This window comes from Mytilus trossulus, chromosome 12 (assembly GCF_036588685.1).
Source record: "Mytilus trossulus isolate FHL-02 chromosome 12, PNRI_Mtr1.1.1.hap1, whole genome shotgun sequence".
NCBI lineage: Eukaryota > Metazoa > Mollusca > Bivalvia > Mytilida > Mytilidae > Mytilus > Mytilus trossulus.
In genome coordinates this window covers 31,658,754-31,802,932 of record NC_086384.1, presented here as the reverse complement: position 1 = coordinate 31,802,932, position 144,179 = coordinate 31,658,754, and the positions used below count along the sequence as shown (strand labels likewise).

Sequence of the window (144,179 nt, the reverse complement as noted above, 5' to 3'; positions counted from 1 at the left end):
TTTCTGCTTGGAACTTTAAAACATTTTGGGTTTAATGAATCATTCATTAAGTGGGTTAAAACTATGTATACAGATGTTCAAACATGTGTTATGAACAATGGGTGGGTATCAGAAATTTTCAAAAATTCACGGGGAATCCGACAAGGCTGTCCTTTATCAGCATAATTGTTTGTTTTGGCTGTTGAAATTATGGCTCTTAAGTTAAGGAACAGCAACGAAGTAAAAGGAATCACTATTAAGTTAGATGGGAAAAGTCACAGCATTAAAATTTCACAACTAGCAGATGACACAACATTATTTTGTAAAGATAAAAACGATGTAATATCTGCAATGAATATAATCGAAATTTTGGGCTCATTTTCAGGACTATTGGTAAATGGAAATAAAACAGAAGGATTGTGGATCGGGAAATTGAAATCGTGTAAAGATAAAATTGCGGTGATTAATTGGGGAGATAAACCCATTAAAGCATTAGAGGTGTTTTTTGGACATGATAAAGATGAATGCGAAAAATTAAATTGGAATTGTAAAATAGAGAAAATGATGAAATTATTCAACACATGGGAAAAAAGGAATCTTTCAATTTTAGGGAAAATACTAATTATTAAAGCATTAATTTTGCCGTTATTTACGTTTTTGTGAAGTGTCTGCTTAACACCTGAAAACTATCTTAAAGAAATAGAAACAAGAAGCTTTAAATATATTTGGGATGGGAAGCCAGACAAAGTAAAAAGAAACCTGATAACACTTCCTTATGAAAAGGGAGGCCTACAAATGGTCGATTTTAAAAGTTATTTTATAGCGCTTAAAGCATCATGGGTATATAGACTAGTTAATGGTAAATTTTCCAACTGGAAGCTAATACCTTTTAAATATTTAAAAGTGTCTAATAATATTTTAGTTATATTTAATATGAATTTAAATGATATAAAACATTTAGAATATTTTAAACGTGTTCCAGAATTTTATAGAGAAGTAATAAAGTCCTGGATTTTGACTGGGGGTGGGCAAACAAAACAAGCAGTGACATATGCTGATATAATAAAACAAACAATTTGGGGAAATAATTTAATTGCATTTCATAAGAAACCAATTATATTTGAAAACTGGATTAAAAGTGATATAATATACTTGAATGACATTCTAGATGACACTATGTCACTATCAGAAAATTATATTTTGAACAAATTAAAGTGTAAAGTAAACTGGATTGCTGAATTTCATAAATTGAAACAATCCATTCCACAAAATTGGATTGACATAGTTAAACAAGAAAATTCTGTCCAAAGTAAAGTAAATATCCAGAGAAATAAGATCACCTGGAAAGATCGTTATTTTAAGACTACATTTTTTTCAAATAAAATGTTATATGACTCTCTAGTAAATAGTAAAAAAGAAACGTCAATAGGGATAAACAGATGGCTCAATATTTTACCATTGCAAGAAGAATCAAATATGAATTCATTATATAACTTTATTTTCAAATACTTAACTGAAAATAAATTAAAAATATACAGATGGAAACTACTACAGTTTATTGTACCAACCAAAAAGCATTTATTACAATGGAAAATAACTAATAACAGTCTTTGCAATTTTTGTAACTTAGAAGAAGACTATGCTCATTATTTTTTCAATTGCTCTTATTTAACAAGATTTTAGCAACAAATAAACGAACTTTTAAAAAAGAGTAATTTACATTTTTCAATAAAATTACAACACATGATATTTGGATACAAAATTACAGACAGCAAGTATTACCCGATAAATTTTTTGATTACAATTATTAGTTTTTCAATATACAAGTCGTACTATGTATCTGAACAGAAAACAAAAAACATAGACGTATTCAGAATTTTTATTAACGAATACACAAAGAGAGTAGATACCAATCTTAATGGACATAAGGCAATAAGTCCAATGTTACTTTCAATAAAAAGACAAATAGTCAATGAATAATATTTTTAAATTGTTAATATAGAGATTTGTAAAAAATGTATGTCAATTAATTTAATCAGCTGACTATTCCCTGTGTAGTCAGTGGATTGTAACAGGGTACGTAAAGAGAAGCTTGGAATCTTGATGGTTTATGTAACGAGCAATATTTGATGAATAAAATTATTATGTAGTTAAATCGACTTGATTTACTTTATTAATGTCAAATTCAACGTGCCCAACTTTCTTAAAAATGTTCGAATATCGCAAAAACAGCCGGTGTTGAGTAAGTGTATGTAGGTGTTTGACATTTAGCAATAAATACATTACGACAAAGTATTTCGTATCGAAAAAAGTAAAACCGAATAACATACTCATAACCAAGGTCACTTTAAGAGATCTTCAATGACATGTTATCAAGTCGATCGTAACGTGTTAATTCATAGTTGAACGAAATAATCAAAACAAACTCTGACCTTTTGAAAGAGACATTTTGTTGCGTATTTATGAGAAGCCAAATCAAACACACGTGAATCATTTGTTTCAAATATTAAGATACAAAAATACAGACTTAGCTGTATGTGCTTTTCTAATTTTGTAGGCCGTATGATGATCTATTAGTGTTAAGTTCTGTTCTGTGTCAATTTTGTCACTTGTGAAGAGTTGTCTCATCGACTTGGTCGAGAACAGGGCGAGAATGGGTCAAGACTATTTCAGACTGGTCGAGCTAGAAGTCCGACTATTAAAATAAAAATAAAGATAGGGTCAAGTACAAAACAGTACAGTCGAGTATGGTAAAGATTTGGGAAAGTAATATTCAGACAGGTCGAAAAAAATCAGTCGAATACAGATATAGACTATTTCAGATTTTTACTGTTTATTAATGTAAAGACTCATCATCGATGCTCCAATATATTTTTGTTAAATCCGAAAAAAGGACGAAGTTAAATAATGTAGAGAACCCAGAAGTTGAATGGTTTGTCACACAGGTTAGATAGCTATTTATGTGTTCGAAAATTCTTAGAATTTGGAATTAAATCTAAGTTTTCTACACACTTAAACATATTAAAGATATCAGTTTAGGTATGGCTTATTGAATATTTAATGTTTTCCTTTTGGAATATTTTTTCTGGACATTAAAGTATGTTCTCAACAGTTATTTTGTTTTGGCTGTGTTATTGTTTTTCATATAAATTGTTAACCTCGAAGATAGTTTTTTTCCTGCTAAATATGAGCAAAGCTGACCATGGACACTTTAATTTCCTCAGTTTGGAATCTGTTTTGCTATCACAGAATGGGTTAATGTGTTTGGAATAATTGATTATTATTTGCAACAGGATTTGTTTTGTAATAATTTGTCTTCATACGATGGTAGGCAAAATACTTATCTTTCGGAGATATGACCATTTCTTATAAGCCATTTCAAGAGTAGGTAAAGTTTACTTAACAAAAATAAAAACAAAAATCACTTGATCTACTTTATCATAGTCAAATTAAAGTTGACCAACTTTCATAAAGACGGTCGAATTTCGCAAAAAACAGCACGTGTTAAGTAAGCGTTTGTAGGTGTTTGACACATAGCAATAATGACATTAAGATCAGGTATTTCGTATCAAAAATAGTACGAACCGAATTACATACTCATAAGCAAGACCACTTAATGAGAACTTCAATAACATTTTATCAACATGATCATGTCGATTCTTACGTGTAAATTCATTGCTTATCTAATTCTCCAAATAAACTCCGGCCTTTTGAAGATAATTATTGTTAATTATTTAATGTCAAATCAAACACAATGAATCATCTGTTAAAAATAAAAAAATTCGAACACCAAAATACAGACTTTATTTTTATATGTAAGGGACACACACACATCTCACACAAAACTCATTGTAGACTAGTTTCAACTTTTAGAAATGGTATCATTTCATGTTGTTTCGAATATGGTATGTCCTCTATTTGTAACTTTTTCTGAAAATTATAGTTCAAGCATGTTTGTCTTAGTTACTTCGAATGAATTCATCAATATTTTTGTAACGTTTTAACTATCATGTCATTTCTTGTACCTCTTGTTATACTATATTCATATAATGTACAAATCTGTAATATTTTTAACAGCAAATAAACATTGCTTGTACACTCGCTAAACAATAATTGCATAATGGTTAACTTAAATAATCGAAATTACAATGTTCAGTAAAGTTAGAAAGCTAGTGTTCTTTCGTTTAATTGCACTTTATTCCTGTTATGTAATGCTGTCATTTTATCTACTTTATCACTATCAATTCAAGATAAAAAAAAAATAAAAAAAAACTCTTAAAACGACGTGTGCATATGGCGAAAATAGCAGATTTTCATTAATTGTATGCAGGTTTTTAAAACTGATCAATAATTTAAATATATACTTGTATCGACAAAAGCACAAATCAATATATGTGCAAAAAATCTTGAATAAATGCAATGCAGTTTTTTTTCTGACAAATTTATCTTTAAATCTGACGTGCTAATTCACTGCACAACACAATACTAAAAAAAATTATGTTGTTACTAAGAAATAAGCATTTCTGATTAACTTCCAAGTAAAATAGAATAAGCATCTGTTTGCAATAAGATATCAAAAGTATCCCTCCTTATTTTGTTGGTGTACTTGCAATTGCTAATTTCAAGATTGATCTTGGGTTTTATTTTTTATCTTTTATTGACACGGTTTAACTTGCTATTATCTCAGATTGCAAAAGTAAGCATGATCTCACATTTTCTTAAACATCCCCTTAGCTGTAAAACTTTAACACAATGTGTGTCTCACATAAAATACTCTCCCCGATTGTCTGAGTGTACATTTATACTTATTACTATCCCCGATTGCCTGAGTGGACTTATTACTTTGCCCGATTGTCTGAGTGGACTTATTAATATCCCCGATTGTCTGAGAGTACTTATCACTATTGTCTGCGTGAACTTAATATTTTTTTCAATTGTCTGAGTGTACCTGATATCAATGCAAATGTCTGGGCGTGAGACATATTCGCGGATTGTCTGAATGTACTTGTTATCACAACTTAAAGTATTGGTGTACTTGTTATCATCCATGTTTGATTAAGTGTACTTGATATCACCCATGAATGTCTTGGTGTACTTATTATTATCCATGATTGATTAAATGTACTTGATATCACGCATGAATGTCTTGGTGTACTTATTATTATCCATAATTGATCAAATGTACTTGGTATCACGCATGAATGTCTTGATGTACTTGTTATTATCCATGATTGATTTATTGTACTTGATATCACGCATGAATGTCTTGGTGTAGAAAAAAGAAGATACTTGTTATTATCCATAATTGATTAAATGTACTTGATATCACGCATGAATGTCTTGATGTACTTGTTATTATCCATGATTGATTTATTGTACTTGATATCACGCATGAATGTCTTGGTGTAGAAAAAAGAAGATACTTGTTATTATCCATAATTGATTAAATGTACTTGATATCACGCATGAATGTCTTGGTGTACTTATTATTATCCATGATTGATTAAATGTACTTGATATCACGCATGAATGTCTTGGTGTACTTATTATTATCCATAATTGATTAAATGTACTTGATATCACGCATGAATGTCTTGATGTACTTGTTATTATCCATGATTGATTTATTGTACTTGATATCACGCATGATTGTCTTTGTGTAGAAAAAAGAAGATACTTGTTATTATCCATAATTGATTAAATGTACTTGATATCACGCATGAATGTCTTAGTGTACTTGTTATTATCCATGGCTGATTAAGTCTACTTGATATCACGCATGAATGTCTTGGTGTACTTGTTATTATCTATGAATAATTAATTGTACTTGATACCACACCTTAATGTCTTGGTGTTCTTGTTAGTTTAGTTTTAGTTTAAACATATTTTATTGTTCAAAACAAATGGATTAGACACAAGTTTTTCAACTTAGTTCCGTCTTCTCCATAATATACATGAATATACATTATAAATAAAAAATCATATAAATCTTTTCAAGATATTCCCTTTTTAGTCTAAATTTTAGTTTCCTCAGTACATTTACTTGTTTTGACGTCTTCTCTATCAGTTTATCAACATGTTTATTCCATTTACAGTCACTACTAAAAATAATACCTATATGTTTATGTGTATCTACAGGAGCTATTGAGACTCCACCAAAATCAAAAGTAAGGACGTTCTGCATATTCCTAGTATTAAAAATCATGATATCTGCTTTATTAGGATTAAATTTTAGCATCCACTTTTCAGACTAATTTTGCAAATTATCTAAATCAATATTTATTAAAGTGTTGAGACTTGTAACATCGGGTGCAGTATGGCCAATAGATGTGTCATCAGCAAAAAGTCTACTGAACCCACTTAAATCATCTGCAATGTCATTTATGAAAATCAAAAATTATAATGGACCGACCACTGGGGCACACCAGCTCTTAAACAGCCCAATGTGGATACTGAATCTTTCATAACCACTCTTCGTGACCGTCCCGATAAGTAACTTTTCAACCAACATAATAAATCCCCTTTAATGCCATATTTTTCGAGCTTATATAAAAGACCTTTGATCCAAACTGTATCAAAAGCTTTACTTATGTCCACAAATATTATACTAGTAAGTTGTTTGTCGTTTAGTGACTTTATAATATGGTTATACAACTCAATCAATTGATGGGTAGTAGAATATCAAGGAATGAATCCTGATTGAAACTTGTATAATAGATTAATATGTGAATTCAAATGATTAAAAATATTTTTTTCAAATATTTTTTCCAGTAGTTTGCTCACACAAGATAATAAAAAGACAGGTCTATAATTTGAGGGCAAAGATTTATCACCACTTTTAAATAATGAAATAACATGTGCAATTTTCCACTGGTTTGGGAATATTTTATCACGTAATGACCTATTGAATAATACACATAATGGTTTTGAAATTTGATTTCTGACAGCAAGTAACATTCTGTTGCTTATAATATCAGGCCCCACCGCTTTATCAACATCAAGTGTGGAAATCAAATCGTGCACGTCTTGTTCACTAACTACAATCGATGACAGGAAATCAGCACAACGATCGTTAAAGGCCGGTAAATCCTTATCTTGATTTTCCAAATAAGCTATAGAACAGAAATATTTATTCAAAATTTCAGACTTTTCAGAGCTCTCATATGCCAAATTATAATTTTGATTCGAATCCTTCAAAGGTGGTACGCCATGAACAGGCCTGTCGCTTTTAATGTGCATATTAATAATCTTCCAATACTGTTTCGGATTCGCTTGTTTGATTTCATCTAAATTTTCTTTTAAACTGGCGTAAAAGTGTTTTTTAGCCTGCTTTTTCATGTTATTTACTTTGTTTCACTGTTGCTTAAACTTATGTGCAGCGAAAGATGATTTCAAACGTAGAAATAATTTACGAAATCTGTCGCGCTTGTGCATTTCACGACGCAAGTTAGAATTATACCAAATTTTGTCATCACATCGCACTACAACTTCTCGTGTAGGTATACACTCTGATGTTATGTCAAGGAGTGAATTAGTGAAATTGGTGCAAGCAACATTCATGTTATCTGCGTCAGAAATCAAATGCTCCCAATTGGTCCTTGATACCTTTTAAGTCATGAGGTCAAGATCCCCATTTTTATAATCCCAAATCTTCCGCTTATAAGTACGACTACTAGTAAATCCGCAATTAATCGTGACATATGTTCCATCGTAATCACTGATCTCTCTATCAATAGGTACCGTGTCTTTATCGACAACAGGTATCAAATCTGTCACTAAAATAGGACCAAGCAACGAAGTGTTACCTGTACGTGTATCAAAGTGCGACGGCTTATCTATAATGTTAATGAGGCCGTTAATGAAAACAATATCTCTTATTTTTGACGATATATCTGACATGAAATTTTTGTTTAGATCACCCAAACAAATTATACTATTATTTTCATCTAAGGCCCTTTTCAACATTATATCAAAATATTGCCAGAAACAAACTGAAGACTGTCGCTCTGATCTATAATTAATATTAATCAGTATTGATCGAAGTTTCGTTTTTAATTCGAACCACATACTTTCAACTTCATCATGTTCTAAATCAACACGACGCACAATATTAATTAAACTTTTATAATACATAATTAAGCCTCCGCCGTTGGCATTCCGGTCTTTTCGAACTGGTGTCTCAAAACCAAATAATGATATATCGAAATCTGTAACGTTAACATCTAGATGTGATTCGGTAAAAAATACTATATCGAAATCTTCAATTATGTCAGTAATATAATTCAGTTTGTTTCTTAGGCTTCTAATATTACCGTGGAAAATTGACAATGTTTTTTCGGGCGGGTCTGGTGTGCCTACTGGACCAGGATTACTTTCTATATCGCCACATATTAACAACAAGCTATATATCAACATATAAAATGATACAATATCAGAATATGATTTGTATTTACTTAGTATCCACAACTTACATTTCTCCAAATTTACACATATTTCAAAAATTACATCATTAAAACTAACAGTATGTTTAATAACTGTTTTTACACAACCAGAGCTCAGTTTGTAATAAAACAGTCCTATTGATATTCTGTGTGCAACAATATCACTACCCATTGTCGAATACAAAGTATTCTAATATTAAAAAATAGGACCGTTTTAAGACATTTAAGGAATACAAACAATAGCACTTCGAATGATCAAAATTGAGTTTTTCAACGGCATTACATGCTGAAACAATTATGTACAAATTGAGGTATAACAACGTAAAAGTTGAACACATTCAAAAAAAGGGGGGTGGTGGTTGCGAAATTGAACGAGAGAAGTTTGTAATAATCTGATAAATATCATTTATATTGATGAGATAAACAAAAGTTATATATGTATTATTGATGTTCAGGTGCAAAAAACAAAAACAAAAATTATTGTATTTTTAATTACTATTATCGATAATGAATAAGAGGCGGAGTCTAATAAGGTTTGATATTAAGGCCATATGTTATTTACTACTAATCACGCTAGAGTAAGCATGATACTTAAGGAATAACAGTACTGTAGTTGAAGAGTTGCCACCGTCAATTGTAGATTTGACGGTCGCAAATGCAGTTTTACTGGCGACGGGTAGCGGAGACAGTAAAACGGAGATTTGAGACCGTCAAATCAAAATTGACGGTGGCAACTCTTCAACTACAGTACTGTTATTCCGATTCTAATGCATTACAAAAATAAAAATTACGATAAAACTTGAACAAATGTCTAAATTTTTCAAATAAAAAAAAATCCGCGAAACTTCATGAATGATTTTGGCACAAAGACGTCATGGCTAAACGTGACGTCATACAATGAAAACTCACAAACCGGATGTTATTACGTTACCTGTACGCTTCAAATTCGGTTAAAAGTACATTAAAACGGCGAATTCGAGGTAGGTGTTGTTTTATTATCGATTATATAGTAGTAATCGAACATTTGTTGATTCTTTAATTCAAAATGGCGAGTCCCTCCTTAGTTACGCCTGGTCAACTGTGGATTTGACGGCAACTTTTAGCCAATGAAAAAAATTGTTACATTCAAATTGCATTAGAATTGAATATTAATTAAACAACACAAAATAATTTTTATATAGGTTTTGAAACTGAAAACTCTACTCATACATCTACCACAGTATTTACACACTCAACAGTGTATGTAAACAGAAGCACGCGCTATGTCATAAAATAACAATTACAAAGCACAGGATAATACAGTTCAATACGGCAAGAAAAATAATAAGACACATTCGTATGAATCTGCTAAATACAACCCAATATTATACAGAATTTGTCAGGACAAGAATATTAAACTCGGTGCAAACAGAATGTCTAATCCTCATCTTGGCTGTCACCCTCAAGGACTTCCCCACCGAGTTTTATATATGTCTTGTCTAGATTTTATCTTTTTCGGGCTGGATACATCAGATTTCTTAACAAGTATTGTGCCATCATGTGTCCCTAATGAAAGTATCTTGTCTTTGGTACGAAGAGTATTTAGTCTGTTTATCAGATCGTATCTGTGTTTAGTTAGGTTCTCAGCTATAAAAATCGTGTTAGGGTTGTTTTTAAGTTGCTTCTTATTACTGAAGACCATGTTACGCTGACGATAAGAAAGGAATCTTACGATGATGGAGATCTTTCCGTCTTTCATTTCACCAATGGGATGGGATCGACCTATGTCGAAAATATTCAGTTTGACTTTGAGCTTTTTGTTACAAATGCGTAAAACAAGATCATATGTATCAATTGGTGTTATGACTGCACCGTTATTATCGGTTGGTACAGGACCATTATGGAACCTTAAACTTGTTCTCCTGGAATATTGCTCTTGTTCCTCTATTCTAGATTCTACCTAAACTAGCTTGGATTTTAGGAATTTTTTTTCGTCGCTTTGTTTTTTTCATTTCTGCCTCTTGCAGTATTAGAGCATCTTTGTCTTGTGTAATAGTGTCAATATATGGTTGGATTCTGTCATCAACAATTTCTATTATTTTGGGCTTCACTTGATCCATGATTTTTTCTGCTATCATAGGAATTATTGTATTGATGAATGTTTGGTTGTTTAATGTAGCACAAACCACTTCTGATAGTTTAAATACTGTTTCATTTTCTATGGATCTTGCAAGAATGTGTTCAGCAAGTGGAATATGATCATCATCATGACTTGGGGATGTTTCAAAGTCCTTTAGCTTAGCTTGTTTTTCGACCTGCTGCGAAGAAGGAGAAGATAAGTCAGTACTACTAGCTGGTTGATCACGTTTAGCTCTAGACTTAGGTGTTGTGTTGATAAATTTATCTAACTTTGATTGTTTATCTTTGTTTACTAGGTCGGCCATGTTGCTCATTACTAAATCAACTCACTTTGATTGATGTTCAATATCTTCAAATACACACTTCCAGAAGTTGTTGATGACGGAATTCAGCATAAAGATATATCATATAATAAATGTTCATTTCAATTCATTAATAATTTGACAAGAAATACTTCATAATATAGATCTTCTCTCGTTTTTCGCTGCTCTGAAAATTTTCAAACCTCCATACTCAAGGGCACATTACTCAACCCATTATTATCCATGTTTGATTAAGTGTACTTGATATCACGCATTAATGTTTTGGTGTAATTGTTATGATCCATGATTGATTAATTGTATTTGATATCACGCATGAATGTCTTAGTGTACTTGTTATTATCAATGTTTGATTAATTGTACTTGATATCACGCATGAATGTCTTGGTGTAGTTGTTATAATCTATGATTGATTAAATTTACTTGATATCACGCATGAATGTCTTGGTGTACTCGTTATTATCCATGTTTGATGAAGTGTACTTGATATCACGCATGAAATGTCTTGGTGTTCTTGTTATTACCCATGTATAATTAAGTGTACTTGATATCACACCTGGATGTCTTAGTGTACTTGTTATTATCAATATTTGATTAATTGTACTTGATATCACGCATGAATGTCTTAGTGTACTTGTTTTAATCCATGATTGATTAAGTGTACTTTATATCACGCATGAATGTCTTGGAGTACTTGTTATTATCCATTATTAATTAATTGTACTTGATATTACACATGAATGTTCTAGTGTACTTGTTATTATCCCTTCTCGACTAAGTATAATTGATATCATCTTCGATTATTTTAGTGTACTTGAATGTAAAAGAAAGACAGTGCTGTATCTATCCTTTCGAGTCTACATTACCGAATGATACATTCAAAGAATACCAAAAAGAAAAATGTTTAAAATCATTTTTGTACATCAAATATATAATGTTTTACGACTGTTTTCCCATTTCTCCATTTGTTTGGACAGTTTGAATAAACAATTGAATTTTTCACATTTTGTATATTATAAGTTATAATGAATAGGATGTGGTATGATTGCCAATGAGACAACTGTCCCCAAGAAACCAAAAAAGGAGACATAAATTAACAACTATAGGACACCGTACAGCCTTCAACAATGAGTGAACTCCATACCACAAAGTCAGCTATAAAAGGCCCCGAAATGACAATGTAAAACAATTCAAAAGAGAAAACGAATGACCTTATTTATATATAAAAACAAATGAACGAAATACAATTTTGATTCTATTTTCTACCAGTATTACAACTTCAATAAGGCTAATTCCAAGAACACATAGATTCTATCAAACGAGTGTTTCTGTTTGTGGCTATATTCGTGTTCTCACAAATTTAGCTTTGAATTATTACTCAACAAATAGCTAACATTAAATTACTTTAAATTATTCAATTTAAATTTTTATAACATTTTTAAGAATTGTTTGTTTTTATAACACCATCACAAATGTTGGAACGGGCATTTTATTTGTAATAGTTTACACGAAATATTGTAAACGAACGCAGTTTTCTCGGTATTTGCAACAAGCAGTTTTTTTTTCTCTGCATCAAGGAAAATAGCAGATGGAGATGATAGACCGTTATCTCTGGGCAGGACTTGTTTGTGATGCTTTCCATCGCTTGATATGATAATTACATTGTTCGAGCCGAATCCAACAACATACACGTTTCCATTTTTATCAACAGTCATACCTTCCGGTTCATTCAAAATAAGTTCATCTTGAAAAGTCCAAACACGTGATCCGTTTTCATCATAGCAAACTACACTGTTGTCTTCGGGATTAGTGTAGTATATCTTGTCGGAGAAGACAGCTACGTAAGAATGCATCGGTAAATTACAACTGATCACATGAGATGTTATATAGTCCGAGGTATTTACTTTGTATATACCACGTCCGTCTACACAAACAAACAGCGAGTCGTGGTCTCGCGCGATTCCCCATGTGCGACCAGGAAGTTCGATGAAATTTATTTTGCGTTGATTCTTGATATCTATGATATCAATACCGAACTTCTTTCCTGAATTCCCATCTGAAATGGCAATTGTTGTTTCGTCTATCAGTGTTATGTCAAACCCATAACTAGGACCTAGTTTCATTTTATGTTTGAGTTTGTTTTTTGATCCAATGGTGATGAGCGATTTTTGGAAAAAATGAACTGTGAACAAAAAGTCCCCTTCTTTTGACATACAACAACCCTTAGTGTGTTGTCCGTATATTGTTATCTCCTTCTGTAGAATCAACTTCACATCGTTAATACTAGTCTTTTTCGTTGTCACTACTTGTATCTGCGCTTGCTTATTTTTCGAACTAATGAACCCAAGGCTGCTTGTTTGATTTGTCATTTCAATTGATCCAAAGAATTTTGAAATAGTTTCAGAAACTGGATCAACCTTCCACACTAGACCAATTTGCTCCAAACTGTTTGCCTCTTTCAATGACTGCAGATACTGTTCATTTTCATAAACTTTTACCTCAATTTCATTAATTCCAAGAAATGTTTGAAGATTGGATGCATATTGTTTGATGCTTAGAAAAGTAATCTGACATTGAGTTACCATGGTTTCTTTTTCTTTGACAGATGATAACACGTTTTGAATACTCTTCTTACTTTGATATTCCTTCTCTTCAAGATCTTTAATGATTTGTTTTTCAAGATTGTCTAAGAGTTTGTTTATTTCCGCTCGTTTCTGTCGAATTTCTTTACCAAGTCGCGTTTTCACTTCTGCAATGTTAGTCATTTTAAAATTTCTGTCCTTTTTAATTCTATTGATGTTTTTTAATAAGTCATCAATCTTTGATTCTAAATCTAGGAATTGCTTAGAGGTCTTGAAATTATTGGTAACCTTCTCAAGTGTTGTGACGTTACATTTACGATGGTCATTGATACATTTGAAACAAATAGGTAACACGTGTTCATTGCAATATTGTTGATATTTGTTCATTGTGGTAGATACATGATTGTTGTATGCCAGTTATGAATGACGGTAGTGACTCGTAATTGAATATTGGTATTGATTCATGACTTCTTGTAGCTTTCAGTAGTTTATGATGGTCATGACACTCGTCAGAAATGCCTCCTTCACATCCCGGACACCAATATTTGCAGACTTTTGTTATTTGTCGAAGTGAACATATGCCACATATACTTGTGTTAGAGGCCATTAGTATCTCTGAAAATACAACAACATAAAATTGTTAATCACATTCCAATTGTTTTGCAATTGTTGTCAAGTACATTGTACCTTGCTCTACACATATTTTTTCTATCTTTAATAATTACTTGCTTTCTTAAGACCTTTAAAAGTGTGTTTTGTAAGGGCTTACACAACTAATTTAAGTTTCTGTAAATATAGACAATAAAATTTCAGAAAGGAACTCTCTTTGCAGCTAACACTGTGCTAATTTTACTATGAACTTTCGTAAAAAAATATATCCTAGAATGGAAAGTTCATATGAACTACTATTAAATTGGGTCATCACAAAAGGTTGTGCGGCATAATTCAATATTAATATGCTTGAAACTTGTAAAAATATAGGCTAAACTTATGTACTATCCATATCATCAATTCATGCCTATTCAGAATTCAATTTTCACCGAAACTATATTATTTTACTGTTAACATTGCCTGTTGTCAGTTGTGTCTCTGAAATGAAACATATTGATCATATCTGGGAACTAGTACGTAAACAAAACGAAATATCTGTGAATATTGTATATCTCCCCAAAAAAGGGGTGGCTTGAAACAGGTGTATTTCCAAAGTGCATCCTTTAATAGGTTATTCTGTTTTGTTATATTATTTGGATTCAATTTTTCGATGTTAAAAGATGTTTTTGTGAGATATTTCTTGGTGTGTATATCTTTTTAAAATTCTGACTAGTCTTTATTGTATCATAGAGAAATAACAGTGATCTTACTGAAAGGGAGGTTGATTCTATGGTATATGTATTGTGTTAATGGACGCCTTGATTTCGTCATACCTCATTTAACATTGGTAGTAGTATGCGATTGTTACCTAAAATTGAATTAAGGTGGTATTGTTGTACTTTGCCGTATTGGATAGTAAAATACAGAGATCCTATGGTCAATATTTCCAATTTAATGATAACAATTTGATGCAAGAATACAAATAATTTGACTTATGCAAATTATCATTCAAAAGAAGATATTCATAAGCTTTCAATTTATAAATATTCACCTTTTTTACAAATGAAGATTATTTTTGCTTGTTTTTTTATGTTTCTAATTTGGCATTTTAATGGGGGAAAGTAACTTTTATTTTGTATTTTAGCCTGTGACTCTATCTTTTTTCTTTCAATATTCTCAAAGAATTTTTAAAAAGCTATCTGCTCGATTTTATTTTGCAATACTGTCATTTAGTTTAACTTCTAATCGTGTTATGTTTTTTACTGTAGAATACATTCAAAATGTGTTATTTTGTAACAACCTATAGCGTAAAAAAATGCCCGGTGACCTATCATTTTTATTATATTTTCAAACATATATCAATTGACTACGTTTGGCAAGGTATGAAAATTGTTATCTTTTTTTATTTATACACCATTGGCCAACACCTGGCACCTTGATACGCATTTTTTTTGTTGGCAATTTTTGTAAGTTCAAAAATTGCATTTTCACTAAACATTAAAAAAATCGACATTAAAGTTAAAACTTTGAACTTAAACATGACTTCATAGAAATTTAACTATCTGTAAATCATTTAATACTTAATTCTCATCTTCGAGATTAACTGGTGATTTTGCTAGCATTTTCCGCAAAACATATTTGACCTCTGTATTCAAAAACTATTTCTAATTTTGTCAGATTCTTTCAATCATATGCATTTCTTTTCGAATGATTATTTTAAATTGAATAATTTAACAGTGATTCCAACATACTATATATTTGTTTCAGTTAATTTCAGTGATTGATGTATCAAAACATTTACATTTTTAGGTAACAATCACATACTACTACCAATGTTAAATGAGGTATGACGAAATCAAGGCGTCCATTAACACAATACATATACCATAGAATCAACCTCCCTTTCAGTAAGATCACTGTTATTTCTCGATGATACAATAAAGACTAGTCAGAATTTTAAAAAGATATACACACCAAGAAATATCTCACAAAAACATCTTTTAACATCGAAAAATTGAATCCAAATAATATAACAAAACAGAATAACCTATTAAAGGATGCACTTTGGAAATACACCTGTTTCAAGCCACCCCTTTTTTGGGGAGATATACAATATTCACAGATATTTCGTTTTGTTTACGTACTAGTTCCCAGATATGATCAATATGTTTCATTTCAGAGACACAACTGACAACAGGCAATGTTAACAGTAAAATAATATAGTTTCGGTGAAAATTGAATTCTGAATAGGCATGAATTGATGATATGGATAGTACATAAGTTTAGCCTATATTTTTACAAGTTTCAAGCATATTAATATTGAATTATGCCGCACAACCTTTTGTGATGACCCAATTTAATAGTAGTTCATATGAACTTTCCATTCTAGGATATATTTTTTTACGAAAGTTCATAGTAAAATTAGCACAGTGTTAGCTGCAAAGAGAGTTCCTTTCTGAAATTTTATTGTCTATATTTACAGAAACTTAAATTAGTTGTATAAGCCCTTACAAAACACACTTTTAAAGGTCTTAAGAAAGCAAGTAATTATTAAAGATAGAAAAAATATGTGTAGAGCAAGGTACAATGTACTTGACAACAATTGCAAAACAATTGGAATGTGATTAACAATTTTATGTTGTTGTATTTTCAGAGATACTAATGGCCTCTAACACAAGTATATGTGGCATATGTTCACTTCGACAAATAACAAAAGTCTGCAAATATTGGTGTCCGGGATGTGAAGGAGGCATTTCTGACGAGTATCATGACCATCATAAACTACTGAAAGCTACAAGAAGTCATGAATCAATACCAATATTCAATTACGAGTCACTACCGTCATTCATAACTGGCATACAACAATCATGTATCTACCACAATGAACAATATCAACAATATGGCAATGAACACGTGTTACCTATTTGTTTCAAATGTATCAATGACCATCGTAAATGTAACGTCACAACACTTGAGAAGGTTAACAATAATTTCAAGACCTCTGAGCAATTCCTAGATTTAGAATCAAGGATTGATGACTTATTAAAAAACATCAATAGAATTAAAAAGGACAGAAATTCTAAAATGACTAACATTGCAGAAGTGAAAACGCGACTTGGTAAAGAAATTCGACAGAAACGAGCGGAAATAAACAAACTCTTAGACAATCTTGAAAAACAAATCATGATCTTGAAGAGAAGGAATATCAAAGTAAGAAGAGTATTCAAAACGTGTTATCATCTGTCAAAGAAAAAGAAACCATGGTTACTCAATGTCAGATTACTTTTCTAAGCATCAAACAATATGCATCCGATCTTCAAACATTTCTTGGAATTAATGAAATTGAGGTAAAAGTTTATGAAAATGAACAGTATCTGCAGTCATTGAAAGAGGCAAACAGTTTGGAGCAAATTGGTCTAGTGTGGAAGGTTGATCCAGTTTCTGAAACTATTTCAAAATTCTTTGGATCAATTGAAATGACAAATCAAACAAGCAGCCTTGGGTTCATTAGTTCGAAAAATAAGCAAGCGCAGATACAAGTAGTGACAACGAAAAAGACTAGTATTAACGATGTGAAGTTGATTCTACAGAAAGAGATAACAATATACGGACAACACACTAAGGGTTGTTGTATGTCAAAAGAAGGGGACTTTTTGTTCACAGTTCATTTTTTCCAAAAATCGCTCATCACCATTGGATCAAAAAACAAACTCAAACATAAAATGAAACTAGGTCCTAGTTATGGGTTTGACATAACACTGATAGACGAAACAACAATTGCCATTTCAGATGGGAATTCAGGAAAGAAGTTCGGTATTGATATCATAGATATCAAGAATCAACGCAAAATAAATTTCATCGAACTTCCTGGTCGCACATGGGAAATCGCGCGAGACCACGACTCGCTGTTTGTTTGTGTAGACGGACGTGGTATATACAAAGTAAATACCTCGGACTATATAACATCTCATGTGATCAGTTGTAATTTACCGATGCATTCTTACGTAGCTGTCTTCTCCGACAAGATATACTACACTAATCCCGAAGACAACAGTGTAGTTTGTTATGATGAAAACGGATCACGTGTTTGGACTTTTCAAGATGAACTTATTTTGAATGAACCGGAAGGTATGACTGTTGATAAAAATGGAAACGTGTATGTTGTTGGATTCGGCTCGAACAATGTAATTATCATATCAAGCGATGGAAAGCATCACAAACAAGTCCTGCCCAGAGATAACGGTCTATCATCTCCATCTGCTATTTTCCTTGATGCAGAGAACAAAAAACTGCTTGTTGCAAATACCGAGAAAACTGCGTTCGTTTACAATATTTCGTGTAAACTATTACAAATAAAATGCCCGTTCCAACATTTGTGATGGTGTTATAAAAACAAACAATTCTTAAAAATGTTATAAAAATTTAAATTGAATAATTTAAAGTAATTTAATGTTAGCTATTTGTTGAGTAATAATTCAAAGCTAAATTTGTGAGAACACGAATATAGCCACAAACAGAAACACTCGTTTGATAGAATCTATGTGTTCTTGGAATTAGCCTTATTGAAGTTGTAATACTGGTAGAAAATAGAATCAAAATTGTATTTCGTTCATTTGTTTTTATATATAAATAAGGTCATTCGTTTTCTCTTTTGAATTGTTTTACATTGTCATTTCGGGGCCTTTTATAGCTGACTTTGTGGTATGGAGTTCACTCATTGTTGAAGGCCGTACGGTGTCCTATAGTTGTTAATTTATGTCTCCTTTTTTGGTTTCTTGGGGACAGTTGTCTCATTGGCAATCATACCACATCCTATTCATTATAACTTATAATATACAAAATGTGAAAAATTCAATTGTTTATTCAAACTGTCCAAACAAATGGAGAAATGGGAAAACAGTCGTAAAACATTATATATTTGATGTACAAAAATGATTTTAAACATTTTTCTTTTTTGTATTCTTTGAATGTATCATTCGGTAATGTAGACTCGAAAGGATAGATACAGCACTGTCTTTCTTTTACATTCAAGTACACTAAAATAATCGAAGATGATATCAATTATACTTAGTCGAGAAGGGATAATAACAAGTACACTAGAACATTCATGTGTAATATCAAGTACAATTAATTAATAATGGATAATAACAAGTACTCCAAGACATTCATGCGTGATATCAAGTACACTTAATCAATCATGGATTAGAACAAGTACACTAAGACATTCATGCGTGATATCAAGTACAATTAATCAAATATTGATAATAACAAGTACACTAAGACATCCAGGTGTGATATCAAGTACACTTAATTATACATGGGTAATAACAAGAACACCAAGACATTTCATGCGTGATATCAAGTACACTTCATCAAACATGGATAATAACGAGTACACCAAGACATTCATGCGTGATATCAAGTACACTTAATCAATCATGGATTAAAACAAGTACACTAAGACATTCATGCGTGATATCAAGTACAATTAATCAAATATTGATAATAACAAGTACACTAAGACATCCAGGTGTGATATCAAGTACACTTAATTATACATGGGTAATAACAAGAACACCAAGACATTTCATGCGTGATATCAAGTACACTTCATCAAGACAACAACCCGACCATAGAAAAAACAACAGCGGAAGGCCACCAACAGGTGCAATTCCCGCACCCGGATATCTATACTCATATAAGGTTTAGTCTTAATTATATGTTTTTGTCTAGTCATCGGGTGAACATGTTAGGATTCATTGAAATGTTTGATTGACGGTTGTTTCAGATTAAGTTTACAAATTGTTTTGTGTCTGTACTTTCCTCAGGGATAAGAGCATATCTTGTCCAAATCAAGTAAACTCAACACACAATAGCCATAACATCACTAAAAGATCCAAACAGGTTGTGTGTGCGCAGTTCTGTTTTAATGTTATACTAAATCTTGTAAACTTGCATTGCCCTTCGGATCAGCTGAGTAACATTCGTATTGCCATGGTTTTGGTTTTCTACATTGTTTCTAAAAGACTTTTCGTTGATTTCAGTTTTTTAGTTTTGTCATTGTCAATTTTATTTTTATTAAAGCGTGTCGATGTTACCTTCAACAAAGGAAAATTGTTAAAGACCTTGACTGGCGACAGGGCCCTTGGTTCCCTTAGCATTATGTACCTCTTTTAATGAAAAAAACAGATGTTTTGTAAGTATTTGTATTTGTTCATTTATCTTGCAATGTCATCTGTCTAATGCTGTTTTGCAATGTCCTCTAGTTAATGCTGCTTCTAGATGCTTTTCTTTTTTTTTTTCATTATATTTGTTTGACCCCTAATTAACCTTACCAACTGACATGTAGAAAATGTACTCAACTCATAACATTCAGCGCTCGGAGCACAAAAATCATGCTCGAAACATGAAATCCAGCAATCCGATTGGTTGATTTTCCAGTCTGAGTACAAAAATCATGCTCGAAAGTTTTATGACCGCAAGGCCTGAAGTTTCCACAATGGAAACTCAAATACAAAACACTTACTGAAAGTTATATAGACAGATAGATCTTTATTCTCATTAACTAAATAACATAGTTAAAAAGATGATAATATATACAATACAACATAGTTTGCATAAGTGAATTATAAATAAATAAATTTATAACGTTTTATCATATCTTACATTGAATTATACATAACACATCTTTCAAGGATTATAATCCCTTGTAAAATTGCTTGAAAGTAACAAATATCGAAATTTTTTACTCGTAAGCCGCCATTTTGAAACCGGAAGTCACCTTAAGTTTCATTATTGTATTGTCTAGTCGTTATTTATGAACTGTCATTTTCTTTTTATCAAATCTAAAAATGGATTTTACCTATAACACACCTTTCAAAGGATTAACAAATATTGGCTAATTTGTTATGACGCCATTTTCAAATGTGTGGTGGCAATCTTGAAAAAATGATTATTTTTTCTGGCCAGTAGCGGATTTTTTATAAGTATCATTTAGTTAACCTTGATACCAAATTTCATGCTTGTATCACGATTTGCACAATTATGTCCATAATATCTCCCACTATTTACTGATAGTTTATATTGGTTAACATAAAATACAACAAGGATGTGTGAAATAAAAGCGCATACTGCAAACACTATTTACTCGAATATGGAACGAGGTTAAAATTTTAGAAATGTTTAACACTTTCTAAAACAAAACAGATATTAACATATTTAACAGTTTTAAAATAAAAAAAAAAACACAGCAAATAACATATTTATCATATTTTAAACCGACAACAGCACTTGACCAATTAGTTCCTGATTCGTGTATATGGAAGGGACAATCAAGTAGTTTCGAAGGAAAGAAACCTTTTTCAATTTAGCTATTGATTTGGGGGCAATGTCCTGTTTGAATGCAAGTCAACAAACAAAAATCATTCACTGTAGATTAATAACGAAATATTTATTTATTTACAATAAATGAATCATCCAACTAAATAAATTCTATGGTACAGATATATGTGGATAATGTTGTGGCTAGTATCGGGAGACAGACACCCACACATTTTTTAGTGTCCGAACAAAACCTGAAACTTTTTCGTATGAACCAAAATATATAACCCTCCTTTTCGAGTTGAAAACAAATATCTATACTTTTCACTATTTGCGCATACTTCTATATACATAATACAACAAAATCAGACGGGGAAATGCATTAACTCTGTGGGGGACTTCTATTTTAAAAACAAATATTAGATAAAGAATGTTTGCTTTGTGGCTAAACGTGATGGGTACTGCAATAAATACATCAACTTTATAACTGTATAAAGAAGGATAACTCTATTCTTAACAATGAAAAACTTCATCTTTCATTGATTGGAAAAAAAAGAAAAAAAAGTACATACAATCATACACCTTAATTGAAGAAATGTCATAAGCAAACAAGTTGTAAATTAAAACAATCTACCGCAAAATATCTATATCGAAATGTGATCTAGATTTTAAGGAATTTCATTCAATACTCAATATTCTGAAGCTTAAACAATCATTTAATATTTGATAAAAACACCAAACTAATAATGTGGTTCCATAAATGATTTTATTATATTTGTGTATTTGCAAACAGTATACATACTAATAAGCACCAAGGTTAACCGTATTATCATGTTTAGCACTTTATCAACCAAAACAATAATTACAAAAATTATCACTTGTTCAACAAAAACAGTAATTAACATACTTAACACCTTTTAATCGGAAAACGGAAGTAGATTTATTTCTGTTTCCTTGATGTGAAAATGCCAATCAAGTACCATCGAATGCAATGAGCATATTTCAATATCGCAAATCATTTTCATATTTGCATTTCAACATTGAAATGAAATTCAAATAAGAAATATTTCATAAATATTTCTTGATATATATACAATGTTACAAGCAGATTTGTTAGTACTTTATTATCCCTTTCAAATTTTAACAATTTAAATCCAGCCTGATATTGCCAAATTTGATGTAATTGTCTAAACAAAACCCAAATAGTGATGACTATTTGCAGTTGATGATATTTTTGGCAACCGTAAAAGAGGGACGAAAGATACCAAAGGGACAGTCAAATCCACAAATCCAAAACAAACTGACAAAGCCATGGCTAAAAATGAAAAAGATAAACAGCAAAACAATAGCACACATGACCCAACACAGAAAACCAAAGAATAAACAATACGAACCCCACCAACCACTATGGGTGATATCAGGTGCTCCGGAAGGGTAAGGAGATCCTGCTCCACATGTGGCACCCGTCGTGTTGCTTATGTGATTACAAATCCGGTAAATAGTCTAATTCGGTAGGTCACATTGAAAAAAGGGAAGGAGATTATAGTTACGACGTAAGGAACATATCTGATATCATTTGTGAAACGGTTATTCCATAACGGTCAACCAACTCGTGATTGCGTCCGTAAATTTTACGAAGGGATGATTTCAACTTCACCATTTGGAACTCTTGGTTTAATAGCTTCCTTGTGAGCAGTGACCCTCTATCAAGAAAATCATGTTAGGAAATGCAAGCACGGGAATATCATCAATTGGGAGATATATACCCCGTATGCAGGTGCTGCTGTAATGTTGCTACTTAGAAATGGAAAGTTCACAATTGGAAAGCTGAAATCATCTCTTTTGTCGTAAAGTTTTGTTTTCAACCGACCCTCATTGTCAATTTCTAGATGTAAGTCAAGATATGAAGCTGACTTCACTGTATCTGTAGTATCCTTTATCTCCAATTCGATGGGATAAAAAGCTTCAATAGAAAATCTTCAATAGAAAAGTGCTTGAAGACAAATGTTCATTAATCATGTTTTTAGCAGTTTAAATTGATAAAAGATTATCCTTGGCCTTTTCAGGAACAGGTCGCCTTATTTTTTGGCATGAAAGATCGATTCAACAAGCTATGCATTGTTTAAAAGCAATTCAATCATTGTTTTTTTTAGTATTTTTCAATATTGCTTATTTCTGTTATCATTGCTTAATTAACCTCCAAATATTCTTGTTGATTAAATTATTAAATTGTGTTCTGTTGGATTCATACGATACTAAGAGAAATGATATCATATAAGAAGCAATACAGGTATGACATGTCATAAACGTTAACTATTAAAAAAAATGTATATACGAGATAGACTGTTTTATTTGGTTTTTCCATTTTCTTTTTTCCGGCGGAAAGACCTTGTGATTTTGTGCTAATTCATTTCCTCTCTATCGCCTCCTTTAATTATCACTTATCACTTTTGGTTTCACAAGATTTCGTTTAGACATTTGGAAAATGTTATCGAATAGTAAACACGCTTTTGAAACTAAAACTTCTTTACTGAACGGTATTTAATGTTAATGGTATTGATCAATTCACTTTGAAGGATAGTACTGTGTCGTTTCGCCACAGTGAGAATTTCACTACTTAACCGAACACTTATATATGTAAGAGTGAAACTTTTTCTTTTGGTATCTCTTTTTTCAGGTGAAAAACAGAATACAGGTCATGTCAGAGGTAAAAGTCTTGTGATAAATTTTGGCTTCTCTCAGAAAGGATAGATGATGTGGACAAAATCTTTTTATTAAATTATATTTGGCGAAATTTCGAAACATAAATAATTTTTTTAAAGGGTTCTTCGATATTTAATTTGAGTTTTTTTCTCCTTACAAATTTAAGATTAATTGTATGGTGACACAACTTATTAACCTAAGATTTTCATTTATTTAATTTATTTGTTGATATCGTTTCAAATAAAAATGTTCTTACCTATTTGTCTAATTCTTATCTGAGGTTGTTCTTTGAATATGAATAAAGCGATCTAAACGAAACACATGAATAGTAGCTTCGTCCTCAGGAACAAAGCATTAAATAAATCTAGTAACAGGATAATAAACAACACACAAGACATATTTTTTGCTCGACCCTTTTTCGTATGCAACCAACTGGATGTGACTTTCTATGAATTAGTGACAACCGAATGAGATATATTTTTGTAGAATAAGCTGAATACCAATTCCCTCTTGTAATAATGGATATTTTATGCATTACTGTCAAGTTTTGACATGATCAGTTCAATAAATTGAGAATCCATCTAGCATAATGTAAGGCGACATCTGAATCCCTTTGAGCAAAATGTCTGATAAAAATCTAATTCAAGCTGGATCAAGATAGAATATAGTGTGGACCAATAAATGGTCAAGTATTTATACTATGAGCATATACATTGTAAAGTCGGGTATCACAGATGACAAAAGGATGATAAACACCACTAATGGACCTCTTTGCTCTCATTTTAAGGTCCCTTTTGGTCCAATTACACCTCTCAGTTTCATTATTTTGCCAATATTTAAAACATGTGGGGATAGTTTATAAAAGAAGTATGATAATAAATGAGAACATGAAGAATTCAAACTGAATGCACTATCAATTAAAAGTGAACTGACTTCAATAAAGTTTTCAAAATATCTTTACGTAAATCATAAATTTAAGACTTGCTCCAGAGATGGACAGCAAACAGCTTAGTTCATAATTTGCAGTTACTGCTCCAAAAGTTGTTTCATTTGCCTTTATCTATATATTTTGTCTAGTATTACTTTTAATTATTTTTTTTATAGCATATCCAACTAAGTTAGACATCACGTGACTTTTGTGACGTATAACAGCCGCCATTTTGTATCATATTTCCCCATATCAAATGCATATATGCTTCAAAAAAGTTTAATTTTCTCATAAACCTGATCCGTTTTCTTACTTTTGCAAATCAATCCTTGATATTCAAACATATTTCTATCAAACAATGTTGGTCCTAACAGTTTAATTTTTGATTAAATTCGGTCAAATCTGAATCGTAAAACATGCACTTTTTCTCGTCATTTCTCCGTTGACTCAATGCTAAATGACCGATACCCATGTCTACTTGTACAACAAATAAAGAAATTCTGTAAATAAAAAGCAAACTTTGCAAATCGATTAAGTAAATTCAAACATATAGCTGGCGAAGAATACTACTTAAAACAGTTTAATTTCAGGGCAAATTCGGTCAAACATCGATTTAAAAAAGGGAATTTTCCGGGATTTTTCAAAATGGCGGCTGATGTATCATATGGAAATGTTGCATCAAATCAAGGATTTCTATAGTAAGACTTTCCTAGATTATATTTAATTTTTCATAAAGAATCTCTGATGTTTCTGTTATTTTCCTTTAGTGATATTTCGATATCATTAGTTTCAAAATTTCTTAATACATTTTTTTCCTTTTAAGTGTGACACGGGAACATTTATTTTGACAGATGTTCATCCAGGAGATACTGTTACCAGAAAATAGTTTACAATATCTATAATAACAAAAAAATCTCTTCTTTTTTTAAAGGTGTTTTTCCTGTTTTCTGTATATTTTATCTTTCTTTAGAAATTTATTTATACATTCCTTTTAGAACAAAAAAAATGTTTTCATCCTAAGAGAAAAAAAACTATGCTCAATTATAATAGATAAATATTCTATACCTTTAAAATTTCATTTCTTGACCGAACACCGAAATCTAACTTGGGTTATAATGTTACATCATAATATATTTTTAGGTAGACGTGCAAACCAAAAGCAACCAGGTGACATTAAACATCCTGTGTTTAAATTTTGTGATATACAAAAGTTAAAATTTTGTGATATACAAAAGTTTAAATTTTGTGATATACAAAAGTTTAAATTTTGTGATATACAAAAGTTTAAATTTTGTGATATACAAAAGTTTTCATAAATGTACAAATAAATATCTTCTTTTTCCCGTGTCAAATCAGAAGAAGTATGTTTCATAATAAACTAGGAAAATATGAATATTATGAAAATTTCTTTAAAAAAATATTTTTTGCTTAAAAGACATTCAAATATTTATATGTTTCTATAATTATTTCAAAGAAATATTCTGATTTAAATTTTAATTTAAATGAATTTCATTGCATATGATTTTATTGTTATTTATTTTTTAATTCAATATTTAAAGCTAAACCCAGGCAATGAATCGATATAAAATTTAACTTACAAGTGTAAAAAAAAAAGAAAGAGTTATTGTATACATTCCAACCGAGAGACGTATAATACGATTGATCTGGTTTTAACAATATTGTATACCCGATAATATCTTTCAGAGTTATCGGTCCTGAATAGGACTGATATAGTTGGGTATGTTTTTCAAAATATTAAAAAGAAGGAGAAGAATTCAGAAAAGCTCTCAAAACACTAAACATGGTATGCTCTGTCTACTAATATTCAGGGTAGAGTCCTATTTTAAGATATCAATTTCATCAGTAATCAAATCCATACTAAAAGACAAATTCAAAGTGTTGGTCTTGATTTGTTTCATAAAAAGAATTGCCAACGTAGATACAAGCATCATGTCTTCATATTATTAGATAGGGATACATATTCATTTGTAAAAAAACATTCTGATTCAATCCAAATATTCTCTGAAACTGACATTATCAAGATACTTGATTTTTTTGTTTAACAACATATTTGTTACATTTGGAAGATGTGTTTTATACTAACAACCGTCATCCCCATGGGAAAAAATTTTACCCCTCTTCTTGTCGAATTGTTCCTTTACTCATATGAGGCTGACTTTATACAGGACATACAGATAATGCTCTTTCACTAAATAATTCAAAATATGATCACTATGTAAAACGCATCTATCCTATCCAACTTGAGATAAAATCGTAGCAACAATCCCATCCCCTTTTGGGATAGGAAATACATTTTAAGAGAACAATCGTACTCCAAAAATGTAGAAAACAATATTTCTATATTGCTAAAGAAAAAACATTTAACAACGGCCAAACCAACAAACTACAAAGAAATGTCCAAACAAACTATATCTAGCACTGGAGTTGATCTCATTTGTGTAGAAAAAATATTTAAACATTAACATTCTGAAGTTTCCAGAAATGGAAAGATATCATAAAAAAGCTTAATGAAAGGTTAACATATAACACAACAAGGATGTGTGAAATAATAGCGCATACCGCAAACAATATTTACACGAATATGGAACGAGGTTAATTAAAAAAAAAATGTTTTACACTTTCTAAAACAAAACAGCTATTAACATATTTAACAGTTTTAAAACAAAAACACATCGTATTTATCATATTTTAAACTGACAACAGCACTCGAACAATTACTACTTGATTCGTAGATATGAAAGGAACGATCAAGTGGTTTCGAAAAGAAAGAACACTATTTTAATTTCATTATTGATTGTGGGTCTTGTCCTGTTTGCATGCATGTCAACCAGAAAAGTATCGTTCACTATAAATTGATAACTAGATCGAGATAATTATTTTTTTACAATAAATGAATCATCCAATTAAACAAATCCTGGGATATAGAGATCTATAAATAATTGTGTGGCTGGTATTGGGACAAAGACACCCACAATGTCAAATGTGTAGGATTGTCGATGAAATAGGGCGTAAATGACGCATATTTAAAGGAAATGCAACGAATAATGCCCATAACTAAATGCATAACGCAATCTTCGCTTTTCTTTATTGATCTCCTGTAATCACATAGCTTCTAAAACATATACATCCCTGGCTTTAATGTCTTTCGGCTGATCGCATCTGACTAAGGTTAATCAAGAAAAGCTGTTTAAAATTTAAACCTCAGGAATAGATAATATTAGCTATATTTGGCAAAACTTTGAGGATTTTTGCTCCTCAATGCTCTTCAACTTCGTACTTTATTTGGCCCTTTTTTTGGGGGGATTCGAGTACCGCTGATGAGTCTTTTGTAGACGGAACGAGTGTCTGGTGTAAATACAAAATTTACCCTATCTATGATGAATATATCTATAAGATTGATGAAATGACATATCACCAGTTATAATGTCAACAATACTTATGATGCTCAAATCATATATGGATAATACCAAAGGAGATTTTATGGCAGCATAACTATATTAACAAAGTGAATCTATTATTTGAACGTTTAACTTCTTAATCATGCGGAAAGTGTATCCCATTTAGAAAGGTTTCTTTGACTCGTTTTGTTCACGTATTGTCGAGTTAAATACTCTTAAAAGAGTTAATGAAATACCATCCTATGTGCATCGTGGAAATTTTGCCAAAATGTATGTCAATTATATCAAAACCACTCGACAATAAGATTATTGCTTATTATCGAGTGGTTTTGATATAATTGACATACATTCCTTTTATAATTGACATACATTTTGGCAAAATTTCCACGATATCTTAGTATTATTTGTATTTACACCAGACACTCGTTCCGTCTACAAAAGACTCATCAGCGGTACTCGAATCCCAAAAAAAAAAAGGGCCAAATAAAGTACGAAGTTGAAGAGCATTGAGGAGCAAAAATCCTCAAAGTTTTGCCAAATATAGCTAATATTATCTATTCCTGAGGTTTAAATTTTAAACAGCTTTTCTTGATTAACCTTAGTCAGATGCGATCAGCCGAAAGACATTAAAGCCAGGGATGTATATGTTTTAGAAGCTATGTGATTACAGGAGATCAATAAAGAAAAGCGAAGATTGCGTTATGCATTTAGTTATGGGCATTATTCGTTGCATTTCCTTTAAATATGCGTCATTTACGCCCTATTTCATCGACAATCCTACACATTTGACATTGTGGGTGTCTTTGTCCCAATACCAGCCACACAATTATTTATAGATCTCTATATCCCAGGATTTGTTTAATTGGATGATTCATTTATTGTAAATAAATAATTATCTCGATCTAGTTATCAATTTATAGTGAACGATATTTTTCTGGTTGACATGCATGCAAACAGGACAAGACCCACAATCAATAATGAAATTAAAATAGTGTTCTTTCTTTTCGAAACCACTTGATCGTTCCTTTCATATCTACGAATCAAGTAGTAATTGTTCGAGTGCTGTTGTCAGTTTAAAATATGATAAATACGATGTGTTTTTGTTTTAAAACTGTTAAATATGTTAATAGCTGTTTTGTTTTAGAAAGTGTAAAACATTTTTTTTTAATTAACCTCGTTCCATATTCGTGTAAATATTGTTTGCGGTATGCGCTATTATTTCACACATCCTTGTTGTGTTATATGTTAACCTTTCATTAAGCTTTTTTATGATATCTTTCCATTTCTGGAAACTTCAGAATGTTAATGTTTAAATATTTTTTCTACACAAATGAGATCAACTCCAGTGCTAGATATAGTTTGTTTGGACATTTCTTTGTAGTTTGTTGGTTTGGCCGTTGTTAAATGTTTTTTCTTTAGCAATATAGAAATATTGTTTTCTACATTTTTGGAGTACGATTGTTCTCTTAAAATGTATTTCCTATCCCAAAAGGGGATGGGATTGTTGCTACGATTTTATCTCAAGTTGGATAGGATAGATGCGTTTTACATAGTGATCATATTTTGAATTATTTAGTGAAAGAGCATTATCTGTATGTCCTGTATAAAGTCAGCCTCATATGAGTAAAGGAACAATTCGACAAGAAGAGGGGTAAAATTTGTTCCCATGGGGATGACGGTTGTTAGTATAAAACACATCTTCCAAATGTAACAAATATGTTGTTAAACAAAAAATCAAGTATCTTGATAATGTCAGTTTCAGAGAATATTTGGATTGAATCAGAATGTTTTTTTACAAATGAATATGTATCCCTATCTAATAATATGAAGACATGATGCTTGTATCTACGTTGGCCATTCTTTTTATGAAACTAATCAAGACCAACACTTTGAATTTGTCTTTTAGTATGGATTTGATTACTGATGAAATTGATATCTTAAAATAGGACTCTACCCTGAATATTAGTAGACAGAGCATACCATGTTTAGTGTTTTGAGAGCTTTTCTGAATTCTTCTCCTTCTTTCTAATATTTTGAAAAACATACCCAACTATATCAGTCCTATTCAGGACCGATAACTCTGAAAGATATTATCGGGTATACAATATTGTTAAAACCAGATCAATCGTATTATACGTCTCTCGGTTGGAATGTATACAATAACTCTTTCTTTTTTTTTTACACTTGTAAGTTAAATTTTATATCGATTCATTGCCTGGGTTTAGCTTTTAATATTGAATTAAAAAATAAATAACAATAAAATCATATGCAATGAAATTCATTTAAATTAAAATTTAAATCAGAATATTTCTTTGAAATAATTATAGAAACATATAAATATTTGAATGTCTTTTAAGCAAAAAATATTTTTTTAAAGAAATTTTCATAATATTCATATTTTCCTAGTTTATTATGAAACATACTTCTTCTGATTTGACACGGGAAAAAGAAGATATTTATTTGTACATTTATGAAAACTTTTGTATATCACAAAATTTAAACTTTTGTATATCACAAAATTTAAACTTTTGTATATCACAAAATTTAAACTTTTGTATATCACAAAATTTTAACTTTTGTATATCACAAAATTTAAACACAGGATGTTTAATGTCACCTGGTTGCTTTTGGTTTGCACGTCTACCTAAAAAAATATTATGATGTAACATTATAACCCAAGTTAGATTTCGGTGTTCGGTCAAGAAATGAAATTTTAAAGGTATAGAATATTTATCTATTATAATTGAGCATAGTTTTTTTTCTCTTAGGATGAAAACATTTTTTTGTTCTAAAAGGAATGTATAAATAAATTTCTAAAGAAAGATAAAATATACAGAAAACAGGAAAAACACCTTTAAAAAAAGAAGAGATTTTTTTGTTATTATAGATATTGTAAACTATTTTCTGGTAACAGTATCTCCTGGATGAACATCTGTCAAAATAAATGTTCCCGTGTCACACTTAAAAGGAAAAAAATGTATTAAGAAATTTTGAAACTAATGATATCGAAATATCACTAAAGGAAAATAACAGAAACATCAGAGATTCTTTATGAAAAATTAAATATAATCTAGGAAAGTCTTACTATAGAAATCCTTGATTTGATGCAACATTTCCATATGATACATCAGCCGCAATTTTGAAAAATCCCGGAAAATTCCCTTTTTTAAATCGATGTTTGACCGAATTTGCCCTGAAATTAAACTGTTTTAAGTAGTATTCTTCGCCAGCTATATGTTTGAATATACTTAATCGATTTGCAAAGTTTGCTTTTTATTTACAGAATTTCTTTATTTGTTGTACAAGTAGACATGGGATACCCATGTCTACTTGTACAACAAAGGTCATTTAGCATTGAGTCAACGGAGAAATGACGAGAAAAAGTGCATGTTTTACGATTCAGATTTGACCGAATTTAATCAAAAATTAAACTGTTAGGACCAACATTGTTTGATAGAAATATGTTTGAATATCAAGGATTGATTTGCAAAAGTAAGAAAACGAGAAAATTAAACTTTTTTGAAGCATATATGCATTTGATATGGGGAAATATGATACAAAATGGCGGCTGTTATACGTCACAAAAGTCACGTGATGTCTAACTTAGTTGGATATGCTATAAAAAAAATAATTAAAAGTAATACTAGACAAAATATATAGATAAAGGCAAATGAAACAACTTTTGGAGCAGTAACTGCAAATTATGAACTAAGCTGTTTGCTGTCCATCTCTGGAGCAAGTCTTAAATTTATGATTTACGTAAAGATATTTTGAAAACTTTATTGAAGTCAGTTCACTTTTAATTGATAGTGCATTCAGTTTGAATTCTTCATGTTCTCATTTATTATCATACTTCTTTTATAAACTATCCCCACATGTTTTAAATATTGGCAAAATAATGAAACTGAGAGGTGTAATTGGACCAAAAGGGACCTTAAAATGAGAGCAAAGAGGTCCATTAGTGGTGTTTATCATCCTTTTGTCATCTGTGATACCCGACTTTACAATGTATATGCTCATAGTATAAATACTTGACCATTTATTGGTCCACACTATATTCTATCTTGATCCAGCTTGAATTAGATTTTTATCAGACATTTTGCTCAAAGGGATTCAGATGTCGCCTTACATTATGCTAGATGGATTCTCAATTTATTGAACTGATCATGTCAAAACTTGACAGTAATGCATAAAATATCCATTATTACAAGAGGGAATTGGTATTCAGCTTATTCTACAAAAATATATCTCATTCGGTTGTCACTAATTCATAGAAAGTCACATCCAGTTGGTTGCATACGAAAAAGGGTCGAGCAAAAAATATGTCTTGTGTGTTGTTTATTATCCTGTTACTAGATTTATTTAATGCTTTGTTCCTGAGGACGAAGCTACTATTCATGTGTTTCGTTTAGATCGCTTTATTCATATTCAAAGAACAACCTCAGATAAGAATTAGACAAATAGGTAAGAACATTTTTATTTGAAACGATATCAACAAATAAATTAAATAAATGAAAATCTTAGGTTAATAAGTTGTGTCACCATACAATTAATCTTAAATTTGTAAGGAGAAAAAAACTCAAATTAAATATCGAAGAACCCTTTAAAAAAATTATTTATGTTTCGAAATTTCGCCAAATATAATTTAATAAAAAGATTTTGTCCACATCATCTATCCTTTCTGAGAGAAGCCAAAATTTATCACAAGACTTTTACCTCTGACATGACCTGTATTCTGTTTTTCACCTGAAAAAAGAGATACCAAAAGAAAAAGTTTCACTCTTACATATATAAGTGTTCGGTTAAGTAGTGAAATTCTCACTGTGGCGAAACGACACAGTACTATCCTTCAAAGTGAATTGATCAATACCATTAACATTAAATACCGTTCAGTAAAGAAGTTTTAGTTTCAAAAGCGTGTTTACTATTCGATAACATTTTCCAAATGTCTAAACGAAATCTTGTGAAACCAAAAGTGATAAGTGATAATTAACCTCGTTCCATATTCGTGTAAATATTGTTTGCGGTATGCGCTATTATTTCACACATCCTTGTTGTGTTATATGTTAACCTTTCATTAAGCTTTTTTATGATATCTTTCCATTTCTGGAAACTTCAGAATGTTAATGTTTAAATATTTTTTCTACACAAATGAGATCAACTCCAGTGCTAGATATAGTTTGTTTGGACATTTCTTTGTAGTTTGTTGGTTTGGCCGTTGTTAAATGTTTTTTCTTTAGCAATATAGAAATATTGTTTTCTACATTTTTGGAGTACGATTGTTCTCTTAAAATGTATTTCCTATCCCAAAAGGGGATGGGATTGTTGCTACGATTTTATCTCAAGTTGGATAGGATAGATGCGTTTTACATAGTGATCATATTTTGAATTATTTAGTGAAAGAGCATTATCTGTATGTCCTGTATAAAGTCAGCCTCATATGAGTAAAGGAACAATTCGACAAGAAGAGGGGTAAAATTTGTTCCCATGGGGATGACGGTTGTTAGTATAAAACACATCTTCCAAATGTAACAAATATGTTGTTAAACAAAAAATCAAGTATCTTGATAATGTCAGTTTCAGAGAATATTTGGATTGAATCAGAATGTTTTTTTACAAATGAATATGTATCCCTATCTAATAATATGAAGACATGATGCTTGTATCTACGTTGGCCATTCTTTTTATGAAACTAATCAAGACCAACACTTTGAATTTGTCTTTTAGTATGGATTTGATTACTGATGAAATTGATATCTTAAAATAGGACTCTACCCTGAATATTAGTAGACAGAGCATACCATGTTTAGTGTTTTGAGAGCTTTTCTGAATTCTTCTCCTTCTTTCTAATATTTTGAAAAACATACCCAACTATATCAGTCCTATTCAGGACCGATAACTCTGAAAGATATTATCGGGTATACAATATTGTTAAAACCAGATCAATCGTATTATACGTCTCTCGGTTGGAATGTATACAATAACTCTTTCTTTTTTTTTTACACTTGTAAGTTAAATTTTATATCGATTCATTGCCTGGGTTTAGCTTTTAATATTGAATTAAAAAATAAATAACAATAAAATCATATGCAATGAAATTCATTTAAATTAAAATTTAAATCAGAATATTTCTTTGAAATAATTATAGAAACATATAAATATTTGAATGTCTTTTAAGCAAAAAATATTTTTTTAAAGAAATTTTCATAATATTCATATTTTCCTAGTTTATTATGAAACATACTTCTTCTGATTTGACACGGGAAAAAGAAGATATTTATTTGTACATTTATGAAAACTTTTGTATATCACAAAATTTAAACTTTTGTATATCACAAAATTTAAACTTTTGTATATCACAAAATTTAAACTTTTGTATATCACAAAATTTTAACTTTTGTATATCACAAAATTTAAACACAGGATGTTTAATGTCACCTGGTTGCTTTTGGTTTGCACGTCTACCTAAAAATATATTATGATGTAACATTATAACCCAAGTTAGATTTCGGTCAAGAAATGAAATTTTAAAGGTATAGAATATTTATCTATTATAATTGAGCATAGTTTTTTTTCTCTTAGGATGAAAACATTTTTTTTGTTCTAAAAGGAATGTATAAATAAATTTCTAAAGAAAGATAAAATATACAGAAAACAGGAAAAACACCTTTAAAAAAAGAAGAGATTTTTTTGTTATTATAGATATTGTAAACTATTTTCTGGTAACAGTATCTCCTGGATGAACATCTGTCAAAATAAATGTTCCCGTGTCACACTTAAAAGGAAAAAAATGTATTAAGAAATTTTGAAACTAATGATATCGAAATATCACTAAAGGAAAATAACAGAAACATCAGAGATTCTTTATGAAAAATTAAATATAATCTAGGAAAGTCTTACTATAGAAATCCTTGATTTGATGCAACATTTCCATATGATACATCAGCCGCAATTTTGAAAAATCCCGGAAAATTCCCTTTTTTAAATCGATGTTTGACCGAATTTGCCCTGAAATTAAACTGTTTTAAGTAGTATTCTTCGCCAGCTATATGTTTGAATATACTTAATCGATTTGCAAAGTTTGCTTTTTATTTACAGAATTTCTTTATTTGTTGTACAAGTAGACATGGGATACCCATGTCTACTTGTACAACAAAGGTCATTTAGCATTGAGTCAACGGAGAAATGACGAGAAAAAGTGCATGTTTTACGATTCAGATTTGACCGAATTTAATCAAAAATTAAACTGTTAGGACCAACATTGTTTGATAGAAATATGTTTGAATATCAAGGATTGATTTGCAAAAGTAAGAAAACGAGAAAATTAAACTTTTTTGAAGCATATATGCATTTGATATGGGGAAATATGATACAAAATGGCGGCTGTTATACGTCACAAAAGTCACGTGATGTCTAACTTAGTTGGATATGCTATAAAAAAAATAATTAAAAGTAATACTAGACAAAATATATAGATAAAGGCAAATGAAACAACTTTTGGAGCAGTAACTGCAAATTATGAACTAAGCTGTTTGCTGTCCATCTCTGGAGCAAGTCTTAAATTTATGATTTACGTAAAGATATTTTGAAAACTTTATTGAAGTCAGTTCACTTTTAATTGATAGTGCATTCAGTTTGAATTCTTCATGTTCTCATTTATTATCATACTTCTTTTATAAACTATCCCCACATGTTTTAAATATTGGCAAAATAATGAAACTGAGAGGTGTAATTGGACCAAAAGGGACCTTAAAATGAGAGCAAAGAGGTCCATTAGTGGTGTTTATCATCCTTTTGTCATCTGTGATACCCGACTTTACAATGTATATGCTCATAGTATAAATACTTGACCATTTATTGGTCCACACTATATTCTATCTTGATCCAGCTTGAATTAGATTTTTATCAGACATTTTGCTCAAAGGGATTCAGATGTCGCCTTACATTATGCTAGATGGATTCTCAATTTATTGAACTGATCATGTCAAAACTTGACAGTAATGCATAAAATATCCATTATTACAAGAGGGAATTGGTATTCAGCTTATTCTACAAAAATATATCTCATTCGGTTGTCACTAATTCATAGAAAGTCACATCCAGTTGGTTGCATACGAAAAAGGGTCGAGCAAAAAATATGTCTTGTGTGTTGTTTATTATCCTGTTACTAGATTTATTTAATGCTTTGTTCCTGAGGACGAAGCTACTATTCATGTGTTTCGTTTAGATCGCTTTATTCATATTCAAAGAACAACCTCAGATAAGAATTAGACAAATAGGTAAGAACATTTTTATTTGAAACGATATCAACAAATAAATTAAATAAATGAAAATCTTAGGTTAATAAGTTGTGTCACCATACAATTAATCTTAAATTTGTAAGGAGAAAAAAACTCAAATTAAATATCGAAGAACCCTTTAAAAAAATTATTTATGTTTCGAAATTTCGCCAAATATAATTTAATAAAAAGATTTTGTCCACATCATCTATCCTTTCTGAGAGAAGCCAAAATTTATCACAAGACTTTTACCTCTGACATGACCTGTATTCTGTTTTTCACCTGAAAAAAGAGATACAAAAAGAAAAAGTTTCACTCTTACATATATAAGTGTTTGGTTAAGTAGTGAAATTCTCACTGTGGCGAAACGACACAGTACTATCCTTCAAAGTGAATTGATCAATACCATTAACATTAAATACCGTTCAGTAAAGAAGTTTTAGTTTCAAAAGCGTGTTTACTATTCGATAACATTTTCCAAATGTCTAAACGAAATCTTGTGAAACCAAAAGTGATAAGTGATAATTAAAGGAGGCGATAGAGAGGAAATGAATTAGCACAAAATCACAAGGTCTTTCCGCCGGAAAAAAGAAAATGGAAAAACCAAATAAAACAGTCTATCTCGTATATACATTTTTTTTAATAGTTAACGTTTATGACATGTCATACCTGTATTGCTTCTTATATGATATCATTTCTCTTAGTATCGTATGAATCCAACAGAACACAATTTAATAATTTAATCAACAAGAATATTTGGAGGTTAATTAAGCAATGATAACAGAAATAAGCAATATTGAAAAATACTAAAAAAAACAATGATTGAATTGCTTTTAAACAATGCATAGCTTGTTGAATCGATCTTTCATGCCAAAAAATAAGGCGACCTGTTCCTGAAAAGGCCAAGGATAATCTTTTATCAATTTAAACTGCTAAAAACATGATTAATGAACATTTGTCTTCAAGCACTTTTCTATTGAAGATTTTCTATTGAAGCTTTTTATCCCATCGAATTGGAGATAAAGGATACTACAGATACAGTGAAGTCGGCTTCATATCTTGACTTACATCTAGAAATTGACAATGAGGGTCGGTTGAAAACAAAACTTTACGACAAAAGAGATGATTTCAGCTTTCCAATTGTGAACTTTCCATTTCTAAGTAGCAACATTACAGCAGCACCTGCATACGGGGTATATATCTCCCAATTGATGATATTCCCGTGCTTGCATTTCCTATCATGATTTTCTTGATAGAGGGTCACTGCTCACAAGGAAGCTATTAAACCAAGAGTTCCAAATGGTGAAGTTGAAATCATCCCTTCGTAAAATTTACGGACGCAATCACGAGTTGGTTGACCGTTATGGAATAACCGTTTCACAAATGATATCAGATATGTTCCTTATGTCGTAACTATAATCTCCTTCCCTTTTTTCAATGTGACCTACCGAATTAGACTATTTGCCGGATTTGTAATCACATAAGCAACACGACGGGTGCCACATGTGGAGCAGGATCTGCTTACCCTTCCGGAGCACCTGATATCACCCCTAGTGGTTGGTGGGGTTCGTGTTGTTTATTCTTTGGTTTTCTGTGTTGGGTCATGTGTGCTATTGTTTTGCTGTTTATCTTTTTCATTTTTAGCCATGGCTTTGTCAGTTTGTTTTGGATTTGTGGATTTGACTGTCCCTTTGGTATCTTTCGTCCCTCTTTTACGGTTGCCAAAAATATCATCAACTGCAAATAGTCATCACTATTTGGGTTTTGTTTAGACAATTACATCAAATTTGGCAATATCAGGCTGGATTTAAATTGTTAAAATTTGAAAGGGATAATAAAGTACTAACAAATCTGCTTGTAACATTGTATATATATCAAGAAATATTTATGAAATATTTCTTATTTGAATTTCATTTCAATGTTGAAATGCAAATATGAAAATGATTTGCGATATTGAAATATGCTCATTGCATTCGATGGTACTTGATTGGCATTTTCACATCAAGGAAACAGAAATAAATCTACTTCCGTTTTCCGATTAAAAGGTGTTAAATATGTTAATTACTGTTTTTGTTGAACAAGTGATAATTTTTGTAATTATTGTTTTGGTTAATAAAGTGCTAAACATGATAATACGGTTAACCTTGGTGCTTATTAGTATGTATACTGTTTGCAAATACACAAATATAATAAAATCATTTATGGAACCACATTATTAGTTTGGTGTTTTTATCAAATATTAAATGATTGTTTAAGCTTCAGAATATTGAGTATTGAATGAAATTCCTTAAAATCTAGATCACATTTCGATATAGATATTTTGCGGTAGATTGTTTTAATTTACAACTTGTTTGCTTATGACATTTCTTCAATTAAGGTGTATGATTGTATGTACTTTTTTTTCTTTTTTTTCCAATCAATGAAAGATGAAGTTTTTCATTGTTAAGAATAGAGTTATCCTTCTTTATACAGTTATAAAGTTGATGTATTTACTGCAGTACCCATCACGTTTAGCCACAAAGCAAACATTCTTTATCTAATATTTGTTTTTAAAATAGAAGTCCCCCACAGAGTTAATGCATTTCCCCGTCTGATTTTGTTGTATTATGTATATAGAAGTATGCGCAAATAGTGAAAAGTATAGATATTTGTTTTCAACTCGAAAAGGAGGGTTATATATTTTGGTTCATACGAAAAAGTTTCAGGTTTTGTTCGGACACTTACAAATGTGTGGGTGTCTGTCTCCCGATACTAGCCACAAAATTATCCACAGATATCTGTACCATAGAATTTATTTAGTTGGATGATTCATTTATTGTAAATAAATAAATATTTCGTTATTAATCTACAGTGAATGATTTTTGTTTGTTGACTTGCATTCAAACAGGACATTGCCCCCAAATCAATAGCTAAATTGAAAAAGGTTTCTTTCCTTCGAAACTACTTGATTGTCCCTTCCATATACACGAATCAGGAACTAATTGGTCAAGTGCTGTTGTCGGTTTAAAATATGATAAATATGTTATTTGCTGTGTTTTTTTTTTTATTTCAAAACTGTTAAATATGTTAATATCTGTTTTGTTTAAGAAAGTGTTAAACATTTCTAAAATTTTAACCTCGTTCCATATTCGAGTAAATAGTGTTTGCAGTATGCGCTTTTATTTCACACATCATTGTTGTATTTTATGTTAACCAATATAAACTATCAGTAAATAGTGGGAGATATTATGGACATAATTGTGCAAATCGTGATACAAGCATGAAATTTGGTATCAAGGTTAACTAAATGATACTTATAAAAAATCCGCTGCTGGCCAGAAAAAATAATCATTTTTTCAAGATGGCCACCACACATTTGAAAATGGCGTCATAACAAATTAGCCAATATTTGTTAATCCTTTGAAAGGTGTGTTATAGGTAAAATCCATTTTTAGATTTAATAAAAAGAAAATGACAGTTCATAAATAACGACTAGACAATACAATAATGAAACTTAAGGTGACTTCCGGTTTCAAAATGTCGGCTTACGAGTCAAAAATTTCGATATTTGTTACTTTCAAGCAATTTTACAAGGGATTATAATCCTTGAAAGATGTGTTATGTATAATTCAATGTAAGATATGATAAAACGTTATAAATTTATTTATTTATAATTCACACATGCAAACTATGTTGTATTGTATATATTATCATCTTTTTAACTATGTTATTTAGTTAATGAGAATAAAGATCTATCTGTCTATATAACTTTCAGTAAGTGTTTTGTATTTGAGTTTCCATTGTGGAAACTTCAGGCCTTGCGGTCATAAAACTTTCGAGCATGATTTTTGTACTCAGACTGGAAAATCAACCAATCGGATTGCTGGATTTCATGTTTCGAGCATGATGTTTGTGCTCCGAACACTGAATGTTATGAGTTGAGTACATTTTCTACATGTCAGTTGGTAAGGTTAATTAGGGGTCAAACAAATATAATGAAAAAAAAAGAGAAAAGCATCTAGAAGCAGCATTAACTAGAGGACATTGCAAAACAGCATTAGACAGATGACATTGCAAGATAAATGAACAAATACAAATACTTACAAAACATCTGTTTTTTTCATTAAAAGAGGTACATAATGCTAAGGAAACCAAGGGCCGTGTCGCCAGTCAAGGTCTTTAACAATTTTCCTTTGTTGAAGGAAACATCGACACGCTTTAATAAAAATAAAATTGACAATGACAAAACTAAAAAACTGAAATCAACGAAAAGTCTTTTAGAAACAATGTAGAAAACCAAAACCATGGCAATACGAATGTTACTCAGCTGATCCGAAGGGCAATGCAAGTTTACAAGATTTAGTATAACATTAAAACAGAACTGCGCACAAACAACCTGTTTGGATCTTTTAGTGATGTTATGGCTATTGTGTGTTGAGTTTACTTGATTTGGACAAGATATGCTCTTATCCCTGAGGAAAGTACAGACACAAAACAATTTGTAAACTTAATCTGAAACAACCGTCAATCAAACATTTCAATGAATCCTAACATGTTCACCCGATGACTAGACAAAAACATATAATTAAGACTAAACCTTATATGAGTATAGATATCCGGGTGCGGGAATTGCACCTGTTGGTGACCTTCCGCTGTTGTTTTTTCTATGGTCGGGTTGTTGTCTCTTTGATACATTCCCCATTTCCATTCTCAATTTTATCGAAGCTGTAATTATTATGACTTTTGATCTATGGAAATGTCAGACCAGATACGTTGTTATTGTTCAGATGTTTGCCTTGCCCGTGGGGCATTTGTGCTCAATATATATTAGTGTTAATACGCTTTATTAGCACGATAATGACACCTTTGTAATTTCTTATTTCAAACAAAGGTTACAAATGTGTTACGGAACACCAGAATATCAACTAACAATTTAAGTTATCGTCAAAATTTGTTTTTAAAGAATCTGGCTTAAAGCTGTCTATACATGTGCTCTTTACACAAAATTGACTAAAACATTTAAGCTTGACTTAATAATTTATAAGTCACAATTTTTTGTTGATTTAAATATCAAAATGACCGTTTCAGAATATAACTCATTTACTATGACGCATATGGTCTTAATTAAATCGAGAATGGACATGGGGAATATATCAGTGAGACAAACCCCGACCAGATCAGATAACAACCGAAAGTCCCCAATTGGTTGTTCAACGCATCGAAAAAATCCTGCATCCGGAAGTGGGTCTCAGCTGTCTTCACAATTGTTTTTTTAGTAATTCAAGAAAATGAATGTCTTTCTTAACTCTAAAACATATAACTGACTTAGGCCATGAGCAAAAATGCGGTTGGGTAAGCACGATTTGTTAAATCCCAACCCCTATTGGTGTACATCTATCCAATGTAAAATAAAGAAACCCACACCAATAAGCACAGTATCACTCAGTTGACATAAAGTCCGAGTTTTGTGTCAGAAAAGGTAACAAAAGAAACTAAGCATGATGACAGTGATACATAATTTAATGAAAGACTACAACCAGTTACTGATATTCAAGTTCCTTAGTTCAATTAAACTGATTCAAAGATTATGTCTTCATCATATGAAAATCTAGCATAATCTTCCCCGTTATCATGACGTCATAAAATGTATGAGAAGAACATAACCCCGGTATCTTGCAAACATCTGGTTTTATAATAAATCTGTTTGTTTCCAATGCAAAGACCATATGAGTAAATCAATATTGATATTAAAATATGCCATCATTAATATTACATGTAACTATATCCCTTTTCAATAAGTCTGTTTACCGGTTTGATTAGTTTTTGAGATCATTACCAACATTTTTGAGCTTCATACAAAGTATTATCATATTCAATACAACAATACATTTTATTGATGTGAAGGAAGTATCCTCTTTGTATATGCACAAAATTGCATATCTCTCATAAGGGGATTTATCCCAAATTACAGTAAAAAAATCAAAAAAAAAAAAAAAAAAAATTGGGAATCAAGTCAAATAAATTCATCATAGATACCAGGACTAAATTTTGTATGTACGACAGACGTGTGTTTCGTCTACAAAAGACTCATCAGTGTCGGTCGAATCCAAAAAAGTTGAAAAGGCCAAATAAAGTACAAGTTGATGATCATTGAGGACCAAAATGGTTACCTTTATTGGTTACTGAAATCCCGCATTTGCGCAGAACGCAGAAATGTACCTTCTTCTTCTGGTCTCGTTTACATTACATGAAAATTTGAGTAGTCTAATATAGGAACTCAAGGAACACAATATCAATTTAAATTTTAAATCATTCTTTGTCTATGATATGCATAAACGTTACATGATGATCGCGTTCTTTGCTTACATTGAACATGACTTCATAACTTAAGGTGGTATGAGGGTCTAAAATAAAAATGATAGAATTTGTTCATACTTTGCCAAAACGTAGTATCTATTAATATATGTTAAAAAATATAATAAAAATGATAGGTCACCGTGCATTTTCTCAAGCTACAGGACGGGACAAAATGACACATTTTGTATGGATTATACAGGAAAAAACCCATTTTGTGATTAGAAACTAAACAAAATGATAGAATTGTTAAATATTTAAGGAAAAGATAGCTTTCAGACACTGCTTTGAGAATCTCAAAAGAATAGATAGGGTCACCGTTCGTTTTTTCCAGCTTAAATACAAAATAGGAAAATTTCATGTAGAATCCCTCACAAAATGCACTGTTTTAGAGTTACCTACCCTTAAAATGCTAATTTAAAAAAAAGTTTAAAAACAACCAAAAATTATTAACATTTGCAAAAATAATATTTATAAGTTATATCCTTATAAATTGGTTCTTATAAATGAAAATTCACATTAAATATCTGCATTCCTGTATCAAATTTTGCTAACTTGATGGAAAGCTGGACCTTTGGTTCTCTGTTTTTTACAATCCAAGATTGAGGAAGACACCCATACCATCTTTAATAACGTCACAAGTAAAATCACTCCCTACAAAACCAAAATTGGAAACGTCACGGTATTTAGATTTTGAAGTTACAACAAATAATTCATTCATACTTCGTCCCCTTTCGCAGGTTATTTCTGTCTCATAATATTTAGTACCTATGCTGTTTTGATGTTATTGCACTGCAAATATTTTGCAAAACACATTGCGACAAAAGAGGTCATTTAAAATTGTATCCCCTTGTCCTAGATCAAAGTACACATGGCACAGACACACTTTTATTTGTCAACATCTTGTGAAATAATAATAAATCAGACCATACAAACTAGCCTAACATTTCAACTCGATGACAAGACAAAAACATATCCTTAAAATAAAACCTTTATAGCATATAGATATTGAAGTTGCTATTAGGATGGTAACTGTTAACTTTTGATTTAATGAAATGTCATGAAAAGTGCTTGTAATAATTGTACACATGTTTTCCTTGTGGGGTATTTTTGTTCAATATATGATAGTTTTATTGCGCTTTCTTGGCACGATATTGGACACCTTTGTATCGTCAAACAAAGGTTAATAACACCAGTTTAACAACTAATTATTAAAGTCAAAGTCAACATGTGTTTATCAAAAATCTGGTTATAAAGCTGTCTATCCACATGTTTTCCATCCCAAAATTACCAAAACGAGCTCAGTATCTGCTTCTGAAGTCCCTATTTCGCGACACTTTTTTGTTGGTTTAAATCATTATGTGTATACCAGTATAAATGACTGAACAGTACATAAACATATATCCTATCGTGACATATTTGTTGGAATAGAGTGGCTATTGCGGTGGACGAGTTAACCGGAGAAGCTTGTCCTCAAAATGTGACATGAAACGAAAAATTTTAACTAGGCAACTCTTGGAAATTAAACAATCCTTTACAGATTTACTAGACTGAATAGTACTGAATTTGCTACAGCGGATAAGTCTGAAAATTGACCAAATAGACTTAACATGACGCAATTATTCATTGTTAAAACCCTTTTATTGATGTTAAGATCAAACTGACCTTTCAGAACTGGTCTCAGTACTTGTTTTTTTTTTAGCTCTGACTACCTTTCCTTGGAACGACCTATTGATTTTGTTAGGATTGTTTTTTTTTCTTTCGCCTATTTTTTTCTTTCTTTCACCGTATTTTTGTTTCAAAATATGTCGCGTCCATACGCTTTTAAAACTGACCCATTTTAACGAACAGTGTTTCTTCTTATGATATCTCCTTTGCAACCGTAAAAGAAAGCGACAAATTGTTTTTTTTAAATTGCTCTTTATATCCTCAGAATGTTACGTTTAATTTTGACTGAAGTGTTACGAACACTCCATGTGAGAGTTATCCCCCTTATGTATTTGATATAAGTGATATGCATTTCTAAATGATAAACATTAAGTGAAAGATATCTAGGGTATTTTGATTTACGGTTAAAAAAAATAAGAGTTCAAGGTCAGCGGTCAGATGTAAAGGTCATATTCTAAACTTAGATTTTTGCTATTTCTTCATACCATAAGACCATATCATCATAACATAAGACCATTTCTTCATACCATAAGACCATATCATCATACCATAAAACCATTTCATCATACCATAAGACCATTTCTTCATATCATAAGACCATTTCACCTTATCATAAGACCATTTCATCATACCATAAGACCATTTCATCATACCATAAGACCATTTCATCATACCATAAGACCATTTCATCATAACATAAGACCATTTCATCATACCATAAGACCATTTCATCATACCATAAGACCATTTCATCATAACATAAGACCATTTCTTCATACCATAAGACCATTTCTTCATACCATAAGACCAATTTTTCATACCATAAGACCATTTCATCATACCATAAGACCATTTCATCATACCATAAGACCATATCATCATACCATAAGACCATTTCATCATACCATAAGACCATTTCATCATACCATAAGACCATTTCTTCATACCATAAGACCATTTTATCATACCATAAGACCATTTCATCATACCATAAGACCATTTCATCATGCCATAAGACCATTTCATCATACCATAAGACCATTTCATCATACCATAAGACCATTTCTTCATACCATAAGACCATTTCATCATACCATAAGACCATTTCATCATACCATAAGACAAATCTATAAATAGCGGTGAAAATTACATTTCGAAATTTCATCATACCATAAGACCATTTCATCATACCATTATACCATATTAAAATTAATGTTTATTTTTTGTCACGAAAGACGAAAAACGTATCTGAACATAATTTTAAAAGAGTGTGTATGTGTGTATTTGTGTGTTGGTTTGTTTGTTTGTTTGTTTGATTTTTTTTGTTTGTTTGTTCGTTTATTTGTTTGTTTGTTTGTTTGTTGTTTTTTGGTTTTTTTTTCTTAAAAGTGTTGATAAACAAATATGTGATACCTAATTAACATAGCCCTATTTTAGACTGTCCCAATATAGCAATGTTTTTCCTATCAAATCAGCATAGTCACCAGCCAACAGGTACATCGTTTTGAAAAAACAATGAATACAACTGTACAATGTTATTGTGTTGCACATGTTGCATTTGCAATCAAATGTACTGTTCGATACTATGATTTTTTCAGATAGTTTTGACTCATTTTTTAACATTTTTCATATACAACTGCAAAAGAACCAAACACATCCAGGTTACGTATTGTTAGAGGTATTCCGATGTTTTATTGTGTGACCTGCTGTGCTCTTGGGTATTGTCATTGATAAAAAATCCAATCATAGAAGTTTGAAACCCTGCCAATACTTAAGAAAAACATTAAACATATAGATAATGTAGTCCTGGTTGATCATGTTGATGTCGCTACAATATATCAAGAATGATTTTTGGTATATTTATGAAACCGTGTTAATTTTTAACTTCAAGTGGTCAAAAAAGTTGCATGATCATATTTTTACCTTCAGTACAACGAATCCTACATAAAAGTTACAAGAAAAGAATTGTTAAATTGTATAGAATATAAAAATTATATAAACAAATTTTAGACTTCCCTAATGTGGACTACGATGGGAATATAACTATTATGTTAATAATATTTTTAAAGAAAGACAGATATTCCTTTCATCAGTGTCGTTTTCTAGGAAATGTTGTTCCTTTATCGTACGTATCATCTCCTCCAGTCATTACATTATCGTATTTGATGATAAGCAGAGTTTTCAAATTTTTGTTAATGAAAAGGAGTCTTTTTAACACTAAGGGTATTTTTGTTATTTCTATTTGAGTATGTTGATATAAGTGCATTAACGCTAGTTAGTACACCAATGTCATAATTCCCATGCGATATTTCAAATCTTCAATCTTTGAAACGTTATTGGTGCATAGAGGTCGTATTTTCCACATCAAAAGCATGTCACAACTATATTTGAATTCTTAATCTCGCGCATGAACTACCTGCAAGGTCACACATTCAATTGTATACTTAAATGGGCACTGAAGAGCATAAACATATATCAACATTCAAACATATAAATAATATATAGTATAGTCTTTTGAAGTCAGGGTTATCACAGAAATCAAAAGGTATATGACCTTGAAAAGTCTAGTCCGGTACATTTGTAAGGAAAAAAGAAATAAAAATATACAATATTTGAGGATGTAGATGCATGAGATGAGGGTTCACAGAAAGGAGAATAATCAGGTGCTCAAATAAAAATATATATGGAATAATAAGCAAAATTTATAAAAAATGTCTATGTTTTCATTAATTAGAATTCCTAAGAACTAGGTATTTCAACCAGAGATGTGCAAAGGAGTAAATAGGTTCTGAGCTAACATACTCGAGTGCAAAATATGGAGCAGGTGTTTGGTGGGCTTCAAATTTCTCGGTCTTAAGTTCCCTATATTGTTTTTGTGTACAATTGGTCCCTTTTTTAGCCATGGAGTTTTCGACATTAAACTCATCACAGATACCAGGACTAAATTGCGTATATATACGTCAGACGCGCTTTTCGTCTACAAAAGACTCATCAATGACGCTCGAATCCTAAAAAGTTCAAAAAGCCAAATAAAATACAAAGTTGAAGAGCATTGAGGATCAAAATGCCTAAAAGTGTTGCCAAATACAGCTAAGATAATCATGCCTGAGGTTGAAAAACTTTAGTATTTCAAAAATTTCAAATTTTGTAAACAGTTAATTTATAAATATAACCATATCAATAACCATATCGATGGTAATTCATGTCAGCACAAAAAGTGCTGCCTACTGGGCTTGTGGTACCCTCAGGGAAATAAATCTCCACCAGACATATGTGTTTAAATATTCCTGTGGTATCTTTTGTTCCTGTTTGTGTGTGTGTGAATCTGTGCATTTAGGAGATAACTGTATTGTATTTTAAGCTCCGACGGCATTAATGGTCGCAAATTAAGTTTACTGGCGACGAGTTAGCGGAGAAAGTAAACGGGTATTTGCGACCATTAAATCCCAAATTGATGCCGTCGGAGCTTAAAATACAATATTGTTATCTCCATTCGAATAAAACTGACAGAAAACAACGTTAAATCATGCATTTAAAATCTGTCATATGCCGTCTACGCATGCGCGGACGTCCCATAGCATCAATTGTCAATTGATGCCATGTAAATAAGTGACGTTATCCAATCAAAATGAACGGTACAAACGTTGTTGCATTAGAATAAAGAAGAACAGTAGTATGTCAAAAGATTTGATATCTATATTAGGAGTTAAATTTTGATTAAAGGTATGTCGGGTCACTGATAAGTCTTTTGAAGACGAAACGCGCGTCTGGCGTATATACAAAATTTAGTCCTCGTATATATGATGAGTTTATTTCCTCTTGTTTTTCTTAAAAGCCTTCTGTATGAAATCAGCTTCGCGAAAATAAACGACCTAATCGACGAGAAGAGGAACCTAAGTGGTTTGCATTGCATTTCAGAGTGTTTGTTCAAAAACACGTCCCCAAACATGATAAATAAGTATGTTGTCAATGATAAATCAAACATCTTTCAGAGAAAAAAAATGTTTGAGACAGTGTGATATTATACAAAATATAATTTTGCCCTTCCTAAGACGCGGTTTTGTGGACAATGAATTAAAGATCATTACCAATACCTCGAAAGGACAAGCAATGTTGCCATTGGACATCATCTATCATCTGATGTTAATCGGCCGACATAGACCATTCGGAGGCAAGATCTTACTGGAGAAAAATATTACAGCTGGTTTATTCTTTCAAATGTATCGTTGCTATTTATTTTAGAGTTTAATTATTGGTAAAAGCTTGGTTGTCCAAAATTGCACAACATTTTCAAATAACCGTGTACACTAAGATTTCGATTTCAGTTCCTTTCTTTGGTAAACACTATATAGCTGATAGGTCCAAGCTAGTAGTGACATAGCGATCTATATCTATTTGCCAAATCCTTTCAATATAGTTATAATTTCAAAGAATTTTACAAATAACTTTATCCAAAATTGATTACAATAATAGGAAAAATAAATTATTAATTCAGTGATGGATTCGGGATTTTTGAAAGGGGGCGTATTTCACGAAAAAAAAAGAATATATGGATGAAAAGAACGATGCACAAAATATATTTTGGAATATTTAATGCTGAAAAAATATATATTTCTCACTCACGACCATCTTCCTCCTCAATCCGCCATTGGAACAACTGAATTTAGTCTTATTAGTTTGTTTTCAAACTACCTTTGATTCATTCAGCCTTTTTTCAGTATATGTTAAATAGATTTGAATACTTTCGAGGTGCATGTAGATAATAGAAGCTGCAAGTCCTTATCCTATTTCTTGTCTTAGAAAAATAAGTCCTTGAATGCGCATTACTTCATAAATGTTATCTGTTCCATAAGATAATTGAATTCAATTTTTTCTTATGGTTTCTAACCTAAAGCTTGAACTACCAGCAAGGTCAAGTGTGATAATAGTGTAATCAAATGGCACTGTAGGGAGTTAAAGTACATCAAAAATAGCACCAATGAATAATAAATATAAAGGTTTTTTTTAATTAAAACTGTGATAGTTCAATTAGATAAAATACAAATAAAATGAATTACACAAAATCAAGTTATGGTCGAGGGTTGCCAAGATAAGGCTAATCAGTACGAAGAACAGTACTTAATAAGGGAACAATTTAGAATTATAATAGTGCATTAACAGTTTCAAAAAACTATCCGGGATAGACCCAAGAACTAGAATATTAAAAAATAACAGGTCGCACTACGACCTTAAACCGTGAGCTAGTCTATATCGTATTGTCCTCTATAAAAGGTACACGAATGTACACTTCAAATGAGACATGTAAAGTTCTGAATATTAAAAATAACAATCAGCAGTTAGCAGTAAGCAATCACATGCAACGGCTGGAATACAGACAAATAGAATACTACAAACAGGTCAAATTAACAATGAGGTTATGTAAACATGTCATTAGGCGATAAACATGCACTAACCTTTTTTTTAATGTAATTTCTTGCACGATCATCTGAATAATACATTTGTCGGTCAAGAAAATAGAATAGCGTACAAGGACGTTAATTTGAGCTAGTGAGTCTCAATTGTAAAATTAAAAAAATAATAAACATAAAAAACAGAATATCAATATCCTTCACCGTAATTTATAGACCAAACTATTCACAGCAGACTTCGATAAAATCAAACGACCAAATTCACAATTATTTATTTGACATTAGATATGCAAAAAAGCTGAAATAGGTAGAGAAATAGAAAATGTATATTTAAATCTCTTTCAACTTAGCCTAATTTAGATATTTGCTTGAATGAAACGACGTCATTAATTGATAACTTAGGAATTGACCTTATCCAAAATTAATACGTTATAATTTTTAACTAATTTGAATGCACCCGATATTTCAAAAGATTGCGTTAGGTGCGTTTAAACTAATTAAGTACGCCGGAGTCATATTATCCAAGTTGTATACTCCTATTAAAAATAGAAAGGATGTTTATTATGAATCACAAGGACATAAACAAGTACAATGTACAAGTCACAACACTTTATTCAATAGCCATAATCTTAGGGATACTCCATTATAGTATGTGGAATGACAGCAGAAAAAACAAACGTCATGATCTTAACTCATACCATTTAACAAGCAATAATTGTGAAAATCGGTAAAAAATTACAACAACGAGATAATAGGCTGAAGTCTCGGAACAGAAATCTCTTAAATTGTTTTATATTCTCACATTTCTTCATCGTTGTGAAAACAATATAGCAAATTATTTGTCAAAATTTAATAATTACGTCAATTTGTCTTGTCATAAAAAAAAGGCGACTATTTCTGATGGCGTCGTATATAAATAACACAACTTTCTGAAAATCTTCGAAAAGGGAGGATAAAAATCAATGTTTGTTTGTTTTTTTTTTAGTTTTTCTCGTCTAAATTGTTTTACATTTGATATTAGAGGCCCTTTTATAGCTGACTCTGCGGTGTCGGCTTTGCTTATTGTTGAAAGCCGTACCGTGACTTGTAGTTGGTAATTTGTATGTCATTTTGTCTCTTGCTGACAGTTGTCTTATTGGAAATCATGTCACATTTTCTTATTGATATCCATCAGTAAAATTAGTGTATAACAATATTTCGCAACTCTCAATAATTAAATTGTGATTATTTAAAAGTCTTGGTAACCCTCCAGTTTTGAATACTATAATGCAACTGTCTCAAGTTGAGAAATATCATAACACACTTGTTGCAACGATGGAATCCAAATGTATAACATATGTCAGGCTTATATGTGTGTGAATTTTAGTCCTATCCCTATCGCGAAACAGTGGTATGATTGTACTGCTGCAAACATTGACACTCATTTTGAATGAGTTTGACAGATCAAATCGGTTTCACACAAAAAGTGTATATCAAACATGTTAAATATTATGCTTTATTTGTAAACGCTAGTTCACATTTCAACTACTGAAAATACAGATGAGGAAATTAATGGAATTAGAGTTGGTTCAAGTGGAAAGCGATAACTTGAAATAGCAATTAATCAATGTATTATCAAAGATAATTACCAACTTATTGTTAAATTCCTCTGTGTATCGTTTCCCCTCTTTTTTGTCTCACGGTCTGTTAAAGCTTACGTAACGGCATCGTTTTTGTTTCATTGTTGAAGACCACATCTACCTACGTGACATGGATTATTGTCTCATTAGTAGTCATACCACGTATCCTATTTTTATATATTCTGCCGGTTTTCGATGTTAAATGTCACGATGAAAACAGTTAAGGCATGCTCAATAAAAACAACTGTATTATATAATTGACAATGTCTGAAATCAAGCAAAATTTAAGAAATTTAATTTTTTCCAAATGAACAGACGGGTGTATTTAACATATTTACTTGAGGGCCTGAGTGGGGTTTACAGAACAACTAATAGTTATACACAGCAATGCAAGTGCATAATAAAGAAAATAAAGAAAAGGGAAAAAAGGCTGAAAAGTGAAAAATAGAGGGTAATGGTCATAATAAATATCCAGAATAAAGAAATGTGATCTAAATAGTATAGAATAAAACAAATGGTGTCCGAAGATCTGTTATACAAATTAAATGTTGTGTATCCTGCTTATTTATGCTTTTCGTCCTACATGTTCTACATGTCTAAATGTCTTAATAGCGATTATTTTTGGAATAAACCGAAATTTGTATTAAGTATGAAAATGAAACCCCTAAAAATAGTCGCATATAACACGAATCAACAATTTGTCGATTTTCACATTGGTACTTTTAGGACGGTTTACATAGAAACAAATCAATTTGCGAAGATTTAAAGAAATATTCGATATGGGTTCCAATATGACAACTCTCCATCCAAATCACAATGTACTTTCAAATTTGTCGAATTAACACAACAAATTAATTGCATGTGAAACAGCAACGTTTTTAAAAACTGAACTTTCATTATGGTATTATAGTATGGAAAATTTCTTTGCGTTTTGTTTTTTGCTGTTTTGAAGACTCAGACAAATATAAAAATCGGAAATAGGAGATAACGGTTAAATACGGAGGACCTTTTTTTGCTTCTTCTTAAAGGTTTATGATCACGAAAGTATCTCACTAGTGAGTTAAGACATCAACACGTCGTATCTACTAACGTAAAATGTTGGCCGTAAACCGTATATAGTGTTTATTATTATCAGCTTCCCCATAGATCTGTTGTGTATGGAACTCACATAGTAAATACAATCGGTATGTAGCGACCGATAAGTGTAAAACAGTTCAATAGAGAAAACTAACAACTTTATTTATGGACACAAAATGATTCAAAGATGCAAATCCTTTAAAAAATTATACAACTCTTTCAGTCGTTAAATTGAAACATTAAATTTGAAATTAAAACCAATCATAATTTTACCATGTGGTTTTTGCATATCTGATATTACTACAGGGAGTAATTATTATGATTGAAATTTGAAAACATGAATATCTTCTATTGACAAGTTGTACTTTTTTACAAGCAAATAATTACTTTTTTTGCAGACGAATACATTCAATTGATGATCTACAAAAGATAGCGTTAATTAAAAAAAGTATTTTGCACTAATGTTGCTAATAATCCTTCGAGCGTTTGTCTTTTATCTGTACCAGTTCGCAATCACTTTCATCCCATTATTCTCTCGACTGTAAACCCTAAACCCAGACCTTTACCTGTAGTTAAATACTCTTAATACTTCTTTTTGTTTTTGTGAGATTTTAAGTAGCTGTCTGCCTAAGAATCATGCAAAATCAAAAATTAGTTGCAGACCCATTATTACATATTTCACTGAAATTGGCTGTAATATCAAGAAAAAGATGTAATAATATCATTAAACTTAATAATTCCTACTGATATGGGTCGATTTGGTTTTTATCAGATCATTCAGTTCATGGATTTTGAAGAAATGCACTGTTGTTTCCTTTATAAATTTTGCATTTTTAAATTGAAATAAAATCTTTTATCGGTTACATTCATTAAAAATCTTTATAAAATCTGAAAGATAATTGTTTTACTATCCACTTTTGAAAAGAAAATGATTTGGAAATAAATAAATTAATTTGCTAAAATTTAAAGAAATTTGTATTGTAAACAGTGTATTGGTTGCTAATGGAAGCTTCAAATTATCTCCCCTTTCGTGACTCTCCAGTGTAGAAATACAATTACCCTACAGTTGTATAGTAACAATATGGCCGGCGTGACTTTTTACCCCAATATACCCCAACATACCCCAATATACCCCAATACACCTAAAATAAGAGTTTCAACATAATATAATCGAATAATAATATCATTTAAGGCAATTCTATGTTATTTTAACACCATTAATACTTTATTTTATAAAAATATTTAATTTTAAATCACCTTTTTCTTGAAACTTGTTCCGTTCTTGTCAGCCGCTTACGATCACAAAATGACTTTTTACCCCAATATACCCAAATATACTCGAATAAACAGTTTTAATACAATTTCGATAAAAAGGAATGATATAACATGCAGAAATATTAAAAATTAACTCAGCTGTTTACATTTTTGTGCATTTATAGGCATTAAAACCCGTTCTTTATTCAGGTATTGACGAAGGTTTCACTAAAAACCAGAACGAACGAACCTAAAAATATAACGGTAATTTTCTGCAATTTCTTCTTTTTCCCCTTAACATGTGGAGATGTAAAATACATATTTGTGTTTGACTTTTCTTTAGAGTTAGATATGATGTATATTTTAAAAATTAAACTCGAAAATTTTTCTCAAATTTTGAAAAAAAATCTAAAATATTTTTTCTCAATCAAGAAAGAGCTCCCAATCTGTCAAATCCAATTCTCAAATTTTTGTTTTAAGTAATAATCCTTATATGTTTAACGTTTAAAGTTTTCTTTTTATGTTAATAAAATGTATGTATCTTTCATAATGTCTCTGCTTTCACTCAGTGATTAAACTGTAGTGGTCCTTCAACAACATCTATTAGAATTTGATTTTATTCAACACAAATAATTTGTCCTACATGTACGTATAGCTTTGACCACGGACATATACCGAATGGTCAATATGATTCATCCATGAAATTGCTCTATGGCAATTTTTAAGGTCGTTGAATTAAAAAAAAATCCATGTGGGGGAAAGTGGTGTTTTTTTGTTTTTTTTGTTTGTTAGAGAAGTTAATGAAATTTACTGGTAAATGGAGTTACAATGAATCATGGTAGTAATATTGTGAATCTTCTCAATTTAGGAATGATGGGTTGAATCTGGTTTTATGGCAAGCCAAACCTCTCTCTAATTGGCAATGTTAAAACTATCGCTATAATATGACAATTTGTATTTATGGCGAATAATACCCTATAAAATCTTGAAATGACTAAGGCAAAGTTTTTGCTTTTTTTAATTACGAACATCAAAAGATCTTACTAATCGTTGGGTGAAGAAGAAGAAAAATCAGGACGCATGTTTGCTCAGTCAGTCTTTATATTTCTGTGCTCTATGACGACTACATCATAAGTAGGAGAGATCTATATGGTGAGGGATGAATTAACAGTGTTATAAAAAAAAAAACATTTTTTTTAATGATTTTTATATATTTTTATACGACCGCAAATTTTGAAAAAATTTTCGTCGTATATTGCTATCACGTTGGCGTCGTCGTCGTCGTCGTCGTCGTCGTCGTCCGAATACTTTTAGTTTTCGCACTCTAACTTTAGTAAAAGTGAATAGAAATCTATGAAATTTTAACACAAGGTTTATGACCATAAAAAAAAGGCTGGTATTGATTTTGGGAGTTTTGGTCCAAACATTTTAGGAATTAGGGGCCAAAAAGGGCCCAAATAAGCATTTTCTTGGTTTTCGCACTATAACTTTAGTTTAAGTTAATAGAAATCTATGAAATTTTGACACAAGGTTTATGACCACAAAAGAAAGGTTGGGATTGATTTTGGGAGTTTTGGTTTCAACAGTTTAGGAATTAGGGGCCAAAAAAGGGCCCACAAAAGCATTATTCTTGGTTTTCGCACAATAACTTTAGTTAAAGTAAATAGAATTCAATGAAATTTAAACACAATGTTTATGACCACAAAAGGAAGGTTGGTATTGATTTTGGGAGTTTCGGTCCCAACAGTTTAGGAATTAGGGGCCAAAAAGGGACCCAAATAAGCATTTTTCTTGGTTTTCACACCATAGCGTTAGTATAAGTTAAATAGAAATCTATGAAATTTAAACACAAGGTTTATGACTATTAAAGGAAGGTTGGTATTGATTTTGGGAGTTTTGGTCCCAACAGTTAAGGAAAAAGGGGCCCAAAGGGTCCAAAATTAAATTTTGTTTGATTTCATCAAAATTGAATAATTGGGGTTCTTTAATATGCCGAATCTAACTGTGTATGTAGATTGTTAATTTTTGGTCCCGTTTTCAAATTGGTCTACATTAAGGTCCAAAGGGTCCAAAATTAAACTTAGTTTGATTTTAACAAAAATTGAAACCTTTGGGTTCTTTGATATGCTGAATCTAAAAATGTACTTAGATTTTTGATTATTGGCCCAGTTTTCAAGTTGGCCCAAATCGAGGTCCAAAATTAAACATTGTTTGATTTCATCAAAAATTGAATAATTGGGGTTCTTTGATATGCCAAATCTAACTGTGTATGTAGATTCTTAATTTTTGGTCCAGTTTTAAAATTAGTCTAAATTAAAGTGCAAAGGGTCCAAAATTAAACTTAGTTTGATTTTAACAAAAATTAAATTCTTGGGCCTCTTTGATATGCTGAATCTAAACATGTACTTAGATTTTTGATTATGGGCCCAGTTTTCAAGTTGGTCCAAATCAGGATCTAAAATTATTATATTAAGTATTGTGCAATAGCAAGTCTTTTCAATTGCACAGTATTGTGCAATGGCAAGAAATATCTAATTTCACAATATTGTGAAATAGCAATTTTTTTTTTAATTAAGAGTTATCTTTCTTTGTCCAGTATAGTAAGCAATTTAGCCTCAGGTGTACACAGGTGTATATTCAATGAATGTTGTCACTTCAAGTGAATTAACAGAAAGGGTATAGCGAGTTTAATACACCGATGACAATTGAGAAACACTAATTTAATTGTTTAAATTATTGAAAATAAATTTTCAATTTCGGAAGTGTAGACAACATAAAAATGGAAAAATTTCCGATTGCGTTTCGTGCAATTAGCATAAAATTAAAATATTAAGTTTAAAGAACAGTACTTTTTACCTTAAAAATTAAATGTTGCATTTCCCAAATTAAAAATTATTGCACATCTGATTTACGTTACCGGATTTTTTTTAACTTGTGTTTAAATCTGGCGATTTTTAAATGCTAAGTATCGCAAATCTTACGCAATTTTAAAGTGTTTAATTGAATAAAATTACAACAGTGCAACATGCATGATTTTTTTTTTTTTTTCTTTTTAACATTTCGTTCTTACTTATTTAAATTCATCTGACAATCACTAACTAAATTATTTGTGAAAAGAATTCCAATTATCATTAATTTCATTAATGGATATACATATATCATTATTCTAAACTTATACATTATTTTGTTTGAGGATTTTTTTTTACATTTTTTTTTATATTCTATGCATAATAATTGTTTGCAATGCTGAACAGGATAGCGGTCAATTATCCAAATTAGTAGCACAGTAGTTGTAATAAAACATATCTTAGTAATATATAACTATTGTTGACGATTTTATATAGAATAATTCTTCACAACCTCGTTGTTCTTGAAACAATCTCTACTTGTATACTTGTAAATAAACTCATCATATATGAAAGTTTCCTGACGTATAATATTTAATGAATAAAATGATGATGGTAGAAAGAAATAGGAGCGTCATGTGGCAAATATTACATGATCTCGGACCATGAGTTGTCAATCTGTATTTCAATACAACCATAATGAGTAGTATTAGTTACATAGTGTGTTAGTGACCTAATATGATATATACATGGTCAGCCGGTAAATTCCATATGGGGTGAGAGCGAAGTAAAAATAATACACATAACAGCACTTCTTCTAGTCCTTCGTGGACTAAGGAGTCCTTCGCAGTGTTTAGACATACCGTAAATTAATATGAATTCAATAATTTAAAACAAAATCGTATCCATCACTTGAAGCATGTCCGATTTTTTCCCCTCAGTACAATGGATAAAAATAACCCGTTTTCCTTCGATTTCCTTACTTTAAGACTCATCAGTTTGGGAGCGTCTAAACACCACCTAGGCCGCCTTGGTGCACTAAGCTCATAAAACTGCACTAAGCCCATGATGGAATGGTGCTATGGATGAAAAAAACATACCATCGGACGTAGTTTTTCATGAAGATAATGTATCTGAATTTTTTAGTCATTAAAAATTATTGTTAAGTCGTAATTTGATTTTTTCTGTCATCAAAGGTTTTGTCCGACGGCACGTGCCAGTAATTAACCAGATAATATTTGAAATTAGGTCTAATTTTTCCTGGTCATTTTCAAATGTGTAGAAGTCGGACCCAATATCGGTTACCAACTTTTTTTTTCTTCATTATCTTTTTGGTTTACGTGTATACAGTTTCTTATAAAAGTCGCCGGACAATCCATTTACGTATACCTGTTACCTAAAGTCCATTTCCATGATTTCTCTATTTAATTATTTCAAATTTTATTGCTTCCGCGTCACAGCATATTTTTGTTCGCGACAGGTAAGGTATATTAATTATCGGCTGATAAGACGAGTGCCCGATAATTTAGATATAATTGATTAGTAATAACTCTATTGGGGGATGCCGACAAATATCATCTACATCATAGGTCCGCACTACGCGCAGCCAGTGCCATGCTTTAGATATTTCAAAGGAAACTACAAAGGGCACAGGGTGACATATTCTGAGTACTTATCTGTGGCTATAAATGCCAGTGCTTCAAAATTTATCGTGTTTATGCTTTTTAATTGTTAGTATTTTATGATATTCAAGTGATTTGCTGGTTCCCCTTCTCAATGCACATAGAGAATTCGGGATCATTGAGGCTTTTCTTTTTAGATATACCTCCTATCTAAAAATATGTTTTTTTTCTCGTTTTCAATCCTAACTAAAGGCTGGAATTAGACAACAAATGGAAGTTTTTTACGACCTTGGCTGACTATACAACCCTTGCATAGTCGGTCTGGAATTAGTAATAAATTATGAAGATAAATAAATTAAAAACATATACGGAATTTCTTGACTTGATGTCTTTAAATGTTATTATTTAGGCCAAGTTTATATATATTAACTTTAGATCAATTTATCATTATATGAACTTTTACAATCGTTTATTCTTAATCTATAATTATCTGTATTTAAATTTAAATTGGCAATTGACACGTGATATTAGAACATTTATATTGAACTAAAAGTAAAAGGTGACTTATTGGTCCATTGGGCCGGGTGTATTATATATGTAACTATATTTTGTACAAATTTATATATTTATGCTGACTTACACATGTCACTATAATAAACAATTTACTTACTTACTTACTTACTTTATATATATATCACAAACATATAATTCTTTAAAACTTAGTTGATTTTGATAAATGACTAGCCTCGACTTTAAAATAAGAAAGCAATCCATTGAATAAATAGTTCTCAAGTTTAAATGAATCCCACCGTAAGATTGATGTCCATTCCAGTCTTTTAATCTCCCCATTCAGGCCGGGGTTGTGGAATCAGAATTATTTTTTTTTCGTCTAGATGAATGGAATTTAATAAATTTTATTTTTTACAAGTTTCTAATTTGAAGTTTATTTGAAACTACCAACTTTGTAATTTCTGGTCCGTCCAAGTTTACGTAATTTTAATCATGTGATTATTAAACATAATTTGTTCAATGAAAATTTAAAAATCTTATTTGATGTAGAAGAACATTTTCAAATTTTATTTGAGACATTAATTTCAAGAATATGAGAAAAAAAATCAAAGTTGAAAAAATATTTCAAAACATAATTAAAAAATTTCAAATTTAATTAAGAAAATACAAATGTTATTGAATAAAACTTAAATTTGGAGGAGTGAAAAAGAAATAGCAATTTAAAAATTGTCCTGTATATTTTAAGGTCCGTTCTGGTCTTTAGTATTACCATTATAAGTGATCGAGTTTTACTGGAGGTTTAAAAGCTTCTAAATACACACAAATGTGAATAGAGTTGTTAAATTTTGAAATAAACATGGGTAAAATATCATTCCACAACATTTATATTGTACTGAAACGTTTTATTGGAAGATATTGGGGTATATTGGGGTAAAAAGTCATTTTGTGATCGTAAGCGGCTGAAAAGAACGGAGCAAGTTTCAATGAAAAAAGTGATTTAGAATTAAATATATTTATAAAATAAAGTATTATTGGTGTTAAAATAACAGAGAAATGCCTTAAATGATATTATTATTCAATAATATAATGTTGAAACTGTTTTTTGAGGTATATTGGGGTATATTGGGGTATGTTGGGGTATATTGGGGTAAAAAGTCGCACCAATATGGCTGAGGAAGTAGACATCTCAGAGCAGACTACACATTTATGCAGCCTTTCTCACTTTTCTAAGACTCCATGTTCACATGTTTCAACCTCAGAAAATGCTTCAAAGTTAATTTATTTGAAAGAATGTAAGAAGTCAGTATCAAATCACTTACGTTCATTGAACATTTCATACGATGAGAACATTTTGACAGAAGGTCTTCTTATATGCTTACGTGTTGGTATATTTCGTTTAATGCCACATTTCACTGTTTGCCCTTATCATCGGTCATCTTTGGGGTTGAATTGGAAGAGGAAAACATCATGTGTATTTCCTTGCCATACTGGAAAGAGTAAAGGGGATAGACCGATATCATACAGGACCAGCTACGCTCTGATTTCCCAGGGAGGAACATTCTTGCCAATAGGATCAGGTAGGTTATTTCAGAGTTTTGAAATAATTATATTCTCATAAATGGTTGTATCTTTTTTGTCATTGATGCCCAAATAATGGAGTTACCATTTGATTTGTAAAAAAAGGGGGGGGGGGGGGTAGGATGAAATTAAAAATAAGCAGGACAAGAGTTTTGGTAAAGAAAGCAGGATTAGCAACTGGGTCACAAAAACCAGGATATAAAGAATATCACACTTGGAGAAAATAAAGAAAATTAATTCCTGCAAAAAAAAAAAATCAGTTTGTAAGCCAATTTTATTGACAGTGTATCCCAAGATCTTATAATTTCCACAATTATGTTCTAATTGCTGGAAATTCAATTGCCATATTCAAAGTAAATGGAAGAAAAGATATAACACAATATAGAAACCATATATAGTACTTTGTGCATTTACATGTAAACTCAGAACATTTACATTAAAAAATGTCCTACTATTTACTTGCTCACTTGTTGGTACATGTATAGTCTATGAATGGGTAGCTTACTCAAAATGATCTACATTTTGTAAGTACAATGTTTAGCAGGTTATTCAACCGTGATATCTAATCTAGTTTGATCTTTTAACAAAAAAATATGCCATGAATGTTATGAATGTTATTAGCTTTTCAGCATGTTTAGTATACATAATACATTTGAAAATAAGAAGATGTGGAATGATTGCCAATTAACTAATGATGGGACAATTAACTCTCAATAAAAAAAAATAATGTTTGCAAGTATAGGTAATTAACTTATATGGCATTCAACAAAGAACATTTGCTTACTTCACATAGAAAGCTTTAATTGTTTAAAGGGTCAATGCAAGATTTGTGTAAAACAATCCAAACAAAAACAAAACATGCTGATTTTGTCATTCGTTTACTGTAGCAAAAATCAGGACCCTGTAATTCAGCTGGTGTCTTTGGTTGCTGTTGATTTTCATTTTTTTAATGGCCATTCATTTAGTTGTCTCTTTTCCTATAGTTTCTTACTCATTTTGGTTAAAAAGGTTGGACAAACTATTCATTGATATGCTTGTAGGTGTTTCATACAATGTATATTCCTAAAAGTTAATAAGGATTCAATTGAAAATAAATGTGTTATATTTTTATTTATATTGTTATATTTTATTTCAGCTATCTGTAAAGTCTGCAAAACAAAAACATGTAACATCCTAGAATCATTTCCTGATATGGTAAGAATAAACTTACTTCAAGTAATTTTTTATCACATGTCACTCAACTGTATACAAAATAACATGTATGATTAAAGGCTTCCTTTATAATAAATGTAATACAGGATAGTTTTAACATTATTTATATATAGGCAAACAGTCAGTGTCTCCTTACAAACTTATGGAATGTGGATACTGACAATGTATGACTTAGGAACATAAAAAAAAAGTCAATATTTATAATATGTATAATTATGCATTAAGCATACCAATCCAAACCTCACAGATAAATATTTCATGCTACATTCATTTCCTTAATTGATAATTCAGAACTATCTATTTTTTGTTGTTGTAATATAGTTTTTTTTTCAATTGTTAGATATGCATAATGATAATCCTTACATGTTTTATATAAACAAAAACAGATGTGGTATAATTGTCAATGAGACAACTCTCCATACAAGACCTAAATTAGTAAATATAAGCAATTATAGGTTACAGTACAGCCTTCAATATGGAGCCTTGATTCACATCACAGGTATATTTTTAAAAGTAAACACACTACCAGTTTGTTATTTATTATTTTCCTAAATGATTTTTGAGTACAACATGTACATGTATATATTTATCTTTATTTTAGATGGACATTATTCCTGGTGATGAGAATTCAGGAAAAATAAAAATAAATGATCAGGTATGGATATTTATTTAGTTTATAAAAAAGTATTTCTATTGCAATTATTGTACATGTGTATCAATGATTTTGATTGGATGACAGGTTAACTCAATTTGTGTCAGTAAAACTACAGATTGACGTCCGCAAAGTTTCAAATATAATACAGTTATCTCTTAAATGTGGTATGGGTGCCAATAAGACATGGCTCTATCCAAGACGCAATGTATATTAAGAAAGAAGAAATAATATAGCATTTTTTAAAGCATAATTTAACCTTTCTCAGTAAACACCAACAATTTAACATGATCTATGCAAAAGAAATTGACCACCAAGACAGCACATTTTTTGGAGATGTCTAGACACACTGAAATACAAAATACACAACTGAAAAATGGTTTGAACAAAATTTCACTGGAGACTCAATCATCTTCTTTTTGTAAAACATCCCCCAATTTATATTTTGAGAGGTAAAAATCCCATTTTGGTGGTCAAGCAATCACTTTTAAAACTACTTGTATTCTGTATACCAAACTAAACTTTAGTTTCAATTTTAGGATACATATATATATTTTATTCATTTATCTTTTAGATGGACATTTATCCTTGTGACATGGATTCTGATGGTCATTATTTAGAGCATAAGGTATGGATTTTTGTGTGATGTTTTTGCTATATATTTGTAATGTGCCATTAGTATTATTGATGATTTAACAGGAAAACCTCTTAAAAAATATCATAATCACTTCCATTCAATTATAAATAAAATGTGTTATGATTGCCATTGAGACAGCTCTCAAGCTCAGACATAATTTTACATTACTACAGAGTCTTCAACATGGAATAAAAGCACAAATCCCATAGCCAGTGATCAAAGATCTTCACAGGACGACTGTCAGTTAAAAGATTTACATAGTTTTTTACATACAGAATTCATACCAATTATGATTTAAATTTAAAAAATGGGTATAAACATGGTTTTTATAATAGGATGTACTGGATGAAAAAAAAAATACACAAATGTATTTGCAAAAAGATAAATAATATGATGAAATGGTGATCCAATTCATATTATCTTTTCTATTCATCATCTCAGTAATTCTGTTTTTAATTACTCTGCATTTTACTGTTCAAACTTCTTTGTTTTTATTAGTTTTCAGTAGTTGATCAAAACCAGACAAGATATAAGTGCATGCAGTCAGAAGATACGACAGCTAAGGAAGAAAATGACATGGTATGAACATTAACACATAAATAAGAAAAAATTAACTGCTTTTTAAAAATAAATCAACTATAAAAGTTCAATGTCATAGAATTTAACTACCGGTTATATTGCTTTTATAATACCACTTCATTTATACTGGTTAAATTCTTATAAATAATAAAACTTATTTGTGTCAATAAATGAAATTGTGTTTTTATACGTCCATCAATTTTGACAGGAGGAATTATGGTATTCAAGTGTCAGCCGTCCGTCCTTCCGTCTGTCCATTGTAAACATTTCGCACTGTAACTAGAGAACAATTTACCCAAATTTCTTCAAATTGAGCATAGTTGAGTTTTATGATAGTCAAACGATCTGTATACCTGAAAATGAGACCGTCAGTCTGTCCCATGAAATTTTGTCACATTTTTTTCAGATCCTGTTTTTTTCAAATTTGGAATCCAAGTTCATATATATATTAGAGCTATCTATACCAGGTGCTATGTTTTCAGATTCATCACTAAAGAAATTCCTGTTTACCCTGTTCCTTTTTTGGAATGAGGATGAGCAAGATACAATTAAAACATATCTTGTATTCTTCTTGCATGTATTGCACACATGTATGTTTGTAATTAGAACCTGAAATAAATTCCTCTTTTCAGATAAGTGAAGATGAAGCATCTATATGGATTTCACAGTCTGATTCAGAAAATTATACGGTATATTTTTTTAAAGAATTACACAATAGAAAAAAAGGATATATATATAGATTCATTATACAAAATCAGTGCATACACAGAAAAAAAATGAAAACAGCCACATATAAGTTATAACATATATTGATATATCCTCATAAACATTTCCTTGTATGAAGTATTTTAAGCCTTTTTATACCTTGATAGTTCAGCTTTACTAACTCAATTTCAGTAAGTTGTTTAGACCCCCCATCTTTAAAAAAAAAGAAGGAAAATATATATGCCCTACCAAGAATCTAGATAAAAAAATGTAGTAGACACACAGTCAATATGGACCCACAATCAAAGTTTTGGGGGTATATAGGAATCACCCTGTCAGTCTATATAAAAAAGAAGATGTGGTATGATTGCCAATGAGACAACTCTCCATAAGAGACCAACATGACACAGAAATTAACAACTATAGGTCACCCTAGGGACTTCAACAATGAGCTAAGCCCATACCGCATAGTCAGCTATAACAGACTCCTAAATGACAATTTAAAACAATTCAAACGAGGACACTAACGTCCTTATTTATATAAAAAAATTAACAAATTAATAACAAATATTTAACACATAAACAAACGACAACCACTGAATTACAGGCTTCTGACTTGGGACAGGCTCATACATATATCTTGTAAGTGCAACTCCTCCCAAACAAATTGACAGATACTAATGAATTTTTACACAGTTGCAGTACACAACCTGAGGATTACATGAAGAAGAAAAAAACCTGGTTCAAAATATTTAAAGGGAGATAATTGAACTTTCTTAGTTTGATATTGCAATATGTGGTAACAGGTTTTGTAAGCGCAACTTCTTCTTAAAGCCTTGATGGATATTGATGAAACTTGACACACTTGCAGTACATAATCTGAGAATGTGCATGAAAGACAAAAATCCTGGTCCAAAATATTTTAAGGGAGATAATTTAACTAATTTAGTTTATTGAAGTTTATTGGAAGTGGGGGTATCCTTTAGTGAGTTAACTCACAGTTCTATGCAACTCTTGGAATGTCAGATACAATCCACTCTCGTTTCATTTTATTTATATCCCTCAAACAGAAAATGAGTTATGACGACCCCAACAATCTATAATTTCACATTAAAATTTTAACCACCCCAACAGAAAAAAAATCTTTGGCGTTCCATGCCATTGCCAATGATTCAAGACAGATGATTTAAAAAAAAGCAATCTGAGTTATATGTATTTAAAAAAATTAAATCTATTGCAATTCCTATTTTTTAAAGGTTTCTCTGCCATCATCTCAGATATCATCATGGAGTGCAGAAAATGACATACAAAGAAACACATTAGAGGAAATAAACAGTGCACTGAACATTATTGGTGGGGGAAAAATCAGTCCAATTACATACCAAATAAGGAAGGATGTTAACGAACTCAAACCAAGAACAGTGCGCAGCCTGAAGAGAAAAGCATCTGCTACTGTTCATGAAGCTCTTGACTGTCTTGCACCATTTCAAGCAAAAAAAGTTTGGCAACTCATAGATATGGACATGGTAAATATACTGCCCTTGAAACAAACTATTTTTGAGATTAATGTAATATATTTTATACTTGGTCTATGTAAAAAGTATTTGCAATTTGAGTAAACAGTCACAAGTCATAGAATATAGAATCTAACCCCCTAACATTATTTGTCAATGATGAAATAAATTAGTCTTAGCAAACAATTTTGATTTAAATGTCTTCCCAAAGGTCATTATGAAACAACTGCTCTGAAACCATTTGAAACTTCTGGCAATTATTTGCTATCACATGTGTTTGACCTATTTATATACACATTTTGATTTGACAACTGTTTTAGGAGTTATAGAATTTTCACATTTCTACTGGGTATTTCAAAATGCTGCATGCTTGGCAGAGAAGCAGCAAATACCAATTTCAAGTATTTGGTTTTACCAGGCTGAGAGTCGAACTCACAACCTACCGCACTCAAGCCGATTACGCTAACCATTACATCACTGAGGCAGATACCCTTATTTGAGATTATAATTTAAAAATATAACTTAAATGTTAATTTTTGAAATGTTATTTCAGTGTTCAACACCATCACCTAAAGTAGATGAGCTGGTTGTTCAACTCTTCAAAGAATCAACTGACAAGTGTACCAAAAAGCAGTTTCTGTCAATGATCTCATTAAATTACACAAAGCAGCAGCTGAGAGACATATTTCCTGGCATTAGCATATATGAGATTGACCAAGCCAGAATACATGCAAAGACTTGTGGAAAAGGTATTACACTCTTCATAATCAGTTCTGTATGTATCTATTAGGATATTACACCCACTCTTTGAAATACCAAAGTTACAAAAATGACAAATTGAGGATTTTTTTGTAAATACTGAAACCATTTATTTATAATATTTTAAAAGTACATGTATCAATGTCATTTGCAGTGATTATGAAAGGACACTGTCAGTCTTTGCATCAAAAAAATGTAAGTGGTACTTTTCTCTTGGCCAGACACAATCAAAGCTTGTATTTTAAAGATTCCTGTTTGCTTGATTTCAGATTTATTTTTACATTCATAGCTTTTCATTAGCATCCTTAGATTTGGTTAATTTTGTTCTTAAAAGCAAGTTCTACTGAGTAATTGATTATACATACATGGCTCTTGAACTTACTTTTTACTAAAACGTATATTTGTTGTATCATTTGTGAGCATAACATCTATTTGATATATTTCAGGTGTTCCACCTCCAATTAAAGAAAAATGTGTTCGCCAAAAAATGAATAAAGATAAGCTTGATCATGCACTAGATTTCTTCCTGAATCCTTCATTTCATCAGGTAAATATATTTTCATTATGTTGCCTGTGAGCATGTGGAAAGATCACCTTCTGTCGTCTTGCATCTGCTTCGTAGTACATGTATGTGTGGTCTTCACAAAATTTTCTCAACTAGGTCATGTAGGTGTCAGAAGCTTTATCTAATGTGCTATACTGTGAGAAGTGATTTTTTTTGCGGCTGCTCATCAAACTCCTGCTTAAACTTGCTGTTTCTTAAGGACATACTTCTTCCATGGAAGCCCATCTAATCAATTTGTAAAATTTTATTTATTTTACTAACTAACTTTGAAACCATTTGTTTTTTTTGAATGGTCATGATTTGAAGGCCTGCTAAACTTCAAAATTTTAAAATGATAATATTGATAAGATGAATACCTGAAATAATTTGCATAATCATTATTTCAGAATGTGATAGATTATGAAACATGTGTCCTAAGTATTTGTCTGTAATGTATTTATTTTTCAGGTAACTTCAGTTGGCACTAAGCAGATGCATTTACGAAATGGAGAAGTCATCACCATCCCACAGGTTGTAAGGACAGCATGTCACTCAACACTAGTGACAATTTATCAGTCATTCTGCCAAGAAACAGATTTCTCACCTTTGTCCAGAGCCACTCTTTTCAAAATTTTGGCTGCATGGCCTGCATCAAAAAGAACTAATCTAAAAGGACTGGATAATGTTGCAGCAGATGGTGCTTTGGGATTTGAGACTCTATTATCAACTCTGTCAAGCATTGAAAGATATGTGTCAGATAATGACAAGCTAATACAAGTTAAGGAATGCAGAGAAAACCTGTTAGCAGCAAAGCTTTACTTGAAAACAGATTTCAAGGCTCACATTAAGCAAAAGGATAGATGTGCTGATCACTGCATTAGTTTTGCCCTTTCTGATCCTATGGATCAGAAACATCAGCAGCTGTGCAGTGATCACATTCATGACACAAGCTGTGACAGGTGTGATTTATTTACCAACACTGTTCTGGAGGTCAAAAGCCAGATCCGTAATTTAGGAGGTATGATACACTGTTAGTAAAACAAATACTGAATTACAATGTCAAAAATATTATTTGTATGCCCCACTTACGATTGTAGAGGGGCATTAGGTTTACTGGTCTGTGGGTCTGTTCGTTTGTCTGTCTGTCTGTCCACTGTCAGGTTAAAGTTTTTAGTCAAGTTAGTTTTGATGAAGTTGAAGTCCAATTAAATTGAAACTCAGTGCACTTGTTCCCTATGATATGATCTTTCTAATTGTAATGCCAAATTATAGATTTGACACCAATTTCACGGTCCACTGAACATAGATAATGAGAGACCTGTGTCGGGTTAAAGTTTTTGGTCAAGGTAGTTTTTGATTAAGTTTTAGTCCAAACAACTTTAAACTTAGTACACATGTTCACTATGATATGATCTTTCTAATTGAAATGCCAAATTATAGTTTCGACACCAATTTGACAGTTTTGAAGTGGTGGTTTGTCATCAGTAATTAATCTGTAACTCAGTGCATCAACAACAGTGTCAGTTTATATAGATTTTAATAAAATTATTGTAATAAGAAAGTAAACTAAACTGAAATGTTTTTTAACTATTGCAGATGAACTTCCACCAGATTTACTATCTGACATATATGGTGACATTGAATCAGCCTGTGAAAGTATAACAGATTGGAAAAGACACATTGTAAGAACCATCAACCAAGACAAAGGCCGCAGTGATCTTTTGAAGAGCCTTTCACCAGAACAAGCAGTCATTGTCATGGACTGGGCCATGAAATTCTTACCCATGTCTTTTAGGGAAAAACAAAGTGACTGGTTTGGACAGAAAGGTGTCAACTGGCATGTCTCTGTTTGTATTTATAAGTCAGAGAATGAAGAGTTGAAGGTTTGTATTATTATTTTTTTTTATAAAAAAAAGTGTTTTTGGGTATATCTACCAACCCACTCCCCCACCAGCACCCTACACAAAAGAAAAACTTTTTTTTTTTTAAATAAATGAAATAAAAGTAAATAAAAACTACTGTGATCAGAGCTCACACAATTATACCCCTGATCCTTGCAAATTTCATGTTTTGGTATTGGGAACCCCAAAAATCAATTTGATCAAGTACAAAATAGGAGGTGCACACTGGCATAATATGATTGAGATTCTCAAAAAGTTTCATTACAAAGAAGGGGTAATGCAAATTGTACACAATTTGGTTTAAGATATGTATCTATAAAATAGGTCAAACACTGTACTCAATGCTTCTGTCAAAAGATATCTGGATGCAAAAGATAAAAAAAATCATAGGTCAATGAGATATTTACCAAAGATATTTGGCAGGAAAAACGTTATTTCTCGATTTTTTTACCAGTTTCATTTCTAAATAACTATTGAAAAGATTTTGTAAGGTTATAAAAATGGCTTATAATTGAACAAGTAAAAGATTTATGATAAATTAGGGGTAAGCATTCAAAAATATTTATGACAGTCAAATGGATAAAACCTGAGGATTCCTAGAGTCTGACAAAAATTACAAAACATGACTATAGCAAACATCTTTTAAAAATGTCTTTTCTATTTCAGCACAGAACTTTTGCACATTGTGTAGAAGCAACCAAACAGGACTGGTATACTGTGGCTGCACTTTTGGAGCATACTTTGCAGACCATCAAGAGCCAGTTGCCAAATATCAAAACTGTCTTCTTACGCAGTGACAATGCTGGCTGTTACCATTGTGGTAACCTTTGGTTCTCTATTCCTTTTATTAGTGAAAGGACAGGTATGTTGTATGTAGGTTAAGAATTTACCATTGATAAGTATGTATCAAATGTTACCTGATTTTCTTATCTAAAAATACTTTATTGCACACAAACAATTTATGGATGGATAGGAGTAGAACATGATAATAAAAACTAAATATTAAGGACTAGAGCATGATGATCAGATTGGAACATTGACCGTTACTTCGTACTGGTCTGACATACAGAGCTTGATGTTTATATGCATAAGGTAACCGTCTGATAGCAGATTGTTAAGAAACAATTGAAGTAATCTTTTGATGTATAGTTTTCTAAATAGTTTTTTTTTGTAGGAGTTTATATAAAAAGATATGACTTCAGCGAAGCCCAAAGCGGAAAGTCATACTGTGATGCCAAAATTGCACACATGCGAGGGAAAATCAGACAGTGCGTTTCAAATGGAAAAAATGTAGTTTGTGCTTCAGATATGAAGTCTGCAATAGATGACTATGGGGGAGTTTCTGGATGCCAAGCAGCTCATGTGGAAATCACAAATACTTTGGATGATCATAGAGCAACTGGTCTTATTAAAGGAATCTCCAAAATATCCAATATAGAGTTTCAGGAAAATATGCAAATAACTATGTGGAAAGCATATGGTATTGGCCAAGGGAGAAATATATCTGTTCAGGGACAAATGAATAGTCAAGATGAAAGGTTGGTACAATTTACTAAACATAATAATATTTTGCATGTTATATGTTGTTTCAGCTGCCTAGCAAATATGCCTATCCTGACATTGATTTGGATAATAGATTATTTGTCTATGGTGTTTTATAGCATGAAAACAATGGGTCCCCATTTTAAGTGAATTAGTAATTCAAAAGAATGGATTTGGGTATTAAAATTCATGACACAAAATCAATTCATGAACCACTATCCACAATCTACCAAATGATGATAATGGTGTTGATGTAAGCAGTTACATGTCAGAGTACAACCTTAAACTATTGACAAAAATCATTCTGTTTAGATAGTTTGACATTATATATATGTGAAGTTTCATATAATAACAACTGTTAAAACAAAAACCAATATGATAAATAGCAATTAATGACTTGAGACCATATTGGTCATGTTTCTGTTCACACAATCATGTTTTATTAATATACATACATGTATAATCATGATTTATTTTTATAAAAAGATGAATTTGAATTTTATAAACTTTTTTCAGGTCATTGAAAGTGATAGCTGATTTTAAACCTCCAATGAAGGTGGAGGGATCCATAAAGCAGAGTTCTGCAGGTGATGGTTTCAGTTGTCAAGAAGGTTGTGTTCAGACCTTTACCTCATTTATGGATATGCATATGCATTGTTTGATTGGTGATCACAACTATGATCTACAACAAATGTCAACTTATGACAAGATTAAGCTCAGATGGTATGATGCTTGTATAAACTTGTCTGAAATATTGAATTTTAATCGAACTGATGCTTCTCAACCAAATATCTCACAAGATATAGCCAAAGAACAACAAGGTTGGGCCTTAAAAAAAGAAAGGAAGCATGTGAGATTTTCAGACAAAGTTAAATTATATCTAAAGTCAATATTTGAAGATGGTGAAAAGAGTGGGAACAAGATGAATGCTGGCACTGTAGCAAGAAATATGAGAGTTGCACTAGAGAATGGTACCAAAAAGTTTTGCAACAGTGAATACTTAAATGCTAGTCAAATCACATCTTACTTTTCACGGTTAACTGCAGAGAAAAAAATGCCATCAAAGTCTTCAGAGGATATTGACAGTGCGGTAGCTCTTATCGAAAGGTTTGAAGCCATAGAAAAAATAACAGCTTTAATCTAACAATGATTTTTTTAATAGTACTGTGTAATTTGTGTTAGTTGTGTCATTTATACTGAACACACTTCTTTTTTTAAGTTAACCATTGTTTTTAACACATTGTTTTTATAAGAACATAATTATAAAATGATATAGCTAAATTCATTTTTGAATACAATAAGTTGACAACAAATTTTGTCATTGTAAAACATATATTTATTTATACTGCAAGCCTTTTATTTGAGCAGTCAAAATGCATTGGCAGTATATTTTTGTGTGATATACTGTCACTGAAGGTATATCACCTTCTTTGTGACGCTGACAATGTGTTTCCATAGAGTTTTATTGATGAAGTCATTAAGTAATACAGGTTCACGGAATCTTGACCTCATCCGCTTCAAATTCAAAATATTGGTTTTTACCCAAAATATTTCTTTTGTAAGAAATTTAAGAGTTGCAGTATATAGAGAATAACCATACATTGTCTTACAAAATGTTATATTTTTATATATTTTTTTCTAAAATGGACACGAGTAATTCCTATTTAAGTTGTATTTCACCCAATCATATTGCCATCTTTGACTTTGTTTTTCAATGCAGTTTGAAGTTGCTAAAGTTTTCCCTTAAAGGGAGGATTTTATATTTTGAGACTGTCTCATTTTCTCAAGTGTAGATTTTTTAAAGAAAATTGCAAAAAACTAAAATTTTACCTCAAAATTTTATAACTTTATCAATATTCAAAAACTTACCAATTTTTTCTTTATTCTTCTATATTTCTTCTTTCTGAACATTGATGAAAAAGAACAAAAGCTCAGGCAAAAATATCTCTGCACTTGTTTAACTATATATCAAGGACAAGAGATAATCCCAAATGAGCAATCATTTTTATTCTGCTGTGCAATCTTCATCAGTCCTGAAGCAAAAAATAAAATTTTAGCTTAAATCAGTAAGTAATGTAAAGGAGAGCTAAAATTTTAGCTGGTTCTTTTTCAGACCAAAAGCTAAAATTTTAGCATTCACAACTTAGATAAAATTTTAGCTTTGCAGAAAATTGATAAAATTTTAGCAAACATGTATACAAAGATAAAATTTTAGCATTTGAAAAAACATTATATTGCAAAGAAAAATAGACTTTAGCGTAGTTACATGTATTTTAACACCACAGATGGCATTACCCCTGTTAACCTTAAGTTTAATTGATTGTTGGTTGTTTAATGTTCAGTGGCAACTAATTCATGCACTTTCAAGACAAGAACAAATAAATAGACAACAGGTAGGTCCTGTATTAGGACTTGATGAGGAGGAAATTTGGACTATCACCATGATCACTGGCTGGTAAATTGGATAGCCCATATGATCAGAAATTTGACCTTTCAAAAATCCACCTATGGACTGATCAGACATAAACAGTAATAAATGCTGAACAATTTCTCATGGTAATCATGGTTATTGGTAAAATACAAACAAGTGGTTATTAAAATATTTTACCTACCTACCTACCCTGTTTCAAAACTTAGGGTCGGAAAAGGGCAAACAAACAATATTTTAATTTAGGCCTCAATAGATGGTTTTCAAGTCAATTTAAGGTAGCAAATCTAATGACACAGCCAACTTTTGAGCAAAAGAACAGCATATAATCAGAACTTTCTGAGTGACGAGAGGTTAACTGGATGAGTCTTCACCATTTTCTGTTTTTTATTTCTGGTCCTTCATGGAGATTAACTGCACCAACTGTTTTAGGCATTTTGATTTTTCCAGTTACATTAACAGGTAAATCAAATCCTGATATTATCACACATTATTCTGTTTTATTTTCCTGTCGTTTACCAAAATCCATTTGGTCTATGGATTTATTAGGAATAAATTTTACCTTGCCGATGTTGTAGGCTTTCCTCAGTAGTATACCATCTTTTTCAACTCACAACTCATTAAAATCATTTATTCCTTCTAACTTGTGTGTAATCAGTTTGTGTTATGAGGTGTTGTTAGCACATTTAGAGACTTGACATCCAGCAACACCTGTAAACAGAAATAATAATGAGGGGAATTATAAACCGTTTCAAAGGTCATGTTTTCAACTTCAACAAAATGTGTGTACATTACAGCATAGATCAACATGATATTTTGAAGAAAAGAAAAACATTTTAAACTAGAGGCTCCAAGGAGCCTGTGTTGCTCACATGATATTTTTATTTACAATTGATGCATGGAATAATGCAACCTTTATACTTTTGCTCTAGTTTCAGAGATACATGTATGGAAAAGTCAAAAACTGCATTTTTTACCTATGTTCTATTTTTAGCCATGTCTGCCATGTTTTAGGCAGACAGGGTCACTGGACACATTTTACATTTTAAAAAAAAAATAAATACCATAATGTTTATTTGGGTCCAAGTACATTTAAATTTGTCTCAGTTGTTTCAGGAAAGATTTTTGAAAAAGATTGCAAAAATTTACGAAAAATTGTAAAATTTGACTTTAAAGTGCAATAACTCCTTATGAAGTCAATTGTCAATTTTGATCCTGTTCACTGATTTGTAGAACTCACTTTGCTGAACGTTATTGCTGTTTACAGTTTATCTCTATCTATAACATTATTCAAACTAGAGGCTCTAAAAAGCCAGTGTCGCTCACCTTGGTCTATGTGAAGGAAGCAGATGGTTTCATGACAAAATTGTGTTTTGGTGATGGTGATGTGTTTGTACATCTAACTTTACCGAAAATTCTTGCTGCTTACAATTATCTCTATCTATAATGAACTTGTACCAGTAGTTTCAGTGGAAAATGTTAGTAAAAATTTACAAATTTTATGAAAATTGTTAAAAATTGACTATAAAGGACAATAACTCCTTAGGGGGTCAATTGACCATTACAGTCATGTTGACTTATTTGTAAATCTTACTTTGCCGAACATGATTGCTGTTTACAGTTATTAATATCTCTATCTATAATAATATTGAAGATAATAACCAAAAAACAGCAAAATTTCCTTAAAATTACCAATTCAAAACAGGTTGTCTGATTCATCTGAAAATTTCAGGGCAGATAAATCATGACCTAATAAACAATTTTACCCCCATGTCAGATTTGCTCTAAATGCTTTGGTTTTTGAGTTACAAGCCAAAAACTGCATTTTACCCCTATCATCTATTTTTAGCCATGGCAGCCATCTTGGTTGGTTGGCCAAAATCCTGGACATACCCCACATCCCCAAATTATCATTAAAGAAATATAGTAAGTGTAAGTAAAAAAAAATTGTGCAAGAAAAAATATTGAATCATAATTTCCTGTTGATATGCACATCTGCATAGTATGTCCTTATTATCTACAAAGTTTCATGAAGTTCTGTTGTGTAGTAACAGAGGAGTTGCAATGACACTTTTGCAGAAGTACATTAACACTTTCGCTACTGAATTTATTTTTTTCGCGGGATTTCCTGGCCGAAATATATTTGCACGAGCCATTTGCCTGACCGGGATTAATTTGACATGTGCTTCAGCAAAAACGACCTGGTAGTTTGGGTCATTGAAAACTCAGCAACCGTAGCGAGTTATGCGGTCAAATTTTCATAAAATGTAGATAAATATCATAGGTTGATCGTCCGTAACCTTTTCATAGAGTGAAAATTAGTTTACCTTAAAAACGTGTGTTGAAAACGTAGATTGATTGAGTCGGAAGATAATTTTTGTCATTGCCTACCGTCATGACCGTATATCACTTTCACTTCCATTCGGCAACATTTCTTAAGCACACGTGTGATTCGAAATTCTAATTCTATGAGCTACTGAATTATTTTCTTTCAAAACCTGTTTCCGTTTTCGTTTTCTTGGCAAAAATACTTGTAAATCGAGACTGTCGTTCACGTAGATTTTTGGCCGCCATTTGTTTACGGTTACGAAAGAAGAAAGATAACTCGGGTTCGATAACGGACAATAACTCTTCCAGACGAGTTGTATAATACCCCCAGCGTTGATGTGCGATTACTGAACTAGTTAAAAATATTGTTTAACTGCAATAATAATCGATGGGACTTCTTTACTTTATGACTTAATCCCAGTAATGCCATAATTCTTCCATATGTGAATGAGATAAAGCTTTCCAATAAATAAAAGTTAGTAAATAAACCCATTAAGTGATTTTTTTCAAAGTTCTAAATCCATGAAATTTCCAAAAAAATTGATTTGGGTCATGGTGGTTTTATAATATATAAAAAATATTTAAGCATAAATAAATGTACAAGAAATAAGCAAATATTCAGCTGTATAGATCTCAAGATAAAGAGCCTACTGAATTATTTATTTTTTTGAAAATTGTTGAAACTAAGTAGTCAAAATTAAGGATGTATAAGATAACATGAAATTGACAAATACATCAACTGATGTTTGTTAAAGCAGCACAAATAAATACCAAAAGCTGATAACTAATATTTTATAAATTTATTTTCATCATAGTTAAATTTATTAATCACATGCAGTAGAGGAAAAGGATAGAAAATATGCAGACAACTACTGGGTACTGTTTTATTTAAACTCATGGTATGTACACACAGATGCAAGTCGTTGAAAACAATTGCCAAAAGAGATTAAATTAATAAATCATGTACATGTTTTACTGCAAAATTCAGTTTTAAAATTCATTGATGGAAAGCTACATCAGGGAGCGGATATAGTTTGTAATAACATTTGGAAGCTATGAAATTTGTTTTAGTTTATATTGCTGTGTACTCATTGAAAAGGAGGATTCATATCATAAATTTTGATTTTGAAATTGAGTGAGGACAATGGAAACTGTTTTTTTTTTTATTTCTGTTAATACTGTTGGGTTATTTAATGGAATGATTTGTCAAAAAGTGAATAAAAATTACTTGAGTGAGGTTGTTATTAGAATATAACCATTGTATTAAACCAGTCTATTAATTAATCTATTGCATCCAGCAGCAAGTGTTACTTACAATATAAGCCTATATATTAATGTGGTATGAAGATACCCTGCTTATCATGTGTGCTAGTCCCATTAACAGTGTAAATTTTTAAAGAAGCTGACTTACAAGGTGACAGCTACAAGACCCTGATGTGGTACATTATCCCATTTCAAATTTGATTACTTTTTTCTCTTACTTTTTACTACTACATGTATATGACTTGGCATCTGAGAGAAGAAGCAATTTATATACCATTTAAAGTCACTTTTTGAACACGAAAAAGATGTTTCCTAGTGTTAAAAATGGTTGCTTATATTGGCATTACAAATTGTAATAAACTTTAGGCACTGCTACACTGGTCATTCATCTTTTGTGTGTGCAACATGAGGGGGGAGTTCTTCCTCATAATTTCCAGAACAAAAAATTGAACCCCTATTGTTTTCAGAAACATACAGGAACAGTATTATTTTACAATAATAAATGATGCAATCTCAAGGTTAATCAGAAGCAGCAGACAACACATTATGTTATTTCACTTTGGGGAAAAATCACTACCCTTCAGCAAATTTTTTTTCCCCCTTCCCAATTCTAAAAAAATAATTTTCCCTTCCCTTCCAAAACAATTTTTCTATTTCCACTTCCCTTCTTTTACAATATTTTTTTAAATGAGAAAGAAAACGATTTGTTAAAATAAAATAATCATCTTGGCATTTTTCAGTATTTTTTTTCTCTGTCAACAAAGAGACATATATAGTATACATGTCTCTGGTCAACATAATTTGTTTTTCAAAACAAAACAAAATCTAAAATTTTTGTATGCTGAACAAGACTTTTAAAAACCTCTGTCACAAGACGAGATACATCATGGAAAATAAATTTACATTCGATTAAAATACGAATAAGATTGCAGAATATTGTCTCATCTTTCGAAACCACTTTTATGTAAAATAATAAAGCTTTTAGATGTAACAACACGTGTTTTATGAACCACACTATTTATAGACTCAGCTGTCAATTTTGTCAATATCCAGTTCTATTTTAAATGAAATTGGACTTTCGTTTTGTCGACCGTAGTACATACTGCAGTACAGCCTTTCAATAAAAAGAAAGAAAACCCGTAGCACTACAGACTCATGACTCTGACTCAATCGGTAATGAAAGGTTGACTGTCAAACGGCAACGAGAAATAATAATTTACAGTCGTGCACCTGATGGCGACAATCAAAGTCTCGATTTCAGATTGTTTTACAAATATCCTTCTCACAACTCCAAAATATACGTACAATAACTACTTTTGTTCAAGTTAAGCCACTTTCATGACCGCAGGTCAAGTTTTCTAAATGTTTCAACTCAAAATGAAACTCTTGACCATGATTCCGCCATTTTGTTTTTCACGAGTTTTTTTTTCCCTCAACAATCTTTAAAAAAACATATTTCAACAGTGTTTTTACGCCCGATACTAAAATATCGAATGCATTTGATGTTTATCATAACATCCATGAAGCAACGGGTTCAAGAAACATGTTTAAACATTATTTTTACTGTTTGCACTGGGACCGTCTAAAAATAGAAATATTCGGCATCTACACCGGTGTGCCAAAAGGATACATTCGGCATCTACACCGGTGTGCCAAAAGGATACATTCGGCATGAAAGGGTTAAAGCAAATAAGTTCAAAGGGGAGTAACTCCTAGAAAAAAATTGAATCGTAATTTCCTGTTGATATGCACATCTACATAGTTTGTCCTTATTATCTACCAAGTATCATAAAATTCTGTTGTGGGGGTAGGTATAATAAGGAACAGACAGACAAACAGTCAAGCAGATGGATACACAGACCAGAAAAATTATCTTAATATAATATCACACATGGGGCTTCAAACAACATGCCATGGATCATTTTATCCAATGCTTTAATTTTTTCTGTTAAATATGGGTTATGTAACATGTGCATTGGCGGATCCAGGGGGGGGGGGTCTTGGGGTTGCAACCCCCCCTTTTTTTTTGGCCGATCAATGCATTTTAATGGGGACATATAGTTGAAACCCCCCTTTTTAAAATGGCTGGATCCGCCCCTGATGTGTATGTGAGCCTGAGTCTGTGACTCGTCTAACATTTTGTCATTATCATGTCAGATTTATTTGTGAAATGAAATTTACTAAAGAGAATCAGACTGTCTCTGAAATTGTGTATAGAACCAGATTTGCTTATTTTAACAGGTCACATTTAGATCACGGTGAGTTTGTGTTGTAATTATGTTTTCTGATTGAACAATGTACATTTTGTTAATTTACCTGTTCTAGAGTCAAGGACAGTTTTCATATCAGCTGCTGTTACAATGTTTTTTTTTCAACTTGCAACCCAACTTTTTATCTTTTTGCGCTTATTTGCCATCTTTGAATCACAATATGACTTTCCTGCATGGGCCTCAGAGTAGCAATATCCCTGTATATTGATCCCTATGAAATATAAGATATTCATTACTCTGCAATTTAAATATACACAAAATAACTAAAAAGTATTGTATAAAAGTTTTATCACATTAGATTAAGGCAAACTACAGAAATAGGAAGAAAACTAAAAAAAATAGCAATTTTACCATTTGTAAAGGGGCATAACTTTAGAACGACTAAAGTGATGCCCCCAAATATTCAAACTTGATTGTGTTTAGTGGTAATAAGCATTGTATAACAGTTTACTAACATTTGGTTATGGCAATCTAAAGTTAACTATAGTTGTTAATTTCTGTGTCAATTTGGTCTCTTGTGGCGAGTTATCTCATTGGCAATCATACCACATCTTCTTTTCTGAATAAATAGTTAGAGTACAGACATACAGTGGTTGTTGTTTGTTTACAGTCTGTGCCAAAAACTATTTGAATAACTAGCCCTATGGGGTAGTAAAAAAAAAAAATACTAGCCTGAATTTATATGTACTGGACCGGATAAAATCTGTGTCCCCGGTGAGGATCACTAAGTGATCCGAACCAGCTAGGGAGGTTTGGGGGCATGCCCCCCCCCAGAAAATTTTGGAATATTAGATGTAAAATCCTGCATTCTGAGGTTACATTTTTGTGTATAAATCTTGTCAAAAATGTAGAGTTTTTTCTCCATATTATATGAAAAATTCTACTTTCCTTCAATAAAAACCTTCTCAAAACTGTTGACAAAACTGACTCCATTCTTTGAATTGAAGACAAACATGTAAATGTAAATTAAATGTATACATGTAGATATAAACCCCTTGCCATCACATATTGTTTATTCAAATTTGACTTTGGAAAGTTAAAGAGATCACCCTTTCTGATGCAGACCAAAAATAGAAGAAAGCTTATATCAATTGATTATATATTTATTCTTCATAATTTTTCATGATTTTTTTCAATTTGCTGAACAACTCCTGTTCAGCAAGTTCATTTTCATCTTCACTTTTTTCACCACTGTCCTCATCCTCATCTGTACTGCAATCTTCTTCTTGGTTGATAACAATCATCAGAAAAAAATATATATTAAAACCTTGTAATATTAATCATTTCAATTTGATGTGGATGTACATCATGGTTGAATACAAGTAAACTGCGAGCTACTGCTCACTGATGATACCCCGCCGCAAGTGGATAATATTAATAGTGTAAAAATATGCAAGTGTTCGGTAAACAGGAAGTTGTCGAGTGATGAATCTGAAAACGCATCACACGGTATAGCTGACTTATATTAATCCTGAAACCAAATTTCAGAAATCCTTGTATTGTATTTCCTGAGAAAAATGTGACGAAAATTTTCAACTTGGCTATCATGTGTAAAATCGTACAAGTGTTCGGTTAACAGGAAGTTGTCAAGTGATCAATCTGAAAACGCATCACACAGTATAGCTGACTTAGATAAACCCTGAAGCCAAATTACAGAAATCTTTGTATTGTAGTTCCTGAGAAAAATGTGACGAAAATTTTCAACTTGGCTATCATGTGTAAAATCATACAAGTGTTCGGTAAACAGGAAGTTGTCAAGTGATCAAGCTGAAAACGCATCACACAGTATAGCTGACTTAGATAAACCCTGAAGCCAAATTACAGAAATCCTTGTATTGTAGTTCCTGAGAAAAATGTGATGAAAATTTTCAACTTGGCTATCATGTGTAAAATCATACAAGTGTTTGGTAAACAGGAAGTTGTCAAGTGATCAATCTGAAAACGCATCACACGGTAAAGCTGACTTAGATAAACCCTGAAGCCAAATTTCAGAATTCCTTGTATTGTAGTTCCTGAGAAAAATGTGACGAAAATTTTCAACTTGGCTATCATGTGTAAAATCATACAAGTGTTCGGTAAACAGGAAGTTGTCAAGTGATCAATCTGAAAATGCATCACACGGTATAGCTGACTTAGATAAACCCTGAAACCAAATTTCAGAAATCCTTGTATTGTAGTTCCTGAGAAAAATGTAACGAAAGTTTCGTGGGACGGACGGACGGACTGATGGATGGACTGACGGACGGACAGACAGCGGTAAAACAGTATACCCCACCCCCCCCCCCCCCCCCCCCCCCTTTTTTAAAGCGGGGGTCCTTTTTTAAAGCGGGGGTATAATTTAAAGCGGGAGTATAATAATTACAACAACTTTGGACTATAATAATTTGCATGATATATAGTAATTAGTTCTCTACAAAGAAAAATAATTTATGCTGTGTTGTGTATTAGAATTAAGATATTGCAGAAATTTATATCTTTGCTGGTTCTCATTCTTAAAAGTATTTATGTTTTTTTTTTAAATTACAAATATTTGAATGCTTTTATGAACTATGTCAATGTATGTGATGTATTTTAAATACAATAAATACCTGGATGTCTTGACCAGCAGCTGGTGTATCAATCTCATCATGACCAACCACAACAGTTTCTTGGTCGACTGTGTTTGTTTGGAGTGTCTCGGTTAATCGTGATGGTCTGGAATAGCCAACTCTCCTTCTTCTGTCTGAAGGGGTAATCTGAAACAGTACAAATTATTTAAAAAAAATAAACAGTGTTTGTCAGAAATTTTAATTAAGTTTACAATTATTCAGACTAATATGTAATCAAAGTGGAGCTTAAACTTATTAAAACTTTGTCTTGAAAGAGCTTAACAGCATGGGAGAAAATACATAAGACATTAAGTATGTGTTTTAAAAGGCATACAATGATACAGTGAACTGAGGACAGTAAGTATTGAAAATAAGTAAACAGGAATAAATTCAACTTTGAGCTAATATTATCCAATTTTTTCTGTCATGCAGACAAAAAAATAATTTTGAATGAACAATTACCATCCAGCTTTGGGTCAAACTGCTCAACATTATTAGTCTCAATTTCGACTTGGATCAAGTCCTTCAATGTGTCCGTCTTCAAATGACCCCGCCTCTTGCCTTTGCTGAGTTTGATTCTGCTGAATGTAGTTTCTTTATTGACACTTGTTGGTGGTAGACTGAGCAGAGCATCTATAACAAGCTTTATATTGTCAAGGCCATCCCTGAATGTTTCAAACACAGATCCCCATGTCAAGGCACCATCTATAAGTCTGTTACTGTACCTAAAAAATTAATACACAAAATTGTAAATATTCAATATCAGACATATATGGATATTTTATTTTTAAAAATATTAAGATGTTCAAGGCAAAAAATTGGAGTAAATGAATACAGAGTTAGGAGTTGTTTACCCTAAAGGTAACATTAAGCTAAAATTAGGTTTTTATAGAATAGAGAATGGAAACATTGTGCCAAAAAGACAACAACCCAAACAATGAGCAGAAACATTAATTACCTTTGATATATTAAAGATTTCAAAAAGGCCCACTCTGTGTTAACTTCCTCTATATCCATGCCTGACCTTTATAATTAAGGTGGACTTGAGATTTTTCTTTACAAGATGAATCTCATGGTCCCCATACTCTTAAATGACAAAAAAACTTATTCATTAAACATGTTAAAAAATGAGAAACATATTTTTGCTTGCACCATAAAACACAATTTGCTTATAGACTGAGATATTGATGATTACAGGTATTTATTTAATTACTTTAATATTATAACCTGTACAATCAGAGACAGTTATGCTATGACATATATGCAATTACAAGATAACTTACTTGGTTTGCATATTTTTAGAACTTCTGTAGTTGCTTTGATCTGTGCATGTCCATTATACAATGTTAGGTTCTGTTTCTGCAGAATCAAGGATAGTCTGTTTAAAGGTGATATGATTTCCTAAATGAAATGCAATTAATTAAAATTCAATACATATATAAGTTTGTCATATACATGGAAATTTAAATATGCAGTTCATATTCACATTCATTATTTGTAAAGCAGTAATTACATTGTACATATAAGAGTAGTAACAATTGTCAAAAATCAAAACAGACATGTCAAGATAAAGAAAACCAAAAATCAATAAAGCAATCTTAAAAATATTTTGACTTCTAAATGTATGTTTTTAATAATGATTTAGTATTCTACATGTATACCTTTAAATTTAACATGAATGTGACAACCGCTACATCAGTTCGAAATTTTGGCAAGTCCTTCAGCTTTTGGATTTTCATGTGAAGCACTTTCTAGGTGAGCTTTAAATCCCCTGTAACCTTTGATAATAACATTTATTGCTCTAAGCATGTGTGGCATCCAACGAGTTCCTCCTACACCGGTTGGAAGTATTTTCGTCATGTTAAGTGCACTGAAAGCTCGTTTTAAGGCTTTCTTCTGTTTGGGACCTCTGCGGTACAAGTAGTAAAGACCTGTAAAATAGTTATTTGAAAATTTGACTTAAGACATCTTCTGTAAGACTTTATGTAAATAAATTTACATGATTAATAAATAAGGGTACAATGTATGCCATGGTGTATATGTATAAATTTTTGACATTAAATTGCTATACATCAATGCATGACATACATTGCATATGCATACATGTAAAATATAATAAGCTAAATGCATTTGAATTGAATGAACTAGGACTTTTTAATCATGATAATTATTAATTGTTTTATTGCCAAACATAATAACTTACCAAGAAGAAGAGTTATGGTTTTATCATACAATTTAGATGACTTAATATAGCATCCTTAAAGTTTAACTCAACTCTGTGAGCCAAGCAATGAGTAACAACTATTTCTGGGTTTTCTCTTTTCATCAAAGCAGCCACACCATTTCTTATACCTGAAAAAAATATGTCTTTAAAACAAACTATTTTTGTAACATTACATTGACACTGTACATTAAATTAATTTTAATCATATACTGTAAAAATGTTTTAATTCCTTTATCATGTTTAGAATTTTTTCAAATTCTATATGTTTACCACGGTCCATGTTTACTTTAAATCAATATGAAGGTCTAGATTGAGGTTCTTTCATTACACATGTTTCAGTATAATATTCTTTTAATTTTTTAGGTCATTTGTCTTTTCTTTATACCCATTATTTTTTATTTTTTATATTATATGAACATGATGAATGAAGAATTTCATGTTTATAAACTAGTACGTACATACACTGTCACACATATAGCTACAGAGAACATATACACATTTGCTACGCACCAAGCACATGTGAAAATAAATAACTGTATCTACACCTCATTATTTTATCTATATGGATAAGAAAATGTGGCATGAGTCAGAGTGTCAATGAAACAACTCTCAATCCAAGTCACAAATTGTAAAAGTAAACCATTATAAGTCATAGTACAGTCTACAACATGGATACCATTTTTTCTACTGTAAATATAAAAAAGAACATGCGGTATGATAGCCAATAGGACAACTATCTACAAAAGACCAAAATGACACTGACAGTCATTAACAACTATAGGACACCGTACAGCCTTCAACAATGAGCAAAGCCCATTCCAACCCCATCCACATTGTATATTACATAATAAATAAATTAAAAAATAAATTTACCTTGCATGTTTGATGCACCGTCTGAGCAAAAGCCAATAAGTTTACTCCACAGTTGGTTGGTATTGTCCTCTGAATTTTCAAAGCAAACAGCTTTCATGTAATTAAATATGTCCTGAGATCCTGCAGATTCAGCAGTACCCAAATCTAAAAACTTTTCAATTATCTTTCCATTTTGGGCCCTTCTTACCCACAATGACTCATATTCATCCCCCATGAAGTCAGATGACCCATCACAGGTGAGGCTCAGAAATGGTGTTTTTTTCAAAAGGTCTCTGGTCTCATTTCTGGAAACACTGGCTATATTTTTGACAAATTCACAGGCCTTTTTGTCATTCAGGTAGCTACATGTATTGCCAACATCAAGACCTTTAGCTTGATCCAGTTTACATATAACATTATAAGTTTTAAAGCTAAGATGATGTTTAGCAACAGCATGGGCATTACGAAAGAGAATGCTAAGTCTGTCATATTCAGTTTGTTTTATAGAGTTAATGGCCTTTGCAGCCAGTGAATTCTGAGGAAGTGGCCTCTCGGCAACAGATGTTGCACTGATGTGAGGGGAACTGACTTCATGATTTTGGATGGTGTCAATCCTAAAATTCGTACACCCAGATAAGAATTTCCATCCCTTTCCCTGCTCCTTACAGTATGTACAATACATAACGGAATTCTCGTTATCATACTTGAGCCAGGGACGACCGTCCATCCAATGGGTTTTGAACTCTCTGACGCGCTTGTCCTCGTATTTTTTCTTTGCTTCTGTAACTTGGTCGGAAGTGCGAGACAGTCTTTTTGGTGCCTTTCCAGGTCTCGCACTATCCGACCACCTCAACAATGAAGCCATGTAACGATGTAAAATTATGTGTGTACTTTTATCTTTCGATATGAAAACAAAACTGGCACCACTTCTTCATAAAATTAACGGTAACCAGTGACCAGTCACCGAGGTCGTCCTAATAACCAATCGTCTAAATACACAAGATGTCAAGCGGACAGTTACGAATTAATGTCTTCCGATGCAAAAATGAACATTTTTTTTTTTATTTTCTGTTATGATTATATTTTATTTAGTTTATGCAACACAAATTAATCAATAACTACCGAAATTTGAAATTTTGAAAACACGTGGTACTGACCGTTTTTGCGCTTTTTTTTAATTTATTTTGAACAATCGGTTATTAGGGAGACCGTAAAAACTGGTTTACGCTACTTTTGCAAGGAAGTGAGTATCAGTTTATTGATCTCGATGGCGTTGTATTGACACATTCGGCAGTTAACTTACGGTAACGATTAAAAAAGTGCACACAGATATGCACTAGACCGGTCAGACTATCGGCAGTGTACTTTTTACTAGTCCGAGCTTAATTAAAGTAGACACGGGCTTCGGGCTACCGCTTAACGTCGCAGACTGTGTTTATGTGTTACATATTTGTTTTTCTCTCATTATTGGTTCATTTATCAGGCTGTAAGTTTTCTCTTTTGAATTGATTTACCTTGCCATTTCCAGGCTTTTTATAGCTGACTGTGCGGTTTGGACTTTGCTCATTCTTGAAGGCTGTACTGTGACCTATAGTTGTTACTTTATGTGTCATTTGGTCCCTTGTGGAGAGTTGTCTTATTGGCAATCATACCACATCTTCTTTTTTTTATAAACAAGGGTTAAACTTAAAGCACCTCCACTATGGCCTGGGACATAAAATAAGTTTATGAGTATACATACATGTACGTAACATTTGTACATTTGTACATCTAGAATTATATCAAGGTTATAACAAAATGCACCCAAATTTTCTTTAGAAAAAGAGCAATAACCCTTCAAATGTTGTCTGATTAAATTTCTTGTTAGAAAGCTTTTGACATGGTGAACAATTTTACTACTTTAGTTTTCCCAAAACTATAATTATATTATTTTATAGATATAACTTAAATGATATCTCTAGGTTGTTTTTTCCAAAGCAATGTCTCAAGAAACATATGTGCTTTAATAAAAATAAAGATTATAGCTAATTTCCTAATGCATGAAGGGCAAGACTTTTTTTACTTTGTTTGTATATTGTACAATAGTAATTTAGATAACATCCAATTGCTTTTAACCATTATATTTACAGGTTTAGGTTTGCCTATATTTAATGTATGAAGATGTCAGTCTTACGTTGTACAAAGCTTGGGTAAACGTTTCAAAATCAAAATTCTACTCTACAAGAAATTAGCTGTAAGATGAACATTAAACTACTGTCACTTAGCATGCTTAGGGAAAACATAAAAAAAATCAATGAAGGATAATAAACTTAATTCAAATAGTTTGGGGTGGGGGTAAAAATTGCTGCAATTTTTCTTTAATTGAAATGATTTTATACTTTCCTGTGGTCAATCTATTTTTCCCAAATTAAGTTAAGAGGAGAGTAAGGGGGTCAGTGTTTATCCTACATTGAACTTTTGATTTCGACCCTAATCATGCTAATTCTCAATTGTTGTCTTCTGCTTTTACCATATAAAATTGAGAAAGGAAATGGTGAATATATCAAAGCGACGACCACCCGACCATAGAGCAGACAACAGCTGAAGGTAACCAATGTGTATTCAATGTAGCGAGAATTCCCGCACCCGTAGGTGTCCTTCAGCTGGCCCCTAAAAATATGCATACTAGTACAGTGATAATGGATGTTCGAATTATACACAAGAAACTAAAATTTTAAATCATATATTTACTTAGCACAATTTTTTCTGTAATATACATTGTACATGTATGTTACCTGTTCTTTTACTTCTCTTACTTCTTGTAAGCATAACCAGATATGTCCACAGTGGTACATGTAGCATGCTGCATTATCTGATAGAAGAACAACCCAAGTCAAACTGAACTGCTATTATTAGCTGTTTTTTAGCTGTTATTTACCAGTTTTTCATATTTTTAGCAGTCCTTTAGCTGTTCTAAGCATTCAATCTAATAGCAGTTTTTCATAAACTGCCACATTTCACCATTTCTTAGCATTCGTCTTATCATTCGGCTTAGCATTCATCTTAGCATTCCTCTTAGCAGTCTGGACAACAGTTATGACAGCAGTTCGATAGCAGTTGACCTATTAATCTTTGTTATAAAAATGCTTGGATCTGGCTATGTTTTCAGCTTGAAGTTAAACATTTATTTGAAGATAATTTGATCATTTTCAAATGTGCATTTTGGCTCCATGTTGTGTGGAAATACTTGGTAGTGAAAAAGTGTATTTTTATCAATATAAGCTTAATTTTGGATGAATTTAATACTTTTACACACCTGCAGTACAGTAAGTTGAAAGTTATAGTTAATGCTTGTGTATATTCTCAATTCTGACATAACTTTGAAGGGGAAAACAGAAATCATACAGAAAGCCCAAAAAAGGGGGATTGTAGTTTATTTAAATAGAATTTCTGATGTTGACAGGATTGTAATAGAATGTTAGCATATATATATACTTACAGCTCAAGATGTTATTTGAAAAAAATAGATATGAATATTATTTTAATCTATTATTTTGTAAAAAAAAACAATCTTATCATATTCAAGAGTTGAAAAAAGGGGGGAGGTAAACTAGTAGACTGTGAATAGCTGATTGGTTAAAATTGTCCAAACAATCCATTTAATGAAATTAATTTATAATATATAATTTTACTTTAGTTTATTTCAGAAAAAGAAACATAATATGTATTACATGTATCAAGAATTTATTTGTTTAAAATTCCAAAAGAGAAAGAGGATATAACTGTTGTCTTTTTATCCACATTTAATAGAATAAAAACAGTACATTTGGCATGTTTGGTAATAAAATAATGATAAATGAAATAACTTCTAATTTGAATATCACTTAGTCAAGGTAGAAATTAGCCTCTTAGCAGTAATATCTCTTCAATAAGTTTCTTTTTTAAATGTCTTGATAATCAAAGTGCTTTTTTAATTGTTCCTATATCATTACGGCCACTATAGTCTAACATAATTAATTAGGGATCTAAGACCAGCTAAAGCAAGTGCTTCTCACATTTTTGTTTACATTCCCTTAAAATTAAGTCTGTTATTAGATTGGATAGTTACTGCTCTAATTACAAATATAAGTTTAAGTACAACTTTTTGAAATTTCACAAAGACTAACAGTAAAATATTAGATTTTTAATATTTTTGCTTTTGTACCTTGTACACTGTATATTGATTACCGGTATTCATGTGTCACCTTTTTGTATTGCAACTTTTGGCAGATCTGATAGCATTCCACAGCAGTTATTAGCAGTTTATAAAACCATATAAGGATGTATAACTTAGCAGTTGCCATGAATATTCATTATTGACAGCTGTTATTATAGCAGTTCTCATGAATATTCATTATTTGATAGCTGTTATTATAGCAGTTCTCATGAATATTCAGATCTCATTTAAATTTTTCGTTAAAAATAACTGCCAAAGAACTGTGAAGGCTAAATAAACTGCTAAGAAACAGCTACAGAATGCTATTGGAATGCCTTTATGCAAATTAATCATTGCCTTATATTTGGTAACTGTGAATGCTAATAAACTGCCAAATAACTGCTGTCAAGTGGGAACTGTGAATGCTAATAAACTGCTAAATAACTGCAGTTCACTTTGACTTGGGAACGTCTTACTTTAAAGAAGTTGATATTTATAGTCATTATAATATTCTCAAGAAGTGAAGCCACACACGACCAATCCTGTTTCACAGATTCTAAAACATGGGTGAAAATTGTATGCTGAAAAAGAAATGCACAAGACAATTTTTATAGATGTAAATTGATACTGAATTCATTCCAAATAAAAGACTACATGTACATTTATTTATATTCATTTCATAAGAATCTATTCCATTAGAATCTTAAATCAAGGATTTTTTTGTTTTTTATAGTTAGTGTGATACACATGCATGTACATTTAAGAACACAATGAAAAATAATATAAAGTTCCAATTGATTTATATATATAAAAAAATTGCTAAACAGTTTCAAACTCAGAACAACCTTATACATGATTTACAAATAAGCATATTTTGGTTTTCCCGTTTGAATGATTTTACACTAGTAATTTTGGGGCCCTTCATAGCTTGTTATTCGTTGTGAGCCAAGGCTCTTTGTTGAAGACTCCAGTTGGTATTACTTATTGTGCAAACAGATTGTGGGGACAGAGACAGCATATTGATTTACCTGAAAAAAACACATCTCAGTGATATCATAATCAACTCTCCTTCATTGGCAGTGTCCACGGCTGGTTCGTGGATAGTCTGGCAACCTCCATGCAGTCTGAGGTCTGTCAATGCCGCGGCGTTATGTCTTCATTACATTCAGCGAGCTTTGAACACTTTTATCCTGATTACATACAGGATTAAATCCCACATGAATGGGTTAAGACAGACTTATACTGCCCTTCATGTCTGGAGGGACCATCTCGTCTGCCATTTGTTATTGTTGTTGTGCAGACTACGCGCCTTTTTTTAAAAAGAGGTAACCAAGCAAGGGAGATAAACAATACGGTGAATAACACGTTTCGATGACTTTACTTTAGTGAATAACATTTTTCAAATAAAAATTTCCAAACTTTTTATTCATTGAAAGAGAAGATATGTATCAACTGATTACAAATATAAAAAAAAATGTGTGCTAGGCATCTGCTGTTTACAGAAAATCAAATATATCGATGTTGACCTACTTCATGTACTTTCAATGCCATTACACTGTTGTATATATGCGGACGGCGAATGCATTCAACCTATTTTTTTCAAGACAAATATGGCATACATCGATGTAATACTATGGTTTTGTCACTTTTATAAATGATTACAAAGTTCCCAAAATTTCACCATATTCCGTGTTTATGGACTTTATATCAGTTTTTATTTGATTTGCCTCTTACACGGACCTGTACTTAAAAGGTCGTATTACCTCTCTAAAGAACAGCTTGCAGTCTTCAATCCTATTAATGGTCAAAAAAAGGATAAATTTTGTAATTTAGCCACTTTGGTAAATGTATGAGGTATATAATATGCAAGGTTAAAATTCCAAGCCATTGCAGTTGGAAATAAAACATTTGCAAAAAAACCTGTATTTAATATACAGTCAGCAAAAATATCCTGTGATGAGATTGTCAAACTTTTGGGTATTGATATTGACTATCAACTTAATTTTAATCACCACATTAAAAATATTTGTCGTAAAGCATCCCAACAACTGAATGTTTTGAAGCGCATTGGCTGCTACCTTACTAAATTGAATAAACTGACAATTTTCCACACATTTATTTTATCTAATTTTAATTTTTGTCCTTTGGCATGGCATTTTTGCAACAAAAATAACACCACCAAATTGGAAAAAATTCAGGAAAGGGCTTTACGATTTATATATGAAGACTATGTTAGTTCATATGATGAACTACTTTTACGAGCAAAGGTTCCATCACTGAAAATAAGACGTATGCGTAACATGGCTATTGAGTGTTTTAAAATTTTATATAAATTGTCACCACCATGCTTACATGATTTAGTTGTATTGAAAGACTGTAAATATAATTTTAGATATTCTAATATTGTAGATATACCTAGGGTCCGAACAACAACCTATGGTAAGAACTCTTTTAAATACACAGCTGCTGTTTTATGGAATGATCTACCTGATGATTTTAGAAAAATTGCTAATTTTAGTCAGTTCAAAAATATTTTAAAGTCATGGAATGGAAATGACTGTAAGTGCACAGTTTGTGCAGACTTTTAGTTAATATATTATGCAAATCTATTTACCATCTAGATCATATCCCATTTTTTCAATTTTTATGCTATGCATTTTTACCAGCTTTTATGCCTAGTTTACACTTATATGCTTTTAGCCTTAACACCTAGCTTATGCTTATATTCTGCTTTTAGTGCTTCATTTTTGTGCTGTGATATTTATTGCATGTGTACTATATTATGTATTGTGTTGTTATAAATGTTGTACTGTTATATAATGTCTCATATGTCGGTTAAAAGCTCATTAGAGCTTATGTTTGTCTATGTTTTATATACCATGCCGACTCTAAATAAAGCTTATTTATTATTTATTTATTTATAAGGTTCCTGATACAGTCACCGTAACTATCACCGTGGTCTGTGCGCATGCGCAAGAAACGCCCACTGAATTTCCTACTTTCATTTTTGAAAAATCTTCTATTTGGAGATAGATTTGTACGCATCTATTTACATTTTATCTGCGAAAGAAAATGCACTTGCTCAGTTGCTGAAGTAGCTCTCTTTCTCGTCCTTAAGAGCACACATGTTTCTAAAACGTAAAAAAAAACCATGTGAAAGGTATGAAAAATAATGCATTGTAACAATGATTGTAACAATGAAAACATACATCATCTTTAAATGCAAAATAACATTTTAAAGGAAAGGAGGCTTCACCCCCCACCCCCTTTTTCCTTTTCCAACTACAAAATGTGATCTGGTTCAAAAGAGCCGGACAATTAATACTTTTCATGTGTATGTGTCAGGTCAGTGTTCATAGGAGGTGGCCGAAATGATTTCTTGGGGAGTCCAGAAAGTTTTAAAAAGATTGTTATGGATCGTGCATGTATCATAGTATGAGGGGGATAGGACCTTTATCGGGACACCAGGATTGGGTGTTTTTAGCTTCAGGATTTTGGGATTGACTATTTACAGGTGCGGATGCAGGAATTTTCGAAAGGGGGGGTGCTAACCCAGGGCAAAGGGTGGTGCAAAACATATGTCCCGATACAAATGCATTGATCGGCAAAAATAAAGGGGTGGTGCGCACCCCCGGAACCCCCCCCCCCCCCCTCTGGATCCGCCACTGATTTAGGTATCCAGGAATTCTATTTTTGAATTTCATGATGTAGGGATTTAAATTTATTTAAATAAGGGATCTCGGGATTTCATGTTTTTAAGCCCAGGATTTTGGGATCATGACCCCTCCTACCCCCGGTCATGTACATGTATGAGGGTGATACTTGTAATCCCCTGGGAATCTTGGTACCCCTGTCTTCACTAATAGCCGTTAAAAAAAATTGCCAAATGACAATAGACAATATAGACAATAGACAATATTTTTATTATGACATTTATAACAGTAATTTTTGATCCTTGACGATAAAAAAGTACACATTCCTTTAGGCCATATTAAAATCAATTGTTTTTGACACAGTCAAGAGTGGATAAATATAGTATTGCACAAGATTTGGAGGTGAAATATATTTCTCTGTCTTTTCATGTCGTCACAATGGGAATTTCAGATGAAAGCATGAAAATTTTACGTCATAATCAAATATTGACCAATGAACAACTACAATGTAAGATCAAACTAACCACACCTAGATTAAATGAAAATAATCAACAGGTCGGGAATGCGATATATCGAGTTAAAAAATATTTATAATAAAAACAATATTTATAATAAAAAAATATTTATTTTTTATCACCAATGTAAACATACATGATATATATTACCATTGTATATATCTATCACCATTGCAAACATCTATCACCACTGTTTATATCTATCATCCTACTGTTTTTATATCTCTCACCAATCTATATATCTATCACCTCACTTTATTTATCACTACACTATATCACCAATATATTAAAATCTCCACACTAAATATATCTATCACCACACTATATATTTATCACCACTCTATAAATCTATCAATCCACTATATATATTTATCACCATTCTGCATTAATCACCACTTTATACAACACTGTATATATCTATCACCATGCTATCTATTTATCACCATTCTGTATCAATCGCCACTTTGTACAACACTCCAGTATATATCTATCACCACACTATATGTTTATCACCACTCTATAAATCTATTAACACACTGTATATATCCAAAACCACTGTATATATTTATCACCATTCTGTATTTATCACCACTTTGTACAATACTGTATATATATCTAACACCAAAGGTGTTTAATTCAGATCTTTCTATATATATTTTCCATTATTTATCACAATATATATCTATCACCATCTACAATATCTATCACTTTATCACTTTATCTCTCTATCACCATACTTTATATATATACCACTTCAGATATAGATATCCACTAACTATATATCTATGTCTTTACTATACATCTATCACCTCACTTAATCTATCACTACACTTTTGTATCATCAACATATTTATCCATCACCACTTTATATTAATATCACCAAACTGAATATATATACATGTATTACCACTTTTTAAATCTATTACTGCTTTATAATTCAATCAACACACTGTATATAACTAAAAGCATTATATATAACTATCACTGTTCTGTATAAATACCAATTTGTACAATACTGTATATATTATCACCAAAAGATGTTTATATTTGTATCTCTCTGAATACCTTTACACCATACTATAGTCATTAACTGCCTCCCTTTATATGTCTATGGCCTCACTGTTTATATTTATCGCCTCACTAGATTTCTTTTAGGTAGCTTCACATTTCTATCCCCACACTTCATATATCCATCACCTAACATTATACACCAATCAATGAATCACCTCACATTTTTCTCTTTCACCACACTATATATATATATACACCACCACTCTTTCTAAAGCTGTCACCACACTTTATATCTAACACCTCACCTTATTTATCTATCACATCACAGTTTTACCTGTCATCTCTCTTTATATTTATATTAACATATTGAATATATCTATCACCTCTCTTTATATATATATATATATATATCGCCACACTAATAATCTATTACTTCTCTATACTTCTATCAATACATTTTTTATATTTATCACCATTCTGTATAAAATCATGACTTTATACAATGTTATACATATTTACCATAAAAGATGTTTATATTTTTATTTATTACCACTCTATGTATATATCTTGTCTCACTGTATATATAGACTATCAACTCTCTAATTATATATCACCATATTAATAAATATAAATCACCTCAATAGAAATCTATATCACCACACTTTATGTATCTATCACCACACGTTATATCGACCACCATACTATATACATCTATCACCACATTATCACCACACTATATACATCTATCACAACACTATATACATCTATCACCACACTTTATATATCTATCACCTAACTTTATACATCTTTCACTTAACTGATCATATATCACCACACTTTATGTATCTATCACTACACTATACATCTATCATCTAACTGATCATGTGTCACCACACTTTATGTATCTATAACCACACTTTATACATCTATCACCCTACTAATCATATGTTACAACACTTTATATATCTGTCAACACACTTTATATATCTATCACCTCACTATATACATCTATCACCTAACTGATCATATGTCACCACACTTTATGTATCTATCGCCACACTTTAAATATCTATCACCTAACTCATCATATGTCACAAAACTTTATGTATCTATCACCACACTTTATGTATCTATCACCACACTATATACATCTATTACCTAACTGATCATATTTCACAACACTTTATGTTTCTATCACCACACTTAATGTATCTATCACCACACTTTATGTATCCATCACCACACTTTATGTATCTAACACCTATCTGATCATATGTCACAACACTTGATATATCTATCATCACACTTTATATTTCTATCACCACACTTTTTATATCTTTCACCTCACTATATACATTTATCACCTAACTGGTCTTATGTCACCACACCTCATATATCTACCACCTCACCTTATTTATCTATCACATCACACTTTTACCTATCATCTCTTTTTATATTTATATCAACATATTGAATATATCTATCACCTCTCTTTATATATATATATATATATACAACCTGCTAAACATCAACCCAACAATGTTAGATCTGTAAATTTGCTTTCGCAAATTTTTTGTTCTTCCCTTGTCTGGATTCGAACCCATGCTACTGAGATATCGTGACACCAAATGGCCTGCACTGCAGCCGTCTGTTAGACCACACGACCACCTGGGCTTCACAAAAATAAAGCTTTCGGTGGCCGTGTGTTACCTTTCCTCGTCAGTTTTAATCTAGCAGCGTACTACAATACATGAATATATATATATAAATCGCCACACTAATAATCTATTACTTCTTTATACATCTATCAATACATTTTTTTATATTTATCACCATTCTGTATAAAATCACGACTTTATACAATGTTATACATATTTACCATAGAAGATGTTTATATTTTTATTTATTACAACTGTATGTTTATATCTATGACCTCACTGTATATATAGACTATCAACTCTCTAAATATACATCACCATATTGATAAATATAAATCACCTCAATAGAAATCTATATCACCTTACTATATATCATCTCTGTACTAAATTTATCTATCACCACACTATTTATCTATCATTACACTTTTTATTCTATCACCAAACTGAATACATCTACATTGTTCAAATCTATCACCACATGTTACATTTCTATCACCATACTTTCTTTATCCATCACCACACTCCCAATAGCTATCATTACTATATGTATTTCTATCACCACATACTGTATATCTATTTTTACACTATTCACACTATGCAATTATCACCACAATCTAAAAAATAAATTTGTCTTTCCTTGTACTATATAGATCTATTACATATTTTTTTTTATATATTAAAGATTCCTATATCCATATGTTAAAAAGTTAAAAAAAAAAAAACAGCTTTAATATATGTTAACAAGTAAGAATGGGCTTTATATAACAGTTTGTTGATATGGTAGAATGTCTTTTGATTTACTGAATTTGTAATGTTATTTTTTATATGAATTTTTTCAGATTGCTATTCTACAATGGACCTTGATAAATTCTGATGGAAAGGAAGTAATACAAAGGTACACATCAAGAAGAAAACTGCTTCTCATTTTGATTATTCATTTTAATCATGCACAACTTGCCAGAATATTCATCATATTTGGAAGAAGAAGAAGCTATGTCATGAAAAAACTGCTTCAAATACAGTGGTGTATCTAGAGGAAAGAAATGGATTGATTCAGGTTTTTTTTATTAGCTACCAACTATCCTGATTATATTGGATATCCCCACACTATATATATCAACAACCACACTGTATATATATAACAACACTAATAGTACATATAACTACACTTAACATGTATATCATTGACACACAATTGATACTTGTCACCCCTGTATATCCATCACCACTTTGTTAATATGTCTACCACTACACTGGTTAAACCAATCACCACACTGTTTATATTTGTCACCACACAGTATATATGTATACCTCCACTTTGCTTATATATCATAAGTTATATATAATCGCTATTCTGTATATTCTTCACCGCACTATATTAAAAAATTACAATATATATTCGTCTAAACATCAACCCCACAATGTTATATCTGTACATTTGCTATATAAATATATGTCCTCACTTATCACCACTCTATATCTATGTATCACCACTTTATCATATTTATATTTATAAATTACCACACTATATATCTTTCACCACCTCATCTTGATATATATAATTAAACCCTTAAAAGTAAACAAAACAGTAATGAAGTAATTATTTATAAATATTTTGGTTAACCTTCATCAGTATGATCATAATGTAAAATGAATCACATCAATCGTCTTTGATTAGATTATAACAATTTTGAAATTTATACAATAAAACAGTTAATACCGTATAACTAAGTTGTAAATCTTGTAAATGTACAATACTAAAATATAACTTAGGTTATATAGCTTCTTAATTTTTTTAAATTTTAAAACGGTAGAGAAATTCCAACAAATTCTGCTTTTCCATTGATATATGTTTGTATAAGCTTGTAAACCTATAATGACTTCATGTAGGAATTATTATTTATATTTTGATTTTTCTTACAGAGATACAAAACACGATTTTAAAAGGACAAAGATGTAATGGGTGAAAATGGAAGAAAAGAAAAAGGTATATTTAATTTCAAATAAAATAACAAGTATAATTTAATGATTTATAACAAAGAAGCACTCAGCAATTCTGTTTATAGTGATGGTGAAGGGTTTGTTAGAAAATAATTATTAGGAAAACTGCTACAGCATATCACACAATATTTATATCAATGACTTTTCTACATTCTTGTAATCATGCACATGTATTATGTAAATAAAAATAGGAATATGGTATAATAAATGTTGGTCAAACATCCTTATTGAATACATGTATATATCCTTTAGTAACAAATTTATATAGTGATTATTTTAACACATGAAATTTCATTTTTATCATACCACACACTGCATATCTATTGCTACAGTCTCTATATCTATTACCATACTCTCAATATCTATCACTTCAGTCTGTTACTTTATTCAGCCTTTTAAACTTTTTTGGATTCGAGCGTCACTGATGAGTCTTTTGTAGATGAAACATGTGTCTGGCATATATACAAAATTTAGTCCTGGTATCTATGATGAATGTATTTGTATATTACCACATTATAAACACCTATCACCTTACTATCAGCTCATGGTATATATCAATCAACACACTCGATAATTATCATCATACTGTCTTTATCTACCCCTACAGTCTCTATGTGTATCACTATATTATATATACCTATCACCTCACATATCAACCACCACTCCCTATATCTATACATATACTCTCTATAGCTATCCCAACAGTCTCTTTGTATGTCACCACATAATATACACCTATCACCTAAGTTTAAATACCTATCACCTCAATTAATGTATCAATCATCACACTCTCTATATATATACTTATCTATACCTATACTCTCTATATCTATCCCAAAAGTCTCTATGTATATCTCCTTATTGCCTCACCTATCAACTTACTTAAGATACCTTCAACCTCACATTATACATCAATCACCACACTCTATAATAATCACCATACTCTCTATATATATCCCCACAGTATCTATATATACCACCACATTATATACACCTATTACTTACTTTAAATACCCATCATCTTGCCTTATGTATCAATCACCTCACACAATATATTTATAATCTCACTGTTTATATGTAAACCTCTTATTGATATATCTTTGACGTGACTATATATGTAACTCAACAAATAATACATCTAACACATTTCTTTATATATCTGTAACCTTACTTGATACATTTATAACCTTACTTGATACATTTATCACCTTGCTTGATACATGTATCACCTCACTTTATATATTTAGCACTTCACTATAGCTAGATATATTAATGTCCTAACTCTCTCTCTCTCTCTATATATATATATATATATATCTCACCTCATTTTATATATCTATCCAATAACTTTATGTATTTATCACCTAACTTTATGCATTTATCACTTTATACATCTGTCACCACACTGTATATCTGTCAACACACTTTGTATTTCTATCAAAACACTTTATATATCTATCACCACACTTTACAGATCTATCACCACACCTTATATATCTATCATCACACTTTATATATCTATCACCTCACTATAGCTATATACATCTATCATCTAACTGATCATATGTAACCACAATTTATGTATCTATCACTTCATGTTATGTATCTATCACCATACTATATACATCTATCATCACCTTTTATAAATCTATCACCACACTTTATATATCTATACCACAATTTATATATCTATCACCTATCTTTATATATCTATCACCTAACTTTATACATCTTTCATTTAACTGATCATATATCACCACACTTTATGTATCTATCACCTCACTATACATCTATCACCTAACTGATCATGTGTCACCACACTTTATGTATCTATAACCACACTTTATACATCTATCACCCAAATAATCATAATTCACAACACTTTATGTATCTATCACAACACTTTGTATATCTATCACCTCACTATATACTTCTATCACCTTACTGATCATATGTCACCACACTTTATGTATCTATTACCACACTTTATATATCTATCACCACACTTTATTTATCTATCACCACACTTTATATATATATCACCTAACTCATCATATGTATCCAAACTTTATTTATCTATCACCACACTTTATATATCTATCACCACACTTTATATATCTATCACCACACTTTATATATCTATCACCTCAATATATACATTTATCATCTAACTGACCATATGTCACCACACTTTATGTATCTATCACCACACTTTATGTATCTATCACCACACTTAATATATCTATCACCACACTTTACATATCTATCACCACAATTTATATATCTATCACCACACTTTTATTTATATTTCTATAACCTAACTTTATACATCTTTCACAAAACTGATCATATATCACCACACTTTATGTATCTATAACCACACTTTATACATCTCTCACCCTACTATTCATATGTCACAACACTTTATGTATCTATCACCACACTTTGTATATCTGTCACCTCACTATATACTTCGACCACCTAACTTATCATATGTTACCACACTTTATGTATCTATCACCTAACTCATCATATGTCACAACACTTTATGTATCTATTACCACACTTTATACATCTATTACCTAACTAATCATATGTCACCACAATTTATGTTTCTATCACCTCACTTTATATATCTATCACCACACTTTATATATCTTAACCCTACTATTCATATGTCACAACACTTTTTGTATCTACTCCCTTACTATATATATCTATCACCACACTTTATATATCTATCACCACACTTTATACATCTATCACCTCACTATATACATCTATTACCCTACTATTCATATGTCACGACACTTTATGTATCTATCACCTCACTTTATATATCTATCACCTCACTATATACATCTATAACCTAACTAATCATATGCCACCACACTTTATGTATCTATTACCACACTTTATATATCTATCACCTATCTGATCATATGTGACAACACTTCATATATCTATCACTACACTATACTTTTATCACCTAACTAATCATATGTTACCACACTTTACATATCTATCACCACACTTTATATATCTATCACCACACTTTATACATCTATCACCTCACTATATACATCTATTACCCTACTATTCATATGTCACAACACTTTATGTATCTATCACCACACTTTATATATTTATAAACTCATTATATACATCTATCATCTAACTGATCATATGTCACCACAATTTATGTATCTATCACTTCATGTTATGTATCTATCACCACACTATATACATCTATCATTACCTTTTATAAATCTATCACCACACTTTACATATCTATAACCACAATTTATATATCTATCACCTATCTTTATATATCTATAACCACAATTTATATATCTATCACCTATCTTTATATATCTATCACCTAACTTTATACAACTTTCATTTAACTGATCATATATCACCACACTTTATGTATCTATCACCTCACTATACATCTATCACCTAAATGATCATGTGTAACCACACTTTATGTATCTATAACCACACTTTATACATCTATCACCCAAATAATCATAATTCACAACACTTTATGTATCTATCACCACACTTTGTATATCTATCACCTCACTATATACTTCTATCACCTTACTAATCATATGTCACCACACTTTATGTATCTATTACCACACTTTATATATCTATCACCACACTTTATTTATCTATCACCGAACTTTTCATATGTATCCAAACTTTATGTATCTATTACCTCATTTTATATATCTATCACCTATCTGATCATATGTCACCACACTTTATGTATCTATCACCACACTTTATATATCTATCACCTAACTAATCATGTCACCACACTTTATGTATCTATCACCACACTTGATATATCTATCACCACACTTTATATATCTATCACCAAACTTTATATATCTATCACCTCAATATATACATTTATCATCTAACTGATCATATGTCACCACACTTTATTTATCTATCACCACACTTTATGTATCTATCACCACACTTAATATATCTATCAACATACTTTACATATCTATCACCACAATTTATATATCTATCACCACACTTTTATATTTCTATCACCTAACTTCATACATCTTTCACAAAACTGATCATATATCACCACACTTTATGTATCTATTACCACACTTTATACATCTATTACCACACTTTATATATCTATCACCACACTTTATATATCTATCATCTCATTATATACATCTATTACCTAACTGGTCATATGTCACCACACTTTATGTTTCTATCACCACACTTTATGTATCTATCACCACACTTTATATATCTAACACGTATCTGATCATATGTCACAACACTATGTATATCATAACAGTTTCCATGTATATCTCCGCATTATACAGAAGCTACCCCTTTACTTTATATATCTATCATCACACTTTATATATCTATCAACACACTTTATATATCTTTCACCTCACTATACATCTATCAACTAACTGGTCACAACTATAATTTAAAACCAACCTTTATATATATATATTACCTCACTTATATATCAATGTCCTCATTTTATTGATGTATCACCTCATTGCTAATATCTTATTGGCCTGACTGTCAATATTTTTCTTCTTTCTCACTTTATATATGTAGTCCCTCCTCATATGAATCTGTCACCTCTCTGAAAATATCTTGATGACATCATTGTAAATGTTCTTTCCACCAGACACTTATCTATGACCAAACTATTTATATCTTTTACCTCACTATTTATCTATAACCAAACTATTTATTTCTCTATTCTTACTATATATCTATTACCTCACTTGTTACATTTATCATCTCACTTTATATATTTATCACTTCACTATAAGCTATGACCTCACTATATACATGTACATACATATCAATCACATCACTTTATTCATGTATCACCTCACTTTAAACATGTATCACTGCACTTTATGTATCTATCACCTCCCTCTATATATCTATCACCTCAATTTGTATATCTATCTCCTCATTTTATGTAAGTAAGACATCATTTCATATATCTATCATCTTATTTAATATATCTATCACCACACTGTACATATATTACTACATTTTATATCTCTATCACCTAACTTTATACATATATCACCACACTGTGTATCTGTCACCACAATTTTTATATCTCTCACCTTAATTTATATATCTATCTCCTCATTTTATATATGTATGACCTCCCTGAAAATATCTTATTGACCTCACTGTTTTTTTCATCACATTTTATATATATTTTTTTTATATATGTATCCCCTGCACATATGTATCTATTAACTCACTACACTGTTTAAATCAATCACAACACCATTGATATATGTCACCACACAGTATGTATATATATATCATCCTTTTGTTTATATATCATCACACTGTATATATCATACTACTGTTCTGTGTACACATAACCCAACTATAACTAAGTCCACACTTATCACCAATCTATATCTATTTATCACCATCTTATCATATTTATAGTAACACAACGATTACATCTATCATCATTCTTTTTCTGTTTTTCACTAGATGATATACTATTGTTGTATCTTCTATAAGTGAGAGAAATGGACTGGTCATTGTATAATTTACAGTGGAAGATTATATGCAAATATGCAATGTCCACTGAGATATGTTTGTATAAGATTGTACACTTATCATGTAGCAATTATAAAATTGATTATTTATATTTGTGTTTTTCTGACAGAAATACCAAACAAGATTTTCCAGGGATTTACAGGTCATTGGTGAAAATTGAAGAAAAGATAAATGAAATAACAAAAATAGTTAAATGATTTACAACCAAGCAGCACTCAGCAATAGTGATGATGGTAAAGTATTTTTTATAAAAAATGATACTCAATAACAGATAAATAGTGTGGTGGTTGATAATTTACTCCATTGCTGCAGTCGCTGTATTCATCACCACACTCTCCATATCTATCTCAACAGTCTCAATAGCTATCCCCATACCATGATTATCTATCACTACAATCTTCATAACTATGCCAACAGTCATCATGTATATCATAACAGTTTCCATGTATATCTCCCCATTATACAGAAGCTACCCCTTACTTTATTTATCAATCACCTCACTTTATATATCAATCACCACACTCTCTATATCTATCCTCATACTATCCTCATACTCTCTATATACACCCCAAATGTCTTTCTGTATATCTCCACTTAATAAACACCTATCACCTTACTTTATTTATCAATCACCTCATTTTATAAATCAATCACCTCACTTTATAAATCAATCACCACACACACTCTCTATATCTATCCCCCACTCTCTATATTTGCCCCAAAAGTCTGTATATTTCCACAAAATAAACACCTATCACCTTACTTTATTTATCAATCACCTCACTTTATATATCAATCACCACACTCTTTAATCTATCCCCATTATCTCTATATCTACCCCTTAAGTCTGTCTGTATATCTCCACAAATTAACCACCTATCACCTCACCTTATTTATCAATCACCTCACTTTTATATCAATCACCTCACTTTATATATCAATCACCACACTCTTTATAATTATCCCCATACTCTCTATATCCACCCCGAATGTCTTTTTGTATATCTCCACTTAATAAAAGCCTATCACCTTACTTTATTTATCAATCACCTCATTTTATAAATCAATCACCACACACACACTCTCTATATCTGCCCTAAAAGTCTCTTTGCATATTTTCTCAAAATAAACACCTATCACATTACTTAATTTATCAATCACCTCACTTTATATCTCAATCACCACACTCTCTATAATTATCCCCATCATCTCTGTGTCTATCACCACATTCTCTATGTCACTCACCACACACTCTTTATCTATGCCCATACTCTAGATATCTTTCCCACAGTCTCTAAGTGTATGACCACATTATAAACACCTATCACCTTACCTTATTTATCCATCATATTACTTTATATATCAATCACCACACAATATCTATATCTATCCTTATACTCTCCATTTCTATCCCAACAGTCTCTATGTTTATGACCACATTATAAAGACCTATCACCTTACTTTACATACTTTCCCCATTTCCATTCTCAATTTTATTTCACCTACCATAAATTATCAATGACCACACACTCTCTATATCTACCCCAAAAGTCTCTATGTATATCTCCACATATTAAACACCTATCACCTTACTTTATTATTCAATCACCATACTTTATATATCAATCACCACACCCTCTCTATATATATCCCCATACTCTCGATATCTACCTCAAACTTCTCTATGTATATCTGCACATAATAAACACATATCACTTTACTTTATTTATCAATCACCTCACTTCATATATCAATCACCACACACTCTCTATATCTATCCCCATACTCTCAACATCTCTCCCCACAGTCTCCATGTTTGTGACCACATCATAAACACATATCACCTTACTTTTTTTTACCAATCACCTCACTTTATATATCAATCACCACACACATTCTATATCTATGCCCATGCTATCCATATCTATCAACACAGTACCTTTATTTATGTCCACATTATAAACACATATCACCTTACTTTACATACTTTCACCTCACATGAATTATCAATGACCACACACTCTCTATATCTATCCCAATTAACCCTATATCTACCCCAAAATTCTCTATGTACATCTCCACACAATATACCCTATCACCTTACTAAAAATACCAATCACCTCACCTTGCAAATCAATCACCTCATTTTATATGTTTCACCTCACTCAAAATATCTATCACCTTACTCTTTAGATTTTCACCTCAATTGATATATTATGTCTATCACATCACTGGGTATATCTCTCAACACCCTGTTTATATATAATATAATTTGAAAGTGGATTAGCATGAAACAATCCTGGTTGAAATGAAATAATTTAAAAGAAATGTTTTTAAAGAATAACTGCTTCAACATATTATGCAATTTTATATGTAAATATCATGTTAGGTGTCTTTTCAATAAAAGCAGCAAATATGGTATACTAACTGTCTATCAATGATTCTAACATTCATGATGAGTAAACCTAATAAATATATTGTTTCGGTGTTATTGTACATTGTCGACATAATACATCTGCTGGCACACACATAATGTATATACCACCACATATTATGTATCTACTGCCACACATAATATATAATTATGACCACATATAATATATCTACTGCCACACATAATCAATAACCACACTGTATAAATCTGTCCTCACAGTCTGTATATCTATCACCACACTATGTTTGTCTATCACTACACTATTGTCTCTCACCACTCTATGTTTATCTATCACCACACTATGTTTGTCTATCACAACACTTTTTCTTTTAATCATCACAGTTGTAAATCAAAGGAAAGTAATTACCCAAGAAAAAAATGATTTGAACTTTTCATTTAAATGATTGGTCTCACACGTGAATTGAATTTCTGCATTATAAGTTTTACATTTTGATACTATCTTGGGATTCTGCCATTGCAATGGTGAAACATCCTATTTGTCTTTAGATATAAAGTAAATAACAACTGTTTGAAGCTTTTAAATTTTGTATTGTTTGGGAATAATCATTTGGTCATCTGAACCATATTGTTATTTTTTAGGTTAAACAAGATTTAGTGCCTACCACACAGTTAAGAAAGCATGAGAGACAAGAATGTCTACAGAACAGAGGAGACTATTTTTACTGCACTTAGATTTGTGTTTTAGTTATATTCAATTAGTATTAAAGAGCTACCTACAATAAATCATGTTATATTATGTTCTTAGATACTTTATGTCATTTTTCCTTCTCATGCTTGGGGTTCTTTGCCAACATGGGATACTCCTAGTAAAGTGAAAAATGCATATCTTTTTTTAACCTTTTTTCTAACATGTGTATCTGTAACAACTAGAAATTTCAGAAGCAGTTTTAATATGCCTTTATACTTGATTACCTTTAAACTGAATGTAGCTCCTAGTTAAGTTAGTGTTTAGAATTCATTTTATAGGGGAGTCATAATCAGTGCCAAACAATTATTATTGATGGAGTTATTCCCCTTGGATATATAAATCATATGAAAAATTGCATGGAAAGCTTTTTCAAATCTACATCATTCATAGGATTGCTACGAAATTCATATTGAAGGTTTATCTTAGCAATAATTGGGGTTAGTTTGAAATTCATTTCAATTAATCCACTATTTCTCCATGAGTAATGTCCCTTGGAAATGTAAATTATATAGGAAATTGCCTTACACATGTTTTATATCAAATGCACTTTTGGCAATTACAGAATGATTTTACACCAGACTAAACTGGATTGATTTTAACCTACTCACTTTCTGAATGTGTTGACCCCAAGTTTTCTACACTAATGACATGGCTGGTTTTCTCCTTTGAACTAAATTATACAATATGGTATGTGTTTTGCCATTTTTGAAAGTCTCCATTGGATAGTTATCTTCTTGATAATCATACCACATTTCAAGTGTTTAATTTTTAAGCATGTGTGAAACAATTTTAAGTTGAAAGATTACTTCTAGATTTTCTCCATGTATTAGAATAACACATGATATGGGTATTCTTCCATGACACAAATTAAGAACATGCACAGCAAAAAGAATATGCTTCATTTGTATGAAGTAAAATAACAAAATTACAGAGCTCCTAGGAAAAGCAGAAACGGAAAGTTCCTGATCAAATGGCAAAATCAAATGATAAAATACATCAAATGAATAAACAGCAACTGTTATATTCCTGACTTTGTACCTGCATTCTTAAATGCAAAAAATGGTGGATTTAACCTGGCTTTATAGCGCTTGTATGACTGTCACATCAAATTCCATTTATGTATAACGATGTTTGAAAAAAAACACAGACATATTTGGTATACCACCTGTCTTTTTACTGAAAGGGTACAGACATTTTCTGATGTAGAAACTGGTGGCTTTAACCTGGTTTTATAGCTAGCTTAACCTCTCAGGTGTATAAAATTCCATTATATTGACAACAATGTGTAAACAAACTTACATAAAAGGTGGGTCGTTAATCCACTTAAACCTATATGTATTGCATGTGTTCTTAATGAATTGTCTAATTGTTAGGTACGTTAGTGTGTTTTGTCTGTGGTTCTCCTCACAGTCTGAATGTATTGTCTGTGGTTCTTAAAAGTAATCTGAATGTAAATAGTCTGTGGTTCTAAAAACAGTCTTTGTATTTCGGTGGTTGTAAGATACATCTACAGTTTATTTTTATTGTCTGTGATTCCCATATACAGTCTGTATATGTTTTGTTTATGGTTATGAGATGGTAAGAGGTATAGGCAGTTGGTATTGTTCTGGAGTCTGGGAACCAGCTTGTATCAGCCGTGATTCTGAGTATTTTGTTTGTTTGTATGTACTGAAACTATTAAAGAGTTGACACAGTTGATTAGCTGAAACTTGTTTGTTACTCAAAAGACGTTATCTCAGGATTTTGATAATAGTTGGCAATTTTTTATAAGGTGAAATATCAAATCCCGAAAGACATAAGCCGAAAGAATTGATCTCTTCATATTAGCATTGAGAGAATCAAGTCTTAATTATTCAAAGCAAAAAATATCATGAAGGTACCGGTAGATATTTTTAACGTTTTGTAGTGAATGGAATCTACACGGTCGTTACTATCTTTTGATAATACACTTTTGTTCACAACAACACACGAACAAATCTAAGAACAATGTGGAAGATTAAAAACAAAAACTACAGTCATGCGTTTTAACTTTATTTGCCAAACATTAATATACAGTTTTCATGGAGAAAATATATAGCTAACATGATATCACCATGGGTCTTTATAAGTATATGTGCCATATTCATCATTTTCCTGACCGAAGAGGACATGCTATTAGTTGCTAATAACAACTGGCTATTTTAAAAAACCTTTTACCTATGAAATAGAAATGAAGTACGCAAATCAAGAAGTCACAACTATCAATCGATTTGAAGGGAACATACAGGAGATGCAGTTATTAAAAACCTCCAAGAAGTTGAGCTTTAGAGAGGCGATCGATATAAAAGGGACTTACAAACTGAGAAGTCGAAAATAAAGTGACAACATCAGGGATAAAAAAAAAGAAAAAGACCAAATCACAAACATCAGCATAAAAAGCACATAAAGACTTAGCAACACAAACCACACAAAAAATCTTCACTAAACATATCTTTTTCCGTGGGTGGTTTAGAATGATTGAAGAAATACTGATATTTGTTAATACTACATACAAGATACAAGATTTGAAGAAGTTTTCGATATATTTTTCTGTTGGTTTGCATTCAGTTATTCAGTAATAATAGAAATGGACGTAGCATTAACACATTTGTTTGACTAAAAACTACTTTAGCGTCTGTCCAATGTTCAGAATTATAACATATTTTACAATGGAATGAAGAAAATATTTTAATTTCTTAAATGTTTCGATGAATAATGATACTTTATAAACTATAACCCGTCGATCTTAAAGTTTGATGTGAAAACACCAGTTAAAATATGATTTACACCTATAATGTTGGACTTTTAAATACCATGTTGAAAAAGTGTTAAGTGCTTTATGGACACTTGATATAACTGTCGCATAATTGATTAAAAGTTACTCCTCAACTTGGACCAAGTTTGTCTGCTATTTAAAAAATAAGGAAAACAGTCTGAAACAGCGAATATAATTGAAGCAACATCGGTTATTTTGAAGACAATGCCTTTGTTCATTTTTATCAATGCGACTGAGAGAACAGCCTTTCGTGAAATTGTATATTAACTACTAAAAATTTAACCTTATATTTATAAAATAATTGAGATATTTTATAAACAGTGAATACAGGTTCATTTAGGGATTGCTGTATATGTGTTCAAAGTCCTATGACGCATGTTTCGTGTAAAGTGCCCATTCAGTGTATAATATTTAATTGTTATATTGTTTATTGCTGTTGTGTGTTTTAAGAGACTTGCAATTATAAGTTGTCTTTTATCAAAAGATATGTCCTCCTGCATGCATTTTAAATTGTTAATGTTTATAAATCATTTGTATATAAGAAAATGTGGTTTGAGTAAGATAACTAGAAAAAATTACATCCAAGTTTAACCAGATTAAGTGCATACAGATTTTTTTTCAAGTAATGCCAAAACGAATTTGCCTTAAAGATAACTACAATAATTATATTTTGAGCTTGCGTGCCAGTTAATTTCTGGCTTTTCATGGGAATATTACTGTATCTCCAAGTGTAAAGTATACGCTATAACAAATCTGATAAAAAATGGGATGCTAAAAGATTATATGGTTAAGATCATGAGAAAGTTTAATTTATTGTAATATATGGTTTTAGAAAATTAGGTGTAAAATATCATATAATATGGTTAAGATTATAAGAAGGTATAAATCATTGTAATAAAGGATTTTTAGAGTTTGTGGATAAAAATTGGCAAGAATTTGTATAAACCGCAAAATCCTTTTCACTATAAAAATCCTTAACAATATGTATCTCTCAAATAAACCTATTGCAAAATACGTTCATGCTTCGGCAAAGAAACCCACATACAGTTCTGACCCAAAATTCTACTAGCATATAGATTGCACTACAACATTAGAGAGTAAACATTATGCCAAAAGATTATTACATTTCGGTTAGGAGTTTTGGAGCAGATGGTGATCATTACAATGAGTAAAATAATGAGCAGATATGATGAATCGCATGTACCACAAAAGTAAATACAAAAACAACTTGAAGATAAAGACACAGATAAAGAACTAACGATTTACGTTTTGTGGTGGTGCAAACATAAACGATACGATAGTTTGTGCAGATTCACAAATTATAACCATAATCTTGCAATTTTTATTATATCAAATGTACACAAAGGATTGTAGGTGTTGTTTCTCGAATTCAAGCACATACTGCCTACTGTATAAATGTACATTGATAGATTTCAATTATACCTAAGTAGCTATATAGCTCCTGAAGTCGGTAAACTCCCAAATGTGTACCTTAACAATAAAGGTTGTGGTTATCCTTGTGAAATTGTTTAACATATAATCCCTTATTTTAATGATTTTGTATTATCATTGTGGCATATATCAAACTCATTCGTTTAGTGTATATATTCACGTTTGTGGTAATATGTCCTTTGATTAAGTTAACCCACTTTAATTCATATTTTATAGTGAGGTTTTATATGTTGTGATGTCACACTATCGTTCATTTAAGGGTTATGCTTGGTACCTTGGTATCAAAACATTTAATTCCACTGCATTTGTTTTTTCGCCTGTCCTAATGAGGTACCTGATGTTCAGTGGTTGTTTTTTGTTGACGTGGTTCATAAGTGTTTCACGTTTTTTTCCATTTAAATAGATCGTTTGTGGTCCTGTTTAAATGGTTCACACTAATGATTTTGGGGCCCTATATAGCTTGCTGTTCGGTGTGAGCCAAAACTCTGTGTTGAAGACAGAACTTTGATTTATAAAATGTTATAATCGGTTACTTTTACCACTTGTTAATTAGATGGAGAGTTGTCTCATATCACATCTTCTTAAATCTATTTATGAAGGATTGTAGATGTTCCTTCTCAAATATCACCACTTACATCCTCCTAATTATAAACAAGAGTGCACACACTGATATATCTCGTCTTCGTTACTAATCATTGGTATTATGTTGATAGTCCTAAGTAAAAAGCTTTATTACAACTGTCACATAAACTAAACATTAATCGAGATAGCTAAACAAAGACCAATGAACCATGAAAATGAGGTCAAGGTCAGATGAACCATGCCAGGCAGACATGTACAGCTAACAATGCTTCCTTATAACAATTATAGTTGACCTATTACTTATAGTTTAAGAAAAATAAAACAAAACACAAAAACTTAACATTGTGCAATGAACCGTGATATTGAGGTCATGGTCTTATAAAACCTGCGGGACTGACATATAGATCATAATATATTTCCATACACCAAATAAAGTTGACCTTTGGCATATAATATTAGATAAAAAGACCAAAACTTAAAAACTTAACTTTGACCACTGAACCATGAAAATGAGGTCAAGGTCAGATGACTTCTGCCCGCTAGACCTGTACACCTTACAATCATTCCATACAACAAATATAGTAGACCTATTGCATAAAGTATGAGAAATTAGTTATCAAAACAGACCAAAACACAAAACTTAACTATAACCGCTGAACCATAAAAATGTTGCATGCTCGACCAAAAAGAAGATATGGTATGATTGCCAATGAGGCAACTCTCCACAAGAAACCAAATTGACACAGAAATTAACAACTAAAGGTCACAGTACGGACTTCAACTATGAGCACAAACCACAGCTTTATAATTTTCCTGGAAATATTTCATATTTCTGTCATTTCTTATATGTCATGCAGTCGGTAAAATACAAAATGTGTATGAAGGATTGTAGATTTTCCCTCTTAAATATCAACACTTGCAGCCTACTGTATAAATGTTCTTGGAAAAATAATCCTTACTAATAAACCTATTATATCCCTTACAGTTAGTAAATATCAAATGTGTATGAAGCATTGTAGATGTCATCGTAGTTCGACACTTGCAGCTACTGAATAAATTTTCATGGAGAATATCATCCATAATAGTGTACCTATATATATATCTCTCCTGCATTTAGAAAAATACCATAGAACTGTGTATGATGCATTGTTGATGTTCCCGCTCAAATATCAATAATACACCCTACTATGTAAGTGTCTTTTGGATATTTCACCCTGACTAAAGTACCTATGTCTTACAGTCGGTAATATATAAAATGTTCATAAAAGATTGTAGATGTTCCCTCCGGAATAATCTGAAAAATTTCGGAAACCAATAACTCTATTTCATGAGTTTAATATACAACCATTTCAAGATATTCCAAGTCTCCCTATCATAAGACTGTTTACAATTTCTTATTATCATCATAGACACAATATTTAGTTCTTGTCAATAAAGTGATGAAGAATTTCATTATATATATAGAAAAGCAATCATATAGCAATTGTTGCTGGAAAATAATCACATTGATATTAAGTAAAAGTAATAATAAAATTTTAGAACTTTTTATTTCATGAAAATCAAACCTACATAACATAGAACGAAGGTTTTAGAAAATTAAACATATTGTACAATTCTAAATATTCCAATATATAAATGCATAAACAACGTAAATATATTCTAAACTACACAATACAACTGCTTTGATTTGTATTCAAACAACCAGGAATCTGTTTACTTTCACCTTTCACCTTTCAGATAACATTTTATACATGTAAATAAATTCTGTGTTTGTTACTTTAATGATAACCATTTTCCAGTAGTATAAAGTTCATGCATTTTAAATCATTGTAGGTCTTCAATATATAAGAACACAGTTCAGTTGTCCTCCACATTGCAGATATTTTATCCAAGGACAAATTACAATATCAGTTAATTATAACAAAAACACAAATCTAAGTGCAGTAAAATAGTCTCCCCTATTCTGTAAAGACATTCTTGTTCTTATTCTTTCTTAAGTGTGTGGCCAGCACTAAATCTTGATTAACCTACAAAACAATATATGGTTCAGTTGAATAAATAATTAGTCTAATACAATACAAAATTTAAATGTCTCAAACAGTTGACATTTATTTTCCATCTGAGAGTAAATAGGAGTGTTTCATCAATGCAAAGACAGCAAATAATCCCCAGATTGTATCAAATTGTAAAATTTGTAATGCAGAAATACAATTCATTTGAGAGATCAATCATTTAAATGAAAAGTTCAAATCATTTTTTCATTAGAAATGCATTTCAAAGAACCATGATTTACCTTTTTTATGAAATGTCAATATAGGGAGAAAACAAGGCTTAATCATAACTATTTCTTTTTATCTAGTATTGGTAATAAGAATGTGTTGGTGAATATGAAAACTGTGATGATTAAAATATAAAGTGTTGTGATAGACAAACATACTAAAGTAATAGACAAACATAGTGTGGTGATAGACAAATAAATAAAAATGAAGATTACCTTTTCCTTTTCTTCTATTTTCTATCTCTCAAATATTTAGTTTCCTTTTTCTGAAAAAAAATAACAATGATAGGTGTCACATTGAGTAATTTTTAGTTTAAAATCTAAAAACACACAAACAGATTTCTGTATAGAAAAGTGGATTATTATTATGCTCATATCCACTTTGAAATTGGTATAAATAGGGTGCTTTGAGAGATATACCCAGTGGTGTGATAGACAAATTGAGGTGAAAATATAAACAGTGAGGTGATAGATATTTTGAGTGAGGTGATACATATAAAATGAAATGATTGATTTACAAAGTGAGGTGATTGGTATTTTAACTAAAGGCACAGGTGTATATAGTGTAGTGTGGTGATAGACAAACATAGTGTGGTGATAGAAAAACATAGTGTGGTAATTTATGAACACAGTGTGGTGATAGACAAACATAGTGTGGTGATAGAAAAACATAGTGTGGTGATAGAAAAACATAGTGTGGTAATTTATGAACACAGTGTGGTGATAGATATACAGTGTGGTGATAGACAAACACAGTGTTGTGATAGACAAACATAGTGTGGTGATAGATATACAGTGTGGTGATAGACAATAGTGAGGTAATAGACAAACAAAGTGTGTCGATTGACAAACATAGTGTGGTGATAGATATACACACAGTGGTGATAGACAATAGTGAGGTGATAGAAAAACATAGTGTGGTGATAGACAAACATAGTGTGGTGATAGATAAACACAGTGTGGTGATAGACATTAGTAAGGTGATAGACAAACATAGTGTGGTGATTGACAAACATAGTGTGGTGATAGACAAACATACTGTAATGATAAATAAACATAGTGTGGTGATAGACAAACATAGTGTGGTGATAGACAAACAAAGTGTGGTGCTATATATACATAGTGTGGTGATAGACAAACATGTGATATACAAACATAGTGTGGTGATAGACAAACACAGTGTGGTAATAGACAAACAAAGTGTGGTGATAGACAAACATAGTGTGATGATAGACAATAGTGTGGTGATAGGCAATAGTGAGATGATAGACAAACATAGTGTGGTGATATATAAACACAGTGAGTTGATAGACAAACAGTGTGGTGATCAACAAAATAGTGTGGTGGTTGATTATGTGTGGTGGTAGCTATATTATATGTGGCCATAATTATATCATGTGATGTAGTAGATACATAATATGTGGTGGTATATACATTATGTGTGTTCCAGCAGATGTATTATGTAGACAATGCTACAAGTACAATAACACTGAAGCAATATATTTATAAGGTTTACTCATCTTGAATGTTAGAATCATTGACCCACAGTTAGTATACCATATTTGCTACTTTTATTGAAAAGTTACCTGACATGATATTTACATAAAATATTGCATGACATTTTGAGCAGTTATTCTTTAAAAAAACTTTTTTTTCAATTATTTCATTTCAACCAGGATTGTTTGATTGCTAATTAACTCTTTACATTCATATGTATAATACTATCAATATTAATGAAGATTACCTTTTCCTTTTCTTCTATTTCCTATCTCTCAAATATCTAGTTTCCCTTTTCTGAAAAAAAAATAACAATGATAGGTGTCACATTGAGTAATTTTTAGTTTAAAATCTAAAAACACATAAACAGATTTCTGTACAGAAAAGTGGATTATTATTATGCTCATATCCACTTTGAAATTGGTATAAATAGGGCTTTGAGAGATATAACCAGTGGTGTGAAAGACATAATATACAAATTGAGGTGAAAATATAAACAGTGAGGTGATAGATATTTTGAGTGAGGTGATACATATAAAATGAAATGATTGATTTACAAAGTGAGGTGATTGGTATTTTAACTAACGGCACAGGTGTATATAGTGTAGTGGTATACATAGAGATTGTGGGGGATAGATACAGAGATCATGGGGATAGATATAGAGAATGTGGTGATTGATATATAAAGTGAGGTGATTGATAAATAAAGTAAGGTGATAGGTTTTTATTATGTACAGATACACATAGACTTTCGGGGTACATATAGAATATAGGGATAAACAAAAAAAGTGAGGTGTTTGTTAAATAAAGAAAAGTGATAGCTGTTTATAATGTTGTGATATACATAGAAATTGTGGGGGTATATACAAAGATCATGGAGATAGAAATAGAGAATATGGTGATTGATATATAAAGTGAGGTGATTGATAAATAAAGTAAGGTGATAGGTGTTTATTATGTGCAGATAAACATAGAATTTGGGGGTGGATATAAAATATGGGGATAAACAAAGAGAGTGTGGTGATTGATGTATAACATGTTTAAAGTGAGGTGATTGATAAATAAAGTAAAGTGATAGGTAATTATTATGTGCAGATAAACATAGACTTTTAGGGTGGATATAGAATATGGGGATAAACAAAGAGAGTGTGGTGATTGATGTATAACGTGTATAAACTGAGGAGATTGATAAATAAAGTAAATTGATAGGTGTTTATAATGTTGTGATATACATAGAGATTGTGGGGATAGATACAATGATTATGGGGATAATTATAGAGAGTGTGGTGATTTATATATTAAGTGAGGTGATTGATAAATAAAGTAAGGTGATAGGTGTTTAATATGTGGATATATACAGAGAGACATTTGTGGTGGATATAGAGAGTATGTGGATAGATATAGAGAGTGTGGTGATTTATATATTAAGTGAGGTGATTGATAAATAAAGTAAGGTGATAGGTGTTTAATATGTGGATATATACAGAGAGACATTTGTGGTGGATATAGAGAGTATGTGGATAGATAAAGAGAGTGTGTTGTGATTTATACATAAAGTGAGTTGATTGATAAATAAAGTAAAGTGATAGGTGTTTAATATGTGGATATATACAGAGAGACATTTGTGGTGGATATAGAGAGTATGTGGATAGATATAGAGAGTGTGGTGATTTATATATTAAGTGAGGTGATTGATAAATAAAGTAAGGTGATAGGTGTTTAATATGTGGATATATACAGAGAGACATTTGTGGTGGATATAGAGAGTATGTGGATAGATATAGAATAGAGAGTGTGGTGATTTATATATTAAGTGAGGTGATTGATAAATAAAGTAAGGTGATAGGTGTTTAATATGTGGATATATACAGAGAGACATTTGTGGTGGATATAGAGAGTATGTGGATAGATATAGAGAGTGTGGTGATTTATACATAAAGTGAGGTGATTGATAAATAAAGTAAGGTGATAGGTGTTTAATATGTGGATATATACAGAGAGACATTTGTGGTGGATATAGAGAGTATGTGGATAGATATAGAGAGTGTGGTGATTTATACATTAAGTGAGGTGATTGATAAATAAAGTAAGGTGATAGGTGTTTAATATGTGGATATATACAGAGAGACATTTGTGGTGGATATAGAGAGTATGTGGATAGATAAAGAGAGTGTGGTGATTTATACATAAAGTGAGGTGATTGATAAATAAAGTAAAGTGATAGGTGTTTAATATGTGGATATATACAGAGAGACATTTGTGGTGGATATAGAGAGTATGTGGATAGATATAGAGAGTGTGGTGATTTATATATTAAGTGAGGTGATTGATAAATAAAGTAAGGTGATAGGTGTTTAATATGTGGAGATATACAGAGAGACATTTGTGGTGGATATAGAGAGTATGTGGATAGATATAGAGAGTGTGTGGTGATTGATATATAAAGTGAGGTGATTTATAAATAAATTAAAGTGAAAGGTATTTAATATGTGGAGATATACATAGAGACTGTTGGTGTAGATATAGAGAGTGGATGATAGATGCAGAGATCATGGGGATAGATATAGAGAATGTGGTGATTGGTATATAAAGTGAGGTAATAGGTATACAAAATAAGGTGATCAGTGTTTATTATTTGAAAGTATGCATAACTCTGTGGGGATAGAGAGTATGAGGATAGATATAGAGATTGTGTGGTGATTGATATATGTAGTGAGGTGATTGATAAATAAATTAAGGTGATATGTATGTTTATTAAGATGGTAGATTAAATATCATGTGGCAATAAACATAGAAACTGTGGGAAAGATGTAGAAAGTCTGATGATAATCAAAGAGAGAATGTGATTGATTTATAAAGTAAGATGATTGATTAATAAAGTAATGGAGTAGGTTTTATATAGTGAGGACATATACACAGAGACTGAGGAGAAAGATATAGAGATTGTGGGGATTGATATCAAAAGCATGGGGATAGATATAGAGAGTGTTGGGATAGATATCGAAAGTATGTGGATAGATATATAGAGTTTGTGGTGATTGATATATAAAGTGAGGTGATGGATAAATAAAGTAAGATGATAGGTGTTTATTATGTGGGGATATACATAGAGATTGTTATGATATATATAGATAGATATATGAATATGTGGTGTGAGTGCCAATGAGACAACTCTCCATCCAAATAACAATTAAAAAAATTAAACCATTATAGGTCAATGTAGGGCCTTCAACACGGAGACTTGACTCACACTGAACAACAAGCTGTAAAGGGCTCCAAATTACAAGTGTAAAACCATTCAAACAGGAAAACCAACAGTCTAATCTATATAAAAAAAAAGAAACGAGAAACATGTATAAATTACATAAACAAACGACAACTACTGTACATCAGATTCCTGACTTAGGACAGGTGAAAAATTTTGCAGGGGGATTAAAAGTTTTAATGGTACCAAACCTTCTCCCTTTTTCTGAAACAATAGCATGACATCACAACATAGCAAAACGCACGATAAAATATCAATTGGCAGGCTTAACTCAATAAAAAAAATAGAGGCTATTATGATATAAATACAGACAATTATGATATACATAATGACGACTGTTGGCTTTGGAATGGAGAGTGTAGTGATAGATAATCATAGTATTGGGATAGCTATTGAGAGTGTTGGGATAGATATGGAGAGTGTGGTGATGAATACAGTGACTGTAGCAATAGTGGAATATATCAACCAGCACACTATATATATATTTTATTGAGTATCATTTTCTAAAAAAACTTTACCATCACTATTGCTGAGTGAGAATAGTATTAAGATATATACTGGCTGTTGACAAGTATTGATGGTGTTGTAATTGATTTAAACAGTGCAGTGAGGTAATAGATACATATATAAAATGTGGTGAAAAAGTATAAACAGTGTAGTCAATGAGATATTTTCAGCGAGGCCATACATATATAAAATGAGGTGATAGATACATTAATTAGGTGACATATGAACAGTGTGGTGATAGATGTATATAATTTGGTGATAGATACATAAAGTGTTTTGACATATGAATAATGTGATAGATATATAAAGTGTGGTGATAGATATATAAAGTGTGGTGATAGATATATCAAGTGTGGTGATAGATATATTAAGTATGGTGATAGATATTTAGAGTGTGGTGATAGTTATATAAAGTGTTGTGACATATGAACAGTGTGATGATACATGTATATAGGGTGGTAATAGATATACAAAGTGTGGTGATAGATATATAGTGTTGTGATATATGAACAGTGTGGTGATAGATGTATATAGTGAGGTGATAAATATATTAAGTGTGATGATAGATATAAAAATCATGGTGATGGATATATAAAATGAGGTGATAAATATACAAAGTGTGGTGATAGATATACAAGGTGTGGTGATAGATATACATTGTGGTGACAGATGTTTAAAGTTATGTGGAAAATATGTAAAGTTAGGTGATAGATATATAAAGTGAGGTGATAGATATATATATTTCTCTAATTCTATGAAAATTTATCCCTTTTCGAACCCATTGTATAAAAAAATTTAATCAACGTGTGGTTGCTGGTGATCTCAGAAGATCATTGGATGATTTTAAGGGTCATGACCTTTTTGGCTGACTGGATGAACCAAAATATGATAACAGGTGTTAATGAAATTGACAACTTCGTGCAATGTGAAAGGCACTCGAAGGGGATTTTCGGTAAACAAAAAACGAAAATGTCTTTTTAATCATTAGAGAAACAGATTCTTACATAGTTACTCGTGGATTATCGGATTTATCCAATCTCGATAGTTAAATTATAAATTTTAAAGTACTCGCCGAGGCGGCTCGAACTTTAAAATTGATAATTTAACTATCTCGATTGGATAAATCCGATAATCCACTGGTATCAATGTAAGAATCTATATGTATATACAGTGAGGACATCAATATATATAGCTATAGTGAAGTGCTTAATATATTAATTGAGATGATAAATGTATCAAGTAAGATGATAGATATATGAAGAAAGGTGGAAGATGTATCAATTGTGGTGTTAAATGTTTACTCAGGTCATTGATATATCAATTAAGGTTTAGATATAAACAGTATGATGATAATTATAGAGTGAGGTGATTGATATATACCGTGAGCTGATAGTTAGGTGATAGGTGTTTATAATGTGGTAATACATAAAGGGACTTAGTGATAGATATTGAGAGTATGGTAAAAGATAAAGAGACTGTATATAAAATGTGATGATAGATACATAAAGTTAGTTGACATATGAACAGTGTGGTGATAGATGTATATAATTTAGTGATAGATACATGAAGTGTTTTGACATATGAATAGTGTGGTGATAGATATGCAGTGTGGTGATAAATATGAAAAGTGTGGTGATAGATAAATGAAGTGTGGTGATAGATATATTAAGTGTGGTGATAGATATTTAGAGTGTGGTGATAGATATATAAAGTGTTGTAACATAAGAACAGTGTGGTGATAGATGTATATAGGGTGGTGATAGATATACAAAGTGTGGTGATAGATACATAAAGTGTTCTGACATATGAATAGTGTGGTGATAGATATATTAAGTGGGGTGATAGATATATAAAGTGTGGTGATAGATATAATAAGTGTAGTGATAGATACTTAGGATGTGGTGATAGTTATATATAGTGTTGTAACATAAGAACAGTGTGGTGATAGATGTATATAGGGTGGTGATAGATATACAAAGTGTGGTGATAGATACATAAAGTGTTTTGACATATGAATAGTGTGGTGATAGATATATTAAGTGGGGTGATAGATATATAAAGTGTGGTGATAGATATATTAAGTGTAGGGATAGATATTAAGAGTGTGGTGATAGTTATATAAAGTGTTGTTACATATGAACAGTGGGGTGATAGATGTATATTGGGTGGTGATAGATAAACAAAGTTTGGTGATAGATATATAGTGCTGGAACATAAGAACAGTGTGGTGGTAGATGTATATAGGGTGGTGATAGATATACAAAGTGTGGTGATAGATACATAAAGTGTTTTGACATATGAATAGTGTGGTGATAGATATATAAAGTGAGGTGATAAATATATAAAGTGGGGTGATAGATATATAAAGTGTGGTGATAGATATATTAAGTGTAGTGATAGATATTTAGAGTGTGGTGATAGTTATATAAAGTGTTGTTACATATGAACAGTGTGGTGATAGATGTATATTTAGTGGTGATAGATAAACAAAGTGTGGTGATAAATATATAGTGTTGTAACATAAGAACAGTGTGGTGATAGATGTATATAGGGTGGTGATAGATATACAAAGTGTGGTGATAGGTACATAAAGTTATTTGACATATGAATAGTGTGGTGATAGATATATAAAGTGGGGTGATAGATATATAAAGCGTGGTGATAGATATATTAAGTGTAGTGATAGATATTTAGAGTGTGGTGATAGTTATATAAAGTGTTGTTACATATGAATAGTGTGGTGATAGATGTTTATTGGGTGGTGATAGATAAACAAAGTGTGGGTGATAGATATATAGTGTTGTAACATGAGAACAGTGTGGTGATAGATGTATATAGGGTGGTGATAGATATACAAAGTGTGGTGATAGATACATAAAGTGTTTTGACATATGAATAGTGTGGTGATAGATATATTATAGGGGGTGATAGATATATAAAGTGTGGTGATAGATATATTAAGTGTAGTGATATATATTTAGAGTGTGGTGATAGTTATATAAAGTGTTGTTACATATGAACAGTGGGGTGATAGATGTATATTGGGTGGTGATAGATAAACAAAGTGTGGTGATAGATATATAGTGTTGGAACATAAGAACAGTGTGGTGGTAGAAGTATATAGGGTGGTGATAGATATACAAAGTGTGGTGATAGATACATAAAGTGTTTTGACATATGAATAGTGTGGTGATAGATATATAAAGTGAGGTGATAGATATATAAAGTGGGGTGATAGATATATAAAGTGTGGTGATAGACATATTAAGTGTAGTGATAGATATTTAGAATGTGGTGATAGTTATATAAAGTGTTGTAACATAAGAACAGTGTGGTGATAGATGTATATAGGGTGGTGATAGATATACAAAGTGTGGTGATAGATACATAAAGTGTTTTGACATATGAATAGTGTGGTGATAGATATATTAAGTGGGTGATAGATATATAAAGTGTGGTGATAGATATATTAAGTGTAGTGATAGATATTTAGAGTGTGGTGATAGTTATATAAAGTGTTGTTACATATGAACAGTGTGGTGATAGATGTATATTTAGTGGTGATAGATAAACAAAGTGTGGTGATAAATATATAGTGTTGTAACATAAGAACAGTGTGGTGATAGATGTATATAGGGTGGTGATAGATATACAAAGTGTGGTGATAGGTACATAAAGTTATTTGACATATGAATAGTGTGGTGATAGATATATAAAGTGGGGTGATAGATATATAAAGCGTGGTGATAGATATATTAAGTGTAGTGATAGATATTTAGAGTGTGGTGATAGTTATATAAAGTGTTGTTACATATGAACAGTGTGGTGATAGATGTTTATTGGGTGGTGATAGATAAACAAAGTGTGGGTGATAGATATATAGTGTTGTAACATGAGAACAGTGTGGTGATAGATGTATATAGGGTGGTGATAGATATACAAAGTGTGGTGATAGATACATAAAGTGTTTTGACATATGAATAGTGTGGTGATAGATATATTATAGGGGGTGATAGATATATAAAGTGTGGTGATAGATATATTAAGTGTAGTGATATATATTTAGAGTGTGGTGATAGTTATATAAAGTGTTGTTACATATGAACAGTGGGGTGATAGATGTATATTGGGTGGTGATAGATAAACAAAGTGTGGTGATAGATATATAGTGTTGGAACATAAGAACAGTGTGGTGGTAGAAGTATATAGGGTGGTGATAGATATACAAAGTGTGGTGATAGATACATAAAGTGTTTTGACATATGAATAGTGTGGTGATAGATATATAAAGTGAGGTGATAGATATATAAAGTGGGGTGATAGATATATAAAGTGTGGTGATAGACATATTAAGTGTAGTGATAGATATTTAGAATGTGGTGATAGTTATATAAAGTGTTGTAACATAAGAACAGTGTGGTGATAGATGTATATAGGGTGGTGATAGATATACAAAGTGTGGTGATAGATACATAAAGTGTTTTGACATATGAATAGTGTGGTGATAGATATATTAAGTGGGTGATAGATATATAAAGTGTGGTGATAGATATATTAAGTGTAGTGATAGATATTAAGAGTGTGGTGATAGTTATATAAAGTGTTGTTACATATGAACAGTGGGGTGATAGATGTATATTGGGTGGTGATAGATAAACAAAGTTTGGTGATAGATATATAGTGCTGGAACATAAGAACAGTGTGGTGGTAGATGTATATAGGGTGGTGATAGATATACAAAGTGTGGTGATAGATACATAAAGTGTTTTGACATATGAATAGTGTGGTGATAGATATATAAAGTGAGGTGATAAATATATAAAGTGGGGTGATAGATATATAAAGTGTGGTGATAGATATATTAAGTGTAGTGATAGATATTAAGAGTGTGGTGATAGTTATATAAAGTGTTGTTACATATGAACAGTGTGGTGATAGATGTATATTTAGTGGTGATAGATAAACAAAGTGTGGTGATAAATATATAGTGTTGTAACATAAGAACAGTGTGGTGATAGATGTATATAGGGTGGTGATAGATATACAAAGTGTGGTGATAGATACATAAAGTTATTTGACATATGAATAGTGTGGTGATAGATATATAAAGTGGGGTGATAGATATATAAAGTGTGGTGATAGATATATTAAGTGTAGTGATAGATATTTAGAGTGTGGTGATAGTTATATAAAGTGTTGTTACATATGAACAGTGTGGTGATAGATGTTTATTGGGTGGTGATAGATAAACAAAGTGTGGTGATAGATATATAGTGTTGTAACATGATAACAGTGTGGTGATAGATGTATATAGGGTGGTGATAGATATACAAAGTGTGGTGATAGATACATAAAGTGTTTTGACATATGAATAGTGTGGTGATAGATATATTATAGGGGGTGATAGATATATAAAGTGTGGTGATAGATATATTAAGTGTAGTGATAGATATTTAGAGTGTGGTGATAGTTATATAAAGTGTTGTTACATATGAACAGTGGGGTGATAGATGTATATTGGGTGGTGATAGATAAACAAAGTGTGGTGATAGATATATAGTGTTGGAACATAAGAACAGTGTGGTGGTAGAAGTATATAGGGTGGTGATAGATATACAAAGTGTGGTGATAGATACATAAAGTGTTTTGACATATGAATAGTGTGGTGATAGATATATAAAGTGAGGTGATAGATATATAAAGTGGGGTGATAGATATATAAAGTGTGGTGATAGATATATTAAGTGTAGTGATAGATATTTAGAGTGTGGTGATAGTTATATAAAGTGTTGTTACATATGAACAGTGTGGTGATAGATGTTTATTGGGTGGTGATAGATAAACAAAGTGTGGTGATAGATATATAGTGTTGTAACACAAGAACATTGGGTGATAGATGTATATAGGGTGGTGATAGATATACAAAGTGTGGTGATAGATACATAAAGTGTTTTGACATATGAATAGTGTGGTGATAGATATATTAAGTGGGGTGATAGATATATAAAGTGTGGTGATAGATATATTAAGTGTAGTGATAGATATTTAGAGTGTGGTGATAGTTATATAAAGTGTTGTTACATATGAACAGTGGGGTGATAGATGTATATTGGGTGGTGATAGATAAACAAAGTGTGGTGATAGATATATAGTGTTGGAACATAAGAACAGTGTGGTGATAGATGTATATAGGGTGGTGATAGGTATACAAAGTGTGGTGATAGATACATAAAGTGTTTTGACATATGAATAGTGTGGTGATAGATATATAAAGTGAGGTGATAGATATATAAAGTGTGGTGATAGATATATTAAGTGTAGTGATAGATATTTAGAGTGTGGTGATAGTTATATAAAGTGTTGTTACATATGAACAGTGTGGTGATAGATGTATATTGGGTGGTGATAGATAAACAAAGTGTGGTGATAGATATATAGTGTTGTTACATAAGAACAGTGTGGTGATAGATGTATATAGGGTGGTGATAGATATACAAAGTGTGGTGATAGATCTATTTAGTGAGGTGATAAATATATTAAGTTTAATGATAGATATATTAAGTGTGATGATAGATATAAAAATTGTGTTGATGGATATATAAAATGAGGTGATAGATACATAAAGTGTTATGACATATGAACAGTGTGGTGATAGATGTATTTAATTTGGTGATAGATACATAAAGTGTTTTGACATATGAATAGTGTGGTGATAGATATATAAAGTGTGGTGATAGATATATAAAGTGTGGTGAAAGATATGTTTAGTGTAGTGATAGATATTTAAAGTGTGGTGATAGTTATATAAAGTGTTGTTATATATGAACAGTGTGGTGATAGATGTATATTGGGTGGTGATAGATTAACAAAGTGTGGTGATAGATATATAGTGTTTTGACATAAGAACAGTGTGGTGATAGATGTATATAGGGTGGTGATAGGTATACAAAGTGTGGTGATAGATACATAAAGTGTTTTGACATATGAATAGTGTGGTGATAGATATATAAAGTGGGGTGATAGATATATAAAGTGTGGTGATAACAGTGGCGGATGCAGGAATTTTCGAAAGGGGGGGTGCTAGCCCAGGGCAAAGGGGGGGTGCAGGGGGGGTGCAAACATATGTCCCGATTCAAATGCATTGATCGGCCAAAATAAAGGGGGGGTGCGGACCCCCGGAACCCCCCCTCTGGATCCGCCACTGGTGATAAAGTGTGGTGATAGATATATTAAGTGTAGTGATATATATTTAGAGTGTGGTGATAGTTATATAAAGTGTTGTTTCATATGAACAGTGTGGTGATAGATGTATATTGGGTGGTGATAGATAAACAAAGTGTGGTGATAGATATATAGTGTTGTGACATATGAACAGTGTGGTGATAGATGTATATAGTGAGGTGATAGATATACAAAGTGTGGTGATAGATATATAGTGTTGTGACATATGAACAGTGTGGTGATAGATGTATATAGTGAGGTGATAAATATATTAAGTGTGATGATAGATATATTAAGTGTGATGATAGATATGAAAATCGTGGTGATGGATATATAAAATGAGGGGATAAATATACAAAGTGTGGTGATAGATATACAAGGTGTGGTGATAGATATACATTGTTGTGACAGATGTTTAAAGTTAAGGGGAAAATATGTAAAGTTAGGTGAAAGATATATAAAGTGAGGTGATAGATATATAAAGTGAGGTGATAGATATATAAATAAAGTGATGTGATTGATATACATATGTATATATAGTGAGGATATCAATATCAATATATATAGCTATAGTGAAGTGCTAAATATATAAAGTGAGGTGATAAATGTATCAAGTAAGATGATAGATATATGAAGAAAGGTGAAAGATGTATCAATTGGGGTGTTAAATATTTACTCAGGTCATTGAGATATCAATTAAGTTTTAGATATAAACAGTATGATGATAATTATAGAGTGTAGTGATTGATATATACCATGAGATAGGTGTTTATAATGTGGTAATACACAAAGGGGTGTAGTGATAGATATTGAGAGTATGGTAATAGATAAAGAGACTGTAGCAATAGATATGCAGTGTGTGGTATGATAAAAATGAAATTTCATGTGTTAAAATAGTCACTATAAAAATGTGTTACTAAAGGATATATACATGTATTCAATAAGGTTGTTTGACCAACATTCATTATACCATATTCCTATTTTCATGTACATAGAACATGTGCATGATTACAAGAATATAGAAAAGTCATATATATAGAGAGGTGCTAGATATATTCAGTATGGTGATACAAATATAAAGAGAGATGATAGGTAAAACTGTGATGTGATAGATAAATAAAGTGCGGTGCTAGATATAAAGTGTGGTGACAGCTTTATAAAGAGTGGTGATGCATATATATAGTATGGTGAAAGACAACAGTGAGGTGATAGATATATAAAGTGGGGTGATTGGTGTATAATGTTAGGTGATAGATATATGAATTGTGGGAAGAGGTATGTGAAGCTACCTAAAAGATATCTAGCAAGGCGATGAATATAAACAGTGAAGCCATAAACATATAAAGGGAGGCAGTTGAGGTCTATAGTATGGAAAGAAATTCAGAGAGATACAAATATAAACATCTTTTGGTGGTTAATTTATACAGTATTGTACAAATTGATATTTATACAGAACAGTGATAGTTATATACAGTGGTTTTAGTTATATATAGTGTGTTGATTGAATTATAAAGCAGTTATTGATTTATAAAGTGGTGATATATATATATATTCAGTGTGGTGATATTAATATAAAGTGGTGATTGGTGATATAAAGTGTAGTGATAGATTACGTGATGTGATAGATGTATAGTAAGGACATAGATATATAGTTAGTGGATAGTTAGTGGATATATATATATATATATATTTACATCTGTTGTAGGGTTGTCACTGACTCAGACGTACTTATGAATATAATTATTTTCTGTGACTGTATCTAACATTAATTTGTAGGATCCTTTACTATAGATAATTTAGCTGATCTGTAACAATAACATCTTCATGCCTTATATATCATGTACTGTAGTACGCCGCTAGATTAAAACTGACGTGGAAAGGTAACACATGGCCAGCGAAAGCTCTTTTTTTGAGAGCCCAGGTGGTCGTGTGGTCTAGCGGGACGGCTGCAGTGCAGGCGATTTGGTGTCACGATATCACAGTAGCATGGGTTCGAATCCCGGCGAGGGAAGAACCAAAAATTTGCGAAAGCAAATTTACAGATCTAACATTGTTGGGTTGATGTTTAGACGAATTATATATATATATATATATACAACTCGTCTAAACATCAACCAAACAATGTTAGATCTGTAAATTTGCTTTCGCAAATTATATAAACAAGTCTAAATTGAAAACTACGTTCAAACCTATGATTGTGATGGATAAAAACCACAATTTTTATACGTGTGCATGTAAACATATATATACATATATCTGAAGTGGTATATATATTAAGTATGGTGATAGACAGATAAAGTATGGTGATAGAGAGATAAAGTTAGGTGATAGATATTGTAGATGGTGATAGATATATATTGTGCTCAATAATGAAAAATATATACAGAAAGATCTAAATTAAACACTGTTGGTGTTAGGTATATATACAGTGTCATACAAAGTGGCCATAAATATATACTGTGGTTTTAGATATATACAGTGTGTTGATAGATTTATAGAGTGGTGATAAATATATAGCATGGTGATAGATGTATACAGTGTTGTACAAAGTGGTGATTAATACAGAATGGTGATAAATATATAGCATTGTGATAGATATATTGTGTTGTACAAAGTGGTGATTAATACAGAATGATGATTAATACTGAATGGTGATAAATATATACAGTGTGTTGATAGATGAATAGAGTGGTGATTACTGTTATAATTGTCATTTGGCAATTTTTTTTTACGGTTATTCATTAAGACAGAGGTACCAAGATTTCCCGGGATTACAAGTATCGCCCTCATACATGACCGGGGGTAGGAGGAGTCCTGATCCCAAAATCTTGGGCTTAAAAACATGAAATCCTGAATTCCCGAATTTAAATCCTGACATCCCGACATCCCGAAATTCAAAAAAAGAATTCCTGGATCTTACTAAATAGTCAATTCCGAAAAACACCTGATCTTGGAGTCCCGATAAAGTGGTTCTCATTGATGTCTAAGCGTGACATGGGATTGCCAATTCATTTGTAAGCATGCCTCGTGAAAGTCAAATTATTGTGTCATGAAAACAGGAAGTGAGGTCTTGCGGGACCAGGGAAATGACAAAAAAATGAGAATTGCTTACGTATATAGTGTAAGCAGGATACGGGAATCTGATAAAACAGTAAGCGGGATCCGGGATCAGAACACCCCAATGAGACCCCTGATAAAGGTCCTATCCCCCACATACATGCACTATCCATAACAAACTTTTTAAAACTTTCTGGACTCCCCAAGAAAACATTTCGGCCACCTCCTATGAACACTGACCTGACACATACACATGAAAAGTATTAATTGTCCGGCTCTTTTGAACCAGATCACATTTTGTAGTTGGAAAAGGAAAAAGGGGGGGGGGGGGTGAAGCCTCTTTTCCTTTAAAATGTTATTTTGCATTTAAAGATGATGTATGTTTTCATTGTTACAATGCATTATTTTTCATACCTTTCACATAATTTTTTTTACGTTTTAGAAGTTAGGTGTGCTCTTCAGGACGAGAAAGAGAGCCACTTCAGCAACTGAGCAAGTGTATTTTCTTTCGCAGATAAAATGTAAATAGATGCGTACAAATCTATCTCCAAATAGAAGATTTTTCAAAAATGAAAGTAGGAAATTCGGTGGGCGTTTCTTGCGCATGCGCACAAACCACGGTGATAGTTACGGTGATTGTATCAGGAACCGTGTATATTATATACCTCAATGTATACACAGATAAAGTCAGACGGAAGTAACTATTTTTGCGCCAGTTTTTGGGTTACACTAATGTCCTGACAATGTCCTGACAATGACCTGACAATGTCCTGACAGAAATGAAAATGCTTAATTCTTTTTTATTATTTGAAGGATTTACTTGAAATTTGGAATCAAGCAAGATGAGAACTTATATTTTATAAATAAAATTTAAAAAAAATAAAAAAATATTTTTAAGAGTTAGAAAACTTGACCTGACCAACTTGACTTTGAAACTACTAATGTCCTGACCGATATGAAACGGCTAAAAAATGTTTTATTATTGACAGGATAGACTTCAAATTCGATACCAAGGAAGATTAAAACATTTAATACAAAAATATAAGAAAAAATAAGAAAAAAAATATTTTCAAGAGTTAGAAAACTTGACCTGACCAACTACGTACTCCCGTGACTAATGTCCTGACCGATGTAAAATGCTAATAACTTTTTTGTTCTTTGAAGGTTCGACTTCAAATTTGAGGTCAAGGGAGATTCTAACATTGAAAACAGAGATATAAGAAAAAATATTAAAAAAACTAATTTTAAGTGTTAGAAAACTTGACCTGACCAACGTCGACTCTGCATGTCCTGATCAATGTAGAAAATGTTAATAACTTTTTTGTTATTGAAAGAATTGACTTAATTAAAGTTCCTTACCAAGGGAAATTATAATATTCATAATAAAAGTTTATGAAAACAAAATTTTGTTAATTTTTTAAATGTTAGAAAACTTGACCTGACCAACTTGATCTTTATATCATGAAAAAGTGTGAGGTAAATTAATTTGTTTTTTTAGTATCTCAGATCCGTTAAAATTATAAAAAAAAAAACATTACCCCCTACTTTTGCAAAATACTCCTTGAAGAATAAATACCAACAAAGGAAAAAAAACAACTACCAGAAGAGAAAGAAAATGTAGTGCTCCTTAACATCCCAATCCTTTTTCGTCGTCTGTAGCATGCTGATGCAGCCTACGTTTTCTTATGCGTAATCGAGAAATCTTTAAACTACTGCAAATCATCAAAATGGCTTTCATAAAGGAGCAACCACTTGTCTTAAAAAAGGGGTGTGAGTCAGATCTTTTTTTCGCGCTAACGTTTTTTATTTAGTTTTTACGATGCTAGCAATCAAATTTTATTTATTTTACAATATTTAACACTATAATGTATGGTGAAGTTCTGGATTCCGATTTTTTTTTAATCATCTAAATGACCAAAATAATTTTTTTTATCAAATTTGAGGATCAAAATATTAAGCAAGGAACCCCCACCCCCTCTTTTTAAAGTCAAACGGTTGTTCTCAATCCGCAAGAAAACTGTCCGAAAAAATTTCATTCGGTTCTACGTAATGAACATTTAAATGACACATAGTTTACAAGTGTGAACAAATCTCATGCACAGGTAGCTAAACAAGGTGTATGGATGTGAACAAATGTAATGTGAAACCAGTGTGCATTACGGTAAACTAAATGTAAACATGTTTACTGTACATGGATTTTGGTGTGAACACGGCCTAAGACGATCTTGCTTGTGCAATGTAAACGCGAACTGGTCATTTTAAGATCAATTCAAATAAAGATCGCTCCAATTTCGTTGCCAGTGTAAATGGGGTGTAAGAGAAATTGGTTATCAGAGATTTAAAAAAAAAAAGACTTCTGTTGTTCACGATTTAAAAAAGATAAATGCATAACATAATGGTTTGATTTCGGAAAATATGATAAGCCGTGTTTGATTTATAGTGTTTCAACAAAATACTTTAATAATTTCTCGTTACATTGAAGGTTGGTGACCTTCTGCTGTTGTTTTTTCTATGGTCAGGTCGTTGTCTCTTTGATACATTCCCCATTTCCATTCTCAATTTTATTTAAAAGAATACACGACATAGGTCGTCTGTCAGCTTTTATCAATGTAGGATTTTAAACAATCATACACATGCAAATTACCTTAAGTATATGAAGGTTATAATTAAACATAATTTAACATCAAATATCTATCATCATTACCATATTCTCCGGATTAAATATCTTATTAAGACAAAAACTGACGAGGTAAGGACTGTCACAGGAATATGTTGAGGGTATAAACTAGATTTTTTTTTTAATTTTAATTTAATCATAAATAAACAGATAACTCTTCTAATATTATGATAAAATTGAGAATGGAAATTAGGGAATATTTCGAAGAGACAACAAGCAGAGAACAGCCGAAGGCCACCAATGGGTCTTCAACCGTCAGCGAGAAAATTCCCGGTGCACCCGGAGGTGGTCCTCGACTGGCCCTTAATACAATTGTGTACTAGTTCAGTGAAAATGGACGTCACACTAAACTCCAAAATATGTAAATGTAGTAAAATTAAAAATATACAAGACTATTGAAGGCCAGAGGCCATGCGGTTCCAGTTCCGATCAGCATACTACTCTACACTAATGTAGACTAGTTTGTGATATCGAAAATCCTTGGTGTAATAACTTTTCAGTAATACAGAGATTTCTTTCGTTGAAATTAAATACGCTACACGAGCGAATCGAACAAAGATGGTGACAAAGGTACAATGGTAACAATGGACAATTAACAATGGGAAATGAAAAATCATCTCTTTTATCATAAATTTTGGTATGACTGAGCTTCCCGTTAAAGATATCATGATCCAGGAAAGGGTGTAGTGTTCATTGTTAAAAGTGAGAATGGAAATGGGGAATGTATCAAAGAGAACACAACCCGACCATAGAACAGACAACAGCATTATCTTTATTTAAAGTCAGTTCGGCAGGATAAATTTCTTAAAGGTCTTTGCTTATATCGTAATAAATTGTAACAATACAGAAGCAGGTCCCCAATAAGCGGTGCACACTTAGTGCCGGCCATAGGAATTCCGTATAACTTGACGATATACGGAAAATTACGTGTGCGACAGAATTTGTTTGTCACCCTCAAAATAACATTTGTTCTCAAAATAATTAAACATTCATCTAAGAAAATTAGATCGAAAATATACCATTTACAATGCTCTTAAACGGGTTGATGCAATATACGAAGAAACTATATGTAGAAAGGGCAGAAACAATAGTTATATCACATTCCATATAATATGAACAACAATACTATTTGCTAATTTGCACCAGCCACGAGGAAGGACTTAACTCAAAGTGTTTTTCTTTTCTATAATGGATGTCATGTTGGTTCTAGTGCATGGTCAGTAATCACTAAATATATAGATTTTGATATACATGTGACTATACATGTACTATTAACTCAATTTATATTTCATGTTTTTGTCAAACGTATTTCTATTTTTATTTTTGTTTATTGTCTATTGCAATTGTGTGATAAAAAATCAATGTACTGATTATGCCTGTAATGGGTCCACTATTGGAAATAAAATATATCTTATCTTATCTTATATTAAGAGACGTTTATTAATTAATACGTGTATCGCCTGTTGCAATCAAAATGTTGAGTTTAACTATAGTCCGACAAAAACCTATTGATAACAGAAATTCAATGTATACATAACAAAGCATTTTTATGCCCTACCTACGATAGTAGAGGGGCATTATGTTTTCTGGTCTTACGTCCGTTCGTCCGTTCGTTTGTCGTACCGTCCGTTCGTCCGTCTGTTACACTTCAGGTTAAAGTTTTTGGTCAAGGTAGTTTTTGATGAAGTTGACTGAAGTCCAATCAACTTGAAACTTAGTATACATGTTCCCTTTGATAAGATCATTCTAATTTTAATGCCAAATTAGAGAATTTATTCCAATTTCACGGTCCAGTAAACATAGAAAATGATAGTGCGAGTTGGGCATCCGTGTACTGTGGACACATTCTTGTTAATAATAATTCGGAAGAAATAAATATTTTAGTTAAAATTAATAAGAATGATAGCTGAAAGAAGCTTTATTTCTTTTAAAGCAGCGGTATTTGTTAAAGGGGCTGATCGATAAGACGCGCGTGTTCAACATCATGCAAGCATGGTGAAATGATTAAGTGGTTAAATGCTTGATAAGTGAAATGGCAGCTTTATTGTCCGTTTACGCCTACGCAGGTCAATTCAGTTAAATGATGCACTGTCTATAGTATTTCTCGCACTTATATCATCAGAAAAACGCCAAAGATAATATTAGTAACATTTCAGTATTGAAAAAAGTTTATATGCAACAGTTTCATCAAAGGAGCGAAGTGATGTAATTTAGAATGGTGACTTGTCAAGTATTTTGAAAAACTTTACTTTCAATGGTATACAGTCTTGAATTTAAGTCGTTGAGAGTGAAAACAAAATCTACATGTTACAGCTTACAATTCATATATTTTCTCAGTTTTGAAATGGCAAAGTAGAGCTATAAATCTGTTATGGCATGTAGATAGTAACATGCATAATTGAATTTCAAATATTTTGGCCACGAGCATCACTGAAGAGACATGTATTGTCGAAATGCGCATCTGGTGCAAGAAAATTAGTACCGTTCATTTTATTAAAACAGTAAACGTAATAATAATAGAGGTTTTAAGTTTTTTCTGATAACCATCCAAAGAAAGAAAATAATATACACGTGGTAAGGGCTTTGTACATTGTTGAAGGCCGTATGGTGACCTATAGTTGTTAATGTCTGTCATTGGCAATCATATACCACATCTTCTTTTTTTATATGTGATGATGGGACAACTTCAATAGATTATTTATACACATTATACATTTAAAAGAATAAAAGACATAGAAAAGGAACTTCAATTTTACACATTAGTTTTACAGTAACTTGATAATCTAAGCATTATCATTTTCTATTAATCTGTATGTATCAACCTCAATCAAATGTCAATGATTGTATAATCATGTAATATTAAAATGGGCCCGAAATTCTAGAATGTCTAGTCTTAGATTTAACACACGATAATCCCACCTGTTACTTATAAATCAACATCCTCTTAATAAGAATTCAGTTATATTAATGAACAATAGATAACGCTACAGGTTTGGAATGATTTTTTTTTGTTAGATCAAGTCGAATGTACTTCGAAAAAAAACCCGTAGAAATAGAATTATTACTAGATGTAGGACTGTATATATAGTATATTTCATGACAAAAATCTTAACCAAGCATTTTAGCATTCTGTCTTAACAATCAATCAATCGCCACAATCCAGGGGGTGGGGTGGGGTCCGGGAGTTGGAACCCCACCCTTTAAATTAATCAGCTGTGCATTGATATTAATCTATTTATGAAATAATAATTCACTTTTGAATCAATGATTGATCGATTTTTGGTTGCTTAACGTCCAGTCGCAAATATTTCATGCATGTTCAGGACGTGGTTAAGCAACCAAAAATCGATCAATCATTGATTCAAAAGTGAATTATTATTTCATAAATAGATTAATCCAAACTGTATAAATCCTAAGTAGATAATTTGTACGTGTAATACAAATACAACTGTTTTAATTAACAAAATTGGTTGTTGAGTCCTTAATGCATATATCATAATAAATACACTCTAACACACAGCCCGTTACAACTAAAATTTTGTTATCAGTAATGAACTACTGGATTTGTAATTATTTCTTGCCAAGCTAATAAAATCTGTCATTTAAAATGCACCTTCTGACATTTGAAAGTGAAAGAATGCAAACATGTGTACACACACACTTCATGACTTTCATGTATACATTGTATCATATAAACAGAGAAGTTTCATTATGATTCAAATCATTTTACTTGTGTAAAATCCAAATATTGGATAACATGACAATCATTACAAACATACAATATTGAAATTTAAACAACATTCATATTTTATAAGACTATATATTAAGATGTTTTGGAGGAGGTGATACTTTTGCAAATTTGAAAATACAAGAACATAAATTCATAATGCAATTGTTATACAATATGTCATAACAAATACTATAAGAAAAATATAAAATAGTCATAACTTTTCTCAGCTCTCAAAGAGTTCTTGCAAATGTTCTTTAACGTAAGGAGCCTGAGAAACTTTTCGGAGATAACGTTCCCATTCCGACCGGACGTATAGACTAGGTTCCAGCTATGTATCACCGTGTTCTATACATATTGATATATAAAATATGAATATATAAATATTTATGTTATCGCTTGCTATCACCTCGAGTAATTATACTCCGCTTTAAAAAAAAAATGGGGGTATACTTTTTTTCCTCGGTCTGTCCGTCCGTCCAATGAATATATTTCGTTGCATCTTTCTCAGGAACTACATTACAAAGATTTCTGAAATTCGGTTTTAAAGTTTATATGAGTCGGATATGTTTTCAGATTCATCACACAACAACTTCCTGTTTACCTTAATATACTTTTAGTGGACGGAGGTGTCCTTAAAGTGAGAAGTCTACAACTCACAGATTCACTTGTTTAATTCAATATAATGATTAACGAGCCTTTGTCGTCGAACATCAACATCAGACATTTTAAGACATTTTGTACCCTTGAGAATTCAATCAAATTTGACAAAAAGAAGATTAATCAGTGAATAGTGTGAGTATTAGCTATAGACTTTCAGTTACGTAGATATTGATAGAGCTACGTAGATGCTACGATATTGAACTCAACCCAGCTAGTCCATAGCTACACATTCAATAGTCAAATCTTCGTAGCATTACTTAGTTTCTATGATATTGAACCCAACCCGGCATTTTTCACAATTCGCCCAGGTTGCGTTCAATATCGTAGCTGCTACGAAGCGCTAAATTTACCTAGAAATTGGCTATTGCACGTATAGCTAGCCTAGCCGCTAAGTAGATTTCTATACCCCTTACAAAGTTATGTTCATTTGTACTTTGAAGTCTATCCAATATAAACTGCTGGGTTGAGTTCAATATCGTAGCGGCTACATAGTGCTACGTAGATTTTGACTATTGAGTTTGTAGCTACCTATAGCTAGTTGTTACATAGATGTTGATAGCAACTTATGTAGCCGCTACGTAGCTGATACGATATTAAACTGAACCCTGGCCCAATTAACCAATCATTCTATTTAGCGAATACAAAATGGCGTCGGGAAGGTTATTACTAATGACGCCATTTTGCTAGCTACATAGCATTGTTGAGTTCAATATCGTAGCTGCTACTAGCGGCTACGTAACTGGGCTGCGTTCAATATCGTAGCTGCTACTAACGGCTACGTAACTAGGCTGCGTTCAATATCGTAGCTGCTACGTAGGTTTTGACTATTGAACGAGTTGCTATAGACTGATCATAGACTAGCTGCTACAATTGATAGCAGCTACGTAGCCGCTACGTAGCTGCTACTATATTGTATTCAACCCTGCTATCAATATTTATGTAGTAGGGTTGCGTTCAATATCGTAGCGACTACGTAGTGCTACGTAGATTTTGACTATTGAACGTGTAGCTATATACTAGTTGTAACAAATATTTTGATAGCAGCTACGTAGCCGCTACGTAGCTGCTACGAATATGGAACATAACCCAGCTAGTATATAGCTACACGTTCAATAGACAAAATCTACCTAGCACTACATAGCTGCTACGATATCTAACCCAACCCTGATCGTTCAACATAGATAGATATCCAAGACATAGTTAGTTGCTATGCTAGCTGCTATGATATCGATCACAAACCAGGGCTTTTTCACAAGTGATGGGAAATATTTCTCTTACATCGATCAAGAAATGTGAAAGCCTGGGTTGAGATCAATATCATAGAAGCTACGTAGCAGCTAGTCTATAGCTACACGTTCAATAGTCAAAATCTACGTAGCACTGCGTAGCACTATGTAGCAGCTACTATATTGAACGCGGCTCAGGTGAAACCATATTTCTATACCCCTTACAAAGTTGGGGTTAATTGTACTTAGAAGTCTATCTAATATAAACTACTGGGTTGAGTTCAATATCATATAGCAGCTACGTAGTGCTACGTAGATTTTGATTATTAAATAGACTAGTTGCCACATAGATATTGATAGCAGCTACGTGGCCGCTACGTACCAGCTACGATATTGAAGTCAACCCTGGGTTGAGTTCAATATCGTATCGGCTACGTAGCTGCTATCAATATCTCTGTACCAACTAGTCTATAGCTACACGTTCAAAATCTACGTAGCACTACGTGTAGCTGCTACGATATTGAAATCAACCCTTGTAACTGAAAACTAACAAGTAATTACGAATGGCGATAGGTTTAAGTGTAGTGCTAGTGGATTATCCCAAAATAGGGGGCGGGCGGGGTTTTTGGAGAATCAATGCATTTCCAATGGGGACATGTGGTTGAAACATAGCTGGATCCGCCCCTGACTACGCTATTGTCTCTTTTTTCTTATTATCTTGATTATTGAAATATATTAAAGTGAAACGATTTTATTAAAAGTATAACGATTGTCCGTTGATTTAAAATTATTTCGAATTCGATCAAGTTAAGAAAGGCTTTACCATCGTACCTGCATGTTCATGCAAAAACGATGTCTACTACCGTTTTTGTATTTTTTTGATATTATAATTAATAGTGTAATATTATTTAGCTTAAACACGTATAACAGGCATATAACAGGCGATGAGGGACATACCACGGTAGATGAGATACCAATCCAGCAACACATTAAACTAAAAGTCTTCTAGAGGGTAATAAAAGTCTACATCTGAAGCACCTTACTTCAATGACTTTTATCAGGAACAGCCAGAACCAGAACTTTGAAAGCAAACTAAGACCTATTGGTGGTCTTCGGCTGATATTAAAGAGCAGATGTGGAATGATTGCCAATGAGACAAATTTCCACCAGAGACCAAAATGACACAGAAATTAACAACTTTATGTTACCGTACGGCCTTCAACAATGAACAAAGCCCATACCGCATAGTCAGCTATATATATAACAGACCCCGAAATGACAATGTAAAATAATTCAAACGAGAGAACTAACGGCTAATTTATGTACTATAATTGAACGAAAAACAAATATGTAACACATAAACAAACGACAATCACTGAATTGCAGGCTCCTTGCTTAGAACAGACACATACATAGAGAATGTGGCGGGGTTAAACATGTTAGCGGGATCCCATCCATCCCCCTAACCTGGGACAGTGGTGTAACAGTACAACATAAGAACAAATATAAAAAATCAGTTGAAAATTATAAATGGATTACTGATGTACAGTAGTTGTCGTGTATTTATGTAAATGAATTTATACTTGTTTCTCGTTTCTCGTTTTTTATATAGATTAGACCGTTGGTTTTCCCTGTAAAATGGTTGTACACTAGTAATTTTGGAGCCTTTTATAGCTTTTTGTTCGGTGTGAGCCAAAGCTAGGACGCATTGAAGGCCGTACATTGCCTAAAATGGTTTACTTTTATAAATTGTTATTTGGATGGAGAGTTGTCTCATTGGCACTCACACCACGTCTTCCTATATCTATTAACTCATCAGATGGATAAAAATACAAATACTATACATACAAGTGAACTTGGCTGTGTACTTTTACATTCCAACAACAAAAAGACACTGAGTACAGATCTGAGAGTACTCACAGTTACTGACAGCTAGTTCAAAGCCACTGTTGATGTCTGCTCTTTGGTCTGGTTGTTATCTATTTGACATGTTCCCCATTACCATTCTCAATTTTATAATGTATAGATATATTGGTATATGCTAAGCGTTATGAACAAAAGGAACATACAAAGAATAGAAAAATATACGTAAGTTCAGCTATCCCTTATGGAGTTAGAACACTAGTTTCTATTACTAGTAAAATAATTTCGAAGTTTTATCATCGGCTAAATTGTGAAAAGTATGTCAGTACCGAAACACATGTGTTTTGATACTCTCAGGGATTATAGAACAGAAGTCCTCCTTTTATTAACGATTCGATACTGTCATGAAAATAATTAATTTTGTAAAGCTTGTGTTACGAATATTTTATGCTTTAGACCAAAGCTTAAATATGTAGAGCAAAAAAGTATCAGCGGGGTTGAACTTTTTCAGCCAATGAATATAAGAACTCTTTTTCTAAAGTCGCTCGGCACGCCTTATATTTCGACTTTGGTATATTGCAGCGTTATATTATTTATAACTGTTGGTTACTCTGGATCTGTGTCCGAATCTCTGGGATAAGCGCACAATCTACATTTATTTATTCTAAAAGGTAATAAAATAATTGGGAGTGGAATAAATCAAACTGAATGTCCAGTTGAGAAAGGAGTAGGTTCAGTGAGACCCCTTTTCGGCCCCAAAATATAGCAGTTTTACAAAATTGTTTAAATGTAAACATTGAGTTATTTTTGGGAAGGTATAATGCCTCTGCTACATAAATATTGGCTGTTTTTTTGACAATTCACATATAACGGGTAATTGCATCATTAAGTCATACTAAATTACTGAAATCTTCACAATTTCAGCATTTTAGTTAAATTTTAGACAGTTTCCGTCTTAAATGAAATTGGCCGCATTCGTGTTCATTCTAGATATTGAAATAGAAGTTGTGTTTGATGATAATACTTAACATGTATAAAGGTCGAGGATGAACACAGATGCGGCCACTTTAATTTTTGACAAAAAACATATGAAAAGTGACAGTTTTGGCATATTTGATAGATTTTTCATATTTAAGCTTGAATAGGAGCGTTTTTAATGAGTGAATCAGTTGAAATCTTTCACAAAAAAATAATTGAATCAATTGAAATAGACACTGATTTAAGTGTTTAAAAAGTGTCCAACATCTTTCGTCAGATGAACTTGAAATTTGAGGCCAAATCTGGCCCTTACCGGACCTACTCATTTCCCTATAATAAAGATTTAATGTATAGGCGGAAGATTACAGAAGCCTATCAGCGCCTCACATTTCTTCCTACATGTATGTTTGCGTTTGAACGCAAACCTTTGCGCTAAACGGCAAACCTTTGTGCTAAACGGCAAACCTTTGTGAAATAACGCAAACATTTGAGATATAATATTATAACAAAATATTAGTTGTTTTTTCGGATACTGGAACATGATCTGTTTGATGTTCTTTGATCTTCGGACTCTCGACAACGAACTACATGTGTGAGAGTGGGTTCTGGAATCTTACATTTTGTGGGAGAACTAGTCGTGGACAATGCCTTGGATGGTATTTGGCATTGCCGCTGGTAAGGCAAGCCGCCGGCCGTTGTTGGCAATGTAGAGGCAGGCCGGGATCGACTGACACCTATAAGATTCAAAATTCAAACTTTTTTTTAAAATAAATAAAAACAAAAATAATACAAAACAGTTACAAACAACAATAAAGTAAAACATATACTTTCCATTATTTCCCTAACAGAAAACAATATATATTTTGATTAAACTTTATTTATGATAACTATGTACTATCTTTATTTCAGTTAAACTTATTTAAAGATAATCTATTTTAAATCTTAATACTTTTAAAATCATGACTTATCTATAAGTTTCAAAATTCAAACTTTGACGTCTCAAAGCAGAATTCCTACTTATATAGCAATCATTAAATTGATGTTATGCCAACGTGGCTTTCTTTGTCACGATTTGATTAGAAATTATCTCTATGTTTACTGTCCGAAATTAGGTCAAAATGTTGCATAAGTTAATGGTCCATATATAAAAGAGAGGTCAACTTGACTTTAATGATAATAAATAATCTTTAAATGACCAGAGAACTGTTTACATTATCCCATGGTATACATATTGATTAACAAAATCATTACCTTTCTTATTTAAATAAAATTTAATTAATAATAGTAACGTCAGCTATGTCCAATATTTATGTCAAATATCTGTCACAATACATCACTCTCCTTAGAAATTTTGGACTCCAAAATAAAATAAATAATAAAGAATATTTTAGAGAAATTGTATAAAATTTTATGTAAACTATATTAATTTGAAAATGGATTTATAACTTTTAATTATTAATGTAAGTAAATAACCAATATCTATATTTAAACCTCAAAACAATATAGAAGACAAGCAATTGAGTGATGAAAAATTAATGGATACATAAACATATAGCATTTAGTATTTGATTTTAAGCGATAAAAATCTGAACTTATTTTTTAATATTTTTCTCTTTTTTTTCTTTTTTTTTTCTTTATTTAGATTCCTTAATCATACTATTCAATTGGTGTTTTTTTTTTCTTCTTTAATTTGGCTTTTGTTGTTTTAATTTAATTGATGTTATGATGATAAAATACTATTAAGTATCAATTATAAATCGTTGTTCTTTAAAGTTTGTTACACACATGCTTACAAATGAACGTTTATCTTTACAGTTGATGAAATGTTGTTATAAATATATGAAAAGTGTTTAAACAAAATGTTGCAAAAATATATGAAATATGAAAAACTTGAATAAATCTTAAACAGAATTTGATTTTGCTTATAGCCGTCTCTAATTTACTGTCTTATCATTTTGATGGTGTTCCTACTCTTGAGGTAACCCATTTGTCATTTGATTGTGGCGTCCCTGCTCCTGAGGTGACCCATGCATTTATTTTTGATGGCGTTCCTTCTCTTGAGGTAACCCATTATATTTATTATTTGTGGCGTCCCTGCTCCTGAGGTGACCCATGCGCATATTTTGTATGGCGTTCCTTCTTGTGAGGTAACCAATTATCTATTATTTGTGGCGTCCCTTCTGCTGAGGTGACCCATTATTTACTATTTGTGGCGTTCCTGCTATTCAGGTAGCCTGAGCATTATGCTTGCCTATATATGTATATATTAAACTATTATAACTTTGATTTTTCCAAAATGTACAGTAAACGGCAACAAGAATTTGACTAACTTGTTCCTAATAGGTAACTTACAAACAAGAATATTTACGTTACGTAACTCTTAATGAAGTTCGAACCTATTCTTAGAGATGACTTATTGCAAATATTAATATTGACATGCGTTTGAAATACAAACATTCAGTTCTAATTAACATCATTCATTCTGAAAAGTTATTCAATGGATGATTTAAATGAATAAAAATTTTACAACACTTTATGAAAAACATAATTTAATAATTTTAATATTTAAACAGTCTTTTAGAAAAGTTTATCTTAAAATTTTAAGACATGAAACGCAATAAGATTTGTGAAATGAAAATGAACATTTTGTTTCATAGCTAAAAATTTTAAATTTAAAATTTAGATTTTAAAAACAAGCTTTTGATGTACTCACAGTTTCATGAAAATATATGTTTACAATTGAAATACACAATAATATAAATTCAATATTAATGTCACTGATGTTGATAAATGTTTTTCTCTTAAAATAATATGTTCTTTGGCGTCAGCTTGCATCGTTGTTTAATGGTGTATTCGAATTATTCACAAATAAAGCATTCACTGTACATATATAAAATTAAATAGTCCGAACGGTAAACAAATTATGTCCAACTGTAAATCTTCTGGTTCTAAATGTTGAAACACTGTCTTAGTTTCTGGCATGCTATAGGTTTAGATGTTAATGTTGGTGTCAGCGTTGAAAAGGTCCTCACCAATTATTATAACAAAATTAGAAGATGAATATTCGGATCTGATACATGTTCTGCTTTCCCTCGGCCTCTCGACATATGAACTACATCCGTGAGAGCTGATTCTGGAATCTTTCCATTTTATGGGGGAACTAGCTGGACATCTTGACGGGGTACTAGCTGGGAACAATGCCTTGGATGGTACATGGCATTGCTGCCGCTGTAAAGGCAGTCCGGGCGTTGTTGCCGATGTAGAGGCAGGCCGGGATCGACTGACACCTATAAGATTCAAAATTCAAACTTTTTTTTAAAATAAATAAAAACAAAAATAATACAAAACAGTTACAAACAACAATAAAGTAAAACATATACTTTCCATTATTTCCCTAACAGAAAACAATATATATTTTGATTAAACTTTATTTATGATAACTATGTACTATCTTTATTTCAGTTAAACTTATTTAAAGATAATCTATTTTAAATCTTAATACTTTTAAAATCATGACTTATCTATAAGTTTCAAAATTCAAACTTTGACGTCTCAAAGCAGAATTCCTACTTATATAGCAATCATTAAATTGATGTTATGCCAACGTGGCTTTCTTTGTCACGATTTGATTAGAAATTATCTCTATGTTTACTGTCCGAAATTAGGTCAAAATGTTGCATAAGTTAATGGTCCATATATAATAGAGAGGTCAACTTGACTTTAATGATAATAAATAATCTTTAAATGACCAGAGAACTGTTTACATTATCCCATGGTATACATATTGATTAACAAAATCATTACCTTTCTTATTTAAATAAAATTTAATTAATAATAGTAACGTCAGCTATGTCCAATATTTATGTCAAATATCTGTCACAATAATAACGTAGAACTTTGCGATATAACGCAAACTTTTGCGGAATAACGCAGACATTTTCGAAATAACAAAGAATCTGTCGTATTCTGAAATTTCAACAAACTTTTTCTAACATCAAAATTAAAAAAAATCTTTGTTCTAAATAATTCATTTT

General features: G+C 31.4%; 3 protein-coding genes and 3 long non-coding RNA genes across 9 annotated transcripts; 2 read left to right on the top strand and 4 right to left on the bottom strand.

Moving 5' to 3' along the window:
* Positions 1–12,324: 12,324 nt before the first annotated feature.
* On the bottom strand, positions 12,325–13,623 carry LOC134692362 (uncharacterized). The gene has a single exon (XM_063552817.1). It carries the CDS (start codon positions 13,621–13,623, stop codon positions 12,325–12,327), a length of 1,299 nt encoding a protein of 432 aa, XP_063408887.1.
* A 46,560-nt stretch (positions 13,624–60,183) lies between these two features.
* LOC134693819 (uncharacterized) lies at positions 60,184–72,144 on the top strand. The gene is made up of 14 exons (XM_063554730.1): positions 60,184–60,594; positions 61,731–61,789; positions 62,409–62,462; positions 63,034–63,087; positions 63,595–63,675; positions 64,308–64,364; positions 65,637–65,906; positions 66,448–66,643; positions 67,100–67,200; positions 67,666–68,215; positions 68,794–69,080; positions 69,765–69,960; positions 70,273–70,636; positions 71,157–72,144. Exons 1-14 carry the CDS (start codon positions 60,417–60,419, stop codon positions 71,782–71,784), a joined length of 3,075 nt encoding a protein of 1,024 aa, XP_063410800.1. The 5' UTR covers positions 60,184–60,416; the 3' UTR covers positions 71,785–72,144.
* Positions 72,145–72,343: 199 nt separating this feature from the next.
* Positions 72,344–81,651, bottom strand: LOC134693820 (uncharacterized). Of its 3 annotated transcripts, none has more exons than XR_010102488.1 (3): positions 78,976–79,274; positions 73,631–73,779; positions 72,344–72,673 (listed from the first exon to the last, which is right to left on the bottom strand). It is a non-coding gene; the product is annotated as an uncharacterized LOC134693820 (long non-coding RNA). The 3 variants fall into 3 exon arrangements; XR_010102487.1 differs by lacking the exon at positions 72,344–72,673 and adding an exon at positions 81,518–81,651 and having other exon boundaries at positions 73,434–73,779; positions 78,976–79,140; XR_010102486.1 differs by lacking the exon at positions 72,344–72,673 and having other exon boundaries at positions 73,434–73,779.
* Positions 81,652–81,941: 290 nt separating this feature from the next.
* Positions 81,942–83,070, bottom strand: LOC134692361 (uncharacterized). Its single transcript, XM_063552816.1, has 2 exons — positions 82,801–83,070; positions 81,942–82,242 (listed from the first exon to the last, which is right to left on the bottom strand). The coding sequence occupies exons 1-2, from the start codon at positions 82,809–82,811 to the stop codon at positions 81,942–81,944; spliced, it is 312 nt and encodes a 103-aa protein (XP_063408886.1). The 5' UTR covers positions 82,812–83,070.
* An 8,769-nt stretch (positions 83,071–91,839) lies between these two features.
* Positions 91,840–107,076, top strand: LOC134693176 (uncharacterized). Of its 2 annotated transcripts, none has more exons than XR_010102357.1 (5): positions 91,840–91,927; positions 96,444–96,661; positions 97,528–97,591; positions 103,325–103,448; positions 106,250–107,076. It is a non-coding gene; the product is annotated as an uncharacterized LOC134693176 (long non-coding RNA). The 2 variants fall into 2 exon arrangements; XR_010102356.1 differs by having other exon boundaries at positions 91,897–91,927; positions 96,444–96,499; positions 106,250–107,072.
* Positions 107,077–112,714: 5,638 nt separating this feature from the next.
* Positions 112,715–129,639, bottom strand: LOC134693174 (uncharacterized). Its single transcript, XR_010102355.1, has 4 exons — positions 129,426–129,639; positions 115,209–115,258; positions 113,681–113,730; positions 112,715–113,213 (listed from the first exon to the last, which is right to left on the bottom strand). It is a non-coding gene; the product is annotated as an uncharacterized LOC134693174 (long non-coding RNA).
* Between the last annotated feature and the right edge of the window lie 14,540 nt (positions 129,640–144,179).

What these genes read in the sequence shown, in the direction of transcription:
- LOC134692362 (XM_063552817.1), bottom strand. Translation starts at nt 13,623, where the DNA reads ATGACTAACATTGCAGAAGTGAAAACGCGACTTGGTAAAGAAATTCGA.
- LOC134693819 (XM_063554730.1), top strand. Translation starts at nt 60,417, where the DNA reads ATGCCACATTTCACTGTTTGCCCTTATCATCGGTCATCTTTGGGGTTG. An exon ending in AAATAAAAATAAATGATCAG is followed by an intron (nt 62,463 to 63,033) that starts GTATGGATATTT and finishes TTTATCTTTTAG; the next exon opens with ATGGACATTTATCCTTGTGA. An exon ending in CCAGATCCGTAATTTAGGAG is followed by an intron (nt 68,216 to 68,793) that starts GTATGATACACT and finishes TAACTATTGCAG; the next exon opens with ATGAACTTCCACCAGATTTA.